This window comes from Gymnoscopelus microlampas (genome assembly GCF_963454915.1).
Source record: "Gymnoscopelus microlampas genome assembly, chromosome: 4".
In the NCBI taxonomy this organism is placed as follows: Eukaryota; Metazoa; Chordata; class Actinopteri; order Myctophiformes; family Myctophidae; genus Gymnoscopelus; species Gymnoscopelus microlampas.
The window spans coordinates 6,032,184-6,176,362 of NC_139941.1; the positions used below are offsets into that span (position 1 = coordinate 6,032,184).

Below are 144,179 nucleotides of genomic sequence, written 5' to 3' on the forward strand. Positions count from 1 at the left end.
TGTCCACCGTGAAGTGTCTGTCGCACAACCTGAGGCCTGTTCCTCAAAAGAGAATTAAAGCTTAAGCCTGGCTTTAACACCTATCCTGGCTTAATTTAGCCAGGATTAGGGCTGAATCGGTTCCTCAAAAGCTGAATTAGCTTGAAGATTAGTTTAGCCAGTTCACCCGGGCTAAGTTTAGCCATGAGCCGATTCCTCAAAAGAGAATTGAAGCAATCCTACCTTAGTTACCATGGCAATTTAGCTGTGAAGTTAGCCTGGTCAGGAGCAGGCTAACAGCCAAGCTTACTTAATCCAGTGCCTTGTTCTTCAAGTTTTTCCACAGTTAATTCAACACATGTGTTTGAATATGGACTCATTTAATGACCTTGCATTCAAATAAAATGAAATAAATACAATCAGATATAATCAAATTAATTATATTACTGAAATAGTGTGTGACCATGAATCATAATTGTTTCACAATGACTCATGGGATGTCATTGTCACTCTGTTAACACTATAGTTCATATTGTTGTTAGATGTTTGATAATATATAACAGATTTTTTTTCACTGAATGTAAGTCAATGAGGAGCATATTTTAAATTATCAATTTCTAGTCAATGGAGAAATTATTTTTTATTTCTTGTCCACCTTTGGAGTTACATCATGATGGCAAGGTAACTACACAACCCAAACCTCTACCAAAGTGGTCTTGCAAATGTGGGGTTATTGCGTGTCTCGCCCGTCCCCGTCCCCCCCGTCCCCCCCGTCCCCCTGTCCCCCGCTCATCCCGTCGCGGCCCCCAGTCGCGGTCAACCCCCCCGGCGTCCCGTCCCGTGCGTCCTGTTGCCGTCCCGTCCCGTCGCGCGCGCGCACACACACACACACACACACACACACACACACACACACACACACACACACACACACACACACACACACACACACACACACACACACTCTGTGTGTGCTTGCAATACTTTGCCACGCTTTCTCCCTGGATCTATTTATTGCGGTCGCGTTCTCGCTTATAATACATTTTAGATTTTACTTCCTTGTATGATTTCATGAGCTGCTGCAATGCTGCTGTTCAGCCACAGAGAGGAACGCCGCTCTGGTTTTGGACTCCATGATTGGTCAAGTTCAAGGATTCTGCTATCGACTTTCATGGTCTTTTATAGAAATACGTGAAGCCTGGCTTCATTATCCTGGCTGGACATAGCCTGGCTTGACAAGGCCTAGCTCGACAAAGTCGCTCCTTTTCAGCCTGGCTTTGCTTCGAGGAACGGAATAAACGAGGCTTATATGGACCCGACTTTGTCAAGTCTGGATTTGGCTTAAGTCCAGGCTTAGTTTATTCACCTTTTGAGGAACAGGCCCCTGGAGCTCTCAAAAATGCCCCCCTCCTCAAAGTGGATGAATTCCAGCCAGCGCGCACGTAGCCACGGGATTTTGGGGAAACTGAAAAGGTTTTGGGTTGATGAACACCCCAAAACACAGCGTTTCTTACCAAGATGGGGATGCTCACCAGCTGATTAATTATTCAACAGTCTACCTGGCTAGTGGTTGAAGATTGATTGACTAGCTGTCAATCAATCTGTCCTACTACATTATTCAGGAGAGTCGCCATACGTCATCACGCATTACATTTTCGTTTCATAGGACCAATTAAGGCTGTACTTTTGATGTTAAAATACACAAAAACATTTTTTTTTCACTTGTTTTGGCATCTATTGTAGGTATGCCCATATGATGACCACATATATGCTCTAAAAGTGTGAAAAACATATTTTTCATTTCACTGCGCCTTTAAGGGAAGATAGACAGTTTGGGTTTGAGGTGCGTGCATTAGCTGCGTGCATTAGCGCAAGATGAGGATAAAGGAAACATTCAGTCTAAATGTCCAGTTTGCTGATTCACAACTACTGCTACTACTTTTGTATTTGAAACTTTACATTTCTCTAAATATTATAAACTTTCACGACAGCCTAAGTACAAATATAATTTATGAAAAGGCTACTATAGGCTACAGTGAAGTCGGACTGAATGACTGAAACGTTTTTTCTTTTTTTACTCTCGTGGTGTGGGGATTATCTGGCACTTGTATGTATCTGTTATGAAAGAGAAAATTATTGAAACGGCTATAGTATTTGGGAAACCATAAGGGTAATAATAATAATAATATGATAATAATATATAACATCATTAATACAATATTTATTATAGTATAAGTTATACATAATAATATTAATACATATTATTGTAATGTCTAATATTATGATATCTAACAGTTTATTGCAATAATAATTTTAATGTGTAATTTATTTATATAATAACATTCATAGAATATATCTAAATATCCATATAATATCCATATTCATATGTATATTATTTATATAGAGCCACCATCTTTCTCCCTCTCTCTCTTGTAATACTATATAAATTGTATATAGAATATATATGTAGCCAGGTGGAAAATAGGGTTCCCACAAATGACCACTAGATGGCACTTTACCGTTGTGGGTTTTCTCAGACTCAGGGTTCCTCCAGGGGAGTAGTAGTAGAAGAAACAGGAAGTGAAGTGTCTGCCATCTTACTATCCATAGATGTTACTATCACTGTCCATGCTTGTGAGGAGTTGTGGAGGAGTTGTTAATGTTCTTAAAGTGGTAAATATACTTAATCTGTTCCTTCTGTACAAAATTATCAACGGATATGCAGTAACATGATTGTATGGAATATAAAAGTGTAACGTTAGTCAAGGATGGTCATTTTTGACCCTTGGATGTTTACAGATTGTGTGTGTTCACCTGCACTTATCAGTCAGCACTTTGAGTAGTAGCAGAGAAGTGTCATGCAGCTGTCGTTCTGCAAGCTTTGTAAGTTTGTCTAGACAATAATTGTTCTTTTATATGTATTGTTTGAAAATGTTTCCTTTGTGCTTTATGCTGACAGTATATTTGTGTTCATTGTATAGTGCTGATTCTGAAGCAGATTGATGAAACCTGTGTTACATGTGCACCTGTGTGATTGATTGATGTAGGCCTACTTTATTTAGTAAGACATGAGAACAGTAGATGACAGTACATAACAGTACATGGAAGTACAAATTCACAATACAAGGTCTACTAAACTGGAAAGCTCATTAAGCACTAAGCTTGTTTAAGATGAGATCCCCATGCACACAAATCATGATGACATATAAGAGACAGACAGATATACACACTACTACAGAATGTCATACAATCAGTTTAGAGGTTACTGGTATGAAGAGTGAAAAATATGTACAAAAGAAGAAAGAGAGAGGGGGGGTAGGTTAGGTTAGGACATGGGGTAGGTTAGGACTTGGACAGGGGGCATTTTTGAATTGCAGCCTCCTGAAGGTGTATCTTTAGGGCAGTTTTGAAAGTGAGTAGGGTTTTACACTCCTTTACTCCTTTTGGTAGGGCATTCCACATTTTTGATGAATAGCGTGAGAACGAGTTCATTCCCTTTGTTGAGCCAAATCTGGGTTGAACATGATTTGTGGAGCTGCCTCTGGTAGACAGGGCAAAACCTATAACAATTCGATAAAAGGGTGTACCAAACTTTTCTCAGTTGATTCTTATGTTTTTTTTCCCGTATAATCCATTTCTGCCGAGTACTTTTTTGTATGTGCATATTTAATGAGATATTAGCATTTTGCGGAAAATATACTAATATCTAATTAATTATTCACAATACAAAAATGTACACGGCAGAAGTGGATTCTACGGGAAAAAACACATATGAATCAACTGAGAAAAATTTGGTAAACCCTTTTATCAAATTGTTATAGGGTTTTCCCTGTTATAATTTCCCATGTGGCAAATAATTTGCCACATGGGCGATTCTACAGGGTTTTCCCTGTTATAATTTCCCATGTGGGTGAAAATAACAGGGAAAACCCTATAACAATTTGATAAAAGGGTTTACCAAATTTTTCTCAGTTGATTCTTATGTGTTTTTTCCCGTAGAATCCATTTCTGCCGTGTACATTTTTGTATTGTGCATAATTAATTAGATATTAGTATATTTGCCGCAAATATGCTAATATCTCATATGTTGAGGATTTTACTTACTTCTCGTTTGGTTGAAATGAGAGTGTCATTCACCTTGAGGTTTATGTTTGTAAACCTGGTTTTCAATTTCTTGCTGCAGCCTAGTAGGTTGTTGAATAGCTTCCAAAGCTCACATGGTTTGCTTTGATTTTCCTCAATTTTGTCATCGAGGTAGCTTTTTTCTGCTAACAGGAGCATGCCATTTACCTTGTTTCTTAGCATGTTTTTCTCTTTTTTGAGTTTAGCTACGTGGGATTCGAGACCTTTGTTAAAGCGTTTGGCGAGTTTGATCCTACCTTTATGAAACTCAGAACACTTTTTGTTTCTGACTTTCATGGCAGTAAGGATGTCCGAATTCATCCATGGAACCGAGCGGGTTTTGACCCTGATGGTTTTCATGGGAGCCACACTGTCCAAAATTTGAATGAATTCGGTTTTGAAACCAAGCCAAGATTCGTCTACCTGTGTGCTGTTTAGTACGTCGGACCAATCCTGTTCCTCTAGTCTGTGATCTAAGTCCTCACTCTTGTAGTTTTTGAGGTCTCTGATCGTGACTGATTTGTGGTAACCGGTCTTAGGTTTACGTTTCTTTCTGGTCAGCACTTTGAGTGTGAGCATCAAGATTTCATGTAGTGAGTACATTCTGAGATGTTGAGCCAATCATTTCATATTAATGTACCAAATGTTTACTGTTCTTTGTAAAGTAACTGTATGTGATTTTGTTTGTTTTGTTTTGTTTTATTTTTGTTTAACAGAGGAGTTATCACTACAGTTATTTGTGCATTTAAGTCCTGAAGTTAGTTAGTCTGGTGACCAAAGTCTGTGAAAGGCCAAGAACTGAAAACTGTGACCAAGGCCTGTTGTCAAGGACTGTGTCCTATGAGAATTGTCTGAGACAGACCATTGTGATATTTTTGTTTGTTTTCTTTTATTTCAACACTGAACCAGATTTGAAACTCTAAAAATCTTTAATATTGCTCTCACCTTCGGAGAGTAATCAGATAATAAATAGCCCACATAAATATAGTCTTGTGTCTGGTGTCATCTATATCACTAGGTCACATATATAAATATCCATAGAATGTGCATATGCATATGTATATTATTTATGTAGATCCACCGTCTCTCTCCCTCCCTCTCTGTTGTTTTTTCATAAACCTGGTGGCTTGTTTCTTGCGCACAATCCAGAAAGTTGGGGGAGAATTGGACTTGAAGAATACTAAACAGTACAAATATAATATTGAGAAGTAGTAGTAGCAGTGTAATACAAAGTTAAGAGAACCAAAGAATCCAGCTGTAATAAAACGAAGCGTACATTTATTTTCATTTGTGTACCACACCTCCACCACTGACGATGAAAAACATTACAATATACTGGAGATCAGAATCATTACATTGTTAGTACAACCCTAACCCATCAAAATAGAAGCCCAGAGTCTTTCCAAAAAGATCAACATTCATAGCTGCAAAGGTTTATACTTTAATTACAGGCATAAAAGAGAATCTCTCTCTCTCTCTCTCTCTTTCCTCTCTCTCTCTCTCTCTCTCTCTCTCTCTCTCTCTCTCTTTTAATTTGTTTCTAAAACTATAGCTAGTTCACACTTTGTATTTCAGTTAACAATTGTCAATTGTACTTTTTGTTATTTTGTTAGTTTTAATAAAGGTAGGCTAGTGATTTTTTTTAAAGTAAGTATTAAATAGCTCGGTATTCTGATAGTAATCTTTGCTGTAGTGTAGAGTGTTTGTTCAGTAACATGGGTTTCCCGGTCTCTCCAGCTCTACAATAAACAATAAATACATTTTCAGGTCAGGATACCAATTGTATCCAATCAAGAGAGAACTCAATACAGGATAAAGGATAAACAAGTGAAACTGGAAGAGATGACACAAAGCAATGAGCAGACCAAATTGGAATTGGAACATTATAAACCCACCTGAAAATGTATATTTTGTTTATTAAAGAGCTCTAGGGACAGGGAGACCCCTGTTACTGAACAAACACAACGCTATAGCAATGATTACTAACACAATATAGAGCAATTACACTAGATCATAGAGGTCATAGATTTCCACAGTCATGAAAGGTGTGTAAGTGTCTGTCATCGTGGCCTCGACTTTAAACTTAAAATCAGAATCAGAATCTGAGTGAGAGAAGGAATTGCCTTCTTTCTCTCTGATAAATCCCTCCTGAGCACCTTTATACATCTCCCTAAAAAGATTGCGATCACAACTTTTGTTTTTTCCAAAGAATCCCCCCGCATGCCAGTTACAGTACAGGTTGTAGTCGTAGGGCACAGAGAACATGTAAGCTAGCTTCTTGGAGCACGATTTGCTGATGCGATTTTGGAGCTCGTAGGTGAAGACACCGACAGCGCCACGCACAGTGTTTGCCGTCTTCGTGAACTCAACGATGGCCTCCTGGCCGGAGCCGATTTCGAGCGGTAAACAGCTGGTACAACTGCCACTCCAAACATACATCCTTAATAGAAAAAGACAGTTAGAGACAGAGGCGTAATTTCAGGAAATAATACGGGGCCATTTCCAAAATAGCGTATATCTAGCTGTAAACCAGCTTGTAAATCCACCATTTTCGCAATTTGTTGGGGATGAGAAAGGGGATGGGATGAAAATGTTGGCCTATAATGACATGCCCAAAATAGTATGCTAATATGCTAAAAAATAAATAAATAAAATTACAAACAAACAAACAAACAAACAAACAAATAAAGTACAAAAAGGAATAAAATACACATTATTAAAAATAAACAAATACCTGGGATTAATGAGTATATGGGAACTCCTGTTGCTGATCGTAATGGTGCACTGGCGAGTTGTGTTCCTTGCCATGGTAACTGCCATGGTAACTGGAAAAACAAAGCCTGCCCAGAGTGCAAACAACATGTTCATCACTGATCCTGACATTTTTGACCTGGAGTCACCCTATCATTTTTATTAATTCATGCATCTTGAAAATAAAGAAAAGAAACAGGGGTGTATGGTTCAGGTGTATATGCACCTAAGCATAAGAACTTCTGGTACTCTATAAGCTGTGTATACTACTTGACAGTTCTTCAAGAGCTTCTTGAGTATCTATTGTACAATTATCTAGACAGTCACACAAGCAATGCGACTAATTAGATCTCCCCTTGTAAAGGGTATGGGAGCAACCGAGTATTACGGTAGAACACAACTCAGACCTGTGTCTTTGATGGTTTTATTAAACTAACATTACAATACAAACATACTCTAACACTTATAGGCCAGTAGGTTATAAACCTAGGAAAGGAAACAAACAACAACACAACGACAAATTACTGACATTATACACACAAAACTGTAAAACATATCAGAAATACATACATTTATCATCGTGTAAACACTCTCAATTCTTACCTGTCAGTCTCTCGGAGCTCGCAATGGAGAATGACAAACGCAGCAATGACACCCTGGTAACTAGTAACACTGATGCCTGCAGAACACTTCATCCTGTTCAGTGAGCAGCCACTCTATTTATATGGTTCGGTCTTCCCATGTTTGTGTAACCTTCTGTTGATTAATCATATGACTTGTGTATTTGTCTTAAATGGGAAAAATCAGGCTCCAGCACTGTTCTATAATAGTGGCTACTGTCCCCCAAGCTTCTTATCTGATCTAATCAATCAACCCTCTCAACGCTCACTGATATGTGCAAAGTCCCCTGATGTCAACACTGTAGGTCAGAGCTGTAGTTCTTAGAATTGCATATATTTGAACTTATTATGACTAAATATCTGAAACATTCTGAAAATAAGATACAGGAAGGCGCTAGAAGGCCATGTCTAGGTAGCATTCCAATACAAATGCCACCGTTACATCATAATAATGGATTATTCTACATGTATGGACACAAATGGCAAGAAATATATAAATAGTAATAACATGTGGGCAGGGCTTTGTCATCATATAGAGCATGATAATAATAATGATAATAATAATAAGAAGAAGAAGAATAATAAGAATAGTAAACTTTATTTATATAGCACCTTTTTAAACAATGTTACAAAGTGCTTAACAACTTAAAATCAAACAGGGAATAATACAACAATTACAGCAATAAGAACAACACACAACAGTATCATTGACATTGAGTATACAGGAGATTCACCGAATTTTGCTGTTAGGAGATTAAAAAGGGCTTTCTATAAAATGGGTCTTTAATTTGGATTTTAAAATGGCAATGGAACTAGCTACTCTGAGGTCCAATGGGAGGCTGTTCCAGTCTAGGGGTCCTGACGGCAAAGGCTCGATCACCCTTGGTCACCAGCCAGGGTGATCAGTAGGAACATCTAGTAGGGCCAAATCAGAGGACCTTAGGCGGCAGACAGGCACATGGGTTTTTTAGCAGATCAGCTAGGCATTGTGGTGCCAGGCCATTAAGAGCTTTAAAAGTTCTCAATAAAATCTTATAAATCTATTCTAAAAGTTACTGGCAGCCAGTGCAGTGCAGCCAGTACCGGGGTTATGTGCTCTGATCTCTTAGTCCCAGTAATAAGTCTGGCAGCGGCATTCTGTACTAACTGCAGGCAGTGTATGGATCCTTTGCTGAATATAGGGCGTTACAATAGTCCAGACGAGATGAAATTAGGGCATTAATGACTTTGTGAAGGTTAGGGAAAGGATTGGTCTAATTCTGTGTATGTTTCTTATTGGAAGAAGCAGGTACGAACCACAGTTTTCAGAGTCGGAGGTCAGAGTCCAGTAATACGCCCAGATTCTTAGCTACTGGTGTGACAATTGCTAACATGGAGTCAAGACAGTTGTGTACGTGGGATACACAGATACCTCAGAGGACCTTAGGCGGCAGACAGGCACATGGGGTTTATATACTGTATACTGTAGCACCTTTTTAAACAATGTTACAAAATAAAACAAGGAGAGGGCCGAACAGGAGAATTTCTGACTTGTTTGTGTTTAGTTATAGGACATTTGCAGACATCCAGTTTTGAAGGTCGGCCAGGCAGGCCTTAAGGGAAGATAGACACTTTGGGTTTGAGGTGCGTGCATTAGCTGCGTGCATTAGCGCAAGATGAGGATAAAGGAAACATTCAGTCTAACATTCAGTTTGCTGATTCACAACTACTGCTACTACTTTTGTATTTGAAATTTTATATTTCTCTAAATATTATAAACTTTCACGACAGCCTAAGTACAAATATCATTTATGAAAAGGCTACTATAGTCCACAGTGAAGTCGGACTGAATGACTGAAACGTTTTTTTTTATTTTTTTACTCTCTGTGGTGTGGGGATTATCTGGCACTTGTATGTATCTGTTATGAAAGAGAAAATTATTGAAAAGGCTATAGTCCTTGGGAAACCATAAACCTAATAATAATAATAATATAATAATAATACATAACATCATTAATACAATATTTATTATAGTATAAGTTATACATAATAATAATAATAATAATACATATGATTGTAATGTCTAATATTATGATATCTAACAGTTTATTGCAATCATAATTATATGTGTAATTTATTTATATAATAACATATATAGAATATATCTAAATATCCATATAATGTCCATATTCATATGTATATTATTTATATAGAGCCACCATCTTTCTCCCGCTCTCTCTTTTAATACTATATAAATTGTATATATAGGAAAATATATGTAGCCAGGTGGAAAATAGGGTTCCCACAAATGACCACTAGATGACACTTTACCGTTGTGGGTTTTCTCAGACTCAGGGTTCCTCCAGGGGAGTAGTAGTAGAAGAAACAGGAAGTGAAGCGTCTGCCATCTTACTATCCATATATGTTACTATCACTGTCCATGCTTGTGAGGAGTTTCGGAGGAGTTGTTAATGTTCTTAAAGTGGTAAATATACTTAATCTGTTCCTTCTGTACAAAAGTATCAACGGATATGCAGTAACATGATTGTATGGAATGTAAAAGTGTAACGTTAGTCAAGGATGGTCATTTTTGACCCTTGGATGTTTACAGATTGTGTGTTCACCTGCACTTATCAGTCAGCACTTAGCAGATAAGTGTCATGCAGCTGTCGTTCTGCAAGCTTTGTAAGTTTGTCTAGACAATAATTGTTCTTCTATATGTATTGTTTGAAAATGTTTCCTTTGTGCTTTATGCTGACAGTATATTTGTGTTCATTGTATATAGCCCTAGAATGTCTGTGATCTTACATACATTTCATGTATTCCAAATACACAGTCATAGATCACCCTGGACGGCGCGCTGTGTAGTCGCGATCTGCGCGGCCGTCGGCCGTAAAAGTGCTCTAAACTCCGTCTGTACTCACCCAATAATTAATTCCTAAGACTTGGAGTCAGATATTGTCCTCTAGTTCCATATACAGTACATTTGAAAGTTCTGCCAGAAAACCTGTGTTTAGTCAAATATCTCCACTTTTCCACGAGCTGCACACGGACGGCTTTCTGTACGGGCGAGGGGGGCCCGACTTGAGTGAAGGACCGAATTTACCCAAACATCACAAACGTCATCACAAATTGACACATACCCAGAGGGCAAAACCCCCCTTTTTTTGGAATGCTGCATTTGCCCCGCCATCAAAGGTTGGCCACCAGAAATAATATCTATGACCCAGTAGGATCACAACCTATATAGACAACCCGGTCAACTTGCTGCTGGAAATCCAATATGGCCGCCTCAATATTGGCCCCTATCAGAAAATAGCTTTGGCAATAACTTTTGAACCAGATGGGCTAGAAATAATAACTTGGTGTCTATGTCATGGTTTCAGAGCATGAGAAACTCAATGGAATACTTATCTTTATGATTGGGTGTGTCTGGACCTTTAATTTGCATATTTCCAAGATGGATGCCACGCGAAAATGAGTTTTATTATGACTTTTACAGTGACAGCTGACTGTTATGGCAAAAAGTCTGCTTTTTAAGCAATATGAACACATTTGGTCAGTTTGAGCTTTCATGTATATGTTGTCAATATGAAGAAACTACCAGAAACAGCTTCAGAGGTACATGAAGCACTGATGGCAGGTGTATTTGTTGGCAGACGAGCAGATGGCGAGCAGATTTCTCTTGACATGCTACTGGAGCAGACCTACTGTATAATGCCGATGCCAAGGAAGCAAGTGGTCTGGATGGCATTACACTCAGCCCTGCTGCCAGGACAAAATGGGTCTACACAAAACCACTCACTGCAGCTGTCTCTGCAGAGCTCAAGTCTATGCTCCACCTCCACTCCTCCAACCCACACCATGAGTCTGGTCAGAGTTGTGTAATCCGGGATGCAGAGATGGTAGTCAAGGTCGTGGCAGCAGTGGAGACTAACCCATTTACAGTGAGCACATCATCAATAACATCTACAGGACAGTGTGCTAATTCCACAGTCAAGGACGACTTGATGAGTGTGAAAGAACTGGGTCTGAAGGCACTGTGTGAGTCACTGTCCAGTGATCAGAAGAAGACAAGCATAATGAAGCTTAACACTTTCCACACTCAAAACACAAAATCTAAAAAAATTAAGGGGAAAACCTCAGCCCCTGGCAAGAGCAATGAAATTACTGCCCTCCTGCACATGACCCAAATCATAGCCAGTGGTGGAGAACTCAACCTTGTTGACTTTATAGGCAACCACGAGTGCAGTGACTTCCCCCTTCCCTCTTCCAGGAAGATGGCAGGATGAGAACAGGTACCAAGGCAAGCCTTGTGAAAGTCCTGAAAGAGGAGACCAAAATTGCATGCATCCCTGACCTGCCTACAGAAGACAGAAAAACAGCAGTAGTTATTGATGCCATGTATGCCATACGCCATTGGTCGTTCCTGAAAGGTGAAGCATTTGGAACAATCGCTGAACGATACCAACGTCTGCTGTTGAATGATGTGCCTGCTGGCACAGAGATCATTCACTTCTGTTGTGACCGGTACAGTGGACCTAGTCTTAAGACAGCTGAGTAAGAACACAGATATGCTCGACCAAAACCTACCAAAGATATGAAGTCAGTATGCATTACACAGCTACAGATCCTCAGGAGTTTTTTTGCTGTGTCAGCTAACAAGGCAAACCTATTGAGTTCAACACATCTTTACCTGGGTGGGTTGTTTAAAGAAGAGACAAGGAGTGTGGTGATCAAGGAGGGGTCTATTGAAGATGTCCCTGCACTAGAATCCACACAACAGGACGCTGATACAAGAATAATACTCCACACCCTGTACAGTGTCCAGAATGACAAAGTTGAAAGAGTTGTCATCCATGCCAATGACACAGACATCATCATCATGTGCCTTTACTATGCAGCAACCCATCTCAGATGCCTTCCAGAGCTGTGGGTGAGAACAGAGCAAAATTCATACCTTCCTATCCATCAAATGGTATCAGCACTGGGGCTCGCACAGTGTCGTGCCCTGCCCTTTATCCATAGTTTAAGTGGCAGAGATACCACCAGCTATCCCTTCTTCACTGGGAAGAAGGCATGGTTCAAGGCCAGCATGCGTCTGGATCTCCCTGCACTTGAGGAGTTTGGTGAAAACTCTTCTGATTCCCTCTCAGATGACGTCATCAATCAGGCACGAGACCTCACAATTGCTGTATATACATCCAAAGCGGACCACCCGGAGGATTTTGACCTGAGTAAGCTTAGAGTGTACAAGTTCCTCAATAATAGATCAACCCTCTTAAAGCTGCTGCCCCCGACAGAGAATGCCTTTGACCTGCACCTGAGAAGAGCTGCTCTAGCAACCATAATAGATAAATGTGCACATATCGTCAAGCCGGATATTCCTTCTTTCACAGAGTATGGATGGTCTCTCAGTGCTAGCAATGCAGTCCCCCTTGCATCTACCGAGCCAGCCTGGCCTGTGTCAGTGAACAAGGCAATATCATGCAGCTGTATCAAAGGCTGCCAGAAAAAACTGTTCCTGTGCAAAGAAGGCAATTCCATGCTACTTAGGATGCCGTTGCCAGGGACTGGAGACACGATGCAGCAGGATCAGTGCAACACATGACAACAGTGACAGTGAATAGCATTGTACCATAGTATCATTGGCTTTAGAAGCAGGCAAGACAGCACCATAGAGGTCAAAATTAACCTTTTGTAGACAACCTCAACTCCGCCTTTACTCTATTTGTCACTAAGTAGTCTATCTTTTGTTATGTTACTTGAATGCATACCACTATGTTAATTTGTATAGCCCTAAAGTTGAAGTTTTTGGTAAGTCTTGGAGTGTGCATGTGTCTGTTTATATTGTATTTAGTTTATTAAAATGATATATAAGATACATTGTGGGCTTTTTCTCAGATTTTTCTCTGCAATCATCCCCACAACTATAGATCTATAAATCAATAAATCTGAGAGAAAATGTAATACCATACATTATTTATGACTGCAGCCATATTGACAAAATAGAAATGAAAGCTCAAACTGACCAAATGTGTTCATATTGCTTAAAAAGCAGACTTTTTGCCATAACAGTAAGCTGTCACTGTAAAAGTCATAGTAAAACTCATTTTCGCATGGCGTCCATCTTGGAAATAGTCAAATTAAAGGTCCAGACACACCCAATCATAAAGATAAGTATTCCATTGAGTTTCTCATGCTCTGAAACCATGAAATAGACACCAAGTTTTTATTTCTAGCCCATCTGGTTCAAAAGTTATTGCCAAAGCTACTTTCTGATAGGGGCCAATATTGAGGCGGCCATATTGGATTTCCAGCAAAAAATTGACCGGGTAGTCCATATAGGTTGTGATCCTACTGGGTTATAGATATTATTTCTGGTGGCCAACCTTTTATAGCAGGGAAAATGCAGCATACCCCCCTTTGCCCCCTGGGTAACAGGGAAGCACAAACGAACAGGGCACACAATTGACAGGTGCTTGTGATTGGTGCGGGGTAATGAATCACTCCATCTGCCAATTGTGTGCCCAAACATTTGTGCGTCCTAAAGGAAGTTTACGTATATTCAGTCCTGCACTCATTCCAGGCCCCTCGCCCGTACAGAAAGCCGTCCGTGTGCAGCTCGTGGAAAAGGAGATATTTGGCTAAACACACGTTTTCTGGCAGAACTTTCAAATGAATATGAAACCCGAGGACAATATCTGACTCCGAGTCTTAGGAATTCATTATTGGGTGAGTACAGACGGAGTTTAGAGCACTTTTACGGACGTGCAGATCGCCACTACACAGCGCGCCGTCCAGGGTGATCTATGACTGTGTATTTGGAATACATGAAATGTATGTAAGATCACAGATATTCTAGGGCTACATTGTATAGTGCTGATTCTGATGGAGATTGATGAAACCTGTGTTACATGTGCACCTGTGTGAGCATCAAGATTTCATGTAGTGAGTACATTCTGAGATATGTTGAGCCAATCATTTCTGTTCTTTGTAAAGTGAACCAGATTGGAAACTCTAAAAATCTTTAATATTGCTCTCACCTTCGGAGAGTAATCAGATAATAAATAACCCACATAAATACAGTCTTGTGTCTGGTGTCATCTATATCACTAGGTCACATATATAAATATCCATAGAATGTCCATATGCATATGTATATTATTTATGTAGATCCACCGTCTCTCTCCCTCCCTCTCTGTTGTTTTTTCATAAACCTGGTGGCTTGTTTCTCGCGCACAATCCAGAACGTTGGGGGAGAATTGGACAACATCTTTGTTATTTAAACATTTCCACTCAATATTTATTCAAGTGGTAACCCTGGACAGTTACATCCCATTTGAATGTCCTATACTGTAATTACCAACATTGTGTAAAGATAATAATTATTCAGCACACAAATTCACACAAACACAAGTGACTGATGATGTGCTTTTAATATGTTAGCATGCACCTGTGAATTTTTTTACATTATTATATTTAATCTTTAAGAATACTAAACAGTACAAATGTAATACTGAGAAGTAGTAGTAGCAGTGTAATACAAAGTTAAGAGAACCAAAGAATCCAGCTGTAATAAAACGAAACGTACATTTATTTTCATTTGTGTACCACACCTCCACCACTGACGATGAAAAACATTACAATATACTGGAGATCAGAATCATTACATTGGTAGTACAACCCTAACCCGTCAAAATAGAAGCCCAGAGTCTTTCCAAAAAGATCAACATTCATAGCTGCAAAGGTTTATACTTTAATTACAGGCATAAAAAAGAATATAAAGGAGAATATAGGTATATCATATACTGTATGTATCTCTCTCTCTCTCTCTCTCTCTCTCTCTCTCTCTCTCTCTCTCTCTCTCTCTCTCTCTCTCTCTCTTTTTTTTTTAATTTGTTGCTAAAACTATGGCTAATTCACACTTTGCATTTCAGTTAACAATTGTCAATTGTACTTTTTGTTATTTTGTTAGTTTTAGTAAAGGTAGGCTAGTGATTTTTTTTTTTTAAGTAAGAATTAAATAGCTCGGTATTCTGATAGTAAGCTTTGCTGTAGTGTAGAGTGTTTGTTCAGTAACATGGGTTTCCCCGTCTCTCCAGCTCTACAATAAACAGAAAATACATTTTCAGGTCAGGATACCAATTGTATCCAATCAAGAGAGAACTCAATACAGGATATAGGATAAACAAGTGAAACTGGAAGAGATGACACAAAGCAATGAGCAGACCAAATTGGAATTGGAACATTATAAAATGTAAGCTGATAAATGGGTGCTCTCTCCTGATTGGCTAAAATTGGAAACCCACCTGAAAATGTATATTTTGTTTATTAAAGAGCTCTAGGGACAGGGAGACCCCTGTTACTGAACAAACACGACGCTATAGCAATGATTACTAACACAATATAGAGCTTTATCCTTATAACAAAATAAAACAAAATATATCAATTACACTAGATCATAGAGGTCATAGATTTCCACAGTCATGAAAGGTGTGTAAGTGTTTGTCATCGTGGCCTCGACTTTAAACTTAAAATCAGAATCAGAATCTGAGTGAGAGAAGGAATTGCCTTCTTTCTCTCTGATAAATCCCTCCTGAGCACCTTTATACATCTCCCTAAAAAGATTGCGATCACAACTTTTGTTTTTTCCAAAGAATCCCCCCGCATGCCAGTTACAGTACAGGTTGTAGTCGTAGGGCACAGAGAACATGTAAGCTAGCTTCTTGGAGCACGATTTGCTGATGCGATTTTGGAGCTCGTAGGTGAAGACACCGACAGCGCCACGCACAGTGTTTGCCGTCTTCGTGAACTCAACGATGGCCTCCTGGCCGGAGCCGATTTCGAGCGGTAAACAGCTGGTACAACTGCCACTCAAAACATACATCCTTAATAGAAAAAGACAGTTAGAGACAGAGGCGTAATTTCAGGAAATAATACGGGGCCATTTCCAAAATAGCATATATCTAGCTGTAAACCAGCTTGTAAATCCACCATTTTCGCAATTTGTTGGGGATGAGAAAGGGGATGGGATGAAAATGTTGGCCTATAATGATATGCCCAAAATAGTATGCTAATAGGCTAAAAAATAAATAAATAAAATAATAATAATAATAATAATAATAATACATAAATAAACAAACAATCAAATAATCAAATAAATAAATAAACAAAGAAAAATAACAAAAATGATTAAAATACACATTATCAAAAATAAACAAATACCTGGGATCGATGAGTATATGGGAACTCCTGTTGCGGATCATAATGGTGCACTGGCGAGTTGTGTTCCTTGCCATGGTAACTGCCATGGTAACTGGAAAAACAAAGCCTGGCCAGAGTGCAAACAACATGTTCATCACTGATCCTGACATTTTTGACCTGGAGTCACCCTATCATTTTTATTAATTCATGCATCTTGAAAATAAAGAAAAGAAACAGGGGTGTATGGTTCAGGTGTATATGCACCTAAGCATAAGAACTTCTGGTATTCTATAAGCTGTGTATACTGTATACTACAGTATAAACACTGTAGTATACAGTACAGTCACACAAGCAATGCAACTAATTAGATCTCCCCTTGTAAAGGGTATTGGAGCAACCGAGTATTACGGTAGAACACAACTCAGACCTGTGTCTTAGATGGTTTTATTATATTAACATTACAATACAAACATACTCTAACACTTATAGGCCATTAGGTTATAAACCTAGGAAAGGAAACACAAACAACAACACAACGACAAATTACTGACATTATACACACAAAACTGTAAAACATATCAGAAATACATACATTTATCGTCGTGTAAACACTCTCAATTCTTACCTGTCAGTCTCTCGGAGCTCGCAATGGAAAATGACAAACGCAGCAATGACACCCTGGTAACTAGTAACACTGATGCCTGCAGAACACTTCATCCTGTTCAGTGAGCAGCCACTCTACTTATATGGTTCGGTCTTCCCATGTTTGTGTAACCTTCTGTTGATTAATCATATGACTTGTGTATTTGTCTTAAATGGGAAAAATCAGGCTACAGCACTGTTCTATAATAGTGGCTACTGTCCCCCAAGCTTCTTATCTGATCTAATCAATCAACCCTCTCAACGCTCACTGATATGTGCAAAGTCCCCTGATGTCAACACTGTAGGTCAGAGCTGTAGTTCTTAGAATTGCATATATTTGAACTCATTATGACTAAATATCTGAAACATTCTGAAAATAAGATACAGGAAGGCGCTAGAAGGCCATGTCTAGGTAGCACTCCAATACAAATGCCACCGTTACATCATAATAATGGATTATTCTACATGTATGGACACAAATGGCAAGAAATATATAAATAGTAATAACATGTGGGCAGGGCTTTGTCATCATATAGAGCATGATAATAATAATAAGAAGAAGAATAATAATAAGAATAATAAACTTTATTTATATAGCACCTTTTTAAACAATGTTACAAAGTGCTTAACAATTTAAAATCAAATAGGGAATAATACAACAATGACAGCAATAAGAACAACACACAACAGTATCATTGACAGTGAGTATACAGGAGATTCACCGAATTTTGCTGTTAGGAGATTAAAAAGGGCTTTCTATAAAATGGGTCTTTAATTTGGATTTTAAAATGGCAATGGAACTAGCTACTCTGAGGTCCAATGGGGGGCTGTTCCAGTCTAGGGGTCCTGACGGCAAAGGCTCGATCACCCTTGGTCACCAGCCAGAGTGATCAGTAGGAACATCTAGTAGGGCCAAATCAGAGGACCTTAGGCGGCAGACAGGCACATGGGTTTTTTAGCAGATCAGCTAGGCATTGTGGTGCCAGGCCATTAAGAGCTTTAAAAGTTCTCAATAAAATCTTATAAATCTATTCTAAAAGTTACTGGCAGCCAGTGCAGTGCAGCCAGTACCGGGGTTATGTGCTCTGATCTCCTAGTCCCAGTAATAAGTCTGGCGGCGGCATTCTGTACTAACTGCAGGCAGTGTATGGATCCTTTGCTGAATATAGGGCGTTACAATAGTCCAGACGCGATGAAATTAGGGCATTAATGACTTTGTGAAGGTTAGAGAAAGGATTGGTCTAATTCTGTGTATGTTCCTTATGTGGAAGAAGCAGGTACGAACCACAGTTTTTACCTGAGCCTCCAGGCGGAGGTCAGAGTCCAGTAATACGCCCAGTTTTTTAGCTACTTGTGTGACATTTGCTAACATGGAGTCAAGACAGTTGTGTAGGTGGGATACACAGATACCTCAGAGGACCTTAGGCGGCAGACAGGCACATGGGGTTTATATACTGTAGCACCTTTTTAAACAATGTTACAAAATAAAACAAGGAGAAGGCCAAACAGGAGAATTTCTGATTTGTTTGTGTTGAGTTATAGGACATTTGCAGACATCCAGTTTTGTAGGTCGGCCAGGCAGGCCTTAAGGGAAGATAGACAGTTTGGGTTTGAGGTGCGTGCATTAGCCTAGCTGCGTGCGTAAGAGCAAGATGAGGATAAAGGAAACATTCAGTCTAAATGTCCATTTTGTTGATTCACAACTACTGCTACTACTTTTGTATTTGAAACTTTAACATTTATCTAAATATTATAAACTGTCACGACAGCCTAAGTACAAATATAATTTATGAAAAGGCTACTATAGGCTAGCCTGGGACCAGACGAATCTGCGAGTGCAAAAAAAAATTGCACTCTGCGATTTGGGTCTGGCACCACTCCATAGAGAATCCATTTCCTGTTACAGAAGACGTGGGGCACCAATCAGGGCCCAGTATTTTAATATGTGCAACTGTAATTGGTAGTTGGTTGTAGGTCTAACCAATTGCGTCGAGGGACATTGTTTTGATCCCGCCCCTTGGGAAACAAAACGTCCTCATGGAAGCACCAGACTCATATCCACGCAGTGATATAGTCTAGCTACGCCAGGCTAACTATACTGCCCTGCCAAGGTAAAGAGCAGTAACTACGAAATCAAAAATCACTGAAAAATGGGTTTAAAAGTGATTCAACTGGTCAGCCAAATGAGATATCGGCATATAAGTGATATTACACTAATTGTGCATCTGTTCTTGAGGTAATTGTTTATCCCCAAAATCACAAAATACACAAATAAGTCGGCGTGTCCAAAAACGTAGTTACTGCTCTTTACCTTGGCAGGGCAGTATAGGCTACAGTGAAGTCGGACTGAACAGGGGCGCCGATATTTATAAGCTCTAGCGGGTGCCCAACAAGGCGCGCGCGTGCATGTGCGGGTTTTGGTCGGTTAATTGACTTTTTTGGGGGGGTTTTGTAACTTTATTTCGGTTAATTCGGTTGTTCAGTGGCGATCTGAACCAGGCGATCTGATTTTGAAAAATAATTTTAAAAAAAAACTTTTTTTTTTTTTTGACCAGCACCCAGTGGGTGCTCCTCAGCCACAGTGGCTGCTTTAGCCCCCGGGCAACCACGGTTTCGGCGCCCTTGGGACTGAATGACTGAAACGTTTTTTCTTTTTTTACTCTCTTGGTGTGGGGATTATCTGGCACATGTATGTAGAAAATGATTGAAACGGCTATAGTCCTCGGGAAACCAATGAGTTGCCATATTTACATTTCCTTACAAATTACAAATGACAAATCCATATAAGATATATATTTCTGGGATGCATAGTAGCTGGAACTCCACAAGATATTCCTCTATACTTATTTAGTGAGAACATTGCTCCTCCTGCTGAGAGCATCTCAGCAGGCGTCCCCCCGCCCGTAATTGCCTTCAACTCCCTAGGAAAACGCTGTTTGCGACCGAGACAGTCCTTGCTGTGAGATAGGAGTGCATCAGCTAGAGAGCACTGCCCCCAAGACCCACCCATGACTCCAGTCGGCTCAACAGAGTGGCGTGGTCGACTGTGTCGTATAGGGTCAGGGCTTTGTCATCAAATAGACGACTCCCTGTTAATGTAAAAAAAATGAAGCCTGATAAAAGCATCAAACTCCATGTTAAAAAGCAACAGAATACAGGAAATTTCTACTATGTTAAACAAGTAAGACGCGCGAACGCTGGAAGCGAACGCAGCTCGAAAATAACAATAAGAAGAATAGAAAGGAATGAGCAATTACTTGCCATCCGGCCTGAAATATGCACTAATGACATGGAATTCTTAGATATCCCAATAGATGAACTCGTGTAGATGCTTGTAGATGTGTTATTTTTGACTGTCGCTGCTATATTTTTCTCAGAGGAGTGTAATTAGTCACCCAGGGGCACAGGCGAATTTCAGCCACACTGTAGTGCATGCAGGCAATGAGAGCGTGACTCACATGGGGGCAGCCAATGAGAGCGTGAGTGACATGGGGGCGCGGCTGCACACATACTGCACACAGACAGACACACAAGCCGAGCCGAGTTTCATAGTATGCTCCACTTGGTCGGAGGCGCCGCCGCGCCTCCTTCCGCGTTCGCAAATATATATATTTTTTTACACTTGTCCTACCAACATTATTTTTGATTCTGACTCCTATGACTGTGGATCAGAACCTTGTGTGTGTGTGTGTGTGTGTGTGTGTGTGTGTGTGTGTGTGTGTGTGTGTGTGTGTGTGTGTGTGTGTGTGTGTGTGTGTGTGTGTGTGTGTGTGTGTGAGAAATGTTTTTAGTAGCACCTCCTTGACCTTAGTGCAGCATTTGATACTGTGGATCATACCATTCTGCTACACCACCTATCAGTTCAATTCAATTCAAAGGGCTTTATTGGCATGAGAAAATATACGTTAACAATGCCAAAGCCAAAGTGGAACAATTACAATCAAAACAAAATAATGTTGCAAGGTTGTGCACAAATAGCAGCTGTTTCCAAAGTGTTTCAAGGTGATTGCTCTGTTTGTATGTGCAGTGTTTCTACAGTTTACACATTTTTCAAAAGTGTTGAAAGGTAATTGCTCTGTTTGTATGTACAGTTTACATTTTACATATTTGGCATTTAGCATACGCTCTTGTGACAAGGGTGAAATGAGGGGTTCTTAAAACTTTTGTAATTTGTTTTTATTGGTGCTTAATGTGTATAATTGCCTCATTTAACCCCACCATCTTATTATTTTTGTACCAATTATTATTACGCACTGTATTGTTTATAATTGTTTTCCCCATGATCCCCTGGTCACATGTATTGAGAGACATTGAGTGGCAGAGCGGCAGTCACGCGGTCACGCCCAAGGCCACGGTCATGGCCAATGTCCCCAGACAGACTGTCACCACGGACAAATGAAAGAAGAGGGAGGTGTGGTTTGGCAGGTACAAAAGCGGAGGCGGGACCGTTTGAAAGAGAGAACAGAGCACCCAAGTGACAGAGGCGTCAGTGAGGAGAAGGACAGCAGAGGGGAAGGTTGTGCCGAGACACGGAGTAGAGGAGTGCATAGATGAAGTAGACATACCAGCCACCTAGGAGTTTGGAAGCCGAGGTGTGCCTACATTCAAAGGAGAAACCAAGAGGAGAAAGCGATCGAACCGAAGGGGAGGAAGAGGCGAGTGAGACCAGACCATATGAGAGACGAGTGAGACCAGACCATATGAGGAGCGCTGAGACTGGAAAGTGGCGATAACGTTGCATACGCAACCAACTCAGCGCCAGGTGTAAAAACCTGGCTGGCGAGTGAGTATTCGAACAAGCAACGTTGAATCCCTGTATAACCACTGCCTGAGACAACGCAAATGTATCGTGTAAATGCACAGTGAACTGGTCTAGATCTCTATAATTGCAGGCGGAGAGAAAGAAGAGAGAAGACGAAGACGACTGGCCTCAAACCCTTTCCCATCTTACCCCCATATATGGACATGCAGCATTACCCCTGAACAAACCGTGTTGAGTATCTTGAAGCACTTTATTGGCACAGCACTTTACTTGAAAAGTATTTGTTGCACAGAAACCCCCCATGCTAAGGAACCCTTGTGATTAAGCCCCGCGTAATTTGCACAACTTTATAATTTATTTTATAGTTGTTGTGTAGATTAATTGTGTTTTGTATGTTTATATAGGTTTTATTAGTATAGTGTTTATTTGATTGTTTTTAAGGCACAGAAGCCAATGTATTAGGGACCCAATAAATATGACTTACCTTTTTTGATACACTGTATTCGTGTCCAGTTTCTTAAAGGGATATTCTCATGCCAGTGTTGTATTCTCAAAACCAAAAGTATTGAAACTTACCAGTTAACCTCGAACCTGTGAAAGCCTGAAGAAGAAGTTAAAGTGTATTCAAAGGGGACTTCCCTCTATAACAAAAGTGGCGTAGTCGACAAACAATTAGTTCAGATAGGACTCACAGTAATTACGCACCCAGCACTTTATTGTGCATTTATATTTTATTGTTGTGAGTTTTATTCTGGATTATTTATTAAAGGAGAAGAGTGCAATAGTACAAACAAATTGCAAGTCAAATGTGATACAATTTCGGCCCTGTTCACACTCTTAATCCAGAGCGATTTACAGTAAGCAAGGAACAACACAAGGTAATACATCAATTGCATAGAAATAGTAATCTAGGATAGGTAACTAAGTACATATCCTTCAGTCTAAACAGTAGAATATCCAAGAAATCAATCTCTATGTAACGAGGTCACCCGATGCATACAGTGCTGGAAATACACACAATGATTAGTAGTCTTTAAGGTGGTTGTGTTCTATGTGATATCCTTCTCCTGTCACAGCAGCTCACAAATCTTGCTGCTGTGTTTGCACATTGTTGTACTTTGCCCAGCAGATATTGTTCAAATGAGGCCTTAAATGTGAAATGTTCTACAAGCACGTTCAAATCAGATAAAGGATAGCTGGGCACTATAGGGACATCAGGGCACCTCCATGTACAAATTGGCTATTTTGTCCAAAATGAAAAAAAAAAAAAAAGTATTTTAAAAATGGTATTAAGTAATGTAAAGTATACATGATGTGAACATTATCCTTCAATTGTGTTGCAGATTTAACATTTTCATAAATTGCATAGACCTGTTTGACAGTATGTTCATTGCCCCATAATAAATGGGGCAATGAAACACATCAAACAAATGAAACACCTGATACACCTGAACATTAATATTACACAATAAAACATACTTGAACTAGAAAAAGTGCTCCTCGGCTACTCTAGCCGGTGGCACTATAGGCAGATGTGAAAAATGTCATGGAAATTGCACGCTGCGTTCATGATTTGAGGCATTTTGTTCAACATGGAGCACTCCTGCAAAGTTTGGATCTTAGCCAATCAGGATGGAATACTGTATGAATAATCTAAAAGACCCATTTTGTTTAATGTCTATAGATTATTATGTTAAGACAAAATCTGTAGGGGTAATATAAAAGAAAAGTGTTTCCCTTTCAATCGGTTACTGCATTCATGATTAGAGGAATTTTGTTCCAAAAATGTGTTTTGCTAAATTAGACCTGCTGGTGGCGCTATAACAGGCCAATGTGAAAAGGGTGGCATTTCTTCCTCAGCCTAGTGGGAATGTGTGTGCAAAATCTCACTTAAAGGACGACTTCACCACTTTTCAACATATCTTCATATAATAGGTCCTCACTAATGCTCATGATAAAATGGTACAATTTTTTTCTAATCAGTCTGTGTCTCAGAGGAGGGCTGTAGACAGTTCAGAAACCCGTCTACCGGTGACATCATCGATGAGGAATCCAAGCTAATAGAAACTGCAGGCTTTGTATTCCTGGAAAGTTGCAATGCAATAATAGATCCCATTGTTCTCGCCTTAATAAAAATCTGAATAATTTTTTCTTAATCTTTTTGGAAAAAAAAATCCTGCCTAACGATGATGTCACTGGTAGACGGGTTTCTGGACTGTCCACAGCCCTCCTATGAGACACAGACCAAGTAGAAAAAAATCGTATCATTTTATCATGAGCCTTAGTGAGGACCTATTATATGAAGATATGTTGAAAAGTGGTGAAGTCGTCCTTTAAATTGCATGCTGCGTTCATGTTTTGAGGCATTTCGTTCAAAACGGACCTCTCCTGCAAATTTTGGCCAATCTTTGCCAATCAGGATGGAATATGAAAAATCTGAACGACCAGTTTTGTTTAATGACTATAGAGATACTGTGTTCCAATTTGCGTGATGATTGGATAAAATCTGTAGGAGTAGTGTAAAAGAATGTGTTTGTTTTGCAAAAAGCGGCCTCCTGGTGGCGCTATAACAGGCCCATTTGGAAAATTTGGCGCAGAGGTTCTGAATTGGCATCCAGGGAGTGTGTTTGCACAGTTTTGCAGCGGCCGGGCCAACGGTGCCGGAGATTAGCTGTTCACTAACCTCGCGTCACCAGTCTTTCCACCTCGGAGGAAAGCCTGGTATGCGTTACTAAAGACCCATATGATCCGGTCTAGACCACGACTACTGAAAAAAAAAATGAAAAAAGAATCCTCTTTCCGGATTCTGCCCATCCGGTTTTGCGGTGCCGCTTTGTTTTGGTTCCCCAATCCCTATTTAAATGGAATAGAATTTCCCCGTGGGATAATACAGACGCTAAATAGTCTCCGGATAGTGCACGCACATTTACATTTAAAAAATAAGCTAAACTATGCTGCATCAAGGATTTTATTAGGACGGACCTATTTTGGGGTGAGACGTCTTTCCGGTTCTGGCCATCCGGCCACTTTTTTTTTTTTACTTCCGCTCCCGACCGGATCATAGGCACGAAAAGATATGCTGCCCAGGCTAACTGTTCACAGACACGGACGGACGGACGGACGGACGGACAAGGTGCAAAACATACAGTACTCTCACCATGCCTTTCGGCCTGGCGGAGACAATAATGCACAGACTCAGCAAGCCTGAATTCCTTTGGGTTAGGGCATTATAAAATGTAGACACTCTGCATTAGTTTTTTTTCTTTTAAATTTAGAGTAGCCAAAGATTCTTTACCCCTTTTTCTCCCCCAATTAGTCGTTATGCCAATTAATTCCTCCCCACACACATTTCTATGTTGTCACTGCGGTCGCATACTGACTCACCTGCCAGTGAAGAGACCCACCAGGAGGACGTAGAGCCTTCGTCCTACTCCTCCCACCCAACACTCCCCGCTGACAGGTGCCGCCCCAGCCCATAGGAGTACGTGCAATGACCAATATCACTCACCCCGGCCGGCTTCCGTCCCAGGAACACGGGCCATTTGTGTTCGTGTAGACTCTCGACAAAACCGGATGCACCACGGTGGATTCAAACCCACAACCTCTGTGGTGGTGGGCAGTGACTTTACCACTGCACCACCCAAACGCTTCTTTTGTTTGTTTTCATGTAAAGTTTTAGCAACTGAAGAGCCTATGAGCAGTGTTCAAATTAATCTAATCTGTCGCCTTGGTTTTCTATTTATTGCACCTATTCTATAGATAGAACATTTATTGATCCGGCAGGGGACATTTAAATGTCATGGCATTACCCCAGTTAAGAAACACAATGACAGATAACATTAAAATAGATCACAGATAGGAGTGAAAAGAAAAGTAATAAAAAGAGTAAACGGTTAGTAATGCATAGATTATTTGATATTTACAAATCATTATACGTGTTGTTATGTCCAGGGACCGCACATTTTGGAAGGCAATTATAGACAATTGGAATGGTATATGAGACATCTGACTGATATACGTATCTTGATCATATGACTTTGAGATAATGTGTGTGAATTTTGGACAAAATTGTAGACAGAAGTTGTAGCACAAAGTGTGTTTTTGCAGGAGTGGCTCGTTTTGAACAGAATGCCTGAAATCATGAACACAGTGTGTGATTGCCGTGAAACACTGCACACATATTCCCACTGGGCAGAGGAAGAAATGCAACCTTTTTCACATTGGCCTGCTAGCGCCACCAGCAGGCCGATTTTTGCAAAGATTTATTTTTTAACAAATTGCCTCAAATCATCATCAATCAATCGTCCGGTTGCAGTGAAAGGCAGAGAAAGAAAAGCCTCCCTTTTCACATTGGCCTATTATAGCACCACCAGGAGGCCACGATAACCTACCTGACCTGAGGGAGAGCTGTGCTCCTATGAGCACTTTTTCTAGTTCAATGATGTTTTATTGTGTAATATTAATGTTCAGGAGACGTGTGTTATTGTCCCCTCCTTGGCAGAGTCATTCCTCAATGGGATGAGGGGGCGTGACCCTCTGTTTAACAGACAGTTGTCACTTCTCTGTGTGCCAGATTAGTCATCAGTAAAACCATAGTAAACAATACGGTATCTCATACTGTAATATCCTTTCTCTTAGTTATTTAAACATTTCCACAACATATTTATTCCAGTGATAACCCTGGACAGTTACATCCCATTTGAATGTCCTATACTGTAATTACCAACATTGTGTAAAGATAATAATTATTCAGCACACAAATTCACACAAACATAAGTGACTGATTATGTGCTTTTATTATGTTAACATTATGGGCTTAAATTAGTGCCAATAATATTTTGTACTTGTAAAAATAATTTGTATTTGTAAACACATTTTGCATTTGTAAAAAAAATATTTGTACTCGTAAAAATAATATGTACTCGTAAAAATATTTTTTGCATTTGTAAAAAAAATATTTGTACTCGTAAAAATAATATGTACTCGTAAATAAAATATTTGTCTTCGTAAATAAAATATTTGTATTCGTAAATAAGATATCTGTATTCGTAAATAAAATATTTGTCTTCGTAAAACAAAGTTTTGTATTCGTAAGATAAAAATGTGTGTTGTAATTGTAGAATTACATTTACAATGAACATTGTGACCAGAAAAAAACAACAGCTTGCTCGCTCGAAGATCTGTTCTACGGATTGCAAAACTTTATTTTTGGCACTCTGCACTTCCGGGTCTGAGCCAATCACGTGAGGCCTTTTCCACTACCCAATCATAAAGCTCCATAGGTCTCCATGGCAACATGGCAAACCCAAGAGTTTTAACTGCAACATAATTCCATTGCTCAGAAAATAAACAACGGATTACAATAATATAACATTCCCTATAATCAGTAACATGTAGGTGATACCTATGTCTATCAAATATGGTTTTATTGAAAGGCAATCAAAGGCTAGATCGAGTTTAGAAAGCAAACAGGTCATGTCTGGGGGCCTCAGTGCGGCTGCAGAGTTTGATTGAGTGTGAGACTAGGACCCACATGCCATATGTCAAAATGAGCGGCTTCATCGGGAATCGTGCGCATGTATTTTGCTAAGAGATTGGTTACATAGTTTAATTGATATTAATTTATTAGTGCATTAAATTTCCCCATCCACTTTGATGGGAAAATTAAAAAACTCGATTTCAAGTATTTATTTTTCAGAAACTGTAAGGGCTAGAGTTACAAGACTTGGAGGGGAGGTTCATAATTTAATCCAAAATTATCAAAAAAAGAAATACACCAGTCGGCCTCATGGTGGCGCTATAAAAGCCCCTTTTACGTTTTGGCCTATAATTCTTGAACCGTAGGTCGTAAAATAAAAATCTAACTCCCCATATAGGCCACGCCCATTTGCGTCAGGATAATTTTCCGCCATTTTGAATTTTCTTCAAAACACACTTTTAGCTCCTCCTCCCACATATTTTGTACAAATTTCACAAAAATCGGTACACATGATCTCTGGGCCCATGCGATAAACATATCCAAACAGCATTTGATAATCCTTACTGTTCATCCGTAAATGGCTTCCAAAGTTAGTGGGAGGGGCCTGTTTTACCAAAAATGCCAGAAATCACGAAGGAAACGTCCGGTCAATCCCAAATTTAAATCACATGACGAATCCCCAAAAGCATTTCCACTTTGACCCATAGGGGGCCTCATAAATGCACAAAACGTAACCGTTTGATGCAAAAACATGATTTTTGGGGGGAACAATCCTTTCAAAATGTAATAAAAGCGATATCATGAGTGACGTAACAATATGATTGGCCCGTTACATTTGTGGGAGGGGCCTATTTATTTAGTGGGAGTATACATGATCCAGAGTGGTGACTGGATTTGAACCAGGACACTCCTACAAGTTATTCTACGGATATCAGTCAATTTATCCGCTGCCCCAATTTACCGGGGGACTTGACGTTAGTGGGAATCGAACCCAGGACCGCGCGGTCCTGGGTTGGACCGCGCGGAGTGGGAATCGAACCCACTCAAGTCAAGTCAAGTCATGTTATTGGACAGACGCTCTACCAGTTGAGCTATGCTGTTGGCTGAGAGTTACAGGTTTCCTGGTGGTTCTAACTTGTTTTTCTATAAGTAGTCTGCAAAGAAAGCATCACTAAGGATATCAGTCAATTTATCCGTTGCCCCAAGTTAGCGGGGACACTTGACTCGAGTGGGAATCGAACCCACTCAAGTCAAGTCATGTTATTGGACAGACGCTCTACCAGTTGAGCTAAGCTGTTGGCTGAGAGTTACAGGTTTCCTGGTGGTTTTAACTTGTTTTTCTAGAAGTTAGTCTGCAAAGGAAAGAATCATAGGAAAGACATCAATGGGATTTGAACTCATGGCCTCTGGATCATGTATACTGCGTCTCAACCCATTGAGCTAACAGTTGGATGACAAATATAGCCTTCCTGGTAGTTTTCAGTTGATCTTCTGGAAGCCAGTCTGCAAAGGAAAGAATCATAGGAAAGACACCAGTGGGATTTGAACTCATGGCCTCTGGATCATGAATACTGCGTCTCAACCCATTGAGCTAACAGATGGCTGACAAGTACAGCCTTCCTGGTAGTTTTCAGTTGATCTTCTGGAAGCCAGTCTTCAAAGGAAAGAATCATAGGAAAGACATCAATGGGATTTGAACTCATGGCCTCTGGATCATGTATACTGCGTCTCAACCCATTGAGCTAACAGTTGGATGACAAATATAGCCTTCCTGGTAGTTTTCATTTGATCTTCTGGAAGCCAGTCTGCAAAGGAAAGAATCATAGGAAATACATCAATGGGATTTGAACTCATGGCCTCTGGATCATGAATACTGCGTCTCAACCCATTGAGCTAACAGATGGCTGACAAGTACAGCCTTCCTGGTAGTTTTCAGTTGATCTTCTGGAAGCCAGTCTGCAAAGGAAAGAATCATAGGAAAGACATCAATGGGATTTGAACTCATGGCCTCTGGATCATGTATACTGCGTCTCAACCCATTGAGCTAACAGTTGGATGACAAATACAGCCTTCCTGGTAGTTTTCATTTGATCTTCTGGAAGCCAGTCTGCAAAGGAAAGAATCATAGGAAAGACATCAGTGGGATTTGAACTCATGGCCTCTGGATCATGAATACTGCGTCTCAACCCATTGAGCTAACAGATGGCTGACAAGTACAGCCTTCCTGGTAGTTTTCAGTTGATCTTCTGGAAGCCAGTCTGCAAAGGAAAGAATCATAGGAAAGACATCAATGGGATTTGAACTCATGGCCTCTGGATCATGTATACTGCGTCTCAACCCATTGAGCTAACAGTTGGATGACAAATATAGCCTTCCTGGTAGTTTTCATTTGATCTTCTGGAAGCCAGTCTGCAAAGGAAAGAATCATAGGAAATACATCAATGGGATTTGAACTCATGGCCTCTGGATGGCCTCTGGATCATGTATACTCCCACTAAATAAATAGGCCCCTCCCACAAATGTAACGGGCCAATCATATTGTTACGTCACTCATGATATCGCTTTTATTACATTTTGAAAGGATTGTTCCCCCCAAAAATCATGTTTTTGCATCAAACGGTTACGTTTTGTGCATTTATGAGGCCCCCTATGGGTCAAAGTGGAAATGCTTTTGGGGATTCGTCATGTGATTTAAATTTGGGATTGACCGGACGTTTCCTTCGTGATTTCTGGCATTTTTGGTAAAACAGGCCCCTCCCACTAACTTTGGAAGCCATTTACGGACGAACAGTAAGGATTATCAAATGCTGTTTGGATATGTTTATCGCATGGGCCCAGAGATCATGTGTACCGATTTTTGTGAAATTTGTACAAAATATGTGGGAGGAGGAGCTAAAAGTGTGTTTTGAAGAAAATTCAAAATGGCGGAAAATTATCCTGACGCAAATGGGCGTGGCCTATATGGGGAGTTAGATTTTTATTTTACGACCTACGGTTCAAGAATTATAGGCCAAAACGTAAAAGGGGCTTTTATAGCGCCACCATGAGGCCGACTGGTGTATTTCTTTTTTTGATAATTTTGGATTAAATTATGAACCTCCCCTCCAAGTCTTGTAACTCTAGCCCTTACAGTTTCTGAAAAATAAATACTTGAAATCGAGTTTTTTAATTTTCCCATCAAAGTGGATGGGGAAATTTAATGCACTAATAAATTAATATCAATTAAACTATGTAACCAATCTCTTAGCAAAATACATGCGCACGATTCCCGATGAAGCCGCTCATTTTGACATATGGCATGTGGGTCCTAGTCTCACACTCAATCAAACTCTGCAGCCGCACTGAGGCCCCCAGACATGACCTGTTTGCTTTCTAAACTCGATCTAGCCTTTGATTGCCTTTCAATAAAACCATATTTGATAGACATAGGTATCACCTACATGTTACTGATTATAGGGAATGTTATATTATTGTAATCCGTTGTTTATTTCCTGAGCAATGGAATTATGTTGCAGTTAAAACTCTTGGGGTTGCAACATGGCAACCCCGTTTGCCATGTTGCCATGGAGACCTATGGAGCTTTATGATTGGGTAGTGGAAAAGGCCTCACGTGATTGGCTCAGACCCGGAAGTGCAGAGTGCCAAAAATAAAGTTTTGCAATCCGTAGAACAGATCTTCGAGCGAGCAAGCTGTTGTTTTTTTCTGGTCACAATGTTCATTGTAAATGTAATTCTACAATTACAACACACATTTTTATCTTACGAATACAAAACTTTGTTTTACGAAGACAAATATTTTATTTACGAATACAGATATCTTATTTACGAGTACAAATATTTTATTTACGAAGACAAATATTTTATTTACGAGTACATATTATTTTTACGAGTACAAATATTTTTTTTACGAATGCAAAAAATATTTTTTTTACGAATGCAAAAAATATTTTTACGAGTACATATTATTTTTACGAGTACAAATATTTTTTTTACAAATGCAAAATGTGTTTACAAATACAAATTATTTTTACAAGTACAAAATATTATTGGCACTAATTTAAGCCCATAACTAACTGCCTCCCGGGTTGCCAGATCATGTGCGCATATCCCCCCACGGATGCGTCCACCGGGTATGGTCTAGTAATAACTAATAGTAATAATAACTGAGACTGCTCATTTTACACTGTTAACCAGTAATTTAAGGCTATACTGGATTATAAGCCATTTATTTCCGTTGCACACATGAGCATATTGTTATTGGGCAAGGAGGTGATGAGGCTTCACGGCTATGTTTTTTATTCAATGATGCATAACCAAGGTCCACTGAGACTCTAGGACAGAGGAGTTGCTGCTGCTGACAAACAATAACTGAAGTGCCAGGCACTCAGGCAGTATATATACAGGCCTCTAATGAGGAGTGAGTGAGGACAGGTGAGGTGGGTGGAGCCAATCAATGGGAATAGGCAAGGGGGAGGGTTGCTGTTTCTGACTAGGTTGACTCTTTTCTACAGTATTTGATGAAAAAATGTCTGCCATGGATCAAGATTTCTATTGTTATGTGGTGTGCACTTAACCCGACTCAGCCAGATGAGGGCGGTATTGAGTTTCACTGTGAAACAAAATGTGTGTCGCAAGTTTCTTCCATTTGGCGTACCTAACCAAAGTGTAATCTTACATATTGCTCCTGGGTTCATTGTATGTATGTGTGACGGTGGCCAGGTTGTCACATGTGACTTGCCACTTCTCTTTAGAATGCTGGCACCCTTTACTCTTTCTTCAATAAATAAATAACAATCCACATTAATCTCACAATAATAAAATATCAATTGCACAATAAAGTGCGGGGTGCGTAATTACTGTGAGAATAATAATGGTGATCAAATACTGCAAGACTACGCCACCCTTTTGTATAAGAGGTAGGGTCCTCTGTAACATTCTCTTTCTTTAGGCTATTCACAGGTTCGAGTTTACCCAGGTAAGTATAAACACTTTTAAATGAGAACAACACTTCACAAAATATCCCTTGGAGAAAACTGGACAGAAACAGGTTTGTATAAAAAGGTAAGTTTTATTGTCCCTAATACAGCGGCATCTAGGCCATAAAACAAAGAAACACATAAACACAAAATAACTCTAATGCTAAAACCCTCAACCTCCTACGGCGCCCACTAACTAACTAAAATACAACAATCACAGGAACTCAACAACAAGGCTTAAAACACAGGGCTTGTGCAAATATAGCAATAAATAATACATCTAGCAATAAAGTGCCTACTTCTACTGAACCAGTAAAGTGACAGGTGCTGATTTAAAGTGCTATATACTCATCACGGTTTGAAATGCAAAAGGTGGGGAATGTCCTTATATTGGCGTAATGGATCGGGGGTTTAGGCCAGGAATCTCTGTCTCTTCGGTTCTTCGTATGCGCTGCCTGCAATTATAGAAACTAGAACCAGTTCATCTGTTCAGTGTAAATTCACATATGAGGTTTAGGGCCGTGGGTTTATGAAGGTAACGTTGCATAGAAGAATACTTACTCGCGAGCCAGACAAATGTCTGGCTGTGAGTGTGTAGGGCGCGCAACGTTATCGCCACTGGCCGGCTCCTCTGCTCCTTGGTTCGTCTCACTTTTCCTCCCCGTCGCTCGTCTGTCGCTGCGGCTTCTTGTCACTGGAAGCGGGCACGTCTCAGCTCACCGTCCGCTACTTGTGGCTTGTTGGTGCGTCTCGCTGCCTCTTATTCTCCACCTTGCTCCGTGGTTCCTCCGCTGTGCACAACCTCCTTCTCTGGCTCCTGTCAAATGGCCCGCGCCCACTTTTGTATTGCGTGGACCACACCCTATTCCACTCTCATTCGCTCTGCCAACAGCGTGACCTGGGGACATTGGCTGGCTGGAGTGACACGGCCAATGTCATACAGCCTATCACAAGTTCAATGTCAAGTGACTCAGGGACCGTGGGGAAATTCATTGTCATAATACACATTCAGTGAGAAATTACAGGGAATACATTTAAAATGATGTTGGTTAAGTGCGTTATACAGTTTTTTCATACATCAATAAAATAATACAAAAATTATTTCACCACTTGTTTTTGACCCTGTCACATCTGTACATGTTTACAACTTCATCAGCAGATGATTGTATACAGTTTGAACTGTAATTCCAGCCACAGTCTCTTTCAAACTGCTTCTATTATGACTGTAACACATGTTAAATAACATCCTATCTGAATACGTGTCATTAAATCTAATGCACATTTTGGTAACATGAGATTGCATTCATTGGTGTTAATCTTGGGGTTCGTTAAAACCTCAAACAAATGACAAATATCGTCACGTGTCGGGGAAGAAACCTTGTATCTGCATATTTTAACTTTTTTTAATGTTCTTTCATACATTACTGCCCGACTCCGATGTACAAGAATGTCGTGCAATAGCCGATTTACAAGCTCACACGACACATCTCAATTTGAAAGTTGTTACATCTGTCTGTGGGTATATATATTTTTTTTTACCCATTTAGACCTGGAACGCATCTGTGTCATTTTAGGTTTCTTTGGCTATTCAAAAATAGCAGATAAACAAGCTCATAGCGCGGCACCGAGTCAAAGATTTTTAATAGCAAGATACGCAATCTCCGGTTTACTTCCCGTTTCTGCGTGACGTACAGGAAGCAAGTTGGAGTCTATTGATTCCAATGGAAGAGTCAACGTGAACACAGCTTCTGAACCATTCCTTAGCTCCATGGATACTGAACTAAATATTGGACCCAATCATCACAAGCCACACAATATGTACAAGATTTTCATACTAAAATGGCTTTTTTTAGAGACACAAATTAGGAGAAAATCTACTTTGTTATCGACCTTTCTCTATCCCATCAACACACTCTCGCGAGATTTGGGAAGATATCTGAAGAGTCCATCTGCAGTTTGACGGACGAGACATAGAGGGCTCTGTCCCTTATTTTTTAACTCTATGCTCTGTCCCTATAAGATGTTCTAAAAACGGATTAACTGAGATTATATATGTGAATATAGTACGTGAAAATCATTATGGACATATTCAAAATTAAATAAAATGTGTGTTCCAATGCTCAATAATATAATGTTCCATTATTAACTGTCTTGGTTGATGGGGTATGATTTGGGAATCATAACATTTTGCTAAACATAACATTCATGCTAATTTTCTAAACATATGGTCTATAGTGGTAAAATATATACCTTATAAATAAGGGCCTTTTATTCATAAGGTATATATAATATTTAACACGAGCACATCTAGCATAAGACTGAATAATGTGTGTTTGTAGTGGGAATTTCATAGGTTTCTTAAAAGCATCTTTGCCAATAACAGTTTGCTTTCAAACATGTAAAGCATTTATTTTCTTTAATGAAGAAAATACACAAACACACATCCATATGACGTTGTCAGCCAGGGAGATGGGAGGGGGAGGGGGAGGGTGGTGGGGTGGTCGGGGGAGAAGACAACCATGCCTACTTAGGAGACCATTTGTAGGATTTGAGTACCACTTCGCCTCTAGTGGCTCCAATGGAGAATGCGTACCTTCGTATATTAACAATCTTTGACCGAGTGCCGCGCTATGAGCTTGTAGATCTGCTATTTTTGAAAAATCGTTAAAAAAAAAACATTTTTTATATTTCTTTCAAAAATCTGTTAGGATTTAGAAAACATTTTAAGAATCGGACTCAGGCCTTAATGGGTTAATGAACAGTGACCAGTATTAACAAGAGCCTGAGACTAAACCGTTGCTGTCGGGCAGAAACCTCTTATCTCAGCCCATATTCTAACTTTTAGTTTTTTCGTAAATTAACATCCTACTTGATCATACTACAGCGTCACACAAAAGCATCAAAAGTAGCAGGTCCACAAGCTCGAAACGTGGCGCGAAGTTTTGAATTTGAATCCTGAAAAGTAACAGTTTTGGACATGTGAGGTTTCCACCCGACAGTTTTTTTCCATTTCCTGGAAAGTAACGCTTTCGGACATACATACATAAATATGGTACTTCACACTATAAAAGGAAAACACCACAGGATTGTTGAAACAGTTGTTTTATTGAAAGAATCAACCTGTTGCGTTTAAGACAGACAACAGTCACGCGCACACATACACACTCCTTCCATAAAGTGATCAAATATGACATGGCAGTAAATATCCTTCACTGTGCCTCCTTTCTAGGGTTGGAAAACTCCAAGAATCTTCATAGTTGGACACTTTCCATGTGAATAGCAGGACTATGGTCATTAACAGGAATACAGTTTTTTTGTTGTCATTTACCATGTCACAATAGATATAAATATAACCTTTTTGTTTTGTCAAAAGGAAACTTTCCATAATATGGAGAATTTCCAACCAAGTAATTCATATTGTGAATTAACAGGACTATATGGTAATTAACAGGGGGGGGAGAGACATTTATTATGTATTTTAGAGTTATTTAGCTTGTCATAATAGACAAATATAAACGTTTTGTCATTAGATATGCATGCAAACATTTCTTGTTCCCCCCAACTAAATGTAAGTTCCCCGTTATACTCAAGAATTGGGGAAAAACTCCAAAATGTATCTTCCCGTGGTACATTTACAGAAATGTTGGCTACAAAAATCTTTTCCACAACCCTTTCATACGTTTAAAGTTACACGTCACACAGTAGCTTACAATCAAGAGCACCTTTTTACTTCTACTAATAATCAAAACAAGAATAATATAAAAAACAGGAGCTACTGTATAAGTGGTTTTGACAGAAGCATACTTTTAACAAACCACATAAATACAGCCCAAATGTACACATAAGTTATTATAAAATGTTTTATAAAGTTCAATTAAGACAAAACAAAAACATATTACCGGTTTATTGTTTGAGTTCTGAAAAACGTAATGGAAAGCACGTAGAGTTGACAATATACTGTGTTGTATTTATGTACAACATAAAATAAAAACTTGAGTAACAAATCAGGAAATATCTTTAAAGGAATCTGTAAATTATCTTATTTGTCAGTTTTTTTTAAAGTCAACATCCAGTGTTGAATAACCAATACACTCTAATGCTACATGACATTCTCTTCACTAATATGTAACAAAGCTCAGAACTGTGTCTGCTTACATTTAGACCGCTCGTCTAAGCTGCTGCTGTGTGCAGGTGTGAATCTCTTCAACCTGACCTCCTTATTTTGGGCATGTCATAGGCGAAAACTCAAAAACATTTTCAAAAGGAAATTCAAAATTTTCCCAACAAATCTACTGTACAAGCTGACACGCTGTGAGCTTGTAGATAGTCTATTTGCGCTATATATACAGTAGGGCATAAGTGGTTAACTGGGCGATACCCTGCCAACAGGCTTAACATGGCTGCCCGGTGAGGCAGTAAGGGTCTTCGTAGAACCCGGCCCTGGACGACCACGGCTGAAGCAAATTCGTACTGTTCCCTAACAGTAACAGGAACAGTAAAGCTTTGTAATTTATGTTCTACCGGTATCACACGATAGTGTCACCTGACATCAAGAAGCGATCTTCAAGCTAACCGCATCGAGCTAATGTATGGGGAGGCGTCGTTACCTTGAACAGTTAAAGCGACGCGCTAACTGAAGAGCCATGTGTGACACGCTTTTTTTAGCTACTGAATGCGACATGGCAGCTTGAATAGCTTCTGAGTTGTTAGTTTGAAGAGCTATGCGATGATGAATTGTTAGTGTAAAGAGCTACTGAATGCAATGCATTGTTAGCTTAAAGAGCTACTGAATGCGACGTGTTGACTATGTGATGCACTGTTTACTGTTAGCTTGAAGATCAGTTCTGTGGGCACATCGACACCATTGCACTATGGAGTATAAATTAGGCTTTTAGATATAAACACATCCTTCTAACTGGGTGATTCACGTTGAACAAAATATAGATTAAAAAAACGGCTTGTTCAGTTGCATAGAAAACTTCTACAAAAAGTGGCAACGTAACGAGCAATGACACATCTAGCCGATATGTGAGCCTGAGAGATGAGCTTTGTCACCAAGGGGTTGGAGACAAATACAGCCTCCAATTTAAGCTTCTTGTCTTTCATAAAGACATTTTTTGATTCAATGATTGAAAAATATTACAAACTTAAATAAATACGATATTTTTGTGCCATCTTCTTAACTGAAATGAATTTGTCCCCAACCCTCTGGTTTGACTTTGAACAGAACAGAGATGCACTGGAACCTTCTAGGGAGAAGGGCCAGGTTGGCAACCATGACCAAGAACATAGAAAAGACAAAACATACAGACAGTATGTAAAACATGTACGCAAGCACAAGCATGGTTAGAATTCTCGGAGAGATCACAGGTTTCCACAGCTAATCCAGATTAACCCATTAACTAAGACCTGAGGCCGATTCTACAAATGCCTTCTAAATCAGTGGTTCTCAAACCTTTTAGTGCCAAGGACCCCCAAATAGAAATGTATTTGCCCGCGGCCCCCCATCTGAAAATGTTTTGTGCCAGGGACCTCCAGAAGAGAAGATTTTTGTTAAAAAACACTTTCAAGATTTTTCTAACATTTTCAAAAATAGCAGATGTACAGAACTCCCAGGATTCCTCTGTTCAATTCTAAACCTGCGTTGTGATGTAACTTCACTCCAAAACAGACAATGGTAGTAAAAAACAAATGACACTGCATGCCTTCAAGGCATCGAATAGATTAACATCTTTAAAAGAGCAATTCACCCCTCAAAAATACCTTTCTTCTATCAATTATTTCACCCCATGAACCCTTGAATTCAAAAATGAATATTTGATGAATTGAAGAAAATAAGGGTCCAAGTTTCACAGCAAAACTATGAACAGCAAACTATATCAAAAATCAACCCTCAAAACAGCTCCAAAACAACTCTCACCGTGTATTCCAAGTGTTGGACATTAGTTATAAACTACTTAATTTTTTAAAATGTAGTTTTGCTTTCTCTTTCTCTACAGGAATGCGACAAAACAACGGCTTCATGGAGTGAGGAAATGAAAGGAAAGAAACATTTTTGGGGGTGAAATACTCCTCTAAACAAGAAGCAAACATAGAACAAACACTTGGCATATCAAATAAAAGCAAAATTCAACAACAGGTAAACGTGTGGAGAGAGATGAGGGTGGCAGTGATGGTCCCTTGGCTCAGCCTGTTGGCACCCATAGAGCCACCGCATCCTTAACTCACTACACTCACCCGACACTAGTGGTGTTTTGTGTGTGTGTGTGTGTGTGTGTGTGTCTTAGGCCTCGAAGCGCCTGGGGAAGATGACGGGAGCGACGAGCGTCATCATGTAGACGAACAGGCACACCCAGCACGACACCATCTTGATCCAGAACACCGACCAGCTCCCTTCCAGAAGGTTCTCGATCTTGTGGGTGTCGTAGCTACACACAGGAACCCAACAAAATTATTTTTTGCATTAAGAAATAAAAAACACTTCCTTGTAACGATTCAACATTAGGGTCGGGATGCTTTAGGATTTTAATGATTCCGGTTCCTTAACGATTCCCTCTTTAACGGCCCGATTCCTTAACGGTTCCTTCCTATAGGGGGTTCCAAATGGACCCTTACAGGTCTGTAACTCTGTTCTAATGGAACCAAATGGACCCATACAGCTCTGTAACTCTGTTCTAATGGAACCAAATGGACCCATACAGCTCTGTAACTCTGAGAGTGTACTAATGGAACCAAATGGACCCGTGCAGGTCTGTAACTCTGAGAGTGTACTAATGGAACCAAATGGACCCGTACAGGTCTGTAACTCTGAGAGTGTACTAATGGAACCAAATGGACCCTTAGAGGTATGTAACTCTTAGAGTGTATAAATGGAACCAAATGGACCCTTACAGATCTGTAACTCTGAGAGTGTATACATGGAACCAAATGGACCCTTGGAGGTATGTAACTCTGAGAGTGTATAAATGGAACCAAATGGACCCTTGGAGGTCTGTAACTCTGAGAGCGTATAAATGGAACCAAATGGACCCATTTACAGGTCCATTTGGTTCCATTCATACACTCTCAGAGTTATGGTGGTCCTTGAAATAAAAACGTTTTGGGAACCACTGGTATTGTACTTGTATAGCAGACGTGAAGTCCACATACCAGCTCTGACAGTGTGATCAAACCGGTTCCCGTAAACGGTTCCAAATCCTCTCCAAAAGTTACAATAATTTTTTCAGCTTGAAGCGCCCAGGCCGTTCAGCCAAAAACACACTGGACGTCGAGAGCGCTGGGAAGCGGAGCTCTCCAGCGTGTCTTTACCATAGAAATACGTTGGGTGTTTAAATAGTATAATGCAGTAGGTATTGCACTGTGTCTAAATGAGGCACTGCGTGTATTTGACCGGTGTAACTCACTGGAACCAGTTGGTGACGGTCATCATGACGTAGAGGGAGCCCAGGAAGAAGACAAAGTGGAAGTAGGCGTAGCTGTAGACGGTGGCTTCTCTCTCGTCGTACGTGACGTTCTGCCCCGTGCCCTCCGTCTTCTCCTCGTCGTAGTCATCTACGGAACACATGCCATCACATTACTGTACTGTAGAGCAGGCCGTGACCCCCCCAAAATAATCACATTTAGAACTGGGAACCCACCCCCCACCCTGACAAGCACTTGGAATAGGCTCTATTCACAGCAGCCATATTATGAAGACATTCACAGGTGTTACCAATGATACTAATGAAGGCTCTGTTCCATTCATGGTCAAACAGAGTCAGGGTGCTGATATTGTGCATGTTGGCTCACTGGAAACACTGTTACATCAGTGGGTCTACAGTTGGGGTCCAAGGACCCTCATGGGCTTCCAAATGGCCCCTTACAGGTGTGTAACTCTGAGAGTGTACAAATGGAACCAAATGGACCCGTAAGGGTCCATTTGCTTCCATTTGTACACTCTCAGAGTTATGGGGGTCGTGGAAGCCACTGTGCTAGACTAAATGGAACAGAGCCTTCATTAGTATCATTGGTAACACCTGTGAAGGAAGTAATAATATGGCTGCTTTGCATAGAGCCTATTGTAGGCATTACATTTAGTTTGACTCGGTTCCACAGATAAATATTGTGAAAATAGCCGAACTACGAGAGCTTGTAGATCGGCTATTTTCCTCTTTCTTACGTAATATTTGACCATTTGGTATTGAAAAGGTCTTAAAAGTCATTAAATTGTCACTTTACAAATGTGCAGATACCCTGTATACACTTATACTGTATGTTGGTGTGTTTACTGTTGAGTGAGAAAACAATGTGGAATCATCTGGGAACCTCCCAAAAATAATTTGGGGACCTCCGGTCCTGACCCCCAGGTTTGGGAACCACTGGTGTACTGTACAGTAGTGATCCCATTTTCTCCTCTTCATCCGTAACACACAGTACATCAAATAACTGTTCTGTCCAGTACAGTACAGCAGTGGTTCTCAAACTTGTTCATGGCAAATTAATGTTTCTTTCTTATCCACGGACCCCCATGTGAAAAGTGTTTTTTTTTGCCAGGGACCCACTGTACACATTTGTGGCGTTAATATTTTTTAAACAATGTTTTCAAGATTCTTTTGGAAAATAGAGTACTAGAAGACTGCAGTGTGATATTCCTCCACCAGGGGTCAGTGTGAGCATTCCCATCTGCCAGTGTGCTGTGTGTTAACCTGGTTGGCTGTCATCTTCCTAGCAACAGTGACAACAGTGACATCATGTGTGTTTGCTGACCAATGCTTTCTCTGCTCTCTGGGTAGAACAGCAGTGAAGTGAAGAAAAAAAAAACGATTCCATATTTATATTCCATATTCACTCACTGTGTAGCGAATGCTTCTTATAGAATGTGTGTGTGTGTTCAGATAGACTAGTCTCTGTCCATTGCATGGATTAACACAAAATAAAATCTCACGACTGAAAAACTTTGTACAGCCAAGTCCTAATGTGCAAATAGGCTCTATTGACAGCAGCCATATTATGAAGATATTCACAGGTGTTACCAATGATACTAATGAAGGCTCTGTTCCATTCTGGTCAAACAGAGTCAGGGTGCTGATATTGTGCATGTTGGCTCACTGGAAACACTCTGCTACACCAGTGGGTCTACAGTTGGGGTCCAGGGACCCTCATGGGCTTCCAAATGGCCCCTTACAGGTGTGTAACTCTGAGAGTGTACAAATGGAACCAAATGGACCCGTAAGGGTCTATTTGGTTCCATTTGTACACTCTCAGAGTTATGGGGGTCGTGGAAACCACTGTGCTAGCCTAAATGGAACAGAGCCTTCATTAGTATCATTGGTAACACCTGTGAATGTCTTCATAATATGACTGCTGTGAATAGAGCCTATTTGTGAAACGGTGTAAAAGGAGCCCCCCACACTAACGCCGTTTCCTAAACATTTAACACAATATGTAAAATATGATGTTTTAGTAATATTGCTCCTACAAGATTGAGGCTTTAACCTTTGCTTTTATGAAAAATATCCGAGACCATTGGGGTTTTACGATAGATGCGTCAGAACATATTGCTAGTTTGACCACCTCAAATGCTCTAATCTTAAAATAATAACCGAAAATTGCTTAACTTAAAGCTCTCAATGCGTCGCAGAGTGAGACGCTTTGAGAGCTCGTAGATCGTCTATTTTCGGTACACAACATGCTTCCAGACTGAAATCAGTCAAGGCGACTGAGAACTTGAATCCATGCCATTGTCATCATCTAAGTGCACCAGTGGAACCATTACCATTATTGTCGTCGGGGGAAAAATGCTGTTCCGGACAGGCTTTCTGAACGAGACGTCTGGGGGCGTTCACAAGGTTATATCCCCTCCCTTTCCCCTTTTTCTCTGAATGTGTGGTGTGCTTAACGGGTCATATTTCAGCGCATTTGATCCTCACACAGCTGTATGGGGGAGGGGTTAACGTAGGGGTCAAGGGTCTCACCTGTGTCATTGCCGAAGCAGAAGCAGCAGCGAGCTCTCTGTGGGGAGACACACATCAACAATCAGCATTTTATAAACTAAATCAGTATTGGGTCTGATCTAGATTAGTGTCGTTCTATTTTAGAAAAGCCTCCTGTGGCCACTGGCCAGGTGTTGAAAAGTAGCACTCGTGCTATATACACTTAAAACAATGCATCTGGTTCGTCCAATGTGATTATGATGTCCATGTCAAGTAAATAAACAAACACATGCACACAGGTTTTTTTTCCTAATGCATCCAACCAAATGTTATAATCAAAGGAAGAAAACTGTGTCTGTCCTTAGTCCATTTTTCCTCCTCAGTGTGAGGGCCAATCAATGTGAAATTGCACATTGGCATATCGCTGTTGTCGGGCAGAACCCTCCCGTCTATGTAATTTAACGTTTTGTGGTTTCTTTGTCAAATCGTTTGAAAAATTGGAAGTCATCCAAAGACCTTGGAGAGGACAAAACAAAACGAAGACCCTAGGAGGGTGAAGCTGTTTATTATTTTTTTTGCTACAGGTTATTATAGGATCTGTAGTTGCAGTCCTGCACGGATTTGTGTGTGTGTGTGCGTACCTAGCTATTATTTACTTAATGTACTGTACAACAACTGAATGTACAGTCTGTATCTGAGTGTGTGTGTGTGTGTGTGTGTGTGTGTGTGTGTGTGTGTGTGTGTACCTCTGTCTCTGGTTCACTGTTCCTATGCACCCTCAGAGCTGCTGAAATTCTCCTTGTGGTGTTGGTCAAACTGGAGGGAACAGAGAGAGAGAGAGAGAGAGAGAGAGAGAGAGAGAGAGATCTGTCAGTACATTTTTTGCATTCATTTGTAGCTTCAGATAACTGGAGAGAAAACAATCTGATAGAAAACACATGGAGACACACACACACACACACACACACACACACACACACACACACACACAGAGCAGTCAAATCACAACCAATCACATGCAGTCTTTCGCTTTTTTCTTTCAAGTGGCAGCCAATCGGAGGAATGTCTGGTGGTGTTTCTATGTGACAAGAGAGCAGAACATTTTCAACAAAAAAAATATTGAACATACAGTCAGTGTGTGTGTGTGTGTGTGTGTGTCTCTCACCAGGAGTAGAGGATACAGCAGAACATGATAGCGGTTCCGAAGCCGACCACAATGTTCTTGTCGCTGTCCGAGCCGGCGTTTATCGGGAAGGAACACACGGTCATGTTGGTCCCTGCGACGTTAATCACTGAACACATACACACAAGCAACGCTATGAGTTATTTATCGGTATAACAGAGCAGTGGTTCTCAACCTGTGAGTCGGGTCCCTACATAACTTTTTTGTTGACAGTAGATGACAGTAAAGTGACAATTTAAGTATTCAACAAACTATACTATAAAAACTGATCAAACATTGGCCAAATTGTCAAATTTAATTTAATTTAGAAAAAAAATGCCGATCTACAAGCTCACAGTTGCAAGGCGTTGTGCGTTTGTAGATCGTCTATTCTCACAATATTTATCTGTGGAACCGAGTCAAACAAGATGCAATGCCTCAACTGCTACAATGCTTGTCAGGATGGGGGGGGCCCCAAGTGAAAATATGATTTGAAATGGGGGGGGGGGGGGGGGGGGGGGGTCGCGGCCTGAGAAGGTTGAGAACCACTGTAATAGAGCAGGTAATACGGATAATGTGCACAATGTAAACAACAGGCTGTAGAACTAACCTTCCTTGGGTTTACTGGAGAAGGCAGAGAAGGTCAAGTACATCACGTAACAACTGATCACTCCTGGCTGCAACAGACCGGAGGTGGGCTGCACTGCACGTGCACACACACACACACACACACACACACACACACACACACACACACACACACACACACACACACACACACACACACACACACACACACACACACACACACCAATACATGAGGTTACTGAGGAAGATGTGTAAGCACCAAAAATGGTGAAAATAGCAGATCTATAAGCTCACAATGCACAGAGCTCGTAGATTAAACTTTTTTGTTGAACGACGAAAACGTATAATAATAATAATAATACATCCAATTTATATATAGCTTTTCTTGATACTCAAAGTCGCTTTATACAACAGAAAAAAATAAATAAACAACTTATACACTGTAAACATATAAGGCTTGTCGATATTGAAGCGTGACAGAATTTCTTTGTATTATAATCCCTCCCCCATCTGTAAATTCCATGCACTTCTTTTTTTTCTGTGTTTTCTGCATAGAGGAAATCATAAGGGCCTACGTATTATTTCATTGGTTTATCAGTGTGTTGTTGTTGACAAAAAAAGACCTCCCATATCTGCTGAGTGAAGTACAGCAGTGTGCAAACACAGCAGCAAAGATTGAGCTCAGAAGGAGAAGTCTACTGAAACTGAAACACTGACAATACCTCGATGTAAAGGTGACTAATCAACGATAACAACGACATAAAATACAATACCAATAGGCTCTATGCACAGCAGCCATTTTGGAGAGAAATTGGGCCTCTTCTTACTTCCTTCACAGGTGTTACCAATGATACTAATGAAGGCTCTGTTCCATTCTGGTCAAACAGAGTCAGGGTGCTGATATTGTGCATTTTAAAAGGTGTGTAACTCTGAGAGTGTACAAATGGAACCAAATGGACCCGTAAGGGTCCTTGAAATTAAAAGTTTGAGAACCACCGTAAAAGCCTTCATTATATCATTGGCAACACCTGTGAAGGAAGTAAGAAGAGGCCCAATTTATTTCCAATATGGCTGCTGTGCATAGAGCCTATTGGCATTATTGAAGGGGGAAAATAATCAACCGAGCTCAAGTTTCTCAACTTTTTTTTGAGGAGTTTTACAATAATAATAATAATGAATTGCATTTTTATAGCGCTTTACCAAGTGCTCAAAGCGCTTTACAATGGTTCATTCATTCATACAGGCGGGGGGATATTGGGAGGTGGAGCGGCGAACAGTCGATGCCGGAGTCCCCACTTTTCCCACATTCACACTCCAATGGTGGTAAGCTGCCCAAGGACACTTCGACATGTGGACAGGAGGAGCCGAGATTCCAACCGCTGACCCAGGCCACGGATCATTGGACGACCTGCTCTACCTCCTGAGCCACAGCCGCCCTAATCACTCCAAATCACTACAAAAAAAAACGTGTGTGTGTGTGTGAACAGTGCGTGTATGCGTGACTTGCTTGCGCGCAAGTCTCTCCTTACGTTTCTGGATGAACGGTGCGATGGCGAGCAGCGACACGACCAGACAGAGGCTGGCGTTGATGCCCAGGAAGGCCTTGTTGAGGAAGCAGGCCTCCGGGTGGGTGTAGAACACGGCCAGGAACACCACGGCTCCCACGGCCGCCGTGTACAGCAGCAACGTCACCAGGGCCAGCGCTCCGTACCACAGCCTGTTGTACTTCACTCCTGAACTCCTGCACACAGAAACAGAGAGAGAGAGTTTTTTTAGTCGAGTTTAGTTCATTTGAAATGCAATAAACACAAGCAGAAGCTTACAGCACAGGAAGACAAGCCTATAAAAGTTATCACACTGTCCCCAGTGAGCGCGCGCGCACACGCACGCACGCACACACACACACACACACACACACACACACACACACACACACACACACACACACACACACACACACACACACACACACACACACACACACACACACACACACACACACACACACACACACACACACACACACACACACACACACACACACACACACACACACACACACACACAAATAAAACCAAATGCATGTGGATGTTCACTGCTGCCAAGCTGACCTCCACTCAAAACACCACCATCTCCTCTCCAAAACATCAAAACTAAATCAAAATTGCAAACAAAAGTAAAACATGCAATTCAATAAATACAATGAAGGATTCAAAACTATAATAACCTTGATTCAGTGTCAGGCTTTAAAAATGTATATTTCCTCAATCAGATTGAAATCATTCTGACTTAACCGTTCACACGGATGCAAATTAAACGGTAATCCTCGTTTACATGCCTCAAAGTATCAGAATATACAAATCGGTCCTGCCTGATTTGTGGAGAGATATAATTTATATATATAGTCCAAGAAAACAAATTGTTTCAAGATGGATGGCAGTCTGAGGTGACAAATTCTGGTACTATCGATCACTACGGCCTACGAGAAGAGCAGAAGACACAGAATGCCCCAAGACAGTCCCAAGACTCAGCTTAAGGCATAACAGTTTGTCTAATTGCCCCAATGCAATAAATTGTGCATCAGGATTAGGTTGACCCAAGTTATCTAAAAAACACATCAATCATCAGAGAGGAGTAAATGAGAGCTCAAACCTCCCCCTTCTGTTGGGCCCTTGGCCTCAAGTACAAAGTGGGCTTATTACAGTGTATCTATCTCCTAGCCAAACATTACCTCATGAAAACACAGGTCAGTTTACCCTAAGCATTATCATTATGAAGCATTTTATACCCCGACCATATCAGGACCCCCCCCCCCCCCCCCTGGGGGTCCCTGTCCCCGGTTTGGGAACCATTGGCCATATTAACAAACATGCAAAGATGCACAGAAGTAAAAACCAACCAGATAGAAATAATCTGATTAAGTGTTTATATGCTGATATGTTCCTGTTGATCTGGTGAATAAAAGGTTTAAACCAGCCCTCTCAACCAGAATGAACGCTCCTTCTGATCAGAGCGGCTCGGAACGTTCTCTTCCAATTGAGGTGTTTACATGATGAGGCGTTTTTTATTCTGATTATTAGTGGAATATCAGGCTCCATGTAAACGCAGTCCTTAGCTCTTTCAAACATGCACTGTAGTATGGACGTTTTCCAGACTTTAAACAGAGGGGCTTGTCTGTATGAACGCAACATTCCGTCTCAGAAGGATCGGATATGCAACAGACTTTATGCAGGCGGGACCCTTGAATTAAGTCCTGGTAATGTCCTATTTAGCCCAAAATGGCTCAATGGGTGAATGGTTGGCTGGGCAAGACCTGGGATGTTGGTTGTCTGGGATGTTGGTTGTCTAGGAAGTTGACAACCGGAAATGATTGAATTTGGCGGAAGTACCGCCCAAGGAAATGACGTTGATGCTTTACAAATCTGTTAACATTCTCATGTTACATGAAACGAGTGTTGGGATTGGTCAAAAAATATCATTTCCGGGGGAAACGGAAATCCTGTCGACTTAGGACTTCCTAGACACTCGCCGCTTTAGGTCGTGACCAGGCTCTTCTTTTCGCAGATGAGTGAGGCTGGGACCAAGGTTAGGTGAATGGATGCAGCGATAGTCCGGTGAATTTACATTCAGCGAGTGGACGATGTTGATGACGCTTCTATTGTTGACGAGTGGAGCCTCCCCTCCTCCCCGAGGTATTTTAGAGAGAGATACGGTAGTTAACTCAAATGCAGTTTCATTCTGCTTTTTATTAGGGTTTGATTTGGAAATATTCACAGATCGAACTTCCATGAAACGGCTCATAAGCGTTCGAAAACAAGTGGGAGTAGCTTATGGGTGCGCGTCTACAACCCAGACACGCCCCTCACCTTATCAAACGGGCTATTTACCTTCATTTGTGAACGTATCTGAAAATGGACATTCTCCCGTTGCATGCTGCATGCTGTGAAAGGCCAACACCGGACAATGTCCTGACCTGATTCCCCAGACATTTTCCAGTGTTCGAATGAGAACGGGGGCTTGTCATATAGGAGCATAAGAGGAGATGTTTCTCTCACCAGTTAGTGTTCCACCGGTGAGCGAACTCCACCAGTAACAGGAGCTGGATGAGCAGGAAAATAAAGCCGCCGGCGGCTCCAACGTAGCGCCACACTGTGGACGGAGGACAGAAGGACACGCAGAGAGACGGAGACATCAGTGGTACACACACACACACCAAGACATATACCTGTTTATTGAAAGCGTGTCACATCATTACAAATACACGTCACTTTATGAAAAAGTGCTGCAAATATCGATTATTTTCGTAGCGATTATTATATTGATTTGTTTTTCGATTCATCGAATAATAATTTAATGCCACTCCAAAGGAAGAGAGATTCTGTTTGTTTTCTGAACTTGGTGAAAATGTGTTTATTTACTTTTGGTTTTATTGCCCTAAATATATAAGAGAGGTATTTGTTAGTAAAGGGTCTTGTATTTGTGTTGATTTATTGAGTAAGATGATTATGAAAAAAACTTTGTTTCAGGAAAGGAGCTTTTGTTTTATATGTCAAGCTTGGGAGAGAAAACAGAAAACTGCGTCATTCTGAGCTGTAACGGAGAGTGTTACGTGAATGCAAACATGCCGTAATCGTAAAATGGTGTTTCATAAACCCATGACGAAAATAGCCGATCGAGATCAGCTATTTTTGCCATTTTTGTGCATTGCTTGTACAACAAAGAAGGGCATTCATTTACTGTTTACTTCTTTGCTGTCGGGCAGAAACCTCTTATCTCCACATTCTAACTTTTTGTGTTTTTTCGTAAATTAACTCTCTCAATGCCAATGAAATAAAAAAATATGTTCATACTGTGCCAGTAATTTTCAAAGTAAAAAAAAAAGTGCTTAGCGAGATACAGCCTTTTTCAGTTATAAGTTAAACAAGGAGTGGATGGAGCTGCAAATCTTCAGATAATGATATATTGGGTTCTGAACATCCCCCCCCCCCCCCCCCCCCCCGCAAAAAAAAAAGATTAACTCAGGATTTTTCGTTCTTGGCACTGAGGGCATTCAGAAAAAAACTCGGCATATCTCGTTGTGTGGCACTGAGAGAGTTAATGCCCTACTTGATCATACTACAGCGTCACACAAAAGCATCAAACGTAGCAGATCTACAAGCTCGAAACGCGGCGCGAAGCGACGCGTTTCGAGCTTGTAGATCTGCTACTTTTGTTGCTTTTGAATTTGAATCCTGAAAAGTAATAGTTTTGGACATATGAGGTTTCCACCCGATGGAGACGGCATACAATAATAATTGTGGTGATAAAATCCTAGCATTACCTTCCAGAAAGGTCTCCTGGTTGGGGAGGAAGAAGCCTCCAGCGCAGCATGCCCCCAGAGCAATGAACTTCAGCAGCCAGAAACTGGAAACGCAACAGGAAGTAAATACTCAATTAACTAACTAATTAAATTAATTGACACGGCTGTGGCAGCCAACAAACAACAACAACAACTTGAATGAGTCTTAAAGAGACAGTGTGGTTTTTGGGGGAACTTTGAGAGGAGCTCACATTTTAAAAACGACACAAGTCTGCTCTCATGGGGGTCCATGGCACAAAATATTTTCAGAAGGACCCCTCCAATACATGTGAATTTGGGTCCTTGACATGGAAATGTTTGAGAACCACTGCAATAGACCTCTTTTGTGTCAGGGTCCCCTATAAGATAATATTTTTGTTGTTAGATTAATAATTCAAGGCAAGAGTGTTCAAATAATAATTATAATTATAATAACAAATATCTAAAAGTCAAAGATTCAAACTTCTTTTTCGCAACATTTCCAACCATTTTCAAACATAGCAGGTCTACAAGCTCGTAGATTCCATTGTTTTGGGAAATATTTTTCAGGGGACCCCCGGAAACCCCTGGGGGGGTGGGGTCTTCGGACCCCACTTTGAGAGCCACAGACATCAAGTAATTAACCTAGTCCTGTCTTTAAACTGCATGCATACATAAGGCCTCCATGTGTTTGACTTTTTTTCCACACAAAAAAACTATCAGAATATAGTACTTTAACCTTTTTAACAAAACAAATAAAATTACCAAAAAATATCACTTAACCTTCCTTTAAGCAGGGTAATTTTCCAGCAATAGAAAGCCTGCAGTTTCTATAAGCTTGGAAGGTCATATGAACATTAGTGAGGACCAATTATATGAAGATAGGTTGAAAATGGGTGAAGTCGTTTTCTCAAATTAACTACGATCGGACGTTTCATGTAAATGATTCTGAACAGAGGCAGAACGTACCCGTTGTGGACGGCGGCTCTGCATCCTCGGCTGTTCTTGAGGCCCAGGGTGAGGAGGAAGAAGAGGAAGAAGAAGCAGGCCATGCCGAAGCACAGCTTGTAGACGGCGGAGTAGCCCACCAGCTCCCTGCAGTTCTCCCCCGCCTGCAGCTGCTCACACACCTTACTGTAGTAGGGGATCTGACAACACACAATAATAACATTTAGAATAAATCATAATAATAACACCTTATTTGTATAGCACGTTTTAACCCATTAAGACCTGAGGCGATTCTTTTTTTTCTTCTTCTAAATCCTAACAGTTAAAAAAAAAAAAAAAAAAGTCAAGATTTTTGAATAGCCAAAGAAATCTAAAGTGACACAGATGCGTTCCAGGTCTTAATGGGTAAACGCATGGGGAACGCATCTGTCATTTTTTCAAAAATAGCAGATATACAAAGCTCATAGCGCGGCACTCGCCGAGCTATGAGCTTGTAGATCTGCCATCTTTTTTTATTAGAAACCGTGAAAATGTGTTCAAATCTATTTATATACATTTTTAACTCAAATCTTTGCTTCTGGGGGTCCCTGGAACTCAGATGGCGGGTCCGCGGCCAAATACATAACATTTTGGGAGGTCCTTGACATGGAAAAGTTTAAGAACCACTGATATATAGCAACATACATTTTTTTCTTTTTAAACATAGGATTTAAAAGACATTTGTAGAATCCCCAGAAACAAAAGATTTTAGTTAAAGAAATCGCTTTAAAAAACATATTTAAAGACTTGCACAAGTTTTCAAGTTTTTTCAAAAATAGCAGATCCACAAGCTCATAGCGCTGCACTCGGTGCCACGCTATGTGCTTGTAGATCTGCTATTTTTGAATAGCCAAAGGAATCTAAAAATGACACACAGATGCGTTCCCGGTCTTAATGGATTAAGAACAGACTGTTGCTTGACAGAAGAATCCACAACACAAAGAACAAACAAACCTTTACATTTCAAGGACCACCAAGATTTTCACGTTTTTTTTTCCCTCCAAAATAGCAGATGTACAAGCTCGCAGCGCATCACTTGGTGACACGCTGTGAGCTTGTACATTTGCTATTTTTGAATAGCCAACGACATCACAAAGAAGAGGACAGTAGCCAGATTACAGATGGCAGAACATCTGCAGAAGGACCTGAGATGTACCACTCAGGAGCTGGATAGAATGGGTGGGGGAGTGGGAGTCATTTTATGTATACGTTTTGTGCTTAAATATACATCCAAGCATTATTATTAGTGAAAGTTTAATATAATTGATATTATTATTCAAAAATGATTCAATACAACAACAAAAAAAAGATTGGGGGGGGGGGGGGGGGGGAGGGAATAACAGGTTTTTCTGGGGGACGCGAAATACACCCCCAGTGCTAGAAGGAGCACACACACACACACACACACACACGTGCGCGCGCATGCACACAGTCCCGCATAAACACACATGTGTTGTGCTGAGTGCAGTCATGTGTTTGTCATGGTGTTCAGTCGGCACGTCACGCGTGTAGAGCTGCAGAAAGGGAAAACACACTCCTCTTTTCATCCCTCCTTCTCCGAGGCCTGTTAGGAGGCCTCTCCGTGTACGACAGCAAGCATGAATACATTAAATACCTCCATTCAACCGGTCAAGAGTACACACAGTTAGCATGGACAGAGACAGACAGAGAATGACACAGATACACAGAGAGGGAGAGACTAAGAGTATAAGAGAGTGCAAGAGACAGAGGGAAAGAGTTTAGAGAGACTAGTGAAACAGACAGACAGATAGACAGACAGACAGATTCCCCGGGTGGGTGACTGACAGACAGACACATAGACAGACAGACAGACGCCCCGGGTGACTGACTGACACACTGACGGGCTCATAAAGATGTGCAGTAAAAATGCATACAGCTACTCCATAAAGAAAGAAGAGGCTTTAAACCACTTAAGGCTTACAGTATATATACACACTAGTACACTATGCCTTACGTTTACTGGACAGAGGTTGTTTTCCCAGTGCTGTCAATAAAATATAATTAGTTCCATTTGCCTACCCTGTTGTGTGTTAATAACCTCTGTGAAAGAATGTTATTTAACCAACGTTAGCAACCTCCGTCGGCCCGAGCATACATGGAGCTGTCTAGGAGAAGCTTTGGCAATGTAAACGTAGGTTTTCTCATGCCAATAAAGGCCCTTTGAATCAAATTCAATTCAATTTGATTGAAGCAGGGAAGTCCTTCATTAGACATCCATTCACTTCAAATTGTAATGGATACATTTTGGAAACAAGGCCTCAACATTCGGTCTGGCAGCCCTACTGCCAGAGCCAGAGCACAACAGAGACGACAACAATCACAAAGAAGAGGTTAGTGGGGCGGTTGTAACCTTATTAATTACGGCAGGCAGTTGATGGCGCAACAATAATATCATTTTACGCATGACTTGAAAGGAAAGACTGTTGCTAATCAAAGACGCACGTGCACGCACACACACACACACACACACGAAATATTTATCTATGTCCACATAAACAGAAGTACAAGAAAGCCTTGTACAAAGGACAAACACTGCCAGTACAGTCAGATAATAGGAAAACAGACAGTTACGAAGTGAATATATAAGGCAGAACATTGTTACATACAATAATGTTGGCATACTTGCCAAACACAGCAGACAACAATCATGGGTAAAGGAAACAGCGCCTCCTCCAAATTGAGCGGCTTCCTATATAATAGCTGATATTGAGCAGTACCACAGTAACCCTAACTGACTGTTATTGAGTCAATCAGACATAATACTCCTTTGGTAGATTATTTCTCCCCTTCAATAAAACAATTGGTATTGTAATTCATATTATTGATGGTCACCTTTACAACGCACCCCCAAAAAATGCGGGCAAGTGGAAGCTGGTGTTCGGTTACGCAGAGTGGCAGCATTATTTGGTGTCAGCCCTGGTCAGCCCATTTCCAAACACCAAGTTCTGTGAGACTGGTGAAGACAACAACCCAAGAAGATCCTTGCTTCACCGAGGAACCATAGGCTTTCTTCCAGAGATTCGGTACCACAGATCTCTGTTAAAGTTGCAGGACCCATGTTCAGGTGACAGCAGGTGCGTGCTGGCAGGTCGCTCACAATGGGAGCGAATACCAACAGAAACATATTGGGGGATTTTGGGGGGACACTACTGAGGAAAAAATTATGTGGCTGCTTAAATCTAACCTTTATATTTCACGTATAATACTTCTACAATACATTATGATAGTTGACAGCTTGCAAGAGCCTAGATCTCTTCACTAGGCCTAATAGCTATTGTTTTGGTACAGCCTATCTTGTCATGGTTCAGTTTGTCCTTCAGGCAGCTACAGTATAACTATGATCTCTGCCCTGTGCTCGAGGCAGAACTACGGTACCACTGACATGAGTGTTAATGTACTTCTGACCATGATATCATGTACATAAAGCATAACCACCACCACCTAGAACATACATGGGCAACTGGCGGCCCGCAGGTTAATGCGGCCCGCAGGTTAATATTGGATTACTGATACATTATTGATTTCAGCTGTTACAATTCCAAACATGCAAACATGACCCGCTTTAATTATTTCAGTCTATATTAGTAGCTTAATGACTAGTATTAAAATTCTATTGTCTTTTTTATGTCTAATATATTTGTATTTAAGTTCATAAAGTTAACATAAGTATAACTAAATGCATTTGAAATTAAATAAAAATTAGACTTTTCAGGATTCCAAATAAAAAATAGCAAGAAAAAAAAATCTGGATTCCAATTCAAAAATAGCAGATCTACAAGCTCAAAACGCGTCACGCTGCGACGCGTTTTGAGCTTGTAGATCTGCTATTTTTGCTACATTTGTGCGACATAGATTGGCCCAACAGTATATGCAATGTGGCCCTCTGGAGTGAGTGTGGAAATATAGTGGCCCTCTCATCATCAAAGTTGCATCACCCCTGACCTAGAATATACTCATCGATTGCTGATTGATCCAGAATTCCACGACACTACCCACAAGTTTAGCTGTAGTGCTCATTCCACGATTGCACGATCTTTACAAGTTAGTGACAGTGATGCCAAGTCCCAGTTCCATAAAGTTGCATTATGTATATAATATACTGTGCATTATACACACATTTAAAATTGGTATCAGCTGATCATGAGGGCAAACAACTGGTGAGCGGGATCGGACCCCCCAAAAAAACTGGGAGCACCCAGACGTTTCTACCATGCTAACAATAGTACAACAGGTACTCCATCATGCACTGTAGTACAAAGACACAGGCTATTCAACGGTTACTATGGCGATGGCTGTGAGCTACCACACAGAGGGTCCACACACACACACACACACACACACACACACACACACACACCATACTGTACACACACTGACCGGTGGAGAGAGCAGGAGCCCCACTGTGCATCTCCTTCTTAGAGAAAACTCCCAAAAGTTCAATCCGGAAACAAAATGGCCACTGATAGTCTCTCTCACTCACACACACACACACACACACACACAGTCCCTCACATAGACACCACTAAAACCCTTGCGCTCGCAAACACACATTATTGCTGTCGGGCAGAAACCTTGTACTGTATCTCCATATTTCTTTTAAAGTTTTTTCATATATTAATGCCCTACTTCATAGTACTTGAGCGTTGCACAAAAGTTGTGAAAATAGCCTTTTTTAACCGTACCTCAAGCCGAAAAATTGCCGATCTACAAGCTCACAACGTGTCGCACTGTGAGCTTGTAGATCAGCTATTTGCCGGTGCACGACACCAGTGCGAAGCGAAAGTATAAATCATGCATAAATCGAACCCTAACCCCTAAAACTAACATCTAAATGCTCTAATCCCAGACCTGAATCTTCTTCTAATAGTACATTTGTCTCTAAAAATACCTTTTCAGCCATAAAACAACCATTTGTCTTGGAGGACCAGGAGAATGGTCCTCACAATGTTTATTTCTCATATTCTACCATACTTGTGGGGACATTTGGTCCTGACAAGTACTGCATAGTAATATACACACACACACAGAGCACAGTGGGACGTCCCAGGCAGCTAAGAGAGCAGTCATTGTGTGCAGGAGTGTGTAGATTTACCGGCTGACACCATGGACATGCTAATCTGCTCCTACATGAGACAAAGGGCCTCGCTAGCAGCCTGTTTCCCCAACACACACACACACCCTAATGACATCTCTATCCCACTACCGCAGTGTTTTCCAAACATTTTCATGTCAAGGACCCCCCCAAATTGATGTGTTTTGGCCGCGGACCCCTTCTCCCAATCTGAAGGGACTAGGGACCCCCATTAAGAGAATATCACTGTTAAAAATGTTCCAAAATGATTTAACAATTTCGTTGTGAGCTTGTAGATGTGCGATTTTTGAATAGCCGAAGCATAAAATAAGGTTAAAGGAATACTCAATTCCTCACCCCATGAAGCCTTGAATACATGGAGTTTTTTGTCACATTCCTGAGCCAATAATCCAATCTGAACAAGAGCAAAACCATATTTAAAACATTGTTTTTGAACCTGAATCATCAGTAGGCTCATCATCAGTGATTACACTGTGTGGGAGTTGTTTTGGAGTTCATATTATTGTTTTATATAGTTTAATTTTGGTCTCAAACCACAGCAGAGTCCTCAGTTATTGAATTATTGGGTCAGGAATGCCACAAAAACATCTTCATGAATTCAAGGCTTAATGGGTAAAGTGTTCCTTTAAAGCAAAATTGACTTTGATGCTATATTAACTAATTTTACTCTGGACCCTCTAGAACATTTGGTTTTCAAACTTTTTCATGTCATGGTCCCCCAAAATGCTATGTCTTTGACCACGGACCCTCATCTCAAAATATTTTGTTCCAGGGATCCCTCCAGAAGCAAAGATTTGAGTTACAAATGTTCGCTTTAAAAAAATATTTATATTCAAAAAGGTTTGCACACATTTTATAGATTTTTCAAAAAATAGTAGATCTACAAGCTCATGGCGCGGCACTCGGTGCCACGCTATGAGCTTGTAGATCTGCTATTTTTTGAATAGCCCAAAGTATAAAAAGGTCAGACCTCCACAAACACACCATGTCGGACACTGGCTCAACACATCCTGTCTTGTTGAGTCTGACAGCAGCCTGTAACCATTAGTTTGGCAGACATCCTGTGTGTGTGTGTGTGTGTGTGTGTGTGTGTGTGTGTGTGTGTGTGTGTGTGTGTGTGTGTGTGTGTGTGTGTGTGTGTGTGTGTGTGTGTGTGTGTGTGTTTTCTCCTTCCTGTGTCTGTGCCGTCCAATGCTAAACAAACTTCGACAGGATGAATGCATCATGTGACGATGACGAAGGAAGAGGACAAAGGGGTCTAGATAAATCTTCCAGTGGTGGAAAAAGCACTCTCATTTTTTTTAAAGTAAAAGTATCAATACTGCAATGTGGAAATACTCTGTTACAAGTCAAAGTCCAGAATTCAAAATTGACTTGAGTAAAAGTACAAAGGTATTGGTATCAAAATGGACTTGAAGTACCAAAAGTGGAAAGTACTCATCATGCAGAATGTCCTGTTTCACAAGTTTTCAAATGTATACAAAATCCTTTGAAAATAGCAAATCGGCAAATCGACAATGGCAATAGCAAAATCGACAATGCGTGCGCATTGTGAGCTTGTAGATCTGCTATTTTCAAAGGCCATTTTCAAGTGGTTAATGTATGTTTTGTAATAATAGTCCAAATCTACGAAGTAACTAGTAACCAAAGTTTTCAAATAATTGTAGTGGGAGTAGAAGTACAATATTTGCCTCTGAGATGTAGTGGAGTACTGGAAATTGTAAATACTCAAGTGAAGTAAAAAATACCTAAAAATTGTACTTTTAAGCTTGTAAGCACAATACTTGTAAGCACAATACTTGAGTAAATGTACTTAGTTACTTTACACCACCCACTGAAATATTCTAGCTTGCCACCAGAGAGTTAAGCGGTCTTTATCAAAAAATAACAGACAAATGAATTCAGTGATTGACCAATCAGAATCAAGCATTCAACCAAGCCGTGTAATAATGTCTTTATCCGTCTCTGCCACAAATGACCTCGAGCCATGAACTGTTGAGGTCAAACTGGATTAAACTTGCAGTACCAGAGTCGGCCACTTGGAAACTAGCACTTTAAAAAGCCCTCCCAGTCCTGCATGGGGGCTTGGTTTGTACTCCCATCTGAGAGACATTGGTAACTGGCCAGCAATTTAAATCAATAAGTGAATAAAAATCACTTTGTGGCCATTAGCATTCCAAATAGGGCACTCACACACACACGCACACATACTGTACATGCCAAGGTTATTATAGTTTTGCCTTAGTTTTTATTTAAGAGCTTTTTTTTTAAAGTTTTTTTGATAATTTAGTTTAGTTTTTGAAAAGGCTTAGTTTTAGTTTAGTTTTTATTTGCTTTAGAGTTAAACTTTTTGGTTTTAATTTTAGTTTTAGTTATTTCACTAGTTTTAGTTAACTATAATAACTCCGACACACACACACACACACACGCCGAGTAGCCAAGACTACTAATCTAGATTCTAAACTTATATTTCTACATGAAACATACAATTACAACCAGGGAAGGGCCAAGCAGCCAGTCTGCTGTGCTAAACCACTGCCTCACTGAGACCTCCCATACACACACACACACACACATACATATCGCCTCTGACGGGGAGAAACCTTGTATCTTCAAAACCGTTACTTTTCAGGAAACGTAACAGAAAAAGAACCTGTGTTCTCACATCGCGATGCCACACCTTATGAGCTTGTAGATCAGTTATTTCCGCTACTTTAGCGTGACACGCTTATACAAAGTAGGGCATTCCTTTATGAAAAAACTGGCAAAAGTTGGAGAAACAAGGTTTCTGCCCGACAGCAAAGATGTGGGTTTAGGTCATTGGTTCTAAGGTTCCAGGGGGTCCCCAGCAAGAAGTAGTTAACATAGCATGGCAATCATTTTAACCACTTTGATCCATTTATATGTTGGCTATTCAAATGTGCTATTTTTGAACATTTTTTTGAAAAATATCGAAAACGTTTGGAGCATTTTGAATTTAAGTTTTTAACATAAATCTTCTCTTCTGGGGGTCCCTGGCAGTTAATATATCGTCACAATCATTTTATCCGTATTAAAAAATAGCAGATATACAAGCTCATAGCTCATAGCTCACTGGCAGGCAAATACATATCAATAGGGTCTATGCACAGCAGCCATATTGGAAAGAAATTGGGCCTCTTCTTACTTCCTTCACAGGTGTTACCAATGATACTAATGAAGGCTCTGTTCCATTCTGGTCAGGGTGCTGATATTGTGCATGTTGGCTCACTAGAAACACTCCATTTTGGTTCCCAAATGGCCCCTTATGGTGGGTGTGTAACTCTGAGAGTGTACACTCTCAGAGTTATGGGGGTCCTTGAAAATAAGACAACCACTAAATGGAACAGGGCCTTAATTACCGGTACTATCATTGGTAACACCTGCGAAGGAAGTAAGGAAGGGGCCCAATTCATTCCAAATATGGCTGCTGTGCATAGAGCCTATTTGGGGGTTCTTGACAGGAAAAACATTGAGAACCACTGGGTTAGGTTGTCATTTGCAACTGATTAGCATCTTGCAAATCAGCTGCCTTTGACTTCTTCAGTGATTTTCCACATGTGTGACATCACCGTCAGGAGTAAACCGTGTATGTCCAAAATTGGAACTTTTCAGGAAATGGAAGGAAAAAAATGAACCTCCCAACGGATCAAAAGTAGTTATTATTTAGTCACAAGCTCTTTGTTAATACTTTTCCATGATTCAATATTTTAAAACCAATCTTTCGCTATTTTTGCTACTTTTGTGCGGCACTCTTGTAGGGAACGAAGCAGGGAATTCATTTACAAAAAATATATACATTGGCCATGTGAAAATACCCAAACTGCAAACAAAAAAAATCTTGAATTTTCTTTTAACATTGAAAACATTTTAACAACATAAATCTTGTATGGGGGTCCCTGGCACAAAATATAAAAAAAAAACATGTCAATTTGCAGGTTCCTTGACGTTTGGGAACACACTGTGATATACTATCATCATCGTTTTTTTTTATTGTGACTGACCTCTTTCATAGCGTTCTCCACGGTGGGGGACATCATGACCACACAGGTGACGGTGACCATCAGGAAGTACAGGGCGTACATGAAGCGAGTTCCCGTCGACTGCTTGATCTTTGGACAGCACTCGCAGCAGCAGGAGCAGGCCGCTGTGCCACAGCAACATGCCAGCTACACACAAAAACACACACACACACACACACACACACACACACACACACACACATGGTTAAGTCATGGTCATATGGATTATTTCCAGCAAAGAGATTTGGTGTAGGCGGAAAATACTAGTAGTAGGGATGCAAAAAAAACAATCGATGAATTCATTAATTAATAGTTGATAAACGTATCGATCGATTAATCGATTAATTGATAAGCGGCGTTTTCTAGGACCAAAAGGACAATTCTTCTCCAGAACCGAAAATGAGTGCAGAAACATAATTGCCTTGATGTATATAACATTAACGAGCGTCAACGAGAATCAGCTGGACACACACACACATACACATCCCCTCTGCAGCGCTCTATGGAGTCTCTATGTCTCATTTCTCTCTAAAAGCCCTGGAATATGATGGAATATGATTACGGATTACTGTGGTTATGGTAAGCTCACATTTGATATCACACACACCATACCTGTAACTTTCACTAGCCCCCCAAAAATGTATTGAAAATTTGTGACGGCAATTAATCGATAATAGATTGATTGTTAACATCCCTAGTAGACCTTGCATAGAGCCCGGGGAGACCCCAGTCAGGAATCAGAATTGATTTAAGTGGTTGAAATTATTATCATGATTCATTATATCAATGAATCTAACATTGAATATTCCATTCTGGTCAAACAGAGTCAGGGTGCTGATATTGTGCATGTTGGCTCACTGAAACACTACACCAGTGGGTCTCAAAGTGTGGTCCAGGGACCCTTGTGGTTCCTTGAGGGGGTTCCAAATGGCCCCTTACGGTTGTGTAATGCTGCCGAGTTTCCATATAGCAGTCCTCCACCACACCGCATGGCCTCGCACAGCCCAGCACCCAAAATATCTCCCGTTTCCATACCGCAATACAGTAGGCCTACCTCCTCTCAAATCCACAGCTATAGCAGACATACGGTCAGTGACACTCCTTTGTAATGTAAATACACAGGGGATTGTTTCTTCTTGCCTAACAATGTGAAGTAGACAAGTCACAAGTGGCCAATTGTCCTGTACGCCAATGCAAATCACCTGTGTGCAGGCAGTGCTCCAGCTACTAGTGTGAACCAAATGGACCTTTACAGGTCTGTAAACCCCGAGTGTAAGAATGGAACCAAGTACCCAAGCCAAGTACCCAAATGGCTACTTAGCATAACAGGTTTACAACTAGTGAGTGTGTGCTAATGCGTCCTCACTTCTCTCACTTCCCCTTCTCAGTCTGGTACTGATTCTATTTCCAAGTAGCAGGATGGGCACCCGCGGGGGGGGTGGGGGGGGGGGGGGGTGGGTAGTGGCATGACCAGTGGCTTCCAATGTAAAATTCGAGACACTTCCCGGCTTGCCTACGTAATTGGTGACGTTTGGAAATACGAGTCAAATAGGACCATGGCCAGACTGAGAAGCAGAGTGAAAAGAAAAAAAAAAACAATCCGGCAAACAGAGCGAATCAGTCTGGATTCCAGGGTACCAAATGTTGTTAATACAAACTGTTTATTTGTGCCAACAACAACAAATGTAAACAAAACACAGCAAGACCAGTGCAAATCACAGCAAATCCAGTGCCAAATGTATATACAAATAAAAAACTAAAATCACAGCAAATCACATGTTCTGAAGTCCTGGGGGGAGAGCAAATACAGTCTTCACTTTAGTCTACCGAAACATCATGACCACGGCCAATCAGTAGCAAGCAGCATTACACATCACCGGATTGACCCCTTTGGCCTGCCTCAGACCACTCGGGGAGTGGGGACAAAATTGGCACCCTTTTCGACCCCACTGAGCCCACTTTGGCCCCGGGTTCCTTGTATATGAAAACGACGGCACAAGCAGGCAGTGCAGTGCAGTGCGGGGACTGCTATGTGGAAACTCTGAGAGTAATTTATTTACGTTTATTTGGACGGGACAGCGCATATTAATGAACACCACACATAAAACGCTGTGTAAATACACCGGATTAAGCATGGGGGTCCTTGAAATTGAAACGTTTGAGAACCACCGTGCTACACTAAATGGAACAGAGCCTTCATTAGTGTAATTGGTAAGACCTGTGAAGGGAGTAAGGAAGAGGCCCTATGTCTGTCCAATATGGCTGCTGACAGCTGTGCATAGAGCCTATTACATCATTTACGTATGAGAGATATGATGACAGAAAATGCTGAAAGTAAGAGACAGACAGGGAGAGAGGGAGAGAGAGAGGGAAAGACAGACAGACAAAGAGAGAGAGATACATGTCTAATAGAATTACAACTGCTTTAAGTATTGTGTGTTCCTGCACTGTTCGCAGAGTGACCTCGACGGTACACAGAAATACGTTGTAACTTTAAATACATTTGGAAAAGAAAATGCTGCCATTTTGTCCCAAAGGTTTTTTATAGCAAGTGAATGAAAAACATTGAAATACTGCTGTCATTTGCTTTCAGAAGTTTATCCCAAGCTAACCTTTCCTTTTCCTACATGGAACTATTTCTGACAGAAAATGCACAATTCTTAGGGTTTTGTAAAGATAGTTTCCTCTAAGTTGCAATGCAGCACAGCTTTATTTACACGTCTTTATTCCCATTTAATTGCACATACATTTTTTTTTTGTTCCACTTTTGGCTTTGGCAATGTAAACGTATGTTCTTTCATGCCAAAAAAGTTCCATTGAGTTGAATTGAAAATTGAGAGAGACAGAGAGAGAGATGTTGCATTAAAAGAAGCATGTTGGTTCTTTATAAAGAACCGAAATAGTTCCATATAACTAAAATCTTTAGTTCCATGTAGAACTTAAAGAAAAAAAACGAAAGATGTTCGTGGACTACCTGCCATTTTAGATTTCTTCGGCACTCTGTGCCGCGCTATGAGCTTGTATATCTGCTATTTTTGAAACATTTTGAAAATGTGTGCAAATCTTTGAATATATATATATATTTTCAACTCAAATCTTTGCTCCTGGGGGGTTCCTGGATCAGAACATTTTGAGATGGCGGTCTGCGGCCAAATACATACTGTAGGCTATCATTTCCGGAGTCCTTGACATGAAAAAGTTTGAGCACGACTGATATAGCAAAATAGGTTTTTCAGAAAACTGTTTTTCAGAAAACTGGATTTACAAGACATTTGTAGAATCGTATCTCAGTTCTTAATGGATTAAAACTAAGCTATATGATGACTAAAACCATGACTAAATATACTGACAATTTTGTCAGCAAATACAAACTAGTCTACAATGTTATGGAGGGACTAGCGGAGAAGAGATCCAGTAGATCTAAGACAAGTCATTTAACGCTTGGCGGTGGTGGGTGTCACGCTCCCAAAATATTTTCCAAATATGTTCAGCACACAGCTGAAATAAATCAATAATTTCGACACTGATGAACAGCAACTCTGACACAGTGGGTCTGTCTGTCTGTCTGTCTGTTTGAGGTGGAAAATTACTCAAATTCTTTACTTAAGCAAAAGTGCCAATACTGCAAAATAGAAATACTCTGTTGCAAGTAGAAGTCCAGAATTCAAAATGTACTTGAGTAAAAGTACAAAAGTGTTGGCATCAAAATGTACAATAAAGTACCAAAAGTTAAAGTACTAAAATATTTGAAAATAGCAGATCTACAAGCTCATTTTTTCAGGATTCATATTACAATTTTGAGTGACGCTGTAGTATGATCAAGTAGGCCGTAAATGTACGGGAAAAAAAACACAAAAAGTTAACCCATTAAGACCTGGAACGCATCTGTGTCACTTTAGATTTCTTTGGCTATTCAAAAATAGCAGATATACAAGCTCATAGTGAGGCACCGAGTGCCGCGCTATGAGCTTGTAGATCTGCTATTTTTAAAAAAATCTTGATTTTTTTTTTCTCAATTTTTTCAAAAACTGTTTTTAAGAAGCGATTCTTAAAACATTTTTAAGAATCGCCTCAGGTCTTAACGGGTTAAAATACAGAGATAAGAGGTTTCCCGGCCCGACGGCAACGATACATCTTCCCACTCACTTCTCTCCTCCGCACTGATGTTCACTCACTGCTGACAACAGAGCCTTTCAGCGCACACGTAGCACTCACTCACACACACACACACACACACACACACACACACACACACACACACACACACACACACACACACACACACACACACACACACACACACACACACACACACACACACACACACACACACACACACACACACACACACACACAGGGTCTCTTGTTTAGAGTGACAGGTCCTCACGAGGACAGGGCCTTGTGTTCTATTTCAGAAGGAGAAGGATTCATAATTACACATGAGAGACTCCCGCTCTCTTCCTGCCGCGCCCCACCCACACACACACACAAACGTGTGTGCACGCACACGTGACTATACTTGTGAGGACATCAAACGTTCAGGACGCCAATTTCTAACCCCCTAAAGCAGGGGTCTTCAACGTTTTTTCCAGGCTAAGGACCCCCCTAGCTGAGAGAGAGATGAAGCAGGGACCCCCACTATATTGTATAAAATTGTGTTTCAGATTAAACTTTTTTTTTTTTTTTTTTTTACACCGATCTGCATAGCCGATCTGCAAGCCAAAAATAGCCCCAAAAAAGCTCACAACGCCTCGCGCTGCAAGGCGTTGTGAGCTTGTAGATCGGCTATTTTTGGCTAAAGTTCTCCTCAGAATAGGGATGCTAGAGTTGAAGTGGTTAGTGTAAAAAAAGAATAATCATATCACACAAATATTTGGCAGCCCCCCCTCCATAGTAACTGTGAGGACCCCCCACACCCCCCCAAGGGGTCCCCCCTGTTGAAAACCCTGCCCTAAAGACCCAAGACAGACACACAACAAAAAAAGAAACTTCCCGTTTCTGTGGGAAGTAGGTGGTCCGCCTCGTTAGGAGACCGGAAGCAGGTGTGGACAGACGTTGAAGTCTAGCAGAGCCATGTATTAGAGAGTTGCGTCACCTCGGGGGCAGATAACAGCACAGGGGTCACATGGTTCACATGGTTCATGTAAAACTCGAAATAGTGACAAACGCTCATAGACTCCAGTGCATTCCGTATAAACTTCCGGGTCAGGGCTTTTGTCACTAGTCGCCAATATGAAGTGAACGCAGGTGACACGACTCTCCTTATATGGCTCTGGAGTCTACCGTACTCATTCCAATGGGAGAGTGAACGTGAACACAGCTTCTGAACCATTCTTTAGCCTGATGTTCACTGAACAAAATATTGGACCCGATCGTCACGTGAAGCCACACAATCTTCCCAAGATTTTGGGATAGGAGGACGTCCGCCCTCAGACTGCACCCACTTAGGAGACGGTTGGGCTATCTTCTTAAATTGAGAATCTTTGGTTATACTGTCTTGCACAAAATATCAGATCTACAAGCTTGCGACGACACGTCGTGAGCTTGCAGATCGGATATTTTTGGTGCACGGCGGCGGCAGGGAAACCAAGCGTAAATCAGGCACAACTCTAACGCTAATCCCTAAAACCTAACCTCTAAATGTCCAACCCTAACCTGAACCTTTTCCTAATAAAACCCAACTCAGAAAATCTGTTTTAAACATAAAACAACTATTTATTTAATGAGGACTAGGAGAATTGTCCTCACACATGTGTCTGTTTCTCATATTCCACTGCTATACTTCTAGGGACATTCGGCCCTCACAAGTATAGTAATACAAGTACACACACACACACACACAGCTGTGGTGAGGTCTGTTGTGGGCTTGGTGCTGAGGTTGGGTTTGTCTCACTGCAGAGCATGTGTGAACGTGTGTCTGACACCAGGCTCTGTGTGTGTGTGTGTGTGTGTGTGTGTGTGTGTGTGTGTGTGTGTGTGTGTGTGTGTGTGTGTGTGTGTGTGTGTGTGTGTGTGTGTGTGTGTGTGTGTGTGTGTGTGTGTGTGTGTGTGTGTGTGTGCGCGTGTGTGTGTGTGTGTGTGTAATTTGTGTGTGTGTAGTTATTAAAGCTGGGTGTGTAATTGGTGTGTGTTTGCGTGTTATGATACAGTAAATCCAGTGTGACGGGATCTGATGTGATCTGTTCCACTGGGCAGCTGACCGACCTCTCTCTCTCTCTTGTTCTCCCTCTGTTTCTCCAACTCTATCCCACTCTCTTTCCGTCTCTCCCTCTCTCCATCCAGGGATTTTCCTGATTGTTCCGAGGGTTGGGCGAGCCGCCCAGCCCGGCCCGCGTCCCTTTTTTTGATGTGACAATCCAAGAAATCCTTTCAAGTATTAACCCTTTAAGACCTGGAACTGTGTCATTTTTAGATTTGAGCTAAAAAAGCATTATTTTACACTTTGGGCTATTCAAAAATAGCAGATCTACAAGCTCGTAGCGCGGCACTCGGCGCGGCACTCGGTGCCGCGCTATGAGCTTGTAGATCTGCTATTTTTGAATAGCCCAAAGTGTAAAATAATGCTCGTAGCGCGGCACTCGGTGCCGCGCTATGAGCTTGTAGATCTGCTATTTTTGAATAGCCCAAAGTGTAAAATAATGCTCGTAGCGCGGCACTCGGTGCCGCGCTATGAGCTTGTAGATCTGCTATTTTTGAATAGCCCAAAGTGTAAAATAATGCTTTTTTAGCTATTTCTGCTATTTTTGAAAAATCGTGAAAATGTGTGCAATTCTTTGAATAGATACATTTATAAAGCGAACATTTTTAACTCAAATCTTTGCTTCTGGGGGGGTCCCTGGAATTAAATATTTTGATGGGGGTCCGCGGCCAAATTATATAATTTTGGGGGTCCTTGACATGAAAAAGATTGAGCACCACTGATATAGAAACATAGGTTTTTCAAAAAAACTGTTGAGCTTTAGGAGACATGTAGAATCGGCTTCAGGTCTCAATGGGTTAAATCTCTCTCCGCCCCCCCCGCCCCCTCCACACTGACAGACATTCAGAAACACTTCAGAAAGTGTTCCAGCTCTGAAATGGATTCCACACAGGGCGTTAAAGGTTTATCCACGCCGTGTTTTCTGGGATGTGCGTCGTGCGGTCGGACGCTCTCCGGGGAAAACCGTCCAACTACAGATGTTTTCCAGTCAAGACAGTCTCTCTCTCTCTTGTTCCATTGGTATGCCGTTTAGTATTAGGTTAGTTGGTTCCCAAACTGGGGGTCCCCAAATTATTTTGAGGGGGGTCCCCAGATGATTAGCTTAATGTGGAACATTGTTTTCTCACTCAACTCTGGTAAACAAACCAGCATACAGTACAAGTGTACATACAGGGTATCTGCACCTTTCTAAAGTTACAATTTAAGGACTTTTAAGACATTTTTAATAACAAATTGGACAAATATTACATGAGAAAGAGGCAAACGTTGAGAAAATAGCCGATCTACAAGCTCACAACGCCTCGCACTGCGAGGCGTTGTGAGCTTGTAGTTCGGCTATTTTGTAGATTAGCTGTTTTTTGGCATTAGGCTTATGGTGAAAAAAAGTTTTTTTGTTTTTTAAAGAAATGGCATAAAAATTGGCATCCTAAAATGTTGCTGTCCTCACAAGTATAGTAATACAAACCCGTGTGTGTGTGTGTGTGTGTGTGTGTGTGTGTGTGTGTGTGTGTGTGTGTGTGTGTGTGTGTGTGTGTGTTTGTGTGTGTGTGTGTGTGTGTGTGTGTGTGGGATCTCTGTCTCTACACAGTTTAACAGGATAATCCTTCCTCTTTAGGACTCAGCCCAACCCACTACCCTCATCTCTCTATAGACCATTAATTAAACACACGCCGAAGAGAACACACACACACGATGGCTGTTTAGATTGCATTAGTTGGGCTGGCCAGTGTGGGGCCTAGCAGGTTCTATATAGGGTCAACAACGTGTGTGCGTGTGTGTGTGTGTGTGTGTGTGTGTGTGTGTGTGTGTGTGTGTGTGTGTGTGTGTGTGTGTGTGTGTGTGTGTGTGTGCATATTATTGCAGTCGTGCAGAAACCTCGTATCCAACTTTTTACCCCCCCCCCCCCGTAAATTAACTAATGTCCTACTTTGTCATGCTAATCTAAAAGCTCACAACGCAGAGCACCGTGACATGTAGCAGATCTACAAGCTCCCCGCACGGCACAAATGAGCTTGTACATCTGCATTTTTTTTTTTTCTTGGGTGAGATCTACTGATTTAGAAGGCATTTGTAGAATCGCCCTCAGGTCTTCAAGAGCAATATGAGTTGCTAAGCAGTTTGGACATAAAAAGGTTTCCACCCGACAGTGACAATATGTGTGTGTGTGTGTGTGTGTGTGTGTGTGTGTGTGTGTGTGTGTGTGTGTGTGTGTGTGTGTGTGTGTGTGGGGGGGGGGGGGGGGGGGGTCTAGGAATTCCACTACAGGCACAAAAACAAAAGAGTGTCTTCCTTGGCAACCACCACTTATATGACAGTGACACCTCCCCCCTACCCACTCAACCAATGAGAGAGCTGACAGGTGGCCAGCCTGTGTTACACAGTTGTGTTATTGTTGTGTGTTTTGTTTAGTTTTCCTCCCTTGGTTGATGTTGTTTGAATTGTCCGTTTTTTGTTCTGTTTGTTTTGTTGTAAATGTATGTATTATTACCTACAAGCGAACAACGTGTTGCTGCGTGACACATTGTGAGCTTACGGATCGGCTATTTTCACTACATTTCTGGCCACTGACCCCCATCTCAAAAATATTTACATTCATTCATTCATAAACAAAAAAAAAGAAGGAATCAAAAAAGAGAAAGGTATCTACATATACACACACAGACACAGCATATCCATCCTAACATTATGTGCATGAGGTTTAGAAATAAGGTGTGTGGGTACAGCAGCTGGTATAATACTGTTCATGACATTAGTGCAAGAAGAGTATCGGTGCGTTGTACGTGAGATTAACCCATTGAATCCTGGGAACGCATCTACAAATGTCTTCTAAATCCTAACAGTTTTCTGGAAACCGTATGTTGCTATACATACTATCAGTGGTTCTCAAACCTTTTCAATGTCAAGGATCACCCAAAATTATATGTATGTGGTCACAGACCCTCTATATTTAGTTCCAGGAAACCCCAGAAGCACAGATCGGCGTTACAAATGTTCGCTTTCAAAAATATATATAATTCAAAAGATTTGCGAAAATGTTCATGATTTTTCAAAAATAGCAGATCTACAAGCTCATAGCGCGGCACTCGGTGCCGCGCTATGAGCTTGTAGATCTGCTATTTTTTGAATAGCCAAAGTATAATATAATGGCTATAGTTAAAACCTAAAATGACACAAAATGCTTTCCCGGTCTTAATGGCTTCAGGTGCAGAGTATCGGCAAGTGTCAAGTTCAACCATTATCCACAAAAGGTTGCTCTACTGGTATAATCCACACAGGTCCATGAGGAAAGCAAAACTTCCCACACTGACTCAGGGGGAGCCCCCGGGATCCAACTGGGAACCTTCCAATAGGCTCTATGCACAGCAGCCATATTATCACTTCCTTCACAGGTGTTACCAATGATACTAATGAAGGCTCTGTTCCATTTAGTGTAGCACAGTGGTTTCCACGACCCCCATAACTCTGAGAGTGTACAAATGGAACCAAATGGACCCTTACGGGTCCATTTGGTTCCATTTGTACACTCTCAGAGTTACACACCTGTAAGGGGCCATTTGGAAGCCCATGAGGGTCCCTGGACCCCAACTGTAGACCCACTGGTGTAACAAGAGTGTTTCCAGTGAGCCAACATGCACAATATCAGCACCCTGACTCTGTTTGACCAGAATGGAACAGAGCCTTCATTAGTATCATTGGTAACACCTGTGAGTGTCTTCATAATATGGCTGCTGTGAATAGACCATATTCACACGGCGGCCATATTGGAATTCAACATTGAAAGTGCCGCCACCCGGGGTGGCTACTTTCATTGACTTCATAGAAACATGGCCGCCGTGTGAATATGGTCTATAGAGCCTATTCCCGAGCGGCCGCTTTAACCTCCTGAGCCACTTGTATTGTATTGTCATTGTATTGTATATTTTTGGGATGCATCACTCTTGATACTAAAGTCGATACTCAGCATCGGTATCGGGGTCCGGTGTCGCCCCTAAAATGCTGGATGGGATATCGGTGACCGTGACGTAATCCAATCCAGTCATGTAATATGATCATAATCTGCCCCAGAGGGAAGGACGATGGTGAGAAAGGGGTATCGGTGCAACTCTATTGTGTATGGTTGAGTAGAGGGTCTTATCCCCCCCTTCCTACCACCACAAGTCTCTAGAGAGAAAGATGCTCCCCCCCACACACACACATCCTCTCTCTCTCCCTCTCAGCCTCGAGCTCTTGAGTCTTTCTCAATCTCTTTCTCTCACTTCCTCCACTCCCCCACTCTCTCTCTTCTATTGTTCTCATTTGTGTTCTGTTGCTCTCCGTCTTTCCTTTGAATGCCTGCTGTTCTGTAGTCACAAACACACACGCACACATCTCTTATTCCATATTTATAATTAATTCCACATCGTTACATAAACTATGTTTTGGATGGTTTAGATTAGAAGACTATAAACAATGACTTGAAAGGAGACCTTTATCTCTCTGACCAGTACAAAAATAAAATAATAATAACTGCTCCTGCTTTCACTATTATAGGCCTGCAAATATATATTATTTGCTTAGCGATTATTCTATCGATTTGTTTTAGCTTAATCGTAGAATAATTGATAAGCACGTTTTTTTTAATACTAATTTGATACATCGGCCGGCCATCATTTGACCTTTTTGACGACGTCAGCATTGGGAATTCTGCAGCCAAAGTGTCCCGATTTGAACCACTTTCAATCTGCGTCCTTATCTATTGGGGCAAAAATCTTTCAAAAGTAGCTGATGGCAATGCAAAGTCTCAAACTATTAAAAAGGCAAAACTCACAATATTAGATTGCATAAGGATAAAAAAAAGATTCACAGTATATAATACAGAAATGTCGACCTTCTGAATAGAAAAAGTATGTTCATTTTATGCATAAAAGTTTCACTTTTTGAGTGGTGCCAACCACTCCTACATTTGACTTTGTCCGTGTGTCCGTATGTCCGTCCGTCCGTATGTCCGTCCGAGCACGGCTGATTGGTCAAGCTTCACGTGACACGTGACAATATGTTGTCACGTGTCACGTGACAACATATTGTTGCTGATTGTTGCGGATGCAACCAGTTACACTTTCAAAGGCACCACTCTCTTCACACTGGGTGTGATTTTTGAATTACATTACAGAAAATACAATTACTTATCCAACTTTTTGGAACGCACCTGTACAAATATAATGCATTTGACAGGCATATTATGCCTGCCAAATCTCTCAGACAAGAGAAGACCACCCAACATTTCCAAACAGGATGCAATGATAAGTGCTATAAACTGTAAAAACATTACCGGTAATAAAAATTAAGAGCATAATGGTAAACAGCGTCCTACAGCCTGTACAGAGTGGAGGCAGAGGAATGCCTGTAAATGATATCACTGGTTCTCAAAGTGAGGTCGGGGGACCCCCCACAGGGGTCCTTGGGGGTTTCCCAGCTAAATGAGAAACAGTATAAACACCCTATTTTTCCCAGGGTGTTTCTTAAAGTATTAGAACACAAATCCTCTCATATGAGGGTGCCTGGCACAAAATCGTTACAGATTAGGGGGGGCCGGGGGGTCTGGGGCCATATTAACCCATTAAGGCCTGAGTCCGATTCTTAAAATGTTTTCTAAATCCTAACATTTAAAAAAAAAAAAAAATTAAAGATATTTTTTCAAGATTTTTCAAAAATAGCAGATCTACAAGCTCGTAGATCTGCTATTTTTGAATAGCCAAAGAAATCTAAAATGACACAGAGGTCTTAATGGGTTAATTTGGGGGTTCCTTGACGTGAAAATGTTTGTGAACCACTGAATCACGTCAACATAAATAATCCATGACAGAGAGAAAGTGCTTTAACGTGGCGCCCCGCTAGCTCACCGAGGTTAAGAGCACATACCACATAAAACTAAGCTACCGTCCTTCCCCCCCCAGCTGGCCCGGGTTCAAATCCCGCCCCCCACCCCCCCCGAGGCTCTCAGCTGCATGTACAACTTTCACTGTCTCTATCTACATTAAAAAAAAATAACAAAAATAACCTGCATCACAATCCTTTTCCTACAATACATAGGACAGTTAGTTCAATTTAAAAAAAAATACATATATACCTAGGTATTAAAAGTCTCTAACTCTCAATAATATTGTCTTGTACAGTGGGGAAGATGATGTTTTTTTGCCATGGTTACCCCCAGCTCTACAGAATAACAATAAACGTCAGTTTTTATGTTCATTCAGCCCAAGTTTAAGGTCAGCTTGGAGAACATTAAAGTAATGTCATACGTTAGCCCTGTGGTTCTCAAAGTAGGGTCCGGGGACCCCCCTAGGTGTCCTAGAGAAGGGGGGTTCCAGGGCATCCCCAGCAAAAAAAGAATAGCTTTACATTAACCCTATCGGCTAGTTGAAAGTAGCTGATCTACAAGCTCACCGCGCCTTGCAAAACGTTGTGAGCCAATTCAAACAAAATATTGAAAGAAACATTGACAAATGGAAAAAAAACATTTTAACCCATTAAGACCTGGAACGCATCTGTGTCACTTTAGATTTCTTTGGCTATTCGAAAATAGCAGATATACAAGCAAGAGCTTGTAGATCTGCTATTTCTGAAAAATCGAACAAATATTTTTTATATATTTTTCAAAAAACTAAAACAAAATTTGAGAAAACATTTTAAGAATCGGACTCAGGCCTTAATCGGTTAACAACAAATCTCCTATGGGGGTCCCCGGAAAACAAACTCTATTCAAATGGTGGATGAAAATGTTTGAGAACCACTTCATTAGCTGAAATTTGCCTAACCCCAATCTGGGAGCCCATTCAGTAAAGAAAAAAGTGTTAAATAGGAACTCTGTTTGGCTCCGCCCCTATTCAGTCCACTTCCTTGCGGGTGCTCCTGTGTTTATTCCTACTGACAGCGTCGCATGTTTAAGGCAGTAGCGCTGAGGGATTAGCCTATAGCCCCTACATGGGGCGTTACGGGCTTCAACAGGGTGGGTGTGTTTAAAGAAAGATGTCCAAATATTTGCGCCGTTTTAAAACACGCTGCTGGCTAAATAATGCAAAGCAATTTTGCACGGTATAGCTTTCATATGTCAGGATGCATCAACACACACACACACATCGCCTATATCAGGGGTCTTCCAACGTTTGTCAGGCCAAGGACCCCTTAGCTGAGAGAGACAGATGAAGCAGGGACCCCCACTACATATTGGATTCATGTTAAATGTGTATTTTCAGACATTTAACCACTTAAACCCTCAATACTTTGTAAAGTTGACTTTGGCTCTATATACTTTGTCTGCCCTTTTCCCCCTCTACACCAAACCTCTTTACCGAAAATAGCCGATCTACAATCTACAAATAAAAAAGACATTTCCTAAGATTTGGCGGCCCCCCTGCAGTGTATCTCTCAGGTCCTCCTAGGGGTCCCGGACCCCCTGTTGAAGACCCCTGGCCTATATGACCTTACTAATACGGTTACCTATTCTGCATTCATCATTTGTGTCATACATCATGTAAAGTATATTCCAGGACAGCTACTTTAAAAGACAAGTATCACTATACTTGTGAGGACACAAATGTTTTACGACAGTAATTCTATAAATGCCATTTATAACCCTCTTAAATCCTACAGCCTCAGTTTAATTGAACGCCGGTGTCACGCAACCAACATAGCCAATCTACAAGCTTGCGTTTTGGCCTTGTAGATTGGCTATTCTGGGTGCGCGACAGCGTCGCAAAAGTACAAATTAAGCCAAAATCCATCGTCTCTGTCGGGTGGAAACCTCATATGTTCGAAACTGTTACTTTTCAGGATTCAAATTCAAAACCAGCAAAAGTAGCAGATCTACACGCTCTAAACTGGAGCTTGTAGATCTGCTATTTTACATGGTTTTGTGTGACGCTGTAGTATGATCAAGTAGGGTGTTAATTAGCACAAAAAAACACTGAAACTTAGAATATGGATGGAGATAAGATGTTTATGCCCGACAGCAACAATATTATTCATTTTTCTAGTTATAGGACCAGGAAAATCCTCACTATGTCTAGTTCTCAAATTCTATTTGGCAAGAAAAGTAACACAATTACACACACACACTCTGTCCCTCAGGAAATTAAAGTGTGGTCACCGTGACAAAGCAAACGGCAGCACAGCACTTATCAGCACACCTGATAAAGTCTCCTACATTATTAGTCCAACAGAAGGGCTTATATTGTTTTATGTGTACAGACCCATACTGGAAAAGTATTCAGATATCACTCCAGATTTATATTCAGAATACACCATTATTTGCCAAAAATATATATCAGAAAATAGTGAAATGAAGAGTCTTCTATTAAAAGGACCCTGTTGACACTCCTGGTTCCTATACTGTTTCCTACCATGTCTCCTGGTTCATACACTGCCCTATACGCTGTCTCCTGGTTCCTACACTCTCTCCTATACTGTCTCCTGGTTCCTACTCTGTCTCCTAGTTCTTACACTGTCTCCTATACCGTCTCCTGGCTTCAGACATCAAGAATGGGCCTTATGAATTAAATAAACAAACAAGAAGCAGTGGGCTAATCTAAATCAAACATGCATGGTACAGTTCAGTACAGTCAGTCCTAGTGCAGAAACAGAGGTCACTGCCTACATCACAGAACAGGGAAACAATGTGTTAGAAACAACACAGCAGCCTTTCACATTTCACTTGAACCCCACTCATTTCCCCCCTCTCCCTCAAAAGGCCTTGCTTTTTGCCAGGCCACAATTGTAAATAAGAATGTGTACTTTGTTTGTCTTGCCTGGTTAAATTAAGGTTAAAAAAAAGGAAAGAAAAGAAAAAAGGATTCATCTGTGTTCTGAGCACAAGTTCATACAGCCAAACATCAGTGATTCATTCTGGTTTGGGTGAAATCCATGCTAGAGATAGAATCTAAACTTCTACAGACAAAATGCCTGAACTTGAACCGGAATTGAACTCGGTGATGAAAAGAGAGACGACATACAGGCCTGTCACGATTATGAAATGTTACTTGAGGATTAATTCTCGCTCAAATAATTGCGATCAACGATTTCATTGTGTTTTCTGTTGTTGAACGTTGGAACATTATGAATAGAAATTACATTTCTGTTTTAGCCTTCGCAAACTAAACGTGCACAGGGCAGACTTTATACTTTATATACTTTCAAAAGAACATTAAAAGTGTAAAATAGCCCATATACAAGCTCAAAACGTGTCACATCATGACACGTTTTTAACTTGTAGATCTGCCATTTCCACTAGTTTTGAGGATGTTTGAAAGGATATGAACATTTTCCAACATGGAAATGATTATGACGATTACGCAAAACATAATTGTGATTATCTCTAATCATTTGTGATTAGGCAATTATGTGATAATTGTGACAGGCCTAAGGACAGACTGACATGATAGTGATTGAAACAAAGCAAGATTTTTACTTTTCACCAAACAAAAGCTTCCTCTAGTGTTTCTTTGCTCAAAGTAACTCTCGTCCCCCCTTACTGTCAGGACTGTTTATGATCAAATACATTTTTATTTATGATAAATAGAAGTAGACATACTGGTTGGGGTAAAATTATACAAACTCATAGTTTTTGCCTGTCAAATTAAAAATGTTCTTCCCTCAGCTGAACGCTGCAAACTGCATAATGACAATATTGAATGTATTCATCCAAAAGATTACTATGAGGATTCTTATCAGATTTGAGGAATAGTGACAGTTTTGGCAAGACATGCTATTTTCATATAACAAGCAAACGGGAGGTCACAATGATGACTTTTTTTTTCTTCGCAGAAGCACAGTGAAACCCTCATTAGTAACAATCAGGGGATCGATCATACTGGAGATAAATATTCTGTGAATACTTGAAAAGGGAGAGGGGAAATGAGGGCTAAATGAGTGGGGTTCAAGTGAAATGTGAAATGCTGCTGCATTGTTTCTAACACATAGTTTCCCTGTTCTGTGATGTAGGAAGTTCCCTCTGTTTCTGCACTAGGACTGTGTGTACTGTACTGTACCATCCATGCATGTTTGATTTAGATTAACCCACTGCTTCTTGTTTGTTTATTTAATTCATAAGCCAGAGTACTTGAAAAGGTAAGAAAATCGGAAAATCGCTGGCAGTGGCTACACGCAGCAAGAAATATGTCTGGCAGTAAAAGTGTTAATGGACAGGTGCGTTGGAGGAGGCAGAATATGAGCAAGGCAAAAAAAAAAGGAATCATGCATGCTGTCTTCCCTTACAGCCAAAAAAGGTTTATTAGATGTACAACGTTTCGGTCACTTGGACCTTCATCATGTTGCACTAGGTAGGTATGTTGGCTGGGGTGATATACATTATGCTAGAGGGTGACGTATAGACCTAAATGACTGTTGTACGGGTTGTATGTGTCACCGTGTGTCTTAAATGTTTTTTTGTACTGTATTGTGGACAAGGACCAGCTGCATTTATACACAATACACTACAAGTGTATTGTGAATGTATGCAGCTGGTCCTTGTCTCCAAAGACAAATTTCTCCCAAGGCAGACAAAATAAAGTAACCTTGAACATCTACAGTAATAAACCTTTCTTTTTGGCTGTAAGTGAAGAAGACAGTGTGCAGGACTCCTCTTTTGCCTTTCTCAGGAATAGTGACAGCACATCCCCCTACTACCACACTGGGTTCTCTACATCAGGTCTGGGGACCACCGAGCGGTCCAAATAGACCCTTACGGGTCTGTAACTCCCGAGAGTTTACTACGGGTTAGCTATGGGACCCCAATCCACTGTAAAACGGAGATCATTTCACTCTGTACGGGTTCATTTTGGTTCCATATTTGTACACTGCTCTCAGAGTTACAGTCCCGTTGAGGGTGCATTTGTACCTCTAGTGGTCTCTGGACCATATGTTGAGAAACGGTGCCCTACCACACACACACACACACACACACACACGTGAAAACGCTGACTCAAACTTTACTCATGACTCATGATAAACACATGTCACGATAAACACAGTAACACGAGCAGCACTGCAACATGAAGCCAGGTTAGTGAAACCAGCTCCAATTTAAACTGTTTTGTCGCGTAACATGAGCGAGTTGCATTGTGGGTAAAGTTGACAACAATGAGTAATAATAACACTCCGGCGCTTAAGACGGCCAACCCGTCACACCCTCTTCTCTCATGTTACGAGGCTTTGTGTCGAGTCGAGTCGACAGGAGAGGGGAAAAACAAAGACAAGCGAGAGAAAGAAAAAACAGAGAAAAAAAAAACAATGGCAGGATAAAATGAAGAGACTAGAGACTGACTAATGACAGGTTCTCCCAGTCAGTCAGTCGGTCTATGCTCTCCCACTCACGCCGAGTACAGGAGCATGGTTAAATAATGAATTGTCTCACATTTTATATAAGTCCTCTGTTCCACTTTCTGTTCAGAGTGACAAGCTAGTCTTTTGTCTGCACAGCTAGGCAGCTGTGCACACGCAGCAAAAATGTATCACTCTGTGTGTGTGCACTGTACACACACACACACACACACACACACACACACACACACACACACACACAGCTCCTAGCTACGACCAACAGAGAGAGAGAGAGAGAGAGAGAGAACACGTCAGATGACAAGCTATCAGACAAAGAGAGGAACATAGAGACAGAGTAGAGATTGAAAAGTCCCCCGAAACCATCCCTCTTCCTGCAGTCAGACAAAGACGTTCTCGACAGTGGAGACAGACAGACAGATAGACAGACTGTGTGAGTCATGGAGGAAAGACCACGTCACTAGGATGTTTAAAATGTGCTTCTCCGTCTCCGAGTGAAGCTCATCTCAGTGGCCAAGATCTGGATTAACCAAGATATGTCTACTAGCATGCAGACGTTACTCTATATCTTAGTCACTACTTGTTTTCATGTTTTTTTTTGTTTCTTTTTCTCAACCACAGATGTTAAGAATGCAATTTAGATTGGATGACATTTAGACAGATGTTAGGTTCATTGTTTACCTGGCGGGCCATAGTTTCAAATGTACAGGCTTGTTAGTTAGATAGTGTGTCGTTTATGGACAGATGCTAGATAGGTTCAAACTTCATTGTTTACCTGGGATATCTGAAGTTTCTTTGAGGCACTACAATGTTCTCTCTGCACTCTACTTATGTGACCATTTACCTTAAATCCTCTAATATTGACCAATCAATTAAAAACCGGGTCTCTATTAATGACCGGGGGCGTTGTTGAAACAAGCAATTAAAAGCCTCTCTTTTAAGATAAGCCTCTTTTTGTACAATACAATAATAATACAATAATAATACAAGCCTTTTTTATAAAAATAGCCTCCTTTCAATAAAAACCTGGTACCCGCTATACAGTTGAAACAAAGAAAAGCCCGGGTCACTATTAGAGGATTTACAGTACCTTGTTTACTGACTAGAGTTCATGCTTACTGTTTATTCCGATCTCGCACTTGTAAGTTGTCATTTAGAGCGTCTGCTAAATGCCTAAATAGTCATCTCTCATCTCATTCTCCCCTGAACGACACACTCATGTGACGTCAGACCATGTGTGTGTGTGTACGTGTTTGTTTACGACGTTCTGTGTGGGATAATGGCAGACCTGGGGTCAGTTAAGTCTACACACCACCACCACCACCACTCCAGACTGTGTGCTGTCTGGTCCAGACCACTGACCTCCTATCTGGTACAAACGCCTCCGCAATAAGCGATAGAACAGGAGTTTCACTGAGATTACATCAGTCCCCTTTCTTCTGCGCGCGCACACACACACACACACACACACACACACACACACACACACACACACACACACACACACACACACACACACACACACACACACACACACACACACACACACACACACACACACACACACACACACACACACACACACACACACTCGCACACGGGTGTGTGCCTCTGTGATGGGTTATGCATGCATGTGAATACGTGCATTGACTTTCATACTATGCTGTGGAGTGTGGACACATGTTTAAGCTTTTTATACTTTGTTTGACTGGTGGCTGCTGTGTTACTAAATGTTACTTGAGTAAAAGTACAAAAGTGTTGGCATCAAAATATACTTAAAGTACCAAGAGTAAAAGCTCTAAAGTTTGAAAATAGCAGATCTACAACGCGTCGCGATGCGACGTGTTGTGAGCTTGTAGATCGGCTATTTTCAAATAGCCTATGTATAAAATAGGGCTAAAGTGGTTAATGTATGCTTTACAATATACTAATTTATACCTGCAAAGTAACTAGTAACTCAAGTTTTCAAATAATTGTAGTGGAAGTGGAGTAGAAGTAAAAGTATTGCAAATTGGAAATACTCTAGTAAAGTAAAAAGTTACTCAAAATTGTGCTTAAGTACATGTACTTAAGTTACTTTCCACCACTGTGTAACAACAACAACAACATTGAGTCTAGTTCCTGCATGAATGGATAAAAACTGACCATTATAATGCTCTCTCTCCCCCATTGTTTGCCACCATGCTACCTTGTTGAACCGGACTCCATTATTGTCGTCTCAAACAGACCAGTGTTCACACATTCATGCTGGGAAAGAGAACTGATCACAGATCAGTCTGATGACTTATTTGAGTGCTGTAACTGCACCTTTTACGTACACATCTGAATCTGCTGCTATTCGTAACCAAATGTAGGCTGTGCTACTAAATGATATATGCTAATACAGTATATACATGCCATTACCATATATCACTTCCCTCTAGTCATAGAGTGGAGTGAGTGTCTTACTAGGTGTTGCATTGTGTCACGGTGCCTGTCAATGTACCTCAAGACAAAACAGCCATTACAGCAGGGGTCTTCAACGTTTTTTTCAGGCCAAGGAGGACTCCCTAGCTGAAAGGGGGATGAAGCAGGGACCCCCTGCTACATATTGTATTCATGTTAATGTGCGTTTTCAGACACTTGAAACCTTCAGTACTTTGTAAACTTGACCGTTGGCTCTGTACTTGGTCTGATCGTTTTTCCCTCTACATCAAACCTCTTTGCCGAAAATAGCCGATCTACAAGCTCACAACGCCTCGCGGCGCGAGGCGTTGTGAGCTTGTAGATCGGCTATTTTCGGCTAATGTTCTCCTCAGAATAGGGACGATAGGGTTCAAGTGCGAATAAAAGTCCCTATCACACAAAGATTTGGCGGCCCCCCGCAGTTACTCTGAGGACCCCCTACGGGTCCCGGACCCCCTGTTGAAGATCCCTGCATTACTGAGTTACTGTGTTTTCTGAATGTCACTGTTCCAAACAAACACTGTGTGAAACAGTGAGGTTTAAAGCTTCAGAAAACCTCCGCCGTGCCGTGCCGTGGTGGTGTGGTGACAAAACCTCTCTTCTCCCGGTTAATTAGGAGTGAGCTGCTCCCATTCCCATGCTGTTTCTCTATCCAAATCTAATGTAAACAACCCCACACACACTCCCACACACACTGCCCTTCCTATGAGCCACAGAGGAAGTGATTACGACCACAGGCACACTGAAACACAACAGGAGACACACACACACACACACACACACACACACACACACACACGTATTAAATACTTCTGAAGCAACATCAACATTTTAGGAGGGGATTTTATGATTGCCATTTTTTTTTGTTGCTATTTTTAACCCTAGCCTAAAGCTGGAAATCGCCGATCTACGGTTTGTAGATCTGATGCATTATTAAGTATAATAAAATCAGTCTTAACTCCAACCCCAACCTTTAAACCTAACCTCTAAAACGCCTGACCCTAACCCCACCCTGAAGTTTTTCCTAATTGTAAACCTAACTCATTCATTTTGACCATGAAAGACAACCATTTATCCTGTGAGGACCAGGACAATTGTACTCGCTCTGCTGGTTTCTCAAATCCTACTATATACACCCGTGGGGACATTTGGCGATCACAAGTAAAGTAGTAAAAGTGGCAATACCACAATATAAAACTACTCTGTTACAAGTAAAAGGCCTGTGTTCAAAATGTTACTTGTGTAAAAGTACAAAAGTATTGGCATCAAAATATACTTAAAGTACCAAAAGTCAAAGTACTATTATGTTTGAAAATAGCAGATCTACAAGCTCACAACGTGTCGCGATGTGACGCGTTGTGAGCTTGTAGATCGGCTCTTTTCAAATAGCCTAGGTATAAAATAGGGCTTAAGTAGTCAATAATATAATAATCATTTATATCTGCAAAGTAACTTGTAACTAAAGTTTTCAAATAATTGTGGTGGAGTAAAAGTACAATATTTGCCTCTGAGATGTAGTGGAGTAGAAGTAAAAGTGGAAATACTCCAGTAAAGTAAAAAATACCTCAAAAGTATACTCAAGTACAATATTTGAGTAAATATACTTAGCTACTTTCGACCACTGACAAACACACACACACACGGTTGGCCATAGTTGCTAAATCTATCCAGACTTCTCACAGATCAACATGTACAAATGAAAACCAAGCTAATAATGAGTTGATCTAATAGGATTAACTAACACTGACTGCAGCAGGACAGAGTTGATGGGAAGTGTTTGGACTTGATTCCGTGCTAATCTCCCCCCCCACAACATTAATCTGAACACAGATGCATTCCCTCTCATTTAGGGGCTTTTGGGCACAGAGAGAGAGAGAGAGAGAGAGAGGCCGATATCGCCTTGTAATTAAATTCCTCGCAGCCCAACGCAGCGTGGCCTTGTATCCACAAAGAATGTGTGTTCAGTGGAAAATAAACAGGAAAATCTCTCCCAACGTTGGGCCCACAAACTCTGGTCTACAACACAGGTTGATTATATAACCCCACAATACTATTTATTATGGTACAGTAGGCCGGATGGAAGACTATTATACACACACACACACACACACACACACACACACACACACGTCACTTGTCTTACCCACAAGTCAGCTTATAGTTCTGCTATTTCTGGCCACCGGCATAGAGAAAATCTGTTTTACCCAAATAATTTCTCTAGCAGGGACCAGGGAAATTGTCTATGTATCAAATTCTAATATAGTAGGGACATTTTTTGTCCACAAAGTTTTTCATGTCAAGGACCCCCAAATGAATATGTACTTTGCTGCGGACCCCCATCTGAAAATAGTGTGTGTCAGGGAACCCCCATACAAGATTAGTGTTTTTCAAATGTTTCAAAAACATTGGATTTGTAATAGCAGATATACAAGCTCACAACATGTCACAGTGAGGTGTATGTGGGGTTTGAGTGGTAGAAATGCTGCTGGGGACCTCCTTGAACCCCTTTCGATGACCCCTGTGCTGTGGGGAAGCACAGGGGTCCCACTTTGAGAAGCACTGGCCCATAGTAACACAAGTGCCATTCACACACACACACACACACACACACACACACACACACACACACACACACACACACACACACACACACACACACACACAGAGTATTGTTAAGCAATTGTAAACAAAGCGGGCAGGCACGCTATATCCACTAAGGGGAAACACAAGCGAGCTGACACAAAAAATCACTGAAATTAGACAACAAAGAAATCTGTGGCTGTCAAGCTTCCTCTTTCACCCTCGTCACAGACAGTCTCTCTCTCTCTCACACACACACACACACACACACACACACACACACACACACACAGTGGCCACAAAGATGAGCCACAAGCACGGGCTTCTTTATTCTAGAGACCCAGACGCCATTTATATGTCCTAAACAAAGCGTCAACCTGGCTGTTACAGATGTTATAGCGTTCAGAGTGACTCCTATAAACATCTGGAGCAGGCAGTGGAAACCACAGAGCTACTTGAGAGACTCTCAGGCGACAGTGGTGGCACGTCACACCGACGTGTGTGCACCTATCGAATAGCGTGCCTCCAGAGGTGGCTGCTTTGCCATGTCGGTTGTGTTTCGTGGTAATCGTCAGTGGTGGAAAAAATGTACTCCCAATTGTTTACTTAAGTAAAAGTATCAATACTGTAATATAGAAATACTCTGTTACAAGTAAAAGGAGTTCTAAATGTACGAGTAAAAGTACAAAGGTATTGGTATCAAAATGTACTTAAAGGACCAAAAGTAAAAGTACTCATTATGCAGAATGTCCCATTTCACACGTTTTCAAATGTATGAAATGTGTGATTTCAATGACTTGAGTACAAAGGACCCCAATGGAAACAAGCCATAGCGCTTTCGTGGGTTTAAAATCCTCATAACATAGTATACCTTGTATTGAACTGTACAATCCCTATCAATCAATCAATCAATAACAAACTTTTGAAAATAGCAGATCTACAAGCTCAGTTGAGTAAGTAAGTAAAAGTATTGAATATTGGAAATACTCCAGTAAAGAAAGAAACACCTCAACATTGTACTGAAGTACAGTACTTGAGTAATGAGTACATACACTTAGTTACTTTACACCATTGGTCATCACCATAGCATCATATTGGGACATAATTCGACATTCTATTAACTAAATAAAATAAAGTCAGCCTTGTGTATGTTAACTTGGGAACCTAAAGCTGGAAAAAGCCTAACATATGGAGTCACCGCATTCAACGGGTCACCAGCGTTGCTGTAACACCGTCACCAACACAACCTCTCCTATCCTCCCTCTCGGCACCGCCAAAAAATAATCTACTTTATCCCGTTTCAAATGAATTAAAAAACGTTCATGGAAAAAAAGCGAACGTTGACAACAGACGCTCGGCTTGTTTAAACAAGAGCCGACGTTCCGTGTCGAAGAAAAACAAACCAAACAAAAACAAAACCATCGAGGCATAGTCATATTCCTGTTCAAGCTGGGAACGGTTCGACAAAGACAAACGGAAGCAGACAGAATGGTGTCTTACCTGTGAGAAACAACACGGGGAGCACATGATGCTGTTACTGTGGAAGAAATGCCGAGAAAACACACCGAAAGAGCAGCGTGTGTCCAACTAACTGCTGCTCTCTCTCTCTCTATCCAACCTCCTCCCTCCAGCCTCCACTGTCTCTCTCCACTGTCTGTATGCGTGTGTGTGTGTGTGTGTGTGTGTGTGTGTGTGTGTGTGTGTGTCTCTCTCTCTCTCTCTCTCTCTCTCTCTCTCTCTCTCTCTCTCTCTCTCTCTCTCTTCACTGTCTGTGTGTCTCCCCCTATCTCTCTCTCTCTGTGTTTCCCTCTTTCTCTCCTACCACTCTCTCTCTGACTGTGTGTGTGTGTGTGTGTGTGTGTGTGTGTGTGTCTCTCTCTCTCGCCCCCCCCCTCTCTGTTACTCCCTCACGGTGTCATAATGACGTAGGCCACATAGAAATCCAGTCAAGCAGAATCCCCCCCTAGAAAATAAATATAGGTTATGTAGGGCTAGTGCTATATTATACAGAAATAACACTGTGGCCATGGAGAGAAATTATATTTGGAATGGCACAAAAATAGTAGGCTATACCAAACTACTTTGTGAAAACACATAAAGACCTATTTTACGTGGTCCAAGACAAAATATGCATGTGAAATACCTGACTGCAATTCCTTAACTTTACCTTAGTTATTACACATAGGCATTACTATTCACAGCAGCAGGCTCTATTCACAGCAGCTATATTATCACTTCCTTCACAGGTGTTACCAATGATACTAATGAAGGCTCTGTTCCATTCTGGTCAAACAGAGTCAGGGTGCTAATATTGTGCATGTTGGCTCAGTCTCACTGGAAACACCAGCAGGTCTACAGTTGGGGTCCAGGGACCCTCATGGGCTTCCAAATGGCCCCTTACAGGTGTGTAACTCTGAGAGGGTCCATTTGGTTCCATTTGTACACTCTCAGAGTTATGGGGGTCGTGGAAACCACTGTGCTAGACTAAATGGAACAGAGCCTTCATTAGTATCATTGGTAACACCTGTGAATGTCTTCATAATATGGCTGCTGTGAATAGAGCCTATTGGGCCTTCTTATCCAAAATATATTACTATTATTTCATTATTTCTGTTGCTTTCATAAAATATTTACACAATGAGATGGTGAGCCTAAAGTGTGTAGAACGTAGAAGTTCTAAACAACGATGCACTGTGTGAGCCTAAAGTGTTACACTTAACACTTGAGTGTTAAGTGTCTTTGCTCTGGGACATTGTGACACTTTTAGACCAGGGCTGGGGTGTGAACCAATAGGGACCTTTTGTTTTCCCCAGACGGCCTCAGTCTCTGGTCTGCCCACTCAGCTATGGGTTGGATGTGTGTATGTATGTATGGATGGATGGATGCGTGTGTGTACAGTGACATAATTCACTGATCTGACTGTTCTGTAGTGGTGGAAAAAAGAACTCAATTTGTTGACTTAAGTAAAAGTATCAATACTGCAATTGTAGAAATACTCTGTTACAAGTGAAAGTCCGGAATTCAAAATGTACTTGAGTAAAAGTATAAAAAGTGATGGCATCAATATGCATTTAAAGTACCAAAAGTAAAAGTACTCATTGTGCAGAATGTCCCATTTTAAGTTTTCAAGCGTATAAACATCTTTTGAAAATAACAGGTCTACAAGCTCACAATGAGTCGCGATATCGGCTATTTTCAAATGGCCGAAATGTATATAGGGCTGAAGTGCTTAATGTATGTTTTGTAATAATACTTAAAATCTACAAAGTAAGATTAGTAAAAGTGCAATAATTGCCTCTGAGATGTAGTGGAGTAGAAGTAAAAGTATTGGACATTGGAAATACTAAGTAAAGAACAAATACCTCAAAATTGTACTTAAGTACAGTACTTAAGTAAATGTACTTAGTTACTTTACACCACCGCTGTTCTGTACATTATGTTTCTCATCCAACCCTCCATACTTCACACAAGCAGTGAAGTAGCCTCCAGCAAGCAGCACGTCATGCTAGTGTTTCAGATGAGATAAGACTTGCTTGGGCCAACAGTAAGATCTGGCCATGAAATGTAATGTCATAATACTCAGTGGTGGAAAGGGGGTCATCCCTATGTTCCCCGGGTTCTATGTTCCCCCACTAAGGTTAGGGTTAGGGTTAGGTTTAGGTTAGGTCCTATGTTCCCCGCTCTCCCTAGGAAAGCGGGGAACATAGGACCCGGGGAACATAGGTAAGGTCCTGTGGAAAGTAAGCAGTGTTCTTAATAACAATTTTGAGGTTTTACTTTGACTTTACCCGAGTATGTTCATTTTACAATGCTTATACTGAAGTGAAGTTACTTTGTAGATTTAGATTATTACCAAAATAAGTTTCACTTGTAACAATTCAATTCAATTCAATGGGCTTTAACCCTCCAAAAATCTCAAACTGAGTTTACATGGAATATCTTGTGACAGTGTGTGTGGTTACAATAGGCTTCCAGTGGAAAAGGCTTTTACATCAGTTTGAGCTGATAAGGAACTGTACAGCTCTCTTACTGTCAGTCGGGTCATGTGACACAGTCTCTCTCTCTCTCACACACACACACACACGTTTGAATTACTATACTTGTGAGGACATCAACATTTTAGGACTGCTATTTCATGAATGCCATTCTTATTTTGGGCACCGTAAGCCTAAAGCCGCAAAATGGCAGATCTACAAGCTCGCAATGTCTCTAGGGGCCCTATCTTGGGCGCCTCCAAGCCCCTTATCCTTAAACGTTGTTTGCCATTTTTAAAAACATTTTCAAATAGCCAATCTACAAGCTCCCAACGTGTTGATGTAGTGTAGATCGCCTAGTTGAACACTTGAATTTTTTTTTCAAAAATAGTAAAAAATGTCTGATAAGTTTAGGGATAATGGGTAAGGCGGCGCCCAAGATAGGGCCCTATGTCTAATACCTAAACTTCTGAATGTTTAATCCTAAACCAAACCCCCATTAAGGTTGTTACACACCGGCGAATATAGCGAATATACGCAAAATTCGGACTTGTTCCGAATAATTAAAAGACGCTTTTTCGCTTCGCTTTTTCGCTTTTTCGCTCCATGTACGGAGCCATTGACTTTATAAGGTTTAAAAAAAAAACGCATTATTCGCACGAAAAAATCGCCCCGGTGTGTAAGGACCTTTAGCCTTAATGTCTCACAGCACCTCGTGCAGTTTACATTTCTGACTAATCAAGTATTTAATCAATCATCCAAAAACATAGAAATCTTTTTTTCCAACCATAAAACCACCTCTTTTCTTGTTAAGACCAGGAAAACGGTCCTCACGTCGTCCGTTTCTCATATTCTACTACACTTGTGGGGACATTACTAGTTGTCCTCACAAGTAGTAATACGAACAAAGCGCTGCCACACAGTTGCCTTGTGTTCCGTATCTCCGTGGGTCAGCATCAGTGGTGGAAAAAGTACTCAAATGTTTTACTCAAGTAAAAGTATCAATACTGCAATGTAGAAATACTCTTTTAGGGCACGGTCCCACCGCACTTTTATTTTACCTCTGGGGCCGAATCTGCCAATGCTTTGTCAAAATGCGTGGATTCTTGGAAAAAATTAACCATGAAAAAAAAAAGACCATGAATCCACACATTTGCATTGACAAAGCATTGGCAGATTCCGCCCCAGAGGTAAAATGAAAATGCGGTGGGACCGTGCCCTAACAAGTAAAAGTCCGGAAAATTTACTTGAGTAAAAGTACAAAAGTATTGGTATAAAAATGTACTTAAAGTACCGAAAGTACTCATTATGCAGAATGTCCCATTTCACATAATATGCATGAAAATCAAGCTTGTAGATCGGCTATTTTCAAATGGCCGAAATATATATAGGGCTGAAGTGGTTTTGTAATAATAATCAAAATCTACAAAGTAACTAGTAACTAAAGTTTTCAAATTATTGTAGTGGAGTAAAAGTACAATATTTGCCTTTAAGGTGTAGTGGAGTAGAAGTAAAAGTACTGCAAATTGGGAATACTCCAGTAAAGTAAAAAAGACCTCAAAGTTGTACTTAAGTACAGTACTTGAGTACATGTACTTAGTTACTTTACACCACTGGTCAGCATGCAAAGCGTGATTCTGCCCTCGACCTCATAACCCTGAGGCTGACCTCAGAACCTGTGGTGGGAAAGTAACTGAGCACATTTACTCAAGTACTATAATGGAGTAGAAATTGAGAGGGACTTTGACTTTACTTGAGTATTTAAACATTTCCATTCTTTATACCGACGCTCGACATCTTCAGAGGCAAATCATAAAATTGCTGAATGTTGGTTCAAATTGGTGGTTATTATTGTGACTTAAGACAGCCTCTTGTTACAGTTTAATGGTCTGAATAGTGTCATTAACACATTGAGTGCCATAAACGGTCCGGACCGTTTTTGAGAATCCATGCGTCATGTGCCATAAACGGTCCGGACCGTTTTTGGCCCATTTTTTTTTATACATGGGGCCCACGTGGGGCGCTCTAACAAAACTTTGGGATCATCCAAGGAGTCTCTGAGAAGGAGAGGCCGGGTGTGGAATGGATCCATGTCAAAAATCCTTCTGGTCGGCCGCTCCAATGTTAACTCCTTGACTAAAAGCTTAATATCTCCATTTCCTTTTTAACGTGGTGGAAGTGAGCCGTTTTCGATCGGCGATCACTCTGCAATGGAGGATCGCGTTAGAAATATTATTGTTCCAGGTGTTATCTGGCAATCTCGCACGCACGCTTTGTTTACATGCACTTCCGCGTCTGGGCTTCTACAGCACGAAACATATCAACGTAAGTGGATGAAAGATATCATATGCAGGCACTGGACGTACCCTATTTTAATAAACCTCTGGCACACAATGTGTTAATAGTGGATCACAATGTTTCTTATTCTGAATTACAGTGCAGTACATTTATGCACAATGAACTGAAGCATTGGAACAAACTCTGGGTTATTGGGAATATCAGTTTTTTACCATAGATGGATAAACAATAAGGTTTTCCCCCCAAGAAAATAACCAGGCTCAGGTAAGATAGTAAAGTCAAAATGATGTTACCTGACTTCACTGCCCACAGCAACCCAATATTCAATTATAATAATGTTATCAATTGAGAGAGGGAAATGCAAAAACATAGGAAAATCTAGTTAGGTGGGAAAGGGTGTGGTGGGTCTAGTTATGCTATAGGCAACTCCCCATAATACTGTAGTCACATGGGGAGATGAGTCATAATTAAGACAATGAAGACTCAAAACATTTTTTTCTGGCTCCGTACAAAACTTAATTCCCAACAATATTTTGATCCACTCAAGTCAAAAAGTGACAATATATGTACAGTCAATAAACAGGGAATATACAGTATAATGAGGAAAATACAGTCTGTTGATAGTGAAACAAAGAAATGTGAAATTAACCACTTAAACCCCAGCATCCGTATTGTGGGGAAAGCTTTCACTGAAAAGAGTAGATCGACAAGCTCATAACGTGACGCACCGCGATCGGCTATTTTCAGTGAAAGCTTTCCCCACAATAACAGAAACAGAAAATATACTAGTACATAGCCCTGAGGGACTCCGCTCAACCATATACCCCATATGGTTGAGCGGAGTCCCTTAAGGGGGTTAAACTAAGCAGGCCACTGTCACACTACAGTAGTGTACATCCAATGGTGCCAGGGATGTCAGGTCTCATGAATCGAGGAATATTTATTTCCACTACAAATACCACCGATATTCATACATTCATCCAGTTGTGAACATTGTAATAACGTTCGCCTTCGCCAATGCCATCATCACTCTCAAACTCATCATAAGAATCATAAGAACTACCATCAGCATCACCACCAGCATCACTATCAACCTCCTCCTTCTCGTCATCTTCATCTTCAACATCAGCCTGAGATGGGAAGTCATCCCTCAGCCTGAAAGACACGCAGTGGAGATTGTAGCAAGCATTGTGGCACGGTCCCACGGCTTCCCACGAGTCTGTCTCTTCACAGTAGCGCACGATGTTCTTGAGAAACCTGCACGAAGAGAGACCAATTATAGCCATAATATCTGCTGTGGACAAGTCCCAATTATTACATAATCGCAGTTATTTGAGATAATCGTAATTATTTTGTATTATCGCCATAATCGTCACCATGTTGAAAAATGTTCATACATTTTCAAACATAATTTTTTAAAGGATAAAATGTCATTTCTATGTATATTTAAGTTATTTGTCATATCCATCCTGTGCAATCTTTGTTTACGAAGCCAAAAAAGGCAAAAAAAGAAATGTTTTATTTACATAAAAGTGTTCAATGTCAAAAAGAAAATTCTGTTGTTAATCGCAATTATTTGTACGACAATTAATCATCAAATGGCATGATGATGTTGACAGGCCTCCAGCAGTGTCTTACTTGTGGTATCCTTGCCTCCCTCCTAGCACGCAGATCTTTCCATCCACCACCACCACGCCAGGGTCACAGCGTGGCTCTTCCATGGGGGCACACGCGCTCCACTGGTCGGTCTTGGGGTGGTAGCACTCCATCGTGTTTTCTGTCTCGCCCTTGATATTTGTACCACCTATTTGATCGACAAGAATGAACGGGATAGAGACTGTCAGTGGGCTCTATTAGGTTCTCAAACTACAGTGAAGTTGAAGTGAGTCCATTATGGAGCTAAGAGCAGTGGTCGAAAGTAACTAAACACATTTACTCAAGTACTGTGCTTAAAGTACAATGTTGAGGTGCATATAATAATAATAATATTTCTTAAATGTTTAAATAGGCTACTTTTTATTTCTACTCCACTACATCTCTGGGGCAAATGTTTTACTTTTTACTCCAACCCAATTAGTTACTTTATAGAATTAGATTCATACAAAACAAACACTAACTGATACATTGTGTAATATTGTAGGTTAAGCTATTCAGCGGCACATAGTCATTTATATTTACCATTAATGTGAGTATTCTTATGTTTGGTACTGAACGAATATGCTTATGCCAATATTTTTGGACTTTTACTAATAGTAGTAATACTAAAAAAGAAAAAAGTTTGAATACAGAACTTGTAACAGCGTATTTCTAGAATCTGGTATTGCTACTTTTACTCAAGTAAAAGCGCTGAGTACTTCTTCCACCACAGACTAAGAACAGGTATGATACCTATAAGGTAGATCTTTCCATTCAGAGTGCAGACAGCTGGGTTATCACGGGGAATCTGCATAGGAGTGACTTCTGTCCATACAGATGTTTCAGGGTTGTACTTGGCCACCTGGGCTGGGTTTGGCTTACTAGAACTTGGAAGGCCACCTAGGGCCCAGGAGGAAAGAAGCAGAAGCGTGCACGCACGCACGCACGCACGCACGCACGCACACACACACACACACACACACACACACACACACACACACACACACACACACACACACACACACACACACACACACACACACACACACACACACACACACACACACACACACACACACGTCAATAGGAGAAGGATAACACATAATACCAAAGGCTTTGGACATTTTCAGTTAAGTCTTTGACCGCCAGAAATAAAACATTGTTTGCTAAACCACTGCAACCGATTTTCGAGTGTTTTCACTAACCTCATAACCTAAAAAAATCATAGAATATTTATCAGTACGATTAAAAACTTATTTGTGGTTCTCAATCATCTTTATGTCATGGAATTTGTATTTGTCCCTAACCCCCATTTGAAAATGTTTTGTGCCAGGGAGCCCCGTACCAGATTTGTGTTGTTCGTGTGTTTCAAAATTCGTCTTTTTTGAAAATAGCAGATCTACAAGCTCACAACACGTTACATTGCGACGCGTTGTGAGCTTGTGGATCGGCTATTTTCAATGTATACAGTAGGTATAAGGTTTAAAGTGCTCATAAGGTCTTCAACAGGGGTCTGTGAAATTGTTGATTGATTAGACAATACAAAATATATATTATTAAAAAAATATATTTGTTTCATGTTATTTTTATTTTGACAAAAATCAATTTGTCTTCAAATATTTTAAAAATATTTTCCACATTTATGTTTAAAATAAATCATGATTCTGTCCATTTTGAATAGCTTGCATACATGATTATTGTGCAATTGACAGATTGTTGTTGTTCTCAGTTAATAAGTTATGTTTATAAATGGCAGTACGTCCACCCTACTCACTGTACCTTGTACATGTGTAAAATAAAAGCATGAATATATTAATCTGTCTATTATTTTTAATAGCTTAGTATTGAATGCACAATAACATGGCATGTTTATACATATGGAACACTACTTTATTTTCAGAAATAGTGTTTGTTCACAAGCTGGTCCAGCCGGCTGCCATAGACTTCAATGTATTTCACTAAACATCCGGTTCCGATGTGAACAAATTGGGGCAGAGGTTCTGCTCTGGCATCCAGGGAGTGTGCGCACAGTTTCACTTCGATTGGGCCAACAATACCGGAGATTAACTTTTCACAGATGGACGGACGGACGGGGTGCAAAACATAGTCTCGGCCACGTCTTCGGCCTGGTGGAGAAAATGACCACTTAAGCCCTATATACGTAGTCGTACAGCAAATAGCATGGGGGTGTATCAAAAGCAGAGGCATGGAATCCCCCCCCCCCCCTCCCCAGCAAATTGAACCCTGATTACTCTTCAGCAGACTGAAACGGTTGACGTGCACACCTGTTCCATACCAATAAAATAGAGCAGTCCATCTAGTGCGACCACAGAAGGCTGTTTGGATTCACAATAGGCTGCCACCCCGACACACTTGATGAGCTGCCAGGTGTTGGTGCTGGGGTTGTAGCGATCCATGGAGTTCTTCCCCCGGCCACCCACTGCATACACATAGCCGTCCAGCATCACCAGGCCTATATGTGTAAAAATAAATAAACCTGATCATTACAACTGATGACCATGGCCAAGTGCAATATGCAGCATCTCCTTGGGTAAACCAAGGCAAGGGAACTCTTAGAGGTTATTCAAAAACAAAGTCATATTAAATTCTACTTGAATTGAACTGCTGCAGTTCAAACCACGCATCAGAATGGGGGAAAAGGGTGTTTAAATGACTTTGAACGTGGCATGGTTGGTGATGCCAAATGGGCTGGTCTGAGTATTTCAGAAACTGCTGATCTAGTGACATGTTCAGGTGTAGCACTGCCACATACTGTCTATTTATTTTAAAATGTCATTTAAAAGTGTATGACCCAAAGTAGTCCTTAAAACCATCCTTATGTGTAAGGTCCTATTCTCTTTGAAATTGAAAAATCGGTTTTGGTTTTGGGGGGCTTAGAAGTCAATGTCAATAGATTGATTGATTGATTGATTGATTGATTGATTGAGTGAGGGGCCGTGACGCGTCCGCGGATAAAGGACACGGAAGTTGCCGGCCCACAGGGGGTAACAACAGAGACAGACAAATGGCCAGGGAGTCCGCGTGTGACTTGGGAATGTTTGATTAATGAAATCTCTAAAGCTATTTCGGTGGAATATAGCCAAAGCCACCAATAGAGGATATGCGTGTGACATCATCATCAAACCCGGAAGTTATGCAGGAATGCCTACTGAGTGTCAAAAAAATACTTTCTGGCCTTGACAGCCCATGCATTCAAACAGAAAAGTCATATCTGATTGCATTAAACAACATTAAACAATGTTAAACTCATTTTGCATGTTTCTTTGCCACTCGATTTGCCACTCGATGTGCCATTCACTTTAAGCATGCGCATATCCTCTATACTCACCGTTTAAAGGAGTGCGCCCGGCCGGGACCGACATCTACTCCGGTGAGACTGTTTAGTTTATTTTCGTATCCAGCAAGGCGTATCGTCTGTTTGTCCGTTGGAGACACAGTGGACTTTACGTTTGGATTAACTTTTTACTTTCCGTTTGTGAGCGTCAGGGAGACGCGAGGACGGTACGGACGGTGTATTACTGCGTGCGTGCGACACGGACGTTGCGTTTGGTTTGGACATCACATGGATTTATGGTTAAAACCTCCATGAACTGCGTGGATCTAACATCTAACAACTGTCATTATTACATGTTATTCAGTCAGATAAATAGCATCTTCTAAGCTTTATTCTGTTTATTGTGAAAGACATTCACAATAAACATTGTGAAAGACATTCATTACATGCTACTTTTATGAAACATAATCTATTTTATCTTAAGGAAGATCATTAACGACCCGTGATTGTTAAGTAATTGTTGATAGCAATATCTGACCGTTACATGCGCACAACAAAAATTCATTGAGTTGCAAATGTGATTAAGTTGATTTGAAATTTGCATTCAGGAGCAGAACCCGACCAACTTTTGTTGAATTGAAAAGGTTACACACAGTATATGACTTTAAATTGAATGTCATAGTTTGCCGATCTTACTCAAGCGAGTGCGTGTTTCATTCATGGGAGCCGTCTTCAACCATGAGTTACGGGTAACGTCATAGCGCCAAATCTCCCAACTGTGTGCTGCAAGAGATGAAACCCCTCCGGCCAAATACACAGTAGAGCCTATGGTGGGAGAAGGGCAGAATTAAGACGAGTTATGCATTGATGATGCATAGACAACTTGAATGCTTAGATCTATGTTATTGTGATGGTTCACTTGTCACTGTCGAACAAGCCCCTGAATTCTTTTGCACCTTCAAGGCCAAGACCACTTGGTAGAGGTTTATGATGTAACTCCAAAGGTGGACAAGACATGAAAAATAATTGCGCCATTGATTAGAAATGATCATTAAAAATATGCTCCTCATTGACTTACATTGTACGGTGAAATAGCGCTCAAAGTCACTCTTTTAGCACGTAAATGAACACAAACAAAGCTGATTCAGACAATATAGAACATTACCAAACCCAGTAGTTAAAGGTATTGTAGGGAACATTAAGCCTAAATTTGAAATATATATATATATATATATATATATATATATATATATATATATATATATATATATATATATATATTGCATTTTTTCCCCTCTATCAGCCACTATATAATGCTGCTGGGGTGTTTTCCTGCATTAAAACACAGTCCTCCTTCTGAAATCCGTATTTTCCCTAATGTTTATGTGTTCTATGTTTATGTCCGGTACGTAAATTAACGCACGCATGTGCGCGTCCGTGCGCGTCCGTGTCCGTATGAACGTTTACTTTCGGTTTTAAAACGCTCTCAAACTTCGTTTTTGAGGCACAGAATTTACTTTTAAGATAGCGTGTGGATAGAATTTAGTTGTTTAACTTCATATATGTGGTCAATTTATCATGAAAGAGCCTATTTAAAAATAAAAATTCAGAGAAGCAGCAGGGCGGGAATTTCCGCATATTGTATCCCAATAAAGCAACCTGTTTTCGGGCACCATTCGTTCAAAAGTACCTCTCTATGGATGTCCCTCCTGCGTCACCCCCTGGTGGTCGGGGAAAAGTACTGCTGGTGTTTATTTACCTCTGAACTCCCTAGTATCCCTTTAAGTTTTTTTAAATAAAAATGTCAACTTCCTGTTGATTGAACTATTTGGAGATCCGGATCAACAGACCCAGTCCTAGTTTTCTTCTTAATAAAAATTGCAAAATCAACACGATGTTAATGTCTAATCTCATGTACACAGTACATGCCTGCTGCCACTATGGACCTACCGAAGTGTCACCACCTTGCATCTTATGTCTAACCTCATGTACATACATTACTGTACCTGCTGGTTTATGCTATGTAATGTGCATATATTTGGATATCTTTGATTTTCTTCTTTCAGAAAACAACAAAATCGATGGAGGTTGCACAAAAAAAAGCTAAAACACCTATAAACCTATGATGTGACAATAAAGTTCATTCTGATCAAGCCAAGACAGGTCCAGTGTACTGTGACATAAGCTGCCAGGTGGGCTATATTCTGCCTAAATTGTAAATTAACTTAAAAATCCAACTGAATTTGCAGTGCAAAATTGCTACAGATCAATTCAGAGGCAAAACGGTAGGATCCATTCAGTAGGATCCATTAGATTTAAATCGTATTTATTTAGCTCATTACTTACACTCTGCTACACTTCAAATAGAAATATTGTACTTTTGACTCGACTACATTTCTAGGAAGGGACTCTTGGGACTCCAAATTACAAAAATACATACATTTTAAATTTAATGAAAATAGCCAATCTAGAATCCAAATTCGTCTCAGTGAGCTTTTGATCTGCTATTTTCACTATATAAAACAACTTTAATATATAAATAACCAATTAATGTCATATTTAAATCAATTTTATACTTTTTTTTAAATAGTGGAAATAGCCGATCTACAAGCTCTCAAAGCGTCACATAGATCTGCCATTTCCACTATTTTTGGAAACTGTATGAACTGTATGAATGTTTCAACATGGAAACGATTATGATGATTAAGCAAAAAAGATAAATTGCCATTAGGCGATTACGTAATGATTGTGACAGGCCGTCTCCTCACCTGACATCACCACAGAATTAATCTGGGACGTGTGCACGTACAAGGGCAGAAGTCCCTGAGTCTTCCATTGGTTGGTCAGGAGATCAAAGCTCTTCATCTTGTTAACGTAGTTATTACGACAGCATCGTCCTCCCATCGTCACGATCACTTCAACAAGCGGGGGCGAGGGAACGGGTGGGTTAGACAAAGTAGATTTAAGAGTTCAAGGAAAAACCAAATCAGGGTTCTTACACACATTTACAAATACATTTTCTAAACTTTTCCAAAAGAATGTTATCCCATTCCCAGGCCTGTAGCAATCATACGGTGCAATGATACTTACTCCTGTGTGCTATCAATGCACCCAGACAGACTCCAGCGAGGGTGTCATGTGACAAAAAGAACAGATCTACACGCAAACAGTGTGTCAAGCTTGAATTGTAAAATCAAAATAATGAAATCACGATGCAATATCTTTTTTAGCAAACTAAACCCATATTTTTATAGCAAGGTATGTTTCTGTACAGACAGAAAAAACCTTGATGCATTTTTTTCATTTTGCACCAGCATCATTTGCAACATGCATGCAGTGATGGGAGAAGTACTCAAATTTCAAAAGGTCCCATTTCAACAGTTTTCAAATGACAATTTGAAAATAGCAGATCCACAACGCGTTGCTTTGCGACACCTTTTGAGCTTGTAGATCTGCTATTTTCAAATTGCCAAAGTATATAGGTCTGAAGTGGTTTTGTAATAATAAACAGGTAACTAGTAACTAAAGAGTTCAAAGAGTTGTAGTTCAGTAAAAAGTACAATATTTCCCTCTGAGATGTAGTAGAAATAAAAGTATTGGATGTTGGAAAAACTCAAGTAAAGTAAAAAATATGTCAAAATTGTACTCAAGTACCGTACATGTACTTAGTTACTTTCCACCACTATATGTATGCATGTGTGAGGCAGGGTACCTGTGGTCCTGCCAGGGCGTGTCGTACCGCAGGGCTTGGCCTGGTTCTTTGCCCGGTTCTTTCCCCGTTTTTTTCCCCGGTTCTTCCTCCGGGTCTTGGCTCGGTTCTTGGCCTCAGAGATGAACGTCTGGCAGCCCTCGTATTCCTTCAGCACTTCCAGGGACTCATTCACAGTGTGGAGGTAGGACGGGCTGATGAGAGGCAGACGGATCTGCTCTAGCACCTTACAGAGCACATAGAACCCTAGTTATTTACTAGTCCAACTGGATATTATTGGGTGAACAACATCATAGTACCAGCAAGTACCATATATACAGGTAGATCAAGTCAAGCATGTTTTGGACAGCGTGCACTGCTGTTCTGGCAACTAGTAATAATAAATAATACATTTGATTTAAAACGTCTCCAAATCTGATCTCCCAACATAGTCTCTAATAGTCAGCACAACTCAGTTTGGTCTGCAGGGGCCTTTATAAGAGATAACTGACCTTTTCAAAGCTCTGTCTGCGGGTAGGATCCTTGTCTAACCATAACATGGCAGCCTCAAACGCCATGTCCTCCTTGGGCACGTTGAGATGGTCACTGGCGAGAATCTGTGTCAGTCTTTCCATCGAGAGAGAGAGGAACTCTTCCTAGGGATAGAAATAAAATACAGTAGATTAGCTCACCGTTTCAGTTCTCAAGATTCAAAAACAGCCGAGAGATTGGCTATTTTGTCTATTCATCGGACGAGAAGTATAGGGCTTAAGTGGTTAATATGTTTGAAAAACACAAGAGTATGTCTGTGCATGTGTGTGTGTGTGTGTGTGTGTGTGTGTGTGTGTGTGTGTGTGTGTGTGTGTGTGTGTGTGTGTGTGTGTGTGGGGGGGGCATTAGCTGATAGTTTAACTTCCCACACTTCATACTCCTCTGAAGTGCTCATTGGTGATAGATGGTTTGTTCAGTGAAATGGACTTGTGACTGTAGCTTATTAATATTATATTAATTATAATATTATATAATCACTGACCAATGACTGAAAGTTTCAACCCAGGTCTGGGTGGTTAAAAGGTTGAGCAATGGCAATAAAACAAAGTTATAGGAGATAGAGCCAACAACAGACAAACAAACTTAAGATCGCTCAATCACTGACATGGTGGTAGACGACGCTGAAGTGTTCTAAGACGTAATCCATGCTGTGTTTCTCCAACATTTGAAAGGAGTGTGTGTCAGCGAAGCAGTAAATCCCCACACAGTTGTTTGTGTCCATGTGACGCTCCATGTAGTCACAGCAGGCCTGTCGAACAGCCGTGATGTCCCACAAGTTTGATGCTGTCAGCAGGGCCTAGACCAAATGTACAAAAATGTGTATTAAGCACCGAGGTTATGTGGGACAAAAACGGAGACAATGAATCATTAAAGGTTTAATGATGATAATTACCTGCACATTTGCCCCGGAGATGGACACCTTTGATGTGTAGGCGTAGCTTACCAACAAACCAATGGTGTGAGGTTCCACTCCGCTGATAGTCACCCTTTTCTGTGTGGTTTCCTTCATGCCAGATGTAAACATGGCCTGTGCAGATTGAAAGGTGAATGGTTGGCTCGGAGTGTTCATAGTTATACCTTTAAAGGACCCCCAGTTTGATATCCATTAGCCCACGAACCCCCAATTTGATACTTTTGTCTTTAATGAATCTCTGGGACCCCAATATAAACGATAAAATATTGTGTTATTTTAACTCAGAGACTGTACAAATGGAACCAAATGGACCAGTAATGGGACCATTTGGTTCCATTTATACAGTCTCTGAGTTACAGACCTGCAGCTCATCAAGGACCCCTGTGGGGTCCCCAAACCCAACATTGAGAACCACTGGTTTCTTATTTACATTGTGTCAACATTTAAATTATCTTCTGTTCACATGAAAGCCAAAGGCAGAATTTAATGTCATTCCCTTAACAACAGCAGCAGGTCAATAAATGTTGTGTGTATTTACCTCAAAGTAAGGGCTGAAGGAGGCCAGTACGTAACGATGGCAGGGGAACTCCTGTCCCTCACAGCACAGGATCAAGTCACACAAGGCACTGTTGAGCCGCAGCCTGTTCAGGCCCTCTAACACCTTTTTGGCATGGCTGGGTTCCTCAAATATCTCAGCATCCAGTGAGGGTAGTAGACGTGCACTGGTGCCGTCCTCCTGAAGTGCAACGGCAACATCCAGAGGGAGATATATATAATCAGACAAATATACTGTACATGTTGCTGATTTTGTGATGGTGGCTTTGAAACTGTGCTTGTTTGAAATGACATATTTTCCCTTGTGTATTAGTCCCTCAATAGTCTCGTGTAGCCAGACAACTATACTACAATCTCTGAATGCTATATAGAGTCTGGAACTACACCTCCCGAAATCCGAGAGAGGCACTTCACATTTGAAAATTGTGGGGGGCAACATTCTGGCCATGCAAGACTAGTCCCTCACTGACAGTTTAAGGTAAGTTCACAGATTTTGCACCCAACTCCTGTTTTAATTAAGTCGAGGACATAATGTATTGTATTTTTTTATTTTGAATACATTTTCCACCCATGTGACACCACAGAGGTGAATGTTAGTACTTCCTGGACTTAAATGGACTACAGTATGGCACCAAAGATCACAAGGGGTGGCACAAGGCCAATAACTTGCCTTTTCATCCACTTTCAACATGGCATGCCTATTTTGGGCATGTCATTATATTGTCAAAAATGGTAAAAAATAAAAATAAAAAAAAGAATACTGTAGTGGATTCAACGTTTTTTTCAATAATTTTCAAAAAAGGTTTTAAAATAGTGACAGACTCACATGGTCAGTGTCCAGTCTGATTATCTTGGCAGCCTGTGGTGACTCACTCCCGCACGCAGCAGCCGGGATGTTGTCAGCCATGGCTGAGGCAGGCTGAGGTGTGGTGGAGTGGGCAGCGTCTGCAGAGACAACACACAACATTACTGTCACATCTAGTTACACCACTGTTTCCCAAACAGTGGGTCGGGACCCATCTTTGAGTCACGGACATATTTTTATGGGTCACGAGAAAATATCTCTTTTTTTCCCCCGTTTTAAGAAGTAGTGAAAATGGCATTCGGATTTTGGGGACTAAAAACAAAACAGGATTGAGATCACTTATATCCAATCTGTGGTCAAAGAATTGTCTCAGGAAACATTGTGCCAATAAAATAATATAAGTTTGATTCATGAAATAATATATTTAACACCCAAGATACAAATCTCTTCCACACGGATATGGATTAAAAATGTTGAACTCTTGGTCTGTAGAATACAGTGATGTAATTAAATGCAGTCTGAGATTAGAGAAATGAGGTTGTACTATGGTCAGATGTGATTAAGGTATGAAGTTACTCTCATCACGTTTAAAATGCAAAGAAACAGCTTCTGGACTTGTTAGCTTATGTTGTCAGGTGATAAACTGAAACTTTATTTTATCAGTGGAGATTTGTTCAGCTTATCAAGTATTTTTCAGTAATGTCCTACTCAGGCCTGTCGACAGGGGGGATTAAGGATACAGTTGTACCCCCCAGGGAGGGTCCCTGTGGATGGTTTGGTCCGCAACCTTTCCAACGATCGTGTGGGGTGCAATGGGTTCATGCTCACGTGTTAATTCACTTGATGTACTCAATCTCCCAACGGGGATATAATTAACCGGGTGCTGCACTGGCCGAAATTATAATTGATTACCAAATTCCTTTAGGCTAATTGCATTAGGCTAGGACGAGTTGATTGAGCCTGTAATAATGCTATGAATTATCGCATTGTAGACACATATACACATGCACTCACCGGCCACTTCAGTAGGTATATCAAACTTTCGTCTGCATTTGTCTTCGTCCCACTGTTCCTTCCTACCCCATCACCTATCGGATACAGGAAGAGTGGGCACCTGAGAAATCTGGGCACCTCATTGGCATTTCTCTTTTCAAAATGTGAAAATTTAAGTAAAGAATAAAATGTATGCTTTGGAAAATGGTCTGAAATAATGCAAAGAACACATGACTTAAACATGCATGGTATGTCATTAGTTTTATCAGACCTAAATGTACCTTTCAACTTATTGCTTATGCCATAATGACTGGCTATCTCCACGGGTTTTGTAGCAATTATTGAAATATCAAATATTCAAATCATGTATACTTGTCTTTTACATTTTGGATAAAAAAGAAAAGCAAATTTAACAGTGACATGCCCGGACGTATCAGGTGCCCACTCTTCCAGTTACCCACCTATCACTCCCTCAAGGCAAAACACAAATCACTTATTCTAGGAGTGTACTGTACAAATGGAACCAAATGGACCCGTAAACAAGAAGTTGAAGGGTAAGGTTGGGTTTGATAATTATGCACCAGTACATGTTCAAATCATGTACAGTATATACTTTACATTATTTACGACCATTAATCACAGCTTTTAATCTTTATTTTTTTGGCCATTAAGGTGCTCACAATAAGGCAGACCGGTGCTCCTTTCTTGGATATTTTGTAGTTATGTGGATTTATTATGTTATGTCAGCCAACTATATTTGCTATATATATATTTGCTATATATATACACACACACACACACACACACACATATATTAACAATATGTATTATTTATAACTATATTATATACATATAGATTCTACTTAAATGTACTTAATTAATTCAAATATAGAAATGTTTCATGGTTTGCAGATGCCCTGGTGTTGATTAAATGATTACCAAAAGCCGTTGTGTTGATTATGTTGTAAATACCTGCACCTGTTTTGAGGCAAACTATCCTAAAACAATTGATTAAGTTCAACCTCCACATTCATTTATTTACTTGTTTTTGTCTTAAAAAGGTCCAAATAGCAGATTAATGACAACTTCGAGAACATCGTTAAACCACTTTCAACCCACGTGTTTCTCTATGGGGCATAATTATGATTATTGGCAGAATGAAGGAAAGTTTAGAATATTTTGCGGTCGCGTTTACATTTTCCACAAGATTCGCTGGTTGTTGCTTTTAGTTAACATATTCTATGCACAGCAGCCATATTATCACTTCCTTCACAGGTGTTACCAATGATACTAATGAAGGCTCTGTTCCATTTAGTGTAGCACAGTGGTTTCCACGACCCCCATAACTCTGAGTGTACAAATGGAACCACCAAATGGACCCTTACGGGTCCATTTGTACACTCTCAGAGTTACACACCTGTAAGGGGCCATTTGGAAGCCCATGAGGGTCCCTGGACCCCAACTGTAGACCCACTGGTGTAACAGAGTGTTTCCAGTGAGCCAACATGCACAATATCAGCACCCTGTCTGTTTGACCAGAATGGAACAGGGCCTTCATTAGTATCATTGGTAACACCTGTGAATCTCTTCATAATATGGCTGCTGTGAATAGAGCCTATTAGTTACCTTATTAATACCTTCATGCCTGCACTACAATAATTCACCATATTTTTCGCTTTAATGCAATTCCAAGGTGCAAAATCTGTGTTGTTTGAACCGGCAAAGGTGCTTAACCGGTTGCCCCAAATGTTAACTCACCTTTCGTAGTCTTTGTACAATGTATTAGTCCTTATTTATCAATAGATACGTGTTTTAATCCTGTAATTCCTGTTTACACTGCGTGTAATACCGGCTTTCACCGGATGCGCCCCGTCACTACCGCCCAATGAGGAATACAGGGAACTTCCGACAGAATGACACACATAATAGTGGTAAAAGTGAAGACTATCGTAGATACCAAAGTAAAAGTCAAACTCGATAAAATACATCCATGAGTCTTGATCCAAGGCTAGTATGGCGTATGTGTGTCTCAAGTACAAAAAACACAGTCATGACTCGTGACATAAATGAACAAACCTTGTAAAACTGCAATGGGTTTAGTCCGTAGGCATAAACCAATACATAAATACAAATAAACAACCCAAATGTTGCTTTTAAGACGTTTCTTCCTCCTCCCGCTTGTTGTCTGCTTCAACGTTCAAAGGGAGAGAAGTGTTGTGTGTTACCTCTAACTGTGTCCTCCTGACAACAACACACACCACACAAGTAGTTCCGGGCAGAGAGAGAGAGAGAGAGAGAGAGAGAGAGAGAGAGAGAGAGAGAGAGAGAGAGAGAGAGAGAGAGAGAGAGAGAGAGAGAGAGAATATAGACCCTTTTTACTTGAATTGAACTGACCAACCTCCTCTTACATGTACTCTAGGCTATTCATCACAACTACTCTGTTTTCTTTTTTTAAAGATAGTCTGTATATAATCTGATGTTTTATGTCATCTTCTATTTGAATACAATATACTTGTGTGTGAGATTTTCAGTAGAAAGAGGGGGAGAGCATCGACAATCTGTACATTTGTATTCAAATTGTAATACTTTGGAAAGTTCTATGATTGAGCCTTTGCCACAGGGTGCATTAACTAACTGTGGCGCCTCCCTCAAACAAATATACTGAAATGCTTTATTTATGTGTGTGTGTGTGTGTGTGTGTGTGTGTGTGTGTGTGTGTGTGTGTGTGTGTGTGTGTGTGTGTGTGTGTGTGTATATATATATCTCTCTCTGCTGTCCGGCAGCAACCAGCTAACTCCAAAATGTTCATTTTTCAGGAAATGACAAAAACAAAAAAAAAGTGGAGTTAGGAGGTTTTGTTCATCATTGATAAGAACAGCTGAATAGACCTCCAAGCTCACCCTTTGGTGAACTTAGCAGCAGAAAGTTTGATGACCCAATGGAGTTAGCTGGTTTTGTCAGGAGCGCTTTTTAATACTTTTCATTGGTTCAATATTTTTTTAATCAGCACAGACGTAAAGGGTGTTCAATGGCCCTGATTTATGGAAAAAAATGCAAAAGCAGAACAATTGAGTTAGCTGGTTCCTGCCGGACAGCAACGATATATAGGCTTTGTTTATTTTACTTCATAAAGGCTTTTTTTATTTTACTTCATAAAGTTTTTTTTTTATTTTACTTCAATAGACCGCCCAACTAATTAGGTTGCTGCTGAAGGTGACATTGAGTAGCGGTGTTGAGTTTACATGGTGGTGTGAAATGTAAGCTTATGAAAAAAAGGTAGGATATGCACATCCACGGTGCTGGACCCAAAAATAATCATGTGAAGAAAAAAGGAATGTCCGCACACGAAAAACTGCTATCCCGTCTGTTTTATTTGAACCACAATGAGCGTTTCTCCCCTGCAGGGCTTCATCAAGTGAACTTGATGAAGCCCTGCATGGGTGAAAGCTTGTAGATCTGCTATTTTCACTACTTCTTAAATGTTTGCTTTTTTATCCTAATTTATGGAATTCCTTAGACATTATTTATTTATGGAATTCTTTGAATATTTATTTTATAATTACAGAAACTTTTTGAATTTTGGGGGGATTTAAAAATAAATCTTCAACCGCTAACACTAAACCTAACTTCAGTTTTAAATGCCTAATTCTAACCTTAAACCCCAGCCTGAATCATATACTAATTGGAGCAGGGAAATTATGGTTTCTCAAATTCTTCAATATTTGTGGTTAACATTTGGTCCTCACAAGCGTAGTAATAAAAGTACACACAAACACAAACACACACGCACACACACACAGTAGCCTTGTGTTCTCTTCGTATTCTGCCCTCGACCTCACAACCCTAAAATCTGCAAAGTAACTAGTACATCTACTCAAGTACTATGCTCGAGTAGAATTTTCAGGGACTTTTACTTTACTTGTTTTAACATTTTACATACTTAAACTGACACTCCACATCTTCAGAACCAATTCATAAAATTGCTGAATGTTTGTTCAAATTGGTTATTATTACTGTGACTTAGACAGCCTCTGGTTATAGTTTAATGGTGTGAATAGTGTCATTTGTGTCAAAGGACATTAAAAGAAGTTCACCCCCAAAAAATACTTTTCTATCAATTACACACCCCATGAAGCCTTGAAGTCATGGAGATTCTTTTTTGTTTTCGTTGCATTCCTGAGCGAATAATTTGATGACCGGGTGAACTACTCCTTTAATAGCGGTTCACAATGTTTCTTATTCTGATTCTGAATTACAGTGCAGATACATTTATGGACAATGAACTGAAGCATTGGAACAAACTCTGGGTTATTTACCCCAAGAAAATAACCAGGTTCAGGTGAAAGTATGTTCACTGACCACAGCAACCCAATGCTCAATTATAATTTATAATAATGTTATCAATTGATACAATGGAGAGAGCAAAAACACAATCTAGTTAGCTGGGAAAGGGTGTAGTGGATTTAGTTATGCCTACTGTATATCGGCAACTGTAGTCACATGGGGAGATGCGTCATAAATAGGAAAATGAAGACTTGCAACAATTTATTTTGGCTCCGTACAAAACTTAATTCCAAACAATATTTTTATCCACTCAAGTCAAAAAGTGACATTAAAGGAACACGGATCATATATTATGTACAGTCAATAAACAGGGAATATAATGAGCAACATACTGCCTGTTGACAGTGAAAAAAGCTTGTGGAAAGCTTTCACTGAAAATAGCAGATCGACAAGTTCACAACCCGACGCGGTGCGTCTGAAAATAGCAGATCGACAAACTCACAACGCGACGCCATTCGGCTATTTTCAGTGAAAGCTTTTCCCAAAATTACAGAAAACAGAAAATATACTAGTACATAGCCCTGAGAGACTCCGCTCAACCATATGGGGATTAAGTGGGTTGAACTAAGCAGGTGACAGTCACGCTACAGTAGTGTACATCCAGTGGTGCCATGGACGTCAGGGCTCATGTATCCAAGTACATGAACAAATCTTGGTCATCATCAACCTCATCATCAGAATTAAGGATAAAGGTCACTATAATCATCGTCATCATCATCATAATCATCGTCATCATCATAATCATCATCATCATCATCATCATCATCATAATCAGCTGGATATGGGGAGTCATCCCTCATCCTGAAAGACACGCAGTTGAGATTGTAGCGAACAGTGTTGAAAACTTTGGGCATTTGTCCCACAGTTTCCCACAAGTCTGTCTCTTCAGAGTAGCGCTCGATGCTGTTGGGAAACCTGCACAAAGAGAGACCAATAGCTATGAGAGAAAGCCATGTTTGTACACAAGTCACAATTATTACGTAATAGCCTGATCGTAATTATTTGAGGTATTCGCAATTGTTTTGCATAACCGCCATAATCGTCACCATGTTGAAATATGTTCGTGTTATGTTTTCTTACATTTTTAGTATAAAATGTTGTTTCTATGTATATTTAAGTTATATATGTCATATCAATCCTGTGCAATTTTTTTTTACGAAGCCAAATAGAAATATTTATTTTTAATTACATGTTCCAGTGTTCAATGTCAAAAAGACAATTCAGTCGTTAATCGCAATTTCTTGTATGACAATTAATCATCAAATGTCATGTCATGATGATGGTGACAGGCCTCCAGCAGTGTCTTACTCGCTGTTCCCTTGCCTCCCTCCTAGCACGCAGATCTTTCCATCCACCACCACCACGCCAGGCCTACTACGTGGCTCTTGCATGGGGGCACACACGCTCCACTGGTCGGTGTTGGGGTTGTAACACTCCATCGTGTTTTCCGTCTCGCCCTTGATATTTGTACCACCTATTTGATCAACAAGAATGAACACAATAGTGACTGTCGGCTCTATTGGGTTCCCAAACTACAGTGAAGTTGAAGTTAGTCCATTATGGAGCTAAGAGCGGTGGTCGAAAGTAACTAAACACATTTACTCAAGTAGCCTGCTGTGCTTAAAGTGCAATGTTGAGCTGCTTTTATTTTTCTATTATTTTACTCCACTACAATTGGTTGACATAATTAGATTAATACATAACAAACAGTAACTGATAAATTGTGTAATGTTTTCGGTTAAGCTATTCAGCAGCACATAGTCATTTTAATGTACCATTAATGTGATGGACGTATCCATATCCCATCCCAATAAGATGATTGTGAAAAGGGATATCTGCATAATGACTAATGATTACCGTTTAGTACTGCAAGAATATGTTCATGACAATATTTTTTGCACTTTTACTCAAGTAAAAGTTTGAATACAGGACTTTTACTTGTAACAGTGTATTTCTACATTCTGGTATTGCTACTTTTACACAAGTAAAAATACTGAGTACTTCTTCCACCACTGACAAAGAACAGGTATATAATGCATATGTGACGTTTTTTGACGGGCGGACTGTCTTCTCGGGCGGGGTCATTATCCACTAGAGCAGAAATGAGCAGATTTTTCATCTAAAATATTCTAAAACCACTAAAGCAATCTGGTAATATCAGGCTACATATCACTTAAATGTCAGAGCTTAACTCGCCATGTAAATATGATATAAATGAATTAATGTGAAGTGGAATCGAAAATAATAGTGTGGTCCTCCTTGAGTTAGCCAAAGTTGGCTAATTAGCTTAATTTTAATTACTAACACACTGTTTTTAGCCAAACGCGGTAATGTCCGCTCTCCATTAGTTATCGACGCAAGTCGCGTTATTACTCCCGTAATTTGTATTGTATTGTAAAATGTATTGTACATCCCAAAATAAAATGTATTAACCATGCAATGGTGCTGTAATGACTTAATGTTATTGCAACATAATACAGTCAGTGTCTTTTTCACTGGTCTTGGAAAGGAGATCGCTTCCGCATTTTCTTCTTCGTTGGTGTAAACCATGACAGGGGTGCCTGATTTTTGAGAGAGAAATAAGCAACCAGGGGTCTATTTCACGAAACCTGGATTAGGGATAAACCGGGTTTAATCGGCTATCCTGGCTTTAATTATCCAGGAATCGGTTTCACGAAAGCTGAGTTAGCTCGGCAGATTAATTTAGCCAGTAAACCTGGATATGTTTATCCATGATCCAGTTTCACGAAAGAAAATTGAAGCAATCCTGCCTTAGTTACCATGGCAATTTAGCTGTGAAGTTAGCCTGGTCCGGACCAGGCTAACAGCCAAGCTTTATTAATCCAGTGCCTTGTTCTTCAGGTTTTTTGTGAAATAGCTGTTAGTCCAATGACTCCAATCGTAAACCAATGAGTTTTTCCACACTTATTCAATTCTTATGCGAAAATCGAAGATCTACAAGCTCGAAAAAAAATGGTCTTATGGCGGCCGGGGGTCCACGGGGGTACCCGTGGCGGCCGGGGGTCCGCGGGGGACCCCACGGTGGACCCCCGGCCCCCCATGGACCCCCGTGGTCCCCCGTGGCCCCCGTCGGGGGTCAACGGGGGTCCGGGAGTACACGGGGGGGGTGGGTACTCCCGAACCCCCGGCCCCCGTGTACCCCTGGACCCCTGTTGACCCCCGTGGACCGGGGACTCCCGGCCGCCAAAAGGCAAGCTTTTCACTTACCGGCCGCCAAAAGGCAAGCTTTTCACTTGTAGATCTTCGATTTAAGTGTTTATAATTATAATTCCAACATTCACTTAAACTCCTCATGTCTAAGCCTAACTGAATTATATATTTATGGACATATATAAATGAATTGCATATTTTTGGACAACTTTTGCATTTAATTTGTCGGCAATACTTTGCCACGCTTTCTCCCTGGATCTATTTTTATTGCGGCCGTGTTTCCTTTCTTGCTTATTAATTATACATTTTACTTCCTTGTATGATTCCATGAGCTGCTGCAGTGCTGCTGTTCAGCCACAGAGAAGAACGCCGCTCTGGTTTTGGGCTCCATGATTGGTCAAGTTCAAGGATTCTGCTATCGACTTTCATGGTCTTTTATAGGAATAGGTGAACTCACATTCAGCCTGGTTTAACGATCCTGGCTTGACAAAGTCGCTCCTTCTCAGCCAGGCTTGCCGTTCGTGGAACTGAATAAACCAGGCTGAACAGCGCAGGCTTGTCAAACCTGGATTTGCCTTTTAAACCAGGATAATTGAATTCCGCTTTCGTGAAATAGACCCCAGGTCAATGAAAACAAGCCCAAAGATTTAAGTGACTATTAGGCTACATGAACACTTTAAACCTATATGCATCGGCTATTTGAAAATAGACGATTTGTAAATAGCCGATCTACAAGCTCACAACAAAATAATAACAAATAAATAGCAACTACCAATATTTACAAGCAACTTTACAGAAAACGAGGTCGCTTATAATTAGTATACATGGCAACACTAGTTAGTGAGTTGTGTGTGTAGCGTTTATTTTGCAAACAAACACGTTTACACTAGCGTGTGTGTCACCTACATAGTCAAGATAGCATCAAAACTGACAACACAAAACATGTTTCATGAAAATAGCAGATCTACAAGCTCACAACGCGTCGCCGCCTTGTGAGCTTTTTTTCATTGAATACTTATTTAGAAAATACATTAAAGAAACCAAATGGACCCATTTTTTTCATGTAAGCCAGTAGTGAAAAGGGTAAACTTGCATTTATGCATTTACAACTCAAGCCCTGTTTCAAACAGTGAAATTAGAAGACACGTTTTGAGCTCCACTTTTATAAAGGCTAAATAATAATAATAATAACTTTAGTGTCAGCTGTATTCTTGACTGGTTATGCACTAGTACTTAGTGACTAAGTACTCCAATTAATTGCTATTGTTGTTATAATTAGATCTTTCAAATAGGCCAATTTGCAGGTGATCAAGTGCAGATTAATGTAACATTGTAGGCTACCTCTGTTACTTACTGTATGTTTGCAAATGTTTGAGATGATGTTTGAGCACTTTAGATTTTTTGCAAAAGTTTTTTTTTTTAAATTTGCACAGTCAAGATTTTAGTCTGGTGGATCATACTTGATGTTCAGTGGTCGTGGTGTAAATATTTTCAAACATTTTAGTACTTTTACTTTTGGTACTTTAAGTACATTTTGATACCAATACTTTTGTACTTTTACTCAAGTCAATTTTGAATTCAGGACTTTTACTTGTAACACAGTACTTCTACATTGCAGTATTGATACTTTTACTTAAGTAAAACATTTGAGTACCTTTTCCACCACTGTTGATGTTATTAACATGACTGCCCTGTTTAAAAATGAATGAATAACACTAATAATCAAGGTTACTGTAGCAACATTTTTCATGTAAGGTAGGCTAGCATTTTTATTTAGTTTTGCCACTTCTTCTCAAACCCCCCCCCCCCCCCCCCCCATTTGAGAACAATGCACCCTGGCACAGCACCTGGCTGTGATTTGTAGCTATGATTCGCTGCTTTCATATGACGTGAAAAAACGAAAATGAAAAATGCCTAGAAGACTTATCGTTTATCGTGGGGGGTCACATATAACTGGTGCGCAAGTGCACATACATGGTCAAAATAAATGTTGCGCGGCACATCAAACGAAAAGAAGCGCTCTTGCGTACCACCGCCGGTACCAAGAATATATTTATAGCACGTACTTCAAATATCTATCTACTTCCTGTAAGTAGACTAAAGAAATAAAACTAGTGTTGACTAATCATTACTATTGGCTCATATTTTGAAATGCACCAATTTTAGAGGAAGTCCGTTTTTGTTGAAACCAAGCTGTCATGATGCTGGTTGAAAGTAAATAAGAACCCACGTGGATTAAATGCAATATTTTGGCCAATACAATATAATATGCAAACCATGCTTCTGTGACGTAGCCTACACACTTTGGAAGTGTGCTTTACTCTTTGAACCTTTGCAGCAACTAGGTGAGTACTTAATTAGGCTAACTTAAAAGTAGGCTACTTAAAAGTTGGCTAACGTTGCAGTAGAGGAAAAGAGTCCGCACAGAGCTGTAGCTCCAATAAAACGCTTACTGTGCAATTATCATGTACAAAACGGGCGTATTTTCTCTATTGTTTTTACTGTTATTTGTTTTGTCTTGTACCATCGACTACTGGATGTCTGCAGTCTGATGGATTTTTGTCAATTAAAATAAGCAGTCTGTCGTCATATAGTTCTCCTAACGAATATATTTATTTTAAATGCGCAAAAAAAATATTCCAGTGGCACAGTTGAACTACTATTTAATGTGCTCAAAATCAGCACTGAAACCAAATTTTAGGGTGAGTACCAAGCAACATTTCCAGATGAACCCAAAACGTTATGTGCACTTCTGCCTATCAGGTAGATCTTTAAGAACAGGTATGATACCTACAATATATGGTAGATCTTTAAGAACAGGTATGATACCTAAAAGGTAGATCTTTCCATTTAGAGTACAGACAGCTGGTTCATGACGGGGAATCTGCATGGGAGTTACTTCTGTCCATACAGATGTTCCAGGTTGGTACTTGGCCACCTGGGCTGGGTTTGACGAATGAGAATGGTTTCTGAAACGGAACTCATGGTTTGGAAGGACACCTAGGGCCCAGGAGGGCATGCACGCGCGCGCGCACACACACACACACACACACACACACACACACACACACACACACACACACACACTATGGCGCTCGATCCGTGCCACGTCAAACCTTGACGCGTCACATGAACGTGTGATTTTTTTTTATGCGTGCGTGTGTATGTGTGTGCGTGCGTTCTGCGCAGACACTACTAGGAAAGCAAGCGTGGCGTGTTGCATCAGCGTGTGAACGTGTCGTGTAATGTGACTTTTTTTTTTTTATGCGTGCGTGCGTGTGTGTGTGCGTGCGTTCAGCGCAGAAAGCAGGCGTGATTAATGTGGCGTGCTGCATCACCGCATCGTGTGAACGCCTGGCTTGCCTTGCTGCATCGCGTTGTGTGATCGTGTAACCTAAAAAATAAAAATTATTATCACATGCATGTATCCAGGTTAGTGGCATTGATACAGTTTAGATATTAATATTTGTTTCTAAATACCCTGCATTAAATTAACTAAATAATAATAAGCTATATATTTTTTTCCTGGTCTATCAGCTGCAGCTCCGCCAGAGCAATATTACTAAAGTTTGTTCGGTATCGTTTGTTCCCATTATTTGGCTCTCATAGGGTGGAGTTATGGCCTCATTAATTCCTACAAGACGACAGACTACAGCATTATCTTTTAATATTTGCATTGTAGCCTATACTGTCTGTCAATGGCATTGTGCGTTCTCACTTACATTTTCATCTTGGGCCATCCAGCCTATATCAGTTGGCACGCAGTGCGCATTTGGGTCTGCGTTATATGAGCCACTTTCATTCAAAATGGTCAGATGATTAATTTTAGATGAGTGCTGAATTAAACTGTTTCTGACATGTGTTTCTGTATTAATTCATAACATATTCAAAGTAGTCTTAATAAATGTCCTCCTCCTCTTCTCTGCTGTGGTCAACATGCTTCAATGCTGGAGGAGACTGAGTGGCAGCAGATTTTGACCTACTTTTGAACAGCGCACTCAGGGGCATGATGCAGCTAATTCATTATTTGGGCGCGCCTCTATAAAATTCCAATAGCATATAGCCTACTCTGTATTTCATTTTATGCTATACAAAAATATAATACATGGGCTGGCTGGTATATAGGCTGCAAGTCCTCAAGCTGTCCAGAAGCTTTCAATAAGGCTGTCTGGTAATAGTAGCCAAGCCTAATTATGAACGAAATGAAGTTGCATGCAGTCGCAGACATGTTTGAATTGGATCGAACTTGGTAGGCTAATCACCGGTCAGTTTTGCCATATTTTGCACCCACGTTTATATGAGGGGGGATAATGTGTCGCAAGTTTTCCCGCATTTGGGTTATCAATAGAGCATCCATGATCCATCCATCTGCAGGCTTACAGACGGCTGTAACTTAACTTGCACTATTATAGGCTATACTTGTTTATAATTGTGTCAACCTGAGGTGCTGGGGAGGCCGCTGTGCACAATGATAGTTATATGCCCACAGCACTTCATGGTTTGCCCATGTGGTCCTTGTCTCTTTGACTGACCATTAAACCCTAAATGATGGACTTCTGATCAAAGTTTCACACGAGTTTTAAAGATGAATACAGTTATTAGCTTCTATATGGGGACAAAAAGCATCATAGACTAAATGCAAGCCTTTAATGGAGCCTGGATCTGTGCACAAACTCATTCATGGGGTAGGCCTATGATGAGAGATGATCTTTATTAATATCGTATTAAAGTGTACTTTATATAGAACGTGTCATACAGCATTCATTAGCCTAAGTTTACCATCTAAAATTAGTCTGGTAGGCTAGTTGAAAAGCATGCAGGCTTTGCGCTTGGAAATGCATTTGGTTTTATTAAACAAACCCCACTTCACAACGTCTCTTCTTCTAATTATGAATCATAACTATAGGCCTACATATAATAGCCTACTAGCTGGCTTGGCTAAATATATTACAAAATGTGGATCTATAAACTGTGCAAAAGCGATTTAATGCGAGTTCAATGCTTTCTAATTCAAACTGCAACTAATTCATGGCAAGTGTTTCCATCCCCCATTTACGCATTTCATATTTTCGATATAGGCCCAACATCCACCCCTTCAAGCGCAAATATAGGCTAGATAAGAATCCAAATAGTATAAATAAGCTACAGAATTAACATTTCTGCTCTCATGAAACAGTTAGATATATATATATATATTTTTTAATATAATTTCTAACTGATTTCAATAATTCAAATGACAGACAAAAGCCATGATTTTCTATCCATTTGTGTAGCTTGATTGTAAAACATTAGACTTGTAATACTGACGTTACAGGTTCGAATCCTATTTCATCCACTATTTCCTCATCATTTTTGCATTTAGTGATGCAGATCTAAGCATTTAAATCATTCACTCTGAGTAGGGTAGAAGGCCCCCCTGAGGTCAAACCCCCCCCCCCTGAATTTGTCTACAGAACAGTGACCTATTTGATGTCAGCACATTCCTGGCATCCTTGGATACATTTCATTGTCTCACCTATTTTTTTTCTTCTTTTTGTACTATAACATGAAATGTATCTAATGTTTCAACATTGTGCCCATTTAAGTGTTCTGGGTAAAGCATTGCTAACATGTACATACTGAATTAATATCAAAATATTTTTTAATTGGTCCAAAAATAGACATTACCCGTATATGTTTGAGCATATGCTTGAGAAGACAAATCCCTCTGTACACGTTATTCTGTAAATTTACCCACACATTAATTGGCAAATAAGTTTGTGAGAACAGCACCATTAGCTCCATTTAATGAGTTGTAAAGAAAAGTCTGTTACTTTTATTTATAATCTGTACAACCTCACTGACTCTTAATTTAAAAAATATGACACTACTAGTCAAGATTCGTATATCTTTATTCTCCTGATACATGTCCAAGCAGTGTTATGGTGGTGGGACATGGTTATAACCGTGGCGTAAATCATGCATAATTTTAATTTTCGGTCCTTGACATGACAAAGTTTAAGAAATAATACATTAGAATGCATTTGTATAATCGGCCTCAGGTCTTAGAGTAAATGCTCTGTGTGTGTTCACACTAAAGAAAAGGTCCAATAACTGACATGACTTCTTGTTTTGCCTTCACATACAAGTCGCATCCAAAACATGTGCTTGGCTGATTCGGATCAACAGTCTCCTGCAGTCTTGCCTCTATTGCAGCCTTCAGTGTCAATTCTGACTCAGGGACAGTGACTGCATCCAACGTATCAGGTGAACCAACTGGTCCGTTATAATCGATCCCGTAGTGTTCATCTTCCGCTTCCTGTAATGACATCAGTTATTAAATGTCAGCTTTTGTTTTGTCTGGTCTTCATACCACACACACACACACACACACACACACACACACACACACACACACACACACACACACACCCCCCACCCAATATGTAACAAAGCAAATAGATTACTCAAAATAGCCTTCTCTTCTAAAGTAGGTATGTTGTATGTATGTTGTTCAGAAGAAAAAAAAGAAAAAGGTAATACTTGGAAATTGCATTCATGTGAAAGTTCCAAAAACATGCTCCATATAGTTACACAACAGGATTTTAGAGATGACAATTTACCTCATCAGGAAGGGATCCTCGATTCACCATAAGACCGGAAATCCACAGCAGCTCTGGAGACTTGTTCCCCTCCGATGACAAAGGATGGTTGTCCCATGTGCGCCGAAAAAGGTCAAGGTGCAAGTTGATCCTGGAAAGCATAATGTAGTGAAGGCAGATCAGATCCACTTCATTATCTGGATCCAGAGCACCAATGGCCTCCAGGTGGCGGAAGGCTGTGTAGTAATTCCCACAGACAATGCACCATAAATCTCTCCACAGACGTTCGATTCTCTGATTATGTACACTTTTCCCTGTGATGTGGCTTCTTCGTTCTGTGTATGAAGACAGAAAGAATCAGGTCATCCACTAAACATTAAAGTAATTCTGTCAGACTTGGATCATTGTTGTCTCACATTGTTTGTGTAATTCAATTAGATTCGTTATTCATTATTTTCATAGGCTCTTCACATACATTAATTGTAGTCCCAGGTTTACAGAGATTTTCATGTTAAAATGTTCCTCTGAAGCCAATCAAGACTATACACAGAACCTATTCCTGGGATCAATAAACTCTGCTATTGTAAGGGGAGCATTCCCCTTATTTTGTGTAACAAAAATAGCCAATCTACAACATTGTGAGCCTGTAAATGTGGCATTTAACATAAGTATGGCATTTATTTAGAACAACAAAAGAATTAAAGGAGTAGTTCACCCCAAAATGACTTTTTCTATGGATTACTCACCCCATGGAGGCTTGAATTCATGTATATTTTTTGTTTTTTGTCACATTCCTTCCTTTATTATTTGATTATAATACATTTAGCCCCATTGATTCCGGTGTCTCCTACCGGAATGAATGGGGACAAATTTATTATAATCAAATATTTGGCTTAGGAATGTGACAAACAAAAAAAATATCTATGAATTCAAGGCTCCATGGGGTGAGTAATCAATAGGAAAAAAAGTGATTTTGGGGGTGAACTACCCTTTTAAAGTTGAAATATGGAGAAGGTTTCTGCCTGACACCAACAACATAAATAATAGCCCTACCTGGTCCTCTGTCTGGGTGTTCCAACATGTACCGTGCTACATCCACGTTTTCTCCACCTTGTCATAAAATTGAATACTTTATTTTCAGATGTCTCAGATATCACATTCAAGGTTATGCTAATAGAATGAGACAAAAAGCCTGGATGGCCATGTTTGCATTGTGTACTCAATTCATAGTATACCTTTGTCAGTCCGTGTACGAATTGGCAAACCATATTCCTGGACAGCTGCCAAAAAGACACTGAAAACGGTAGAAGCCTTGTTGTTCGTGCTCGCTTTAAGAAACATAATCTTTCGACTGTAGCCATCAATGCCTCCATGGATCACAATTCTCCACCTATGTGTTTTAAGAGTCAAAGGCTATGATCATTATCAATCGAAATCTTTACTGTATGGAGGGTGAAATTCTCAATTATGCAGGCTCATCAATGCAGTTAAAACACAGAATTATATAATAAAGGAGAAGAGGTGGGGATGACATTAAGTGCATTGCATGTCACTAATTAGCACAAGGGGGAGATGTCTGCAAAGCAGAAAAACCCGCAACACTCCTGATCAAAATAAAGTCTTTAAGGTGCACGCCCGGCTCAATAATATCATGAAAACAAAATAGCCAGCACTCTGAATGTCCTTTTCACATGGTTTATTTACCTCTCATGGACAGATACAACAGACATGTTTCAAACAGTGACTCGTGAACTTTAACAATGCATATACAAGAAATAGATAATAGAAAAATAGAAGAAATGTAAGGGGGAGGCCTTTGGAAACACCATTGTTAACCAACGCCCCTATATGGACGTATTGGGGTTGTGTCGGTTCTCCAATTCTAGAAATCCCTTTTTTATCATCTGTTTTAGAGGAAAAAAACAATTTGAAGATGCCAATTTGGCTGGCTGAATATCTGACATTTCACAGAAAACGGCTCAATGAAAGCTCCTCATTGAGACCCTTAGGGTGCTCTGTCTGTAGCGTGTGGATACAATAGGCCTCCCTCTGGAGTAAAACTTTGTCCCCATCGCCCCCTCTCTAGGGGGTTAACCACCTCTATCCCCTGAAACCTAAGAGTGCAGACATCATGACCAACAGCATTATAATGTCTCTCGTGTTCTGAAACCATTAGGGAAATTAAAACTAGGTTTTCAGAACACGAGAGACATTTCAATGCTGTTGGTCATGATGTCTGCACTCTTAGGTTTCAGGGGATAGAGGTGGTATTATCTATTTCTTGTATATATGCATTGTTAAAGTTCACAAGTCACTGTTTGTCAGGTTAACTAACGTTTCAGGCACCTTAGGCCCTAAAGTGTGGCCTGTATCATATGTATACAGAGTTGACTCTGTGTGATCTTAAAGGTTGTATTGTTGTTGCTTTTAATTGCATTAGTATTTTCACCTAGCATGTCTTTTCTTGGTACCTTAAAATGTCAGTCTTCAATGTTAGCTTTCAAGGAGTTGACAGTTTGCACCTGAATTCAATGATACTTTATTGTAACGGAGACTATACCCATGTACCTCGTAAAGAAAGAAAATAACAGATACCGACGCTGCTTACCGGATTAATTTGTGGTTCCCAGCTATATGCCACAGTGAGAGAGGACCAGGAACGCTGTATTGTCGTCTTGGGATGATTCTTTCCTTCAGTCCACGCACAATTGCCCCCAAAGGATTTACAGCTTTGAGGCCATCCATAATTCTGGACCGTTGGACCCTGTAATGCAATTACAATGTCATTTAGCAGTCAGATGCCATATTTTCGGTTCTTTACTGCCCTACAGTGTTTTCTTTATGTTCCACTTGATGTGGAGACTGACTGTATATTATTATTTATAACTTGGAATCAAGATTATTATATTACATTGACTTTTGCCCCGCCCCACTGACCTGCCCCCCAAAAACATATATAAATATAATGGAAGTACAACACCGTAATGTGTTTAGTGGTCTCCTTTTAGGCATGAATCACAAATGTCTTTTTTTAACCCATTTAGGCCTGAACGTATTTTATGCTTCAACTGTTGAAAAATAGCAGATCTACAAGCTCACAGCGCAGCACCGAGTGCCGCGCTGCAAGCTTGTAGGTCTGCTATTTTTAAAAAATCTTGAAATTCTTTGCAAATCTTTGAATGTATATATATTTTAAAAGCGAACGTTTGTAACTCAAATATTTGCTTCTGGGGGTCCCTGGAACAACATATTTTGAGATCGGGCTCCGTGGCCAAGTTCATGTAATTTTGGGGGTCCCTGACATGGAAAAGTTTGAGAACCACTGATTTAAAAGAAGGATTTAGAAGACATTTACAGAATCGGGTCAAAATATTCAAAGACTTGCACACATTTTTCATGATTTTTCAAAAATAGCAGATCTACAAGCTCGCAACGCTGTACTCGGTGCCACGCTGTGAGCTTGTAGATCTGTTACTGTAATAATGTGTTCCCGCCCTAAATGGGTTAAATGCAGCCAACAAAATCTAAAAAAATGGAATATGTAATAGGTAAATGTTTTCACATTGTAATATGGTATAAAAATTCTGTTTTGGCAGAGTAATAACCTACTCCACTCGTTAGTGTGTAAACTAATAATATAACATTAATATATTACCAAGTATTAAGTTAATGCCCAACACTGAAGTATGAGTAGCAATAACAATCACCTTATGCCTTTGGACATTAAATATCCTTGCGTGATCCTGTATCCTGTAGTTGGGAAATGGACATGAAAGTCTGCTATTTCCCTTCTTAAATCATTGTCCGTAATGTCTGTGTAATTGTCGCTGATTTTTAATCCATACTGTGTCATACGTCGTCTGATGGTTCTGACACTCACGCCTAACAGGCTGGCAATTTGTGGAACACTTAAATGACACTCTATGAGGTATTGGAGTTGTTCTTCTGGGATGTGGAATGCCTGTCTGCCGTGTTCATTTGTGTGAAATGTCAGACATCTGAAAGCATTTGCCTTGTGTTTCAATAGATCTAAGGCTTCATCAAATTTTCTAAATATCTGTTCAGCGTTTTCTAGGTCTGGAAGGCCTGACAACAACTTCATTATGTTTTCCACAATGTCCATGGCTTGTTCGTTGCTTTCCATTTCCAGTGGAGCTGGTTGTTCACTCAATTGTCGGCCAACTGAGTCAAGTACATCGGCCACTATATCCAAGATGTTTTGGCCAGCAGGAATATGTGGTCTGAAATGATGGAGGGGACAAATAGAAGGGGGGGAAAATGATTAATTACATGCTTCTCTATGGTCCTTAATACATAACTTCCCTATTCTGGTCTTCATTATTCGATTAGATGTTAATGATATTGTTAAAATACATACTAGTAAAACACATCATAACTTCAACCCGGGCTAACGCATTAATGCATGGGTGTTGAATAGCGGATCCGGAACCCATGGGGGGGTCCACAAAGTTACAACTTGGGGGGGGGGGGGGGGGGGGGGGGGGGGGGGGGGGCAAAAATGTTACCAAAGAATTCGGTGACTTCGGTCTGAGCATGCGCAAAATGGCGGCGTCCGTGGACATTATATCATGGAGTTAAAAATAAGCATTATAGAGACATGTTATGTAATTACAAGAAGATTTCTAAGTGGATTTTATTGTTTATAAAGTAGGATAAAGTAGGATGCGGCCATGCAAAATGGTGGTGTCCTGCGGATTTGTAAAATACTCGCGGAAAAAACAGCAGGGCTACGTTCTAACGTGGTTCTGGGGCCTTGATTATTTGAGAACTAGCTAACAAAACAGCACCAAAAAGTAATTTCGCATAGGATTGTATTTGACAATTCCATTCCATATCAATAAAGTTCATAGCACCATTACATTGACCAAATTCCCCAAACAAATAACATTAAACACGAAAATACCACCGACTATCAGCCACTTAATGACCTAATATTAAAACTTAACATTATTAAGTCACGGAATTAATTTGTCTTTGTATTACAAATAAATCAATCTTACCTGCTTGCCATTGTTGGATGATGGCCACGTTTCTCTGGCTGTTTCAGCTCAGCTTCTCCGAAGCACATTAGCACAATGATTCAATGGATGCATATTTTTAAAAGCTCTTTTCACTTCCTGCCTGCTGACCAGCGTTTACGACTTGGGTGCATAGCGCCACTTACTGTTCGGGAGTATGTATTTTTTTGATCACAACACCAGTCGCCAGTGTTGTAAAAAGCACTCAAAATCTTTCCTTATAGGGATCTTTCCTGACAGGGATTGATACACATCAGTATTGATACACATTTCAATGTAGGCCTATTTAATTTTAGACAGTATCTATCATGTCATACCACTGGATCATGTGAAAGTAGCAGATATACAAGTCCAGACCAGTTAATTTTTTTTGTATTGGTACCAGACACGTAAAACTTACCGTGACAAGCCTATACTACTTGTCACATTTCTCATGTAGGTACGATGACGTCATCGCGCATTCGCACATGGCCATTGTAATAGTAAATAATAATACATAAATTCCGCTCACGGTCATTATAAAAATAAATGGAGAGAGAGACAGCAACACTAGTCTATGAAACAAGGCAAGCTCATTTATGGCAAAAGTACAAAAGTATTGGCATCAAAATATAGGCTACTTAAAGTATAGGCTAGCCTACTCATTATGCCGAATGTCACGTTTTTGTTGTATTATTATGATAAGCTTTGAAACATGCTGTAACTCATTCACTGTGACAAAAACCCTCTTTCTGCGCCGAGGAGCGCACGGTGCGCACATGGGTTTAATGTGGAGTCTGTCGTCCCAAAACACAATCGCCCCGGGTCAAAATCCAGCGACCATGGAGAGGCCGCGCATGGCCCGCTCAAAAGGTGTGTGGGGTGGGGTGTTTCTGGACGACCGTTCCGGCTGCCCATGGAATGAATTGATGAAGTAAAACTCATCTGTTTGCGCAGCAGTTGCGCCCTAATAATGTTGTTTTCGTTTATTTTTGTTCACGTATGCTATTAAGATAATGCAGCTATTTCAGTAGTGGGCCTTAACATGTGATTAAAAATGTATTTGGCCCCTCATATATAAAATAAATGTAAAATCTGATTTAAAAGTGAAACTTGCAGTTGATCAATGCGTGTCTGCGTTTATGTGTGGACAGGGATTGATATATACACATCAGTATTGATACACAATTGAATGTAGGCCTATTTAATTGTAGACAGTATCTATCATGTCATACCACTGGATCAATATTCTAAAGAAAAACTGATTTCTGAGTCCTATATTTGCAGTGCAGTTTCTGATTTCTCTAGTCTACCTCCTATCCACAAATTAGAGTTCCCTTGTCACAGAGAAAAAGTTGTCAATTGCAATGTGGGAGTGTAAAGAGCTATCAACCAAAAATGCACCTTTTAACTGCATCACTGCTTCCTATTAGTGTACTTTGACAAGTAGCCTACACAGTAGCTGTATACTTGTCTCACTGCTCACTGTTCCTAGGGAAGAGACAATGCATATTCATTTATAAATAGCTTTCTACTCCAGGCACTAGTGGTAATGGCTAACATATTCATATTTATTTGCTGTTGTGCTGAATGTACAGTACAAATGTAATTGTAATTTTTCGTATTTAGATTAGAAGCACACAACTTCAATATGCAGACTTTATAAGGCCAAAACCTGAATATATTTCATATCATGCATGCTTTATAGCACAGCATAGGAAACATACAATGGTTTTATTTTATGTTTATGCACGCTTAACAACATTGTCACACTGTAGGGCTGTCAGAACAAATGTAATTATATGAATGAAATTCGATATGTAAAAAAAAGTAAAATGTATTTATTTAAGTTTTATTTGTTATAATTAATATTTGTTTTGATTATTATTATTATTATTTTTGCTCCATGTGTGCGTGTGTACAGAATTCAAACTGCAGCATTGGTTACTGACTGTCAAGGACATATATGATTATTTCCTTTTCAAACTGTTTTTTTATCCCTTCTCACAGTCTCAGGTCTCAGCCATTAATTAACAAAGAGCCCAGCCCTTTGATGTGTCTGCTCACAGCTGTCCCAATCCCACTGATTGACAGGCTGAACTCTGTGTCAGAAGTCATAAAAGAAGCTGCAAACCATCCATCATAATGTATAATATTATTTTATATCATTATATATTATATAAAATATATTTTATATATATTTTTTATAATTATATATTATCTATAATATTCCAATATATTTGAATATTATAAATAATAAAGCAATGAAATTCGAATATGATTATATAACTAACTGACAGCCTATATGTGTATTGTTTTGGAGAGAGAGGCTTATATCAAAAATGTGCAAAAAAACAAAACAAACTCTCACATCTATATGCTAATTATACCTTGCATATAATTCACATTCCGATGTGGTGTCATTAGGCTACATTAAAAAGCTTGACAAGCCAAACTGACCTTGGGTCAGTGCTTGTTTCTCTAACGGCTGAAATGGGTTTGAAATTGTTCAATTGGACAAACCGCGCCTAAATTCAAGCCGGTATGTTACTGCGCAAGCGTGTCAATTGACTCCGAACCAATCAGCACGCAGAATCTCAGCTTTGTATCATATGAACACGCCCACACACCGCATTGCAGATTGCAGACAGGTTCGTGTTCCAGTGCTCTATCATACAGGGGAAGACAAACATATCAAGAAACTAAGAAGAAACACTTTAAAAGTAAAAATACACACGTCGGAGCCGAAGAGAAACTTCAGCAGGTATGTATGGTTCGATGCAATAATGTTTATTTACTACACTGTATGCAAAAAATGCATTTTGTTTCCATTCCTGAATGCCACTTGAATCTCTTTTCCATTTGCCATCACTAGTCATCGACTGAGTGACTAAACTTGGTAGGCCTATAAATAATTGGCCGTATTGGAAGACTACCTTTTTTTAAAAACGTAATAATGAATTCACGAAGTTATACTTATTGTGTCAACAATAAGAACGGATAACAGTTGTTTACAGTCGATTACCGTTGTGCTGTGCGGTTTTCTAACTTGCATTGCATTAAACGACGAATAACAAATAAAAATGGCTCTTTGAAAAAGCTAGTGCAGATTATAACACTCGAGGGTAAAAATGATATCTGCTCAGACTTTTGTGGACCTCCCAGACAGCTGCTTGCTTCCATTTTTTGATTCATTCTATCACACATGCTCTGTTCGTATCAACCCATTGTAACAACACGTTTGCTGTAGTCCAAGCACAAACATATCCTTCAGTCGGGGAATATTATCAGAATAATATGAAATCTGGGAATAAATTCCATACAATTACATCTCCGTACCATTTGTTTGTAAAGGAGAAACGCATCTCACAAAGATTGAAAGTCTGTTTCCCTAAAGGCCCGTTCATAGTCCCTAGATGGGTCTGAAACGTCCGTCACGGGGTGAGGGATTCCGTCCGTTCTTTACGGACCATGCATAGTTATTTAGGAGAGAGAGATTGCACGTACCCAACGTTGCCATGTCTGCTTATTATAAGCGACTTTGGGCTTATTCTTCTGTATAGTTGCTTGTAAACAAACAAGCAATTTTTTATTGGTGGTTGTGGTTTTATTTGGGCTTGTTTCTAAAGTGTAGTTGCTTATTTGGGCCAATTATTATTTAAACCAGTGATTCTCAAATATATATTGTAGATCTGCTATTTTCATATGCAGTGGTGTAAAGAGGTAATTGTACTTTACTTGAGTATTTCCAATTTCCAATACTTTTACTTTTACTCTACATCTCAGAGGCAAATATTGTACTTTTACTCCACTACAATTATTTGAAAACTTTAGTTACTAGTTACTTTTCAGATATAAATGATGATATTATGAAACATACATTAACCACTTTAGCCCTATTTTATACATAGGCCGATCTACAAGCTCACACAACGCGTCGCATTGTGAGCTTGTAGATCGGCTATTTTCAAACATTTTTGTACTTTTACTTTTGGTACTTTAAGTAGTGATACTTTTACTTAAGTAAAACATTTGAGTACTTTTTCCACCACTGTTCATGTGTGGCCTAGTCGATTCTTTTGGGCTTGTTTTCATAGACCTGGTTACTTATTTCTCTCACAAAATCTGGCTACAGGTTACAATGCTATGAAACTAGCATTGTAGCCCAGTGGTACTACGGGCAAAACGTAGTAAACGTCCGTCGGGCTGACGGTGAATGTCGACTGAACGGACGGAAATACTGGAGCCGCAATTGACGGAGGGGGAGACAAAAACGACAACGTAAGGAGCGCCAGCGCTCGTTACGTATCCTTACGTCCGACTATGAATGATACTTTAGGCAGTGGTTCTCAACCATTTCAGGCCCAACCCTCCAAAATAATCATATTTGAACTGGGGACCCCCATCCTGACAAGCACCTGGAATTGTAGGCATTACATTTAGTTTGACTCGCTTCCACAGATATAAATACTGTGATAATAGCAGATCTACAAGCTCACAACACCTCGCACCGTGAGGCGTCGTGAGCTTGTAGATCGGCTATTTTCACAATCTTTACCTCTTATATTATTTGGCCAATGTTTGACCAGGTTTTAGTAGTATGTTGATTACTTTGGATGTGCTTTTTTCATTTGCTTTTTATTATTTTATTTTAAAAGTCCTTAAATTGTCACTAAACTGTCATCTGGGGACCCCCCCCCAAAAAAATAAATTGTGTGGGGATCCCCCTGGGGTCAGACAGGAGTTTTGCATGGATATTGGCTAAAAACGTCCATAGCCACTTTTTCAAGTCACCATAAACCATTTCTTCTCTGGGGCCATTTTTAGCCAGAGGTCTGTTTATGGTGACAGACAAATGCTTGCAATGGATTCAGAATCTGCTAAAACTCCTAGTTTGACCCATGACATTTTAGTCAAAGCAAATGTATTTATTATCCTGCATAGTAAAGTCAATGGTACCCCAACTTTCAGCAGCTGTGGCAGATTCCACTAGGGTATTTCAAAACTTTGTGAGATGTGTTTCTTGACACCTTTACACACACAGTTCGGTTCAAGTTCAATGTAAATAAAATAAAAACAGCACACCCACTTGGCAGGAACGTAATTCAAATCAAATTTAAGTTGCAATCTGACTAAAATAAGGTATTGGTTATGATTAAATGCATGTCAAATTACTGAAAAGCGTTAACTCATTACCTGGCAGGAGTGAAAATTGACATTCTGGTTTCTCTGCCAGGCTATTTACTTTGTTACATTCCTTTTCACGATCTGTTGAGGTCGAGTTTATTTTTATTGCTCCAATTTTGGATTGACCAGACAGACACTGGTCACGGAGAAAAGAAAGTAAACCGGTTTGTCCAGCCAATCCAGAGAAATCACGGTTTATTTATTTATTTTAGTACAGCGCCCTAATATGTCTCTCTCTCTTCCAGAAATGCAGGCAGCCAACGTACTTGGAGAAATTGCTGGGTTGTTAAGGAATCAGCAGCCAAGCTCGAGTACAACCCAAGCCAGTCTGTCCAGACTGTTCGAGCCCGCCCGCAGGAACCGAAGGCTGCAAGCCCTTGCAGCTCGCAGCCCAATAGCTGTTCCATGGGAACACGACTTCTGTTGCCTCAGTCAGCCAGGACAGAAGACCAAGCCGACACCAGTGGAATCTCAATGGCTGAAAGGACGAGGTCTTGGGAAAAAACGAGTCCGGTTCACAAGAGACTGTTCACACCTGGAGCTCGTCATAATGACATAATGACTTCATATAAAAATAAGAAATGTCAATGATGAACAATAATTTAAATTCTGGTCACAATTGGGCTAAAATTGTAGTATACACTCAATTCTTAATGTTGTCTCCCAAAGTTTCTTTCTAGTGCACTGAGTCTCATACAAACACACACACCGAAAAGGAATGATTACTTACTGTATTGACCCTAAACCTGTTTGATCATTTAATCATTTGACTTTGATTGACTGTTTTATAAAACTTCTGTTCCACTTAGGTTGTCAAGGAGTTGTGCCTCAAGTGCCAGCAGCAAATCCCGCTGCAGTTTTTGGATGTGCATGTGGTGTCCTGCGGAACTGGGTACATTCTTTTTTTTATTTGTGTGCTTTAGTCAGTGCCAGAATTGGAAAGTCTTTAAAATGTTGAATTATATTTCTGTCTGTTTTCGTACAGCTCACCTGCGCACACAGAGGAGATATGGGAGACACCACCTGCTGCACTGTCTCTGTACGTACACAATGTAGTCAGTGGGCATGGTAGAAATTTTTTAAATTTTCTTTAGAGCTTTTTAATTCCAATAGATTAGTGAACATTATGATGTTGCATTGGCATGAATATGAACATGGGACCTTGATCCCTTTAGCATTCAATATTTGCTGTGGCCAAGTCAGCTGGCTGGTAACTAACCTATGAAAAGCAGACAAAATGACCCTATTGATTTCTGACTCAAACATGCTGCTGTGTTGTAGAAGTCTTTGTTTTTTCTGCATTTGTTGATCCGAACAGTCTTGTTTGCGGTTGACAAAGGAGTCAAATAGCTGTTTAACACGGTAATTATGTATGTTTTAACAGCAACACAGTCCAACTTCGAGTGGGAGTGCTGCTGGACCCGGGTCTGAAAGTCTACTCTCATAAGCACGGTATTGTAATCTTTCCACACACACACACACACACACACACACACACACACACATTACCTCTACAACTAAAGGATGCACTGAAACTAACCCTTTGACTGTGGTTTCACTTTCCAGCCTTGAAAGTCCAGAAGATCACAGTCTTACTGAGTCTAGACCAGTCTGATTTTATGACGGCTTTAAGAAGCAACTTCCCCATGGTCGGGGATGGGCGGTTCGACCTCTGCACCGTGGACGGCCGCAAGAATGTTAACGTCATCAGGAGGGATCTGTGGACGCCCATGGGACTGCGGACGTTGACAAAAAACAAGCGATCCGCCATATACATTCTACCCAAGGTACAGTATGTTACATGCCATGTCCATCCATCAGATTATGGAAAAAGAATTGCCAGAATAATTTAACTTGAATATCAATTGAAGCTGAGGTTGTCGTCTTTGTGCTCCCTCCACAGGATAAACTAACTCATCCAGATCATCCTGAAAATGCGGCTGATGTTGAAAATGCGACTGATGTGGACTCTGATTCTGTAAGACATCACAAACTACTGCTGATGGTGTTGGTGCACGAAACGATGTCTGCCCATCAATCTGCATGTCACTTAAGCACAATTATTTAAACGTAGCTTTCATACTGTCTTTTGATTTATGCCCTAATCTCTATTTGTGTACATACAGGAAAGCATGGAAACAGATGTGGACCTAGGTGGTTCTGGCTGTGATTCTTCAGCTGAGACGATAGTGAGTTTGATCTGTGGGATAGTGATTACGGTGCAGCTGCTGTGTTTCACAGATGACTGAGATTACAGTTTAATGTCAAGATCTGTAGTTCATGTCAGCCTCATGTAGTAAAATCATTGGCTTTTATTCTCTTGATTTATGCTCTAATCTCTATGTTCATACAGGAAAGCACAGAGACGGATATGGACCAAGATGATTCTGTCTGTGATTCGTCAGCTGATACAGTAGTGAGTTTGATTGAATATTTTATTAGACTGGAATGTAAAACTGTACAAGTACAACACTTAGTCTAAAAGGATGGCACCAAAAAAGTAATTGCGGTCTTGTTTCCATTGGGGTCCTAGGTATTCAATTCATCAACATAATAATCACCCAAAAACATTCATTATCGATCACTACATTATGTACAAAAGAAACAGTGAGGTGCAGCTCCTGTGTTTCAAAGATGACATCCTCATTTATTAAAATCATTGGCTTTTATTCTGTGGCACAATCTTTTTCTGTCATTTGTAGCCTGAAGATCAATCGGGTGACGAGGTTGATAATGTACCTACAGAGATGCAGAACTGGGGGGACAATGAAAGGGGGCCTGATGTGAGTAATAAGGACTGCAGCACAATTTGTTTGTTACTCTGAACATGTTATTGCAAATTCCTTTTGGTCGAGTCTTTTTAGGTCATGGTGGCACTGTTTAGATATGTTCTGTTTATACAAAAGCATAGTTGAATCGTGTCCTATGTATCGCTGCAAATCACTCTAAGATAAAATTATTGTAACTTTGGTGCAGCCATTGTGTTTCACAGATGACTGATTACAGTCGGTGTTAACTGCACGTCAAGTTCTGCATATCATTCTATCTGCATGTCAGAGCTGCTGCACATGAAATAAATGTACTGTCCTGTTCAATGACACTATCTGTGTGGGTCTTGTAGGATGACCTCATTGACCTGTGTGATGAGGAAAGCCACAGCCCACTTTCAGTTGACCACTTGGTAAGACTAGAATCCATACAACTAGAATCCATACATCAATGTGTAGTTGCTGAAAATCGACTTATGTTACTGGACAGATCATGATAATTACATTTGCTTGTTAATGTTACAGTAGGACTTCTTCGGATTAATTTACTAACACCCAATCTGTCTCTGTTATTTTATAGGTCACCGTGGAGATCCCGACCGGTGGGGGGGACGATAACCAAAGCCATGAGGATGATCGCGTAATGGTAAGCGCAGGACAATCTGTTTGAATCTCAACATGTTGAAAAATACTTTTGGTAAACGTTTTTGGAGGTACATGCTAGGTGTTGGCTGATCATCTGTATCCTTAAATAATTTATGCTCTTGGTGGCACTGTTTAGATGTATATGCTATGACTATACAAAAGCATAGTTGAATCGTGTCAATCGATGAAAATCGCCTACATTTTCTTTCTTTGTAATCTAGAAATGACCTACATTAAAGATTGTGCTTGCTGGGTGTAAATTAAACATATCTATTCTAGTGTGGTCGGTTTAATAATGTTTATTCAATTATGATTTCAGGACGATCTACAACAGCGGCGTATGCTCATCTCAGAGCAAGACTCTGAGTATAGCCGCAGCTTGGCAATTGACAGAGAGAGGGTATTGAACCTCAAACATTCAGTGTTTTTAATATAAACACACACACAGTTTTTCATTCACTTTTTTTAATATATGCTTATAGACACGTGTTCAGGAAGAAGCTGCCAGACTGTCAGCAGCCACAGAGAGAAGGCGTGAGGCAGAATCTCTCCAGGCAGCAAGAATCGCAGAGGAGGCTGAGACTAGGCGTCTGACTGTAAGTACTTGTGTAATTGAAGAGCCACAAAGCATTTATGTTCACACATGTTAATGCATTTATTCCAAAACCTTGAATTCTAACTTGATACACATTCATTAATCATACCCTTAATCTACATTTCATAATTGGATGACATTATTCACAAATTGACTTATCTGCCTCTGCAATGATCTATTGAAATCCGTGTCAAACTTTATAGGTTGTCAGGAGGAGAATGGCAGAAATGGCTAACCAAACCAATGATGGCAGTGGCACACCATTCCAGTTCCGCTATGCAAATGGGAGCCTTCGTAGAACCACATTTGGGCTCGATAGCCCTATACAGGTATCTAAAATATGCTGTAATCAATATCACCATACTCTTTGTAATGACGTTGGCCCCAAAATGACGGAAAACCTCATGATGTTATTTGATCGAAACTTTCATGTCACATTGCACAGGACAGTTGTATGCTATGATAATTGGCCAAAATATTGTTAGTGACGCATGTCATTACTATTTAAATGAAGGCAAACTTTATGATAAGCCAAATATTGAGTGTCCATACATGCATTCTGAGCTCATACTGTCGGAGATGCAGAAAATAAATGTATCCCCTTTTGGAGCAATGTAGTTTCAGTAAATGGCTTTCAAATTAAAGGCCTCACATGGTGTCAAAGAATATGAATAATATGCTAACTCCTTTCAACAATATGACCTCTATGAATCGCGATGTGTTATTATGTACTTTATATCCAGGTGCTAAAAGCTAGTACAGCATAGGAAGAATCACTAACAAGACATGATTTAAAAAATATATCAGACGTTGAGGGTCTGGTATTTGATCTGCTAACATAAAGTAGCTGTTTCATCAGTGTACTCTTGTTCTTCATTTACAGAGTCTGATGTCCTACGCGGGAGCAGTTTTGGATGGAACGGAGTCATTCCTCCTGACTTCCACATCACCAGTCTTGCGTCTCCACAGTGCCCAAGTTGGAAGCTTACAGGACTGTGGCTTAATCCTGCCAACAACGTTGTGTGTGCAGTGGATTGACAACAACGTATGTTTACTTTAATTAATTAATGACAATTTGTGTATTTGGAGTTAAGGTTTCAGTGAATGACATTATTAAACTCAGTACTATTAGACATCAGTATTCTGTAGCGCTTTTTCTAACAGTCCAGAATGTTAACTTTGTGCTGTAGAGCAGGGGTAGCCAACCTTAGGCACGGGTGCCAACATTGGCACAGGGGAGGGTGATCACTGGCATAACATGTGAGAGGTTTTTTCTTTTAAGATTAAAAGTTTAGTCTGTTAAATTATATCCCCTTGCACAAAACTAAACACTCATTCAAACTCCCAACTCACATTGGGGAGGTAGTCTGGGAGATAGGTGGGTTATTGCTCTAATGAGCTGAGTCTAATCATTAATGTGAAGAAAATATTCATAAGAATAAGAAAAAAAATAAGGTTGTCATGACAATCGAAATAATTTTGAAATATTACATTTTGATGTGGTGTCATAATTACAGGGTCGCCACCGTCATGACATTTCTGGAATTATTTTGAAATTAGAATTTATCAAGGGTCCAGGAAAGAATATTTGGCTATGCAATGTTTTTGGCTATTTTTCCAAAACATGTATAACATTACAAGAAATATCTAGTCTTTCGCCGAAACGGGTTGTGTGATTGCAGACTAATGTACAGATCCTCGTCAGAAATTTTTGATATCGTGTAAAAGTTCATTTTCTTTAATAACATTCTAAAAGTTAAACTTGCATATATTCGATATTCATACAGTGAAATATTCAAAACCTGTTTTTGTTTTAATCTAGATTTTTATGGCATACAGCTAATGAAAATCAAAAATCTGTACCTCAAAAAAATTGAATATTACACAAGACCACGCAAAAATAATAATTATATTACAGAGATGTCAACCATTTGAAAGGTATGTTAATTTATGGACTCAATACTTCTCTGGTATACTTTTGAAGAAATTACTTTATCAATGGGGCATGGCATTGAGGTGATGAGCCTGTGGTACTGTCGAGGTGTTCTGGAAGCCCAGGTTTGCTTTGATAGCAGCCTTTAGCTCATCTTTGTGGTTGGATCTGTTGTCTCTGATCTTCTTCTTGACAATACAAAACAGATTATCTATGGGCTTCAGGTCAGGCCAGTTGGCTGGTCAAACAAGCACAGTAATGCCATGGTCAGTGCACCAGTTAATAGTAGTTTTGGCACCGTGGGCAGGTGCGAAGTGCTGCTGGAATAGGAAATCAGCATCTAAATGAATCTTGTCAATTTACGGAAGCACAAAGTGCCCCATTGATGAAGTATTTTGTTCAAAAGTATTCCAGACCAAGTATTGAGTCCATACATTAACATACCTTTCAAATGGTTGACATTTCTGTAATATAATTATTATCTTTGCGTGGTCTTGTGTAAGGTAATATTCTAATTCTTTGTGATACAGATTTTTGATTTTCATTAGCTGTATGCCATAAAGATTAAAACAAAAACAGGTTTTGAATATTTCACTGTATGTGCAATGAATTTAGAATATATGAAAGTTTCACTTTTTCAATAATGTTTAAGAAAATGAACTTTTACACTATTCTAATTTTCTGATGAGGATCTGTATACTGGACATGACAAAAAGAACAGCTCTACAAGCTCACAACTTGCTAAGGCGTGATGCGTAGTTCTTAGGCACGTGACACCAACCCTGTGCAGTGAAACATAACTTTTGAGAGCAACATGTGAATTATGTTGTTATTGTGCTGAATGATTGTTATATAGGCCTAGAAATTGGGTTAAAGGTTCTGGAGAAGTTTTGGAGTTCATTGATAAAAATGTGTGGGAACCCTGTAATTAAACTTAATGTTATGGCACACTGACTATCAAGAAAAAGAAAACGTGGCACTTCATGTCAAAAAAGTTGCCGACCCCTGCTGTAGAGTCCCGGTTGATCAATTCCCAAAAACTATCTATCCCATTTCAGAATTCACCCGATGGTCTTCATGCAGCGTCAGCCAGCTCGGATCCTCCATCTTCTCCACAAGCATCTATTGAGTCAACTCCACTGGCAGCATCTTCACCACCAGCATCGCCTCCTCCTTCTCTCCCTGCTCCAGCTCCTCCCACAGAGCCCCAAGAACTCGCAGACACCCTGAGGACACTGAAAACACAGGTTGATGAGATCTCCCCGGCACCACCTGCAAACAATATCAATATTGTCAGAGCTGACGTCTTGGGGAGTGCTTTCAGAGCCTTTAAAAGGGCGAAATTCAACCCCAAGATGCAGCTAAATGTAGTGTTTGTGGACACCTGTGATCAGGGGGAAGGGGCGGTTGACACTGGTGGGCCAACAAGAGAGTTCATCAACTTACTCATGAAGGCACTGATCAACTCTCGGTTCTTCGTGGGTTCTTCATCAGGGAGCAAGAGTCTAAACCTGGACGCAGTTGGTATGTACACATGGACACACCTTGAAACAAATAAGAAATACATTTATATACAGTCAGTAGGCTGAACTTGGCAGCAGATACACTGTCAATTGAGAAATGTGTGCATTGACAGAAGTAAACGGTTTAGAAATTAGACTGTATACTTAACTATAGCAAATATTTCGGCAAGGTACTAACATATACAGTAGATATACTAAAAGGTTAAGACAACAAGCACTGGGGGCTTCTGTCCATTGCGGTCCTATGATAACAAAGGAAATAATTGGGGTGTGTGTATATATAAAAAATAGTGTACCTTCACTTTTATCCTGCCAAAACTAAAAATCTATTCCCGTTTCAGCACTAGCAAGGGGAAACTACAGAGCCATAGGCTCCATGTTATCGGTGTGCCTTGTCCATGGGGAAGTGGGGCCCTATGTGTTCTCCCGGCGACTACTTTGCCAGCTAACTGGACGGCCAACTCCACCTGTTCACTTGTCTGAGTTGCATGATGCTGACCTGAAAGCTGGCTTGGAGAAGGCAAGTTTCATAATGCATTTTCTACCACCATTTCTACTAAAACATTGTTTTATAGAAGACAGAGGGAAGTATACTACACATTTCATAAAAATAAAACTAGGGAAGATGTCATGTGGCAATTTATTTAGTTCATTTGCTCTATAAGAAACTCATGGATTGGCCTACCTGCTGACAGGTCAGTCTTTGTGAGACAGGCAAAGGCTGTTGTCGGTCAGGGATCAACAATGCTCGCTTGACGTCAAAAGCCTGATTCACGTTGGTATGTTACCTGATGAAAAGCGTATTTAGGTTGTCTATGCAGTCTTGAGGAACCTCTGGAGAGGAACACCAAGTTGATTGCATCGTACATTAAGAGCTGTATAATGTCAAAGTTGTTTATAACCCTGCTTTTACTTTGTGGTCAGAGGACATTAAGTTTCACAAGGCTATGGCTAACTTTGTTTATGGGATTACAATGTTTCTCTTCCATTGCAAGGAGCCATCATAATATTGAAATGTTACATTAGTTCTCAAAATACCTTGTTGGATTTCTTACAGATAGAGCAAGCAGAAACATTGGAGGAGGTCCATGCTGCCGTGGAGGAGGCAAAACTATCCCATATTGGTGGTCTGGGAATAGTCATCCGAAAACTGGCTGACCGTGACGAGCTGGTCCACTCGGCACTGGAGTTCTACCTCAATGGCAGACTGCATTTGCCTCTACAACAGTAAGTGTATGCACTGGTGCCTGTGTAACATGAATTGACACATTGATTCTGTTAAGATTTTTGTAGCTATTTGTTAATGTTCAGTGTTTACCTGCAATAGAGAAATCCAGTAGCACAAAGCCATACATAACATTTCCATAGACTGTAGTTAGGTTGCAATTTAATACTTTTACAACTAAGTAGACACTTGGGTTGTATGCCCATGTATTCATGAGAGCAAATGACTGATATTACCTTATCTAATTCTTTAAGGGTGCGTGACGGCATGGAGGACCTGGGTGTGCTCCAGGCACTGGCAAAAAGTGCTGCCCTAGAGACACTCTTCGTTGGAGGCCCCCCGGCACCGCTTGATGCGGCATCCGTGAAGAACCTCTTCCGAGTACAGTATTCAGTGGCAGGGAGCTCCCGAAGACATGCAGAGGAGCTAGCAGTCGCTTTTTTCTGGGACTGGCTCTCTGATGTTGAGGGTATGCGTCACACTTTGGTTACTGCAGTTGAAAAAGGGCTACTGATAAACATAATTCACAATCAATGATGCAGTAATGCTTCATGAAATGTCTAAGTGCCACTTTGTATGACCTTTACTATAATCTTGGGCACTTCAGTTCACTAATACATCACATCTTTATCTTACAGCTGAGGAAGCAGTCCTACATCAGGTTGACATGGAGGAGCCAGTAACAGTGTCTCTGGAGGATGTTCTACGTTTCGCAACTGGCGCAGAAAATATACCACCTCTCGGGTTCACCCCACGACCAGCACTGCACTTCCTGCATGACCCACTGGATGGGAAGAAAAGGATCTTTCCAGAGGCTAACACGTGTGGCCTAGTTCTTAGATTGCCTCTACATCCTGTTTATGAAGACTTTAGCGAATACATGATTTCTGGCATTGTCCAAGCGCCATATTTTGGCCAAGCTTGAGACTGAATCAGTCAGCTTATTATTTGTTTTAATTTAATTTTAAATTGTGTTCTGAAGAGGTTATAGAGAGGTCTACTGTTAGAGCTGGGAAACTCCTGTGCTGGTTCCTCCATGGGAAAGGGTCTCGGGTCTCTTGTCAGACAGGTGGGACGGCCTACTAACTAATAATGTTATGCTTTGTATATTCGTGCCTGCGTTGTGTGTCAAAATGTCACATTGTTTGTGATGCTACTTTTTTATTGTCTTTGCTGTTTTTCTTTTTTGTTTTTCTTTTTTAGTTCTCAAACTGACTCCCGATGTTAACCGTTTTAATTAGTTTTATTGTCGGTGTTCTGTAGGTTTTAGCCCAGTTTTGATGTTGCAAGGGGATCCCTCTTAAAAAAACAGTTCATGCAATCTGCCGTTTATCAGTGTTCAAAAAAATGTAAGGCTGACAGACAATGTTTGACAAGGTACAGACACATACGACAGACAAGAAACTTTTTGCCATTTCTGAGAGCACTTTGAGATAGAAGATGATATCATCGTCAATGTTTCTGTAGGTTTTAGCCCAGTTTTGATGTTGCAAGGGGATCCCTCTTAAAAAAACAGTTCATGCAATCTGCCGTTTATCAGTGTTCAAAAAAATGTAAGGCTGACAGACAATGTTTGACAAGGTACAGACACATACGACAGACAAGAAACTTTTTGCCATTTCTGAGAGCACTTTGAGATAGAAGATGATATCATCGTCAATGTTTCTGTAGGTTTTAGCCCAGTTTTGATGTTGCAAGGGGATCCCTCTTAAAAAAACAGTTCATGCAATCTGCCGTTTATCAGTGTTCAAAAAAATGTAAGGCTGACAGACAATGTTTGACAAGGTACAGACACATACGACAGACAAGAAACTTTTTGCCATTTCTGAGAGCACTTTGAGATAGAAGATGATATCATCGTCAATGTTTCTATGTGTTTTCCAAGACAAGCCGTCCGCAGTTAGACACCTTTTCTAGAAGAAAAGAGGGAAGCTCCTATAGAAAAGAAAGATGCTCCAGGAAACTTTGTATCTTGGCTCGTTCCAAGACCGCCGGTGTACGTTCAGGAGATCTGGGGCCGTGTCGATATCTGTAACCTGGCGTTCTATGTTGAATGTGACCTGTACTTATGTCACCTATGGTGACCATGTCATACATGGTGTAGAATATCTACACCATGTGTCTGATATTGAAATAAAATGACATTAAGGATATGCAAAATGTGTGTTAATTTCATTTTGGGCACAGTCTAGATTAAATGGTACGGTACAGTTCTAACCTTAAGTAAACCATGGAAAAGATTTTATCATGGGTGTCGATGCGGATGTTTTATTTTAAATAATTGAAAATTGGTTAAAAAAAGTGGTCTAAAACCTTTGAACGATAGAACAAGTTATAGGATTTGATCCACATGAACTTTGCAACAGTGACACCTGCTGGACATTTCCTATCCAACATGTTCGTTTGGATTTCAAAGGCTCATTCCTATGACTCAAATACGTTTTTTTTTAAGAGATTTATTTACTGGAGAAGCCCTATATGGCATTCATTGTTATCGTACCACCGTACTAATAGAGGATATCAAACTAGTAGAAAGTGATATTTATTCACGTAATTAAAATACACACGGGGAACAGTGACACCTGTCAAATCTCATTTATTAAGTCTAGTCGGTAAGCTATCTAAACATTCATTTAATAAACCATTAGATCTGCATCCATGTTTCGGAATGTGTAGAAATCGGTCTATATTAATTGAACAATTAAATAAATATAAAAAAATATACATAGATATCTATATTATATGTATATATGGCATTTCAAAAGCTTATTCCATAATGAATCCAATTACAGATTTTTTTACATAGCTTAGAGCGTTGGTTCTCAAAGTGGGGTCCGGGGACCCCCAGGGGTACTTGAGGGGGTTCCAGGGGGTACCCAGCTAAATGATGGACAGGAACCAAATGGACCCTTATGGGTTTGTAACTCTGAGAGTGTACAAATGGAAAACGGGTCCATTTGGTTCCAGTTGTACACTCTCAAAGAGTTAGATTAACATTGATTTTACAATATTAATTGGGGTCCCAGAGATGGAAATGCCATTAAATGGGGGTCCGTAGCCTAATGCATGTCAAACTGGGGGTCCTTGAAATTAAAATGGTTGAGAATCACTGCTATAGAGCCGTAAAAATCTTCTCTTATAGGGGTCCCTGGCATATCTTTTCAAATGGGGGTCCGCGGGCTATTATGTGTCAATTTGGGGGTCCTTGACATGAAAAAGTTTGAGAACCACTGGCTTAGAGGGGAAAATACAGTCTCCTTCTGAGAGCTATCACACATATTATTATGGACACACACGCACGCACGTACGGTGCTGTGAAACAACAACAATCACGTGTGACGGTCTACTTTGATAACACTGCACACACACACACACGCCATAATCACCATGATGGTCTATTTGACTGTCATCTGTCATGCACACACACGCACGCACGGTGCTGTTTATCAACAATATTCACGTGTGATTTCATGCGGCCCTCATTGCCCGCCTACTGTAGTCGCGTGACCCAAAAATAATGCATGCGTTGATGCGTGCGTTCGCAAAAAACGCATAAACTACATGTTAACGTGTAACCCGCGTAGGGCACGCGGGAAGGGTACGCGTGCACGTATGCACGCCCCGTCGCGTCGCGTACCCATTGTAAGTCAATGGGAAAAAAAATAACACGTTCAGACGGTACAGTGCAGAGCAATACAAAATTCACGCGTTCATGTGACGCGTCAAGGTTTGACGTGGCACGGATCGAGCGCCATACACACACACACACACACACACACACACACACACACACACACACACACACACACACACACACACACACACACACACACACCAGTGTAAACAGGAGAAGGACAACACATAATGATACCAAAGGCTTTGGACGTTTTCAGTGAACCATTATGCTCAGAGTTAGATTTGTACAAATAACAGAGAACAAATAACCACTTAAACCCCAGCATCTGTATTGTGGGGAAAGCTTTTGCTGAAAATAGCAGATCAACAAGCTTTCCCCACAATAACAGAAAACAGAAAAGACACTAGTATTGGCAGAGGCATGGAATCCACCCCTCTAGCAAATTTAACCCTGATTACTTTTCAGCAGACCCAAACGTCCGACATGCAAAGTGTTCCATACCTATAAAATAGAGCAGTCCATCTAGTGCGACCATACGAGGCACACGATCCAGCATGGAATCCCGATAGGAATCCCACCCCGACACACTTCGCAACCCGACACACTTGATGAGCTGCCAGGTGTTGGTACTGGGGTCGTAGCGCTCCATGGAGTCCTTCCCCATGCCACTCACTGCATACACATAACTGTCCAGCATCACCAGGCCTATGTGGGGTTGTGCAGGGGAAAAAAGACATCCTACTTGATCACATGACTATAGACATAATGTGTACCGATTTGCGTGATGTTTGGACAAAATGTGTAGGAGTAATTATATAATATTTTTTTTGCAAAACTCTGCCTCCTGGTGGCACTAAAATAGGCCAATGTGAAAAGGGTGGCATTTCTTCCTCGGCCTAGTGGGAATGTGCGTGAAAAGTTTCACGGCAATCGGACCCTGCATTCATGATTGGAGGCATTTTATTCAAATGGGCCACCCATGCAAACTTTAGATGCCAATCAGAATGGAATAGGACAAATCAGATGACTGTAGAGATAATGTGTATCGATTTGCGTGGTGTTTGGAGAACAAGTTTTACAAAAGTGGGCCTCCTGGTGGCTATAAAAGGCAGATGTGAAAATGCAGGGCAGAGGTTTTTCCTTGTTCTCTAGAGAGTGTGCGTGCAAAGTTTCACGGTGATCGGTGCAGTTATAGCTAAAAAAACGCAAATCTGCCTTTTATAGTGCCTTCATGAGGCTGATTTGGAAAAAAATGGGTGGAATTTCTTCCTGGGCCTAGTGGGAATATGTGTGCAAAGTTTCACGGCAATCGCACGCTGCGACCACTCCTGCAAACTTTGGAAGCCAATGTTAGCCAATCAGGATGGAATATGAAAAGTTTCACAGATCTGTCTTGATCACATTAATATAGAGATACTGTGTACCGATTTGCATGATGTTTGAACAAAATCTGTAGGAGAAAAAGTATTTTGCAAAAATCTGCCTCCTGGTGGCGCTATAATTCGGGCCAGAGGTTCTGCTCTGGCATCCAGGGAGTGTGCGTGCAAAGTTTCGCTGCGATCGGGCCAACGGTGCCGGAGATTAGCTGGTCACAGATGGACGGGGACACACGGACGGACGGACGGACAGGGTGCAACGGACCCAGGGACGGCAAAACCTTTATTTTGAATGGTCTAGCCGGAAAAGGAATCACACTGGAATGCGGAAGCCAGGGTGCACCGGCGGCCGGCTGCGAGAAAGGGGGGGCTTTAATTCTAGCTCAGCGTGAGCAGGAGAAACGTTTAGTACGGACCGCACGGACAAAGTGAAAGACATGTTAACCTTCTAGACATATTTGGATGGATGAATGCACCTTGAGACGGACAACTGTTACAAAACTCTATACCAAACCTGTGAGTTGCATTGCATCTTTTCCATTAAGAATTTGTTCTGGATTAAGCATGGTTTTGACATGCACCATTCAATGTGTATTGTTGCAGTGGGGTTGCAGGGAATGACACGGTCACACCGCTGAACAAAAAAGGCGCAATTCTGGGAAATTGTGTTTTTGTGACGTCACATCCGTCTACTTCTTCTCTGAGTGACGAGGGATCATTTCAAAGCTGTGTTAGAGCGCCCCTTGTGGAATTTTCATTCTCATGAATTTTGATAATAGAACGCATCACACGCTTAGCACTCTCAATAACAAATGACACTGATCATCCCCTGTATCGCTACTTTGACCCCATGCCATCTGGTCGGAGATACAGAACCTTAAGGTGGAAAAAGGTTCTTTTTAGCAGGAGTTTTGTCCCCTCAGCCATCGCGGCATTAAACCAACTGCCCCGTCCATAGGAGGGTTTTCTGTGTACAGTGGGGTCCTCATGTCTTCGTCTTGTGATATGTTGTTTCTGTTGTCATGTTGTTATGTTGTTTTGTTGTGAACAGACCTTGTGAAGACAATTTTCCCCTTGGGGACAATAAACATTATTATTATTTATGCATTCTTGGAAGGCAAGTGATGCATTTAATAGAACGCATATATGCCTCTTTGGCGGTAATGTGTTAACTGGACGTTTCGTTCATGATTTTTGCCATTCTTTCTAAAATCGGCCCCTCCCACTAACTTTGGAAGCCTATTACGGACGGACTATCAAAACTTTGGTTATATACGTTTGTCGAAAGGGTCCAGAGATCATGTGTACCAATTTTTGTGAGATCAGGACAACATCTGTGTCTGAGATGGAGCAAAAAGAGTGTTTTGAAGAAAATTCTAAATTACGGAAAATCTATCCAGATGCAAATGTACGTGGCCTATATGGGGAGATAAGTCATGACCCAAGGAATCCAGGGGAAAATGAATTTTGATACTACTATTGATGACTTTTAATTTGATGAATGAGTTTTGTGCTTTTCAATACTTTTCATTGGTTCAATATTTTTTTAACCAATACACAGACGTAAAGGGTGTTCAAAATGAAACCTCTTTCATGTCCAGCTGGGTTTGCTACACAGGGTGCAAAACATGGTCTTGGCCACGCCTTCGGCCTGGCGGAGACATCAAGCATCAGAATGGGGGTGAAAGGGTGATTTAAAGGGCAAGACCACTTTGGTAGAGGTTTGGGTTGTGTAGTTACCTTGCCATGATGTAACTCCAAAGGTGGGCAAGAAATAAAAAATAATTGCTCCATTGATTAGAAATTGATAATTCAAAATATGCTCCTAATTTACTTACATTGTACGGTAAAACTGCTCTCAAAAAGTCACTCTTTTAGGACAAAAACGAACGCAAACAAAGTTGATTCAGACAATATAGAACATCACCAAACCCAGTACTGTTTTTTTTTTAAATAAAAATGTCAACTTCCTGTTGATTTTGCCATTTTTAATAAGTAGAAAACCTGGACTGGATCGGCGGATCCGGATCCAGATCTTCAAATAGTAAAATCAACAGGAAGTTGACATTTTTATTAAAAAAACAAACAGTACTGGCTTTGGTGATGCTCCATATTGTCTGAATCAGCTATGTTTGGGTTAATTTATGTGCTAAAAGAGTGACTTTGAGAGCTGTTTTACCGTACAATGTAAGTCAATGAGGAGCATATTTTGAATTATCAATTTCTAATCAATGGAGCAATTATTTTTTATTTCTTGCCCACCTTTGGAGTTACATCATGGCAAGGTAACTACACAACCCAAACCTCTACCAAAGTGGTCTTACCCTTTAAGTGACTTAAGTGGCATGGTTGATGATGCCAAACGACATGCACAAAAAAATTCATTGAGTTGCAAATGTGATTAGGTTGATTAGAAATAAGGAGCAGCACCTGACTAACTTTTGTTGAATTGAAAAGGTTAGACACAGTATATGACTTTAAATTGAATGCCATAGTTTGCCGATCTTACTCGAGTGACAGTGGTTCATGGGAGCCATCTTCAACCATGAGTTACAGGCAATGTCATAGCGCCACATGTTCCGCTTGTATGACAGCCACACAGTAGAGCCTATGGTGGGAGAAGAGCATCATAAAAACGAGTTATGCATTGATGATTGTCAAAGAAATAAAGATTTGAACACAACTTGAATGCTTATCTATATTATTGTGATGGTTCACTTGTCACTGTTGACTCTTTTTTTTTGCACCTTAATGTCTAATCTCATGTACACATTACATGCCTGCTGCCAATATGGACCTACCGAAGTGTCACCACCTCGCATCTAATGTCCAACCTCATGTACGTACAGTACCTGCTGGTTTATGCTATGTGCATATATTTACAGATATTTTTGATTTTCTTCTATCAGAAAACAATAAAATTGATGGAGGTCGCACAAGAACAGGTCTCACATCTTTAGACCTGTAAACCTGTGATGTGACAATAAAGTTCATTCTGATTCTGATCAAGCCAACACAGGTCCAGTGTACTGCGACATAAGCTGCCAGGTGGGCTATATTCTGTAGCTACCTCAATGCCTAAATTGTAAATTCACTTGCACCCAACTGAATTTGCAGTGCAAAAATTCAGAGGTAAAACTGTAAGATTCATTACAGGCCATGGTGGGCAGTAACTAAGTACATTTGCTTGAACCTGTACTTAAGTATATTTGCAAGTTTTGTTCTTTTTTTCCCCTCTAGCACATTACTTTCACTCTGCTACAATACAAATGGAAATATTATACTTTTGACTCACATTTCTAGGAAGGGACTCTTGGGACTCCAAATTACAAAAATACATTTTAAATATAGTGACAATAGCCAATCTAGAATCCCAATTCTTCGCCGTGAGCTTTTGATCTGCTATTTTCACAATATAAAATAAATTCAATACATAAAGAACCAATGACATATTTAATAATTGTATACTTCAGGGTCCCCACACATTTTTAGCAATGAATTTCCAAAACTTTTCCAAAACTTTTCAGAATATTTAGCCCAATTTCCAGGCCTATATAACAATCATTCAGCGCAATAATGTGTCTCTTACTCCTATGTACAATGCCCAAAGATAGGCAGTGTAGCAAAATAAATAAATAAAAAACAATAAAAAGTGTTTGGGGGTGGGGCACAGCCGCGAAACCTCGCTCAAATAGAGCCTGCGAGCGAAAATAGGAGGGGTGGACGACATCGTTGCACGGTTCGTTGTCGCTTGCGGGACGGTCTCATTCAAAAACAAGTATTTTAATGAGATTTCATCGCCCGCTCGTGTCGCGTCACGTCGCATCGCTGGCAGTGCGGATGGGGTGTTACACAGCCTGTTTTTTTTGTATTAAAAAAAATCAACAGCTAAAAACAATGCATAGCCAAATATTTTTCCAGGACCCTTGATAAATTCCAGGACCTTTGATGAAGTTTGATCAATTCCAAACCTTTTCCAGTACTGGATTATTTATTTTTTTATTTCAAAATATTTCCAGGAATTTCATGACCGTGGGGACCCTGATACTTTCAAACTATTTTTTTAAATAGTGGAAATAGACGTTCTACAAGCTCTCAACGTGTCGCACAGATCTGCCATTTCCACTATTTTTGTAAACTGTATAAACATGTTTCAACATGGAAACGATCATGATGATTATGCAAACAAAATAATTGTGGTTATCTCAAATAATTGCCATTTATGTAATAATTGTGACAGGCCCTCTACTCACCCGACTTCACCACAGAAGGACTACTATTAATGTCGGAGGGCAGATATCCCAGACTCTTCCACTGGTTGGTCAGGAGATCAAAGCTCTTTATCTTTTTACAGTAGAGATTAGGATTTTGCCCTCCCATCCTCACGATCACTTCAACAAGGGGGGAGGGGGGTAAAAAAAAGAGAATCCAAATCAGGTTTACACATGTTTAAAGATGCACTGCAGTGACATTTTCAGTCATTTTATTTTGAAGGTTCAGTCTGAAACGTCGGCTCAACCAAAGATTGTTAATATACGAAGATACGCATTCTCCATTGGAGCCACTAGAGGCGAAGTGGTACACAAATCCTACAAATGGTCTCCTAAGTAGGCATGGTTGTCTTCTCCCCCGACCATCCCACCACCCTCCCCCTCCCCTCTCCCTGGCTGACGTCATATGGATGTGTGTTTGTGTATTTTCTTCATTAAAGAAAATAAATGCTTTACATGTTTGAAAGCAAACTGTTATTGGCAAAGATGCTTTTAAGAAACCTATGAAATTCCCACTACAAACACACATTATTCAGTCTTATGCTAGATGTGCTCCTGTTTCTGCTCAATGTTAACCATATATAATAGAGATATATAACTATAATTATATATATATATATATATATATATATATAACTATAATTATATATATATATATATATATATATATATATATATATATATATATATATATATATATATATATATATATATATATATATATATATATATATATATATACATTTTCTCCTAATTTGTGTCTCTAAAAAAAGCCATTTTAGTATGAAAATCTTGTACATATTGTGTGGCTTGTGATGATTGGGTCCAATATTTAGTTCAGTATCCATGGAGCTAAGGAATGGTTCAGAAGCTGTGTTCACGTTGACTCTTCCATTGGAATCAAGACTCCAACTTGCTTCCTGTCTCCTAAAAAGGTGTCCACCTACGTCACGCAGAAACGGGAAGTAAACCGGAGATTGCGTATCTTGCTATTAAAAATATTTGGCTCAACCGACTCTAAACCAATC

The 144,179-nt window shown here is 40.4% G+C and overlaps 2 protein-coding genes across 3 annotated transcripts; both read right to left on the reverse strand.

Moving 5' to 3' along the window:
• Positions 1–35,603: 35,603 nt before the first annotated feature.
• Positions 35,604–83,818, reverse strand: serinc5 (serine incorporator 5). 2 transcript variants are annotated; one of them, XM_084054029.1, is made up of 12 exons: positions 83,670–83,818; positions 59,618–59,782; positions 50,465–50,643; positions 49,499–49,581; positions 48,234–48,327; positions 45,708–45,919; positions 44,201–44,293; positions 43,594–43,720; positions 43,175–43,244; positions 42,471–42,507; positions 39,921–40,068; positions 35,604–38,945 (listed from the first exon to the last, which is right to left on the reverse strand). In XM_084054029.1, the coding sequence occupies exons 1-12, from the start codon at positions 83,694–83,696 to the stop codon at positions 38,801–38,803; spliced, it is 1,380 nt and encodes a 459-aa protein (XP_083910155.1). In that variant the 5' UTR covers positions 83,697–83,818; the 3' UTR covers positions 35,604–38,800. The 2 variants fall into 2 exon arrangements, with proteins under 2 accessions (XP_083910155.1, XP_083910154.1); XM_084054028.1 differs by having other exon boundaries at positions 39,921–40,071.
• A 4,787-nt stretch (positions 83,819–88,605) lies between these two features.
• Positions 88,606–103,067, reverse strand: LOC311043832 (kelch-like protein 24). Its single transcript, XM_084055205.1, has 13 exons — positions 102,954–103,067; positions 99,906–100,024; positions 99,063–99,260; positions 98,504–98,638; positions 98,216–98,407; positions 97,572–97,715; positions 97,084–97,306; positions 96,140–96,286; positions 94,068–94,196; positions 92,373–92,549; positions 90,830–90,976; positions 90,080–90,245; positions 88,606–89,698 (listed from the first exon to the last, which is right to left on the reverse strand). The coding sequence occupies exons 2-13, from the start codon at positions 99,984–99,986 to the stop codon at positions 89,410–89,412; spliced, it is 2,028 nt and encodes a 675-aa protein (XP_083911331.1). The 5' UTR covers positions 99,987–100,024; positions 102,954–103,067; the 3' UTR covers positions 88,606–89,409.
• Positions 103,068–144,179: the final 41,112 nt, after the last annotated feature.

Excerpts from the sequence above, each read along its gene's own strand:
- serinc5 (XM_084054028.1), bottom strand. The coding sequence starts at position 83,696 with ATGTGCTCCCCGTGTTGTTTCTCACAG. Across the intron at positions 59,783-83,669 it reads CCCCGTGTTGTTTCTCACAG|CTGGCATGTTGCTGTGGCAC; the intron begins GTAAGACACCAT and ends TTTTGTGTGTAG. Across the intron at positions 48,328-49,498 it reads CCAGGAGACCTTTCTGGAAG|TGTGGCGCTACGTTGGAGCC; the intron begins GTAATGCTAGGA and ends CTCCGTCCACAG.
- LOC311043832 (XM_084055205.1), bottom strand. The coding sequence starts at position 99,986 with ATGGCTGACAACATCCCGGCTGCTGCGTGCGGGAGTGAGTCACCACAG. Across the intron at positions 99,261-99,905 it reads TCAGACTGGACACTGACCAT|GAGGACGGCACCAGTGCACG; the intron begins GTGAGTCTGTCA and ends GTTGCACTTCAG. Across the intron at positions 98,408-98,503 it reads TCTCCGGGGCAAATGTGCAG|GCCCTGCTGACAGCATCAAA; the intron begins GTAATTATCATC and ends CATTTGGTCTAG.